Source organism: Anolis sagrei, chromosome 6 (genome assembly GCF_037176765.1).
Source record: "Anolis sagrei isolate rAnoSag1 chromosome 6, rAnoSag1.mat, whole genome shotgun sequence".
NCBI classification, from domain to species: Eukaryota; Metazoa; Chordata; class Lepidosauria; order Squamata; family Dactyloidae; genus Anolis; species Anolis sagrei.
The window spans coordinates 47,521,666-47,648,798 of NC_090026.1; the positions used below are offsets into that span (position 1 = coordinate 47,521,666).

Genomic DNA, 127,133 nt, shown 5'->3' on the forward strand with positions numbered 1-127,133 from the left:
GACGTGCAGACAATTCTAAATCTCTCATAAGGTGCATTAAGGACATATTGCTTAGGATTCCTTATTCTGGGAAGGCAGACTGGAACATCCACATTTTCAAGCTCCTTCTGAAGACTACCAATGTTGGGGCCTGCCTAATATCCTTAGAGAGGTAGTTCCAGAGTCGTGGGGCCACCACTGAGAAGGCCCTGTCCCTCGTTCCCACCAATCACGCCTATGAAGCAGGTGGGATCGTGAGCAGGGCCTCTCCAGATGAACGAAGAGATCGTGTGGGTTCGTATACAGAAATGCGGTCACAGAGGTAGATGGGTCCCAAACCGTTTAGGGCTTTGTAGGGCCCGGAAAATGAATGGCAGCCAATGCAGCTCCTTAAACAGGAGGGTTGACTGGATCTTGTTTGCGATCGAGGCATTGTATGAATGGTTGTGTGTTTGTTATTGGGTATGCTGTGTTTTAATTGTTATTGTTGTGGTAATTAATATTGTGTAAACCGCATTGAGTCACCTATTATAGGTTGAGAAACGCGGTATAGAAATAAAGCAAATAAATAAAATAAATAAATTGACCTCTCCCTGTAAGGAGCACCAGTTAACAGTCTGGCCGCCGCCCGCTGTACCAACTGGAATTTCCGGGCCGTTTTCAAGGGCAGCCCCACGTAGAGTGCGTAGAGTGAACTCTCTTTTTTTGGTTGGTAATTTTCTACCCTAACTTCAAGCATTCGTCACTGTCTATGGGCCCTTCCACACAACCATATAACTCAGAATATCAAGGCAGGAAATCCCACAATTTCTGCCTTGAACTGGGTTATCTGAGTCCACACTGCCATATATTCCAGTTCAAAGCAGATAATGTGGGATTTTACTCAACTGCGTGGGCCTAAGGTAGTTAAAACTGTGGGGATAGATAGTTAAAACTGCGGGGATTTGCAGATCAACAACATCTGAAAGATTGAATAAGTTCCACCCTTGTTCTAAAGAGCATACCTGTTTGGAAGACAAGGCAGTGAGAGATCTAAATATACTAGGGAGAGGAAAGATCATGTTCTTCCTATTTGATCTCCCTACCTCCTCCTCCTTAGCTCAGAAGTGTAAGAGGCAGAATTAACAGTCTTTTACGTAGGAGTATTTTTACTTTCTGCCATGAGTGACTACTGCTTCTGTGTAAGAGGTCACAGCGAATAGATCCTCCACGCAGCAGCAAACGTGGGAGACTGAGAAGAAACCTTCTTTCTCCTGTATTTGGCAACTGAAGTGTAGAACCAGAGCTCTTTGGGAAAAGGTGTCAGTCAGTAATGACTTAATTGTTACACCTCTTCTAAATTATCCTTATGCCCTGTTGCAGCTGCTGTCAGTTTCTATGGTATGAGCTGCTCAATGGAGTAATATCTCGGATCAGAGAAATAAAATTCATTTAAGCCCATTTTTATTAGACAAGCTGTGGCTGTTAATGCACTGCTTCACATCTGCCATTCTAGAAAGGATTCTTCATTCACCTTTTATTTTACTACTATTCCTATCATGTATAATTGCTGGTAGACTGGATATTCTTCTTGGTCTTTCTTCATCTGTTTTGGATGTACTCTTTTTGAGTGGGCAGTTGTGGCAGTAGGTGCAATTGGATAACTGCTTTTTAATATATATATATTTAAACTTTCTTTCTTACTTACTTATTAGGCAATCCCTTGTTGTCCAAGTAGGATAATCTTCCAGGGTGGGTCCATAGGTGACTATGGAGCCCATCGTCTCCCGCAGTGAGGGCACTGGTTTCCAGGTGGAACGGTGGTCCCGGTTGGGGATCCTCTTGGCACGTTTCTCTCTTTCACCCTCCATTCGTGCCTCTTCTAATTCTGCAGCACTGCTGGTCACAGCTGACCTCCAGCTGGAGCGCTCAAGGTCCAGGGCTTCCCAGTTCTCAGTGTCTATGCCAGAGTTTTTAAGGTTGGCTTTGAGCCCATCTTTAAATCTCTTCTCCTGCCCACCAACATTCTGTTTTCCATTTTTGAGTTCAGAGTAGAGAAACTGCTTTGGGAGACGGTGGTCGGGCATCCGGACAACGAGGCCGTTCCAGCGGAGTTGATGGAGGACCATCGCTTCAACGTTGGTGGTCTTTGCTTCTTCCAGCACGCTGGCATTTGTCCACTTGTCTTCCCAAGAGATTTGCAGGATTTTCCGGAGGCAGCGCTGATGGAATCATTCCAGAAGTTGCATGTGACGTCTGTCCACGTTTCGCAGGCATATAGAAGGGTTGGGAGGACAATAGCTTTATAAACAAGCACCTTGATATCCCTACAGATGTCAAACACTCTCTGCTTCATTCGTAAAAATGAATGAGCTCACAGAGCTCAGGCGGTGTTGTATTTCGGTGTCGGTGTTGACTTTGGTGGAGTGGTGGCTGCCAAGGTAACACACATAAAACTAGAGGATATGTCTTAATTGTTGTAAAATTAGCAGTTCCTTTATAAAATGCTGATTTAATCAACATTTTCATACCAACCAACTTTGGAAATGATAAGACATCTAGGGGTTACACAATACCTGCTTTGTGAGTGGTAGAGGATATCGAGAAGAAACAAAACAGATCTGTCGCTTCCAAACTAACTGTTTAGTATGGAATTGCATTGCTTTGCTCACTCCTTTTTAATGAATCCAGTTGGATCCCGTAGAGTTGTGCATGAATTTTGTTTCCTCCATTTCCTTTGATACCTTCGGTACTTTGGAAGCTCATAAAGGTAAGGGCCATTCTGGTACAAAAACCCGTCCGACACAAAAGCAAGAGGGAGCGGATCTTGGCTCCTCCTTCCCTATCCGGCATCACAGTTGACTTTTTTTTCTTTATTTCCCTTATTCTTTTTATTTAGTGGGACTGACTTGGGAGTTGGAGACATGAGGGACGGTGAGTGGGATGTAGGCGCTTGTGTGCATGTGGGGGCTTTCACCCTTTTAGTTTTCTTTTCTCCTTCTCTTCCTCTCCTTCAGGAAATACTTCGAAAAGATTATTATTAATAATAGTAATCCCAGCAAACAAAAAAAAAGATGCCTACCTCTCCTCTAGAGTAGAAAGCAGAAACAGCTTTAAGGAAGCAAAAACCCCAAGCAAAAAGGAGATTGCAGCCTTTCAGACAAGTGAGGGGATTTTTAAGGTAGTCCAGGAGGATACAGCTCGACTGAGCTCTGGATCATCACTCTTCCTTCTCCAGGCCTCCTTAAAACGCCTTGGAAGCTGCTGGTGCATGGAGAGAGGAAAGTGCCTATTCCTGCCTCTCCTCTAGAGTAGAACAGCTTTAAGAAGCAGTAAACCCAGTCTCCTCCTCCACAAACAGAAGGGAAAGGATCCAGAAACTTAAGATGCTTTTTAAAATCCAAGTCTTAATGAAGAATATGGAAGGGAAGCCTGTGGGAGTCTCTTTCTCTCCCCCCCCCCCCAATAGTGGGCTGAATAGGGTGCTTTCTTAACCCCGTTGCTGACACCTAAGCTCCCTTGCAGGTCTGTAGCCAAGATTTTGATTCAGGGGTGCTGAGTTTGATTCCGGCGGGGGGGGGGGGGTGAGTTTGGTTCGGGGGGGGGGGCATGAGGATCTACCCTAGCAAACCTTTTGTATCGTTATCCCAATACCCCCATGCATATGGGATATATTGAGCATGGTGATCAGATCATGATATGAATAAACAAAAAAGTTTAATTAATGTATCAGTAAGGCCTTCTCGTGGAACACAGTGAGAATTTGCCTGCTCTCTTGAAAGGAAGAATGAAAAGGCTCCTAGGGGAAAGGGAAGCTTTGTAAGTTTCCCATTGCCACCAAATGGGCCGAAAAGAGCCTTTTTTTCGAATACTGAACAAAAACACCCATTCGGGCAGTGTGCCCATGTTCAGGGCTGCTGGAAAACAGATATGGGGAGCTTCTGGTATATGGCAAGCAGAAATGGATAGTGATTCACCCAAAATGCATAAGCCCAGTTGGATGCTGCAAGTCACTCCAACATTTTGTGCCTTATCACCCTGTCACTTTAGATCCAATTTGCGGCAATTTTAATACAGTGCTAGCCTATGTAGTGAAGGGCGGCAAAGTCTGTTGAGTATTTTTCTAGAGAAATTAACTGCTTTCCCCTTATTTATTTTCACATCTGTTGCAAAACAGCATTTCTAAATCACTGCACCATGTATGGACTAATCAAGAGACAACCCATCAATAATGCCACAACTTGCCCAACAGGAAGCAAATAGAGGAAAGAAATGGCAGGGAGGAAGCTTCTAGTTACAGCTCTGTATTAAGTGCTGTGTGGAACTAATGCTTTAAATTGAAATATGAGGAACTATATGAGTATTTTAGGATGAGTGTGACCGTCGACAGTGGGCAACAACAAATTTAATTACAATATTTACAATACTGACACATATTCACAATGATGTGCTAATATCAAACATTAAATAACATTTAAAAATGGAATTGAACTGAAAGCAAGTTAATGGCCTGGCTAACATCTTAGAAGTCTGTTAACATCAGAATGACAATAATATAGGTACCCAGCAAGCCCTCCTTGGCATTCCCATTCCCAAAAACAAACAATGCCTTTCCCAAATAACCCAGATAGCACCAGGTACCCAAGCTAGAACTTGATAAAATTGTTTAAAAATTGCCTATGCTTCTAGCTAAGAATATGTAACTTATTAAACTACAATTAGTGGCCTCTCAGCTATTGCTGGATTGCAACTTTTTTCAGTACTAGTCAGCTTTGCCATTGGCAAGGATGCTAGGAGCTGCAGTTGAACACCTGGAGGCAGGCCCGTAGCCAGGATTTTGTTTCAGGGGGAGCTGAGTTTGATTCGGGGGGAGGGGGCTGAGTCTGAGTGAAAGAAGGTCTACCCTAGCAAACCTTTTGTATCATTACCCCAATACCCCCATGCATATGGGATATATTGAGCATGGGGATCAGATCATGATATGAATAAACATAACTGTTAAAATAATGCAGCAGTAAGGCCTTTTCATGGACCACCATGAGAATTTCGGGGGGGGGCTGAAGCCCCCAAGCCCCCCACCCCCACCCCCGGCTATACATGCCTGCCTGGAGGAAAACGTTCTCCCATTTCTTGTTTCACACCATCTCATTTTAAAGAGATGTGACCTTGGAAAGGGAATTTTAATATGTTTTTCTGCAACATTGCTTCTATTCAGTTACTTAATCCTTCAAGAGTCCACAATTGATCAATTAAGTATTTAAGCAGGCTAATAAAAATAATTATTATTAACAATAAATCACTCAGGGCCCATATACATTTTTCTACAGGATGTTATTCCTTAGCCGGGCCTTTTAAAGGCATACATGCAGAAGCGTACACCGTGGATAGTTATAAAGATGAAAGTCAGAAGGACATAAAACGTGAAGATGGTCTTGATAGCATACTGTGCCTCAGGATCATCAAAGCTTCGCTTGCGGCGGCTCTCATACATCACAGATAATCGGAAACCAGCAACCAATTCTCCCTCTCGCCAGCAAAAGTAGATGCCTTTGTCACTCAGCTGGGCAAAGCGGATGTGTAGATGGTTTCCATAGTCGATGAAGACCCTCATGCTCTTATTGACTCCAGTGAGGAACTTATCGAGATACAGCCGAGTCGAATCTTTGTCCCAGGCCACAGCATGCTCTGGCCTGGCACCAGGGCAGGAAATGATCAGGTCAGTGCCAAGGGCTTGCTTGTGGAATTGAATAGGGATCTTAGAGATCCAGGGTGTTTCTCCAAGCTTTGATATAGCATCAGAAAGAGATTCCTCTCCTTCACTGGCTGGTATCTTTACTCTACAAGGTTCTGAGCAACTTCGGATAACTATCTCAGGTTTTCTGTTCTTAATAGCACGTTTAAACTGTTTTGGGATTGACCCTGAGCCACAGGATGCCACTTCTGCTGTGGCTGTACGGTATCGTCTGACCAAATAGGGACTCTTGATATAGCAAAGACCAATCCGACGTTGCTCACCTCGAACATCACAGCGGTTGCATATGGTCCAGTCCCAGAAGGCAGTGAAGATCTTGTACTGTTTTCCTTCCTTATCTTTATTGGGATGCTGATTCTTCTCTGTAAAGGCAACCCTTATACGCTTGGAAGCTTGGACATCTACATCATAGCCATAAAAGTAATCCCCCTTCTTTGTGCCACAGATATAATGCCCTGAATCTTCCACTTGAACCCGAAAGACAATAAGACTAAACATCCTAATGCTGAAGCGTCGGAGCATGTCAGTGCCCACCTTGATGTGCGTTGAGTCCACTACCATCGTGCCATCAAAGTCTGTTAGGACTTTTGTCTGCTGACTGCCCATATTTTTCTGGAAATACCAAACTACAGAGGAAACCTCTTCTGGCTTGCAGTTACAAGGCAACTCAATGCTCATCTCAGCTAAGTAAGCAGCATTCTCAAACATCAGGAAAGCTGGGCAAGGTGTCCTCTTGAATACATCTTCCTTTTCCATAATATCGAAGGCATGGAGAATCCCAGAAGTACCAAAGAGAATCACATCAACAATCAATCCTGCTATTGGATGGGTGGCTAGTACAGTTTCCATGTTGTATAGAAATTGTTTTCAAACTTTTGTCCTCCAGGTAAGACTAAATTTCAATTCATAGAAACACGACAACTTGGCTGATGATCAGTGATTCTAAGAACCGCAGTCCAAAATTCTATTGAGCAACCAATACTGAGAACTAACATTCTATAGAGCTTAGTTACAAGCTCTAGAGTTGCAGCTTCTGAGTTTATTATTGAAGAATGTTTTAAGAAGATCCATACGCTGACTTTAAGTTCTCTGACTCCAAAATAATATTTATCTCATTCTTGCTGCTCAACTTTCCAGTACATAGCATAGTAAACCTCATATTTCTATGCAGATATTTTTTTGAAAAGGAACAAAGACAGTTTCTAGAACTCACAGAGCTATCATTATGCACTTCTGGGGCATCCTAGTATGTTCTAGTTAAAGTAGAAATTCCAAAGCAAATGTGTTGTGCACATTTTTAGAAATAACCAATTTTCTAACAGGTTTTTTGCTTGAATGACTGTGGCTGAAATTCACTGCTTTTTAGGGGAATGAGGATTGGCTGCCTGCCTCATACTCTTTGCCACATATGTGCCCTGATTCAGTCCAAGCAATAGGGCAAAAAAATACATGGGTGCCTGCTTTGTACTACTGTGGAACGTCTTTGGCTTTCCAGTTCTTGAATGCTATATCTGAAATAGACACTCAGAGGGACCCAATAGCTTTTTCTATTTTTTTCCCTAGTAGCAGTAATGGTAACTTGTGAGTTTCCGACCCAGACCACAGGAAAATGAAGCACTGTATGATCACTGTATCTAAGAAGGATACGTTCCTGGAAATTGTATGGATAATAATCCTATTGAAATAAATTACTTCTAGGCTAAAAATACAATAGAATCATGCCGGAAGGCTTAGAAAATGCATAGAGGAGACATATTTTGTTGGATATGGATATTTATTTATTTATTTACTTACAGTATTTATATACCGCCTTTCTCACCCCTGGGTGTACTCAAAGCGGTTTACACATAAATAATGGCAAGATTCAATGCCTTATGTTGGGCACCGATACGATGCCAATACAAACAATTACAATAGTAAAACCACAATTAAACATAAATCACAATTAAAACAATACATCAACAAGGATTAAAACAATAAAACAGTCTCGTCAGTCAAATCGCCGTTCCAGTCAATGACCCTCTAAAATGCTACATACATCTACTGTTCAAAGGCCTGGTCCCAGAACCATGATTTTAATTTTTTTTCTAAAAGCCAGGAGGGAGGGAGCGGATTTTCCCTCATTTGGGAGTGTGTTCCATAGGCGGGAGGCCACAGCCGAGAAGGCCCTGTCTCTCGTCCACGCCAGGCGCATCTGTGCTGTTGGCGGGAGCGAGGGCAGGGCCTCCCCGGATGATCTTATATTACGAGGTGGGATGTAGGGGTGGATGTGTTCGGATAAGTAAGCTGGGCCAGAACCATATAGAGCTTTATAGGTTAAAACCAGCACTTTGAGTTGGGCTCGGAGATGGACCGGCAGCCAGTGGAGCTGGCATAGCAGGGGGGTGGTATGCTCCCTGTATGTTGCCCCGGTTAGTAATCTGGCTGCCGCCCGTTGGATTAGTTGAAGTTTTCGAACCACCTTCAAAGGCAGCCCCACGTAGAGCACGTTGCAGTAATCTATTCGGGATGTGACCAGAGCGTTAATGAATGAAACCATAGATACCCGTCTCATTGATTCTGTATTTATTTCATTTTGAAAAGAAAAATTCAAAGCTGTGAGAAACATGAGACAAGTTACAGCAGGAAGTAACAAAACCATCCACAAAAACTATTTATTGACAGATGGAATTGAGAAGGACAAGTTTATGTAAAAACTCAATAACCGGTGCAGCACAAAATGAAGGATGTACAAAGGGTTTAATCACTGGATACTTCTTCTGCATAAGATCTTTTGCAAAACGGGAAATGTGTAAGACAAGCCCTTAAGGATTCCTCATTTTTTTTAAAAAAAAATATTCTGAGTTGGTCTTTCAATCTTCCCTGTATTCTGCAATATTTTACAATACAGTGTAGTTGACAATAAAGATGCAAGATTATTTCAGGAGATTTGATAAAGCTGCATCAGTTTCCTCAGTTTTTCTTCAGCTGGCCCATCTGTTTGGCCATGAATTTTGGACTGAGCCATACTTTCTTCATCAGAAGCATTTGGAGATTCAGCAGGTTCACTGGGGCCAGAAGCCATTTTTTGTAGTTTCTCAAATAATCCCCTGCAGCCTTCTTTCTCTTGCTCACCCAAGAGTTCTATATTCAGACCAAAGCGTTTTGTGCCAGCAAAACTCTCCAAGATTTCCAAGACAATGTTTTGGTCTTCCATGCAGACATTTTCTGTGAGCACCGCTAGGAATTCACCTAGAAGTCCATAAGCCAAGTCAGTTTGAAAAATTCTGCCCAAACTCTGGGGTCCAAGTTGGAGCAGAAGCTGGTATCGTTGCTGGCTGCTTTTCATACATCTGCGCCAGTCTCTGTAGAATTCTGCAGAAGTCTCAGGGAGTTGCTCTAACTCCTGGAGAATAAGAATAATGTCACCAATACTGACTCATATGGATTTCCCACCATTCATCCTTCTCCTACATTAAGCATTTGGGCTCCTTTGTATGCTCTCAATGTCTTGGCCTCAGTGGTGAACGACAGCTGCTTCTTTTGCAGCAGGGAAGAGCCAAGAGGCCAATAAAAGACTGGCTCTGAAGGTGAAGATCTGGAAAGCAGAAGCTGCAAGAGTGGACATGGGAGATAGAGTGTGCAGACCTCTCTGTTGGCCTTGAGTGAGCCTAGACTCACAGCACAACTGGTCCAAAGCCTTGCTTCTCTGCCAGCAATAGGCAGATATTTAAAGGAAGTTTTAAGCAGAGAAAGTCTCATAGGGTGCCAGGAGACAAGCACCTTTACTAAGAGATATTCAGGTGAAATCCTAAAGAAACATAATAAGGAATCATCCTGGCACTACACCTTTAATGTTTTAGGTTTGTCTTTGTTTGTTGGCTTAGCAGAACTCTGATGTTAAGGTGTACTATCACAACCAAAAAATCCCACAGCCACCCACCCAGTACCTTTTCCTAATATCACTTTCTAATATTCCCATAAACACTCATCTAGTAGCCACTTATACCAGACAAACATCATGTTTCTTCTACATTATCTCTTTAAACACCAAATAACTTGGTCTGTTCAAAGTATAGAGTCATGAGTGTGACTGTTTGGGCATGTGGGGATGTGTGCAAGAAACTTATTTCTCCACATGGAGCACATAACCCATGCAACATCCCTTATGAAAACTTTAAGATTTAAAGAGGAAACATAGCATTCCATGCTGAATTCCCCAAATCCTTCCTCAACGAAAATCAAGTACCGGGATTGTGGCGCAGCTGGCTGAGTGTCAGCTGCATTAAGATCACTCTGACCAAAAGGTCATGAGTTCGAAGCCAGCCCAGGTGGGAGTGGGTTTCCAACCAACTGTGTAGCCTGTTGTTGACCTTTGCAACCCGAAAGATAGTTGCATCTGTCAAGTAGGAAAATTAGGTACCACCTTAAAGTGTGGGGAGGCTAAATTAACTAATTTATGAGGCCATTAAAAAAAGACTCCAGCAAAGCACTCCAGCAAAAAAGCATGCGGGGAATGCGGAAGTACTTCGTCAGTGTCACAGATGGACGATGAAAGCGACAGCTCCCCTGGCGGCCAGAAAAAGTTAAATAGCCTCTGTGTATGTCTGTATATTTTGTATGTCAAAATTGGCATTGAATGTTTGCCATATATGTGTACACTGTAATCCGCCCTGAGTCCCCTATGGGGTGAGAAGGGTAGAATATAAATGCTACAAATAAATAAATAAATAAATAAATACTATTTTCAAAATGGGCTGTAAATCCATCTAATTTTTCCATTGCACACATTTGCAATGGGTTTATTAGCACAACTGACACATGCAAGATTTTGCTGCAACACATGTCAAATTCTGTGCCATGACATTTCCACTGAAATTCTGCATTTAGCACTAATATTGGAAATACTACATGTTATTAAATGCCTATTTCTGCATGTATTAAGCAAAGTCCTATGATGTTCAAAATATGCAGATAGTTTCCATGCAATTTTATTTTTTTTAATCTTGTAGAATAAATAATGGGCAAAAGGTAGGATATTAGGTAGGATATAAGGGACAAAATTAACATAATTTTAAAAAGACATTCTCAAAGATGGGGAAGAGGATTCATCATTGACACAGGATTTACACTCTGAACATTGAAGCAATTTGTTATTGGTATATGCTTGCTTCATAGTTCCTCATTAAGAGGAAGAAATGTCAATATCAAAAATTATATAAAAAGGTATATGCAGCAACATACTTCCAGTCTCTACATTAAAAGAAAATCTGTTAAAACCAAGAATTACTGTGATTTTTAAGAGGAATCTGGCTCGGAAGAGACCACAGATTTAAAAAAACTTCAAGAACAGCTACTTCACCTGAGACAATTCTATTCCACTTTCTTCTTTGCAGTTTGATTTAAATGCACAGGAATTCCATAACATGCTTCTTTTGCTCCTCATTTTGTCCCCTTTGTCTAAAGGCTTTAAGTGTGATGCTCGAACAATATCCCTACAGGAAACAAAAAAGTGTGCATTATTAAAAGTTCAACAGTAGTCTGATTAAATACAAAGTTGTGGAGTTAAGAAAGCGTCTACTTTTTGAAATTTTTTCTTTAATAAAATTATTAAAGGCACAACAATTTTACCTAGTATTGTATTCATTCAAGTGCCAAGTACCTGTTCAGCTTGTCCAAAGGACAAAGAAACTTCAGATGCCTACAAACAACTAAAACAACTAAGTCATATGGTAAAGTGAATACCTTCAATGTGCCACAATTTAATGTGGTAGCCTGCATATGGCAAAATTTACATACTCTAACTACCTGCATTTGTAGCTGCCCGTAAAAAATGCTGCTCCATTTAATCCTTTTATAGGATGCCTCCTTTCTCTCAGATATCCAAACAATAAAACTTGGAAGTGGAAGAAGCAGCACTTTATTACCACTTTGCAAAACAGTAATGGGTGTGCACGAACATTTCATGTTCTATTTACTGTATAATTACTATTAACAACATACCTATTAATGTCTATAGAACAGATTTCACTGTGGGGGAAAGTCATGCCAGTTGTTCTTGGTGCAAGTCTGTTTTAATTTGGGAACTGCTGGTTAGTATGCCATATACATCAGATGCTAAACTGTATTAACTTAACAGCTGTATATGGATTGAGATAAAATCACAAGCAGCTGCTCTAAAGATAAGTATTTTGTTTTATCTACCCCCTCTTTCTCATCAAGAAAGGAATTAATAAGACTCAAGAAACCTGAATTCTTCATAGGATGCTACTTTCTGGCGCACTGCTCGAAATTTGGCATCGTTTTCTCTCTTGTACTTCTCATCACTGGCAATCGCTTGTTCCAACTCTTTTTCCAAAGTACGGAAATCTATCATGCCTTCCATTCTTAAGACCTAGGAGCAGCACAGGTAAACTAGTATAATATTTAATTAAAACAACAACTCTTATGCCAAAAATTGGGGCTGAACAACTTTAACTGGAGGATACAAAGATATTAAACAAGAGGAAGAAAGATCAGTCCAAATAAATCATAAGCGAATATATGCACAAACACACATACAGAAACCAGATGATATTAGTTACCATCTGAGCATACTGTTATGCATTTTCCACTTCCCAAAGTAACCACAGTCAATGGGCTGAAGGAGCCCTACAGAAGCCAGCTTTTTAAGGGAGAAAGAACAGATTTACAGCATCTTTTGAATAACTAGTCAATTTTACAGCTATATTAGCAGGCCCCCCTTAGGGCCAAATTGATTCAGCATATTGGCAAATCCAGATCTTGGCAGGAGTTGCTTGCACCCTGACGCGTGGTGCTTCACATTAAGCCAGCTCACAACTCCTAACTCTTTTTTTCTTCTCAATTCAAGCAGCAAAACCTGGCTGCATACCAATTATTTTAACTGTAAGAGAGCATCTCCTCGCCAAATTCAGATGGGTACAAATGGAATCTATTACAAATGTGCAAGGAACACTTTTGTTCGGCATTTAAAGTCAATCAGGTATGACCTTCTTCACAACATCATCTTCCTTGGGTACAGTTTTTGATTCTAGCCCAAGAATAAGACTGCATTTGAAACATACCAATCACTCCCAGCCCCTGTTGATTTATAGATCATGATTTGTGTGTGTGTGTGGACACACACACCTTTATAAATCTCAGAGTTCATTGAGGCTGCTGATAACACTGTCCAACACACATTCTGGTGCTTTAAATGTTACATTTGTTTTTGGGTATACTGGACTTGTTGATTCCCAAAATGTCACCAGTTTTCCCCTATCAGCTCTACCTTTGTCATGTAGCAGTCTTCATCTGCTCTCCCATAAAAAATCATAACTACATCTAAGAAACTAGAGCTGATGCTAGACAGTGCAATTTTCTGAGTAATCACCCCAAAGAACAACAGAAACAAGCCTAAAAAACAAGACACTAAGGGTCCTTCCACACAATCATATAACCCAGAATATCAAGGCAGATAATCCACACTATCTGCTTTGAAGTGGATTATCAGTGTTCACACTGCCATATAACCCAATTCAAAGCAGATTATGTGGGATCTTATATAGCTGTGCGGAAGGAGCCCAATAATTATTTTGTTTGGGCTATGCAATTCTCTCTTCTGCACCAGTTGTACAATTTTAGCTACAAAAGCATCAGCACTGTGAGCATTAAATGGAGTCCCCAGTGGTACAATGGGTTAAACACTTGTGCCAGCAGGACTGCTGACCAACAGGTCAGCAGTTAGAAACTGGGGAGAGTGGGTTGAACTCCCTCTGTCAGCTCCAGCTCCCCATGCGGGGAGAGGAGAGAAGCCTCCCACAAGGATGGTAAAACATCAAACATCTGGGCGTCCCCTGGGCAATGTCCTTGCTGACGGCCAATTGTCTCATACAAGAAATGACTTGCAGTTTCTCAAGTTGCTCCTGATAGTAAAAACAACAACTGAGAGCATTAAAAAATAGAGAGAACACATTCCATAAGATGGAGATACATTTCCAGTATCAAGAGACATTAATATAGTAGGCTCTCAGGGCCTTCCTCACAGCCATATAACCCAGAATATCAAGGCAGATAATACATAATATCTGCTTTGAACTTGGTCACCTGAGTCCACATTGCTGTATAATCCAGTTCAATATGGATTTTATACAGCTGTGTGGAAGGGGCCTAAATAAGGCACTTCAGGCCTCCACTATTGGGAGACTGCAACTCCCAGCAACAAAGCAGTCTCCCAATAATGGAAGCCCGAATGGTTCCCACTCCTGTTTTAAATCATAAACTTCTGTGGGTCTCTTTTAAGGATCACTACATATTTTTTAAGGATCACATATCTATGAGCCCCCGGTGGCACAGTGGGTTAAAGTGCTGAGCTGATGAGCTTGTTGACCAAAAGGTCACAGGTTCGATTCCGGAAGCGGCGTGAGCTTCCTCTGTCAGCTCTAGCTTCTGCCAACCTAGCAGTTCGAAAACATGCAAATGTTAGTAGATCAACAGGTACCGCTCCGGTGGGAAGGTAACGACACTCCATGCAGTCATGCCAGCCACATGACCTTGGAGGTGTCTATGGACAACGCTGGCTCTTCGGCTTAGACATGGAGATGAGCACCACACCCCAGAGTCAGACATGACTGGACTTAATGTCAGGGGACAACCTTTACCTTTTACATATCTATATAAATAAAAATGTAATGTTCGTTTGTGGGATTAACAGAACTCAAAAACCACTGGACGAACTGACACCAAATTTGGACACAATACACATATCAGGCCAATGAGTGACTATCACTCATAAAAACACTGACAAACAAAGCAGAAGAGACTTAAAAAGCCAAAAAAGCAAAAGATGCTACAGCGCATGCACAAAAATGTCTCTCCCAGCAAACAAAACACACAATAGCATAGCCACACTCTCTTCCGGACTACAGCTCCCAGCATCCCCTAGACCAGGCTCTTTAGGGGAGGAGGATGATCCAAATGCACTGCTTTCAAAATGCAATTTCCTTGGATTTCTTTGAGAGCATCCTATTCCCTGAATATTTTCAATTTCCTATTCCTGGACTGCAACTTCCAGCAATCCTCCAGATAGATAGATTAGAGATAGATAGATAGATCAGGACTGCTGGGAGTTGCAGTCCAAGAATAGGTAGAGAAGGAAGAAAGGGGAGAAAGAGGAAGGGAAGAAAGGAAGAAGAGAAGGAAAGGGGGAAAAGGGAAGGAAGGAAAGAATTAGGGAAGGAGAGCAAGAAAGAAGAGAAAAAGGGATGGAGGGTTGGCCACACAACGCTTAGCGAGTACAACTAATACTTCAGGAAAATTTGCACTGGAAAATCCACACCAAAAGCACGAAACCGAGAGAAGGCAGCTTTTCAGTCTACACAGGGCGCTGGAGTTCGTTCTCCAGGGTAGGCCTCGCGTTCCCATGCCAACGAGGTTTCCATAGCAACCAGGACACTCTCCGAGGTGGGTAGGGCCTTCCAGCCGTGGAGCTAATAGCTCAACTCCGTATTTCCTATAGACGAGGGAATGAAAGGCCCCCTGTTGCCTACGGATGAGGCTGTCTACTCAGTTGCCGGAATGATTTCCTCTATTTTCCTCCATATATATCGGTCTTGGTAGATAGCCATAAATACAACAATACAATAATATAACACGTTATTGTTGTATTATGCCTTTCCACCAAGACCGATATATATCGGGACTGCACCTTTAAAGAAAGAAATGGAGGAAATCATTCCGGCAACTGAGTAGACAGCCTCACCCGGAGGCAAGAAGGGGGCCTTTCATTCTGTCGTCGCAGCTCGCGCGACGGGGAAAGAGAACGTAGCAACGAACGTGCGCCGCAGCCTGTGCTGAGGAAGGCGGTAAAGCAAAGGGAAAAGCAGGAAGGTAGGGCTGCATGCCTGTCTTAACTGAATATGAGGGTTTAAACTGTCTAAACTGAATATGAGGGTTTTCCCCCCTCTAACTGTACAACTAGTACATTGTTAAAATACGACCCAACAGCATAGTGTGTAAGGACAACCTCGAAAAGACTTGCTAGAATTGCTTTTAGCTGGAAGACCTACAGTTGAGCAGGACTCAATGGCCCCTGAGCCTCCTTCCAGCCCTATCATTTCTCTGGCTAATGTATTGTTGAAGGCTTTCATGGCTGGAATCACTGGGTTGTTGTAGGTTTTTCGGGCTGCATGGCCATATTCAAGCTGGGTTTAGAAAAGGCAGAGGAACGAGAGACCAGGTTGCCAATATCCGCTGGATAATGGAGAAAGGCAGGGAGTTTCAGAAAAACATCTATTACGGCTTCATTTACTCTAAAGCCTTTGACTGTGTGGATCATAATAAATTGTGGCAAGTTCTTGGTGGTATGGGCATCCCAAGCCACCTTGTCTCTCTCCTGAGAGATCTGTACAAGGACCAAGTAGCAACAGTCAGAACTGACCACGGAACAACAGACTGGTTCAAGATTGGGAAAGGCGTACGGCAAGGCTGCATACTCTCACCCAACCTTTTAAACTTGTATGCAGAACACATCATGCGATGTGCGGGGCTTGATGAATGCAAAGCTGGTGTGAAAATTGCTGGAAGAAACATTAACAACCTCAGATATGCAGATGACACCACTCTGATGGCCGAAAGCGAGGAGGAACTGAGGAGCCTTCTAATCAAGGTGAAAGAAGAAAGCGCAAAAGCTGGGTTGCAGCTCAACATAAAAAAAAAAACCCAAGATTATGGCAACAAGAATGATTGACAACTGGAAAATAGAGGGAGAAAATGTGGAGGCCGTGACAGACTTTGTATTTCTAGGTGCAAAGATGACTGCAGATGCAGACTGTGGCCAGGAAATCAGAAGACGCTTACTTCTTGGGAGGAGAGCAATGTCCAGTCTCGATAAAATAGTAAAGAGTAGAGACATCAGACTGGCAACAAAGATCCGCCTAGTCAAAGCCATGGTATTCCCTTTAGTAACCTACGGATGTGAGAGCTGGACCTTAGGGAAGGCTGAGCGAAGGAAGATCGATGCTTTTGAGCTGTGGTGTTGGAGGAAAGTTCTGAGAGTGCTTTGGACAGCGAGAAGATCCAACCAGTCCATCCTCTAGGAAATAAAGCCTGACTTCTCATTGGAGGGAAGGATACTAGAGACAAAGTTGAAGTACTTTGGCCACATCATGAGGAGACAGCAAAGCCTAGAGAAGACAATTATGCTGGGGAAAGTGGAAGGTAAAAGGAAGAGGGGCTGACCAAGGGCAAGATGGATGGATGGCATCCTTGAAGTGACTGGACTGACCTTGAAGGAGCTGGGGGTGGTGACAGCCAACAGGGAGCTCTGGCGTGGGCTGGTCCATGAGGTCACGAAGAGTCAGAGATGACTGAACGAATGAACAACAACAACATGGCCATATTCTAGAAGCATTCTTTCCTGACGTTTCGCCTGCATCCTCAGAGGTTGAGAGGTCTGTTGGAACTAGAAAAATTGGGTTTATATATCTGTGGAATGTCCAGGGTGGGAGGAAGAACTGTTGTCTGTTGGAGCTAGGTGTGAATGTTTCAATTGGCCACCTTGATTAGCATTTGAAGGCCTGACAGTTTTTTGGTGTGGCTTGTTAGTGCCTGGGGAAATCCTTTGTTGAGAGGTGATTAGCTGTCCCTGATTGTTTCCTCTCTGGAGTTTCCCTGTGTTTGAGTGTTTTACTGTTATGATTTTAGAGGGTTTTTTAAATAGTGGTAGCCAGATTTTGTTCATTTTCACGGTTTCCTCCTTTCTGTTGAAATTGTCCAGTAGCACTTTATTAGACTTTAAGATTGCTTGCACACTGCACTTACTCTAAAATCTGACATACCACCTGTCACATCAGCACTTTTAATCTGTACCCATTATTATTATTATTATTATTATTAGCTTTATTTGTACCCCGCTAGCATCTCCTGAAGGACTCGATGCGGCTTACAAAGGCCAAGGCCTCAAAACACAACATAACAATACACAACCTAAAGCAAATAAAAAAATTAAAAACAGTTAAAGCAAAATTAAACAATAAGCAATAAACAATACACCAAGACACAATAAAACTGGGCCGGGCCAGAGTAATGGGTACAGATTAAAAGTGCTGAAGTGACAGGTGATATGTAAGGATTATAGGATAAGTGCAGTGTGCCAGCAATCTTAATTCTAATAAAGTGCTTCTGGGACTTGTTATTGGAGTTTTCACTACATTTGGCCCGGCCCCAGTTTTATTGTATTTTGGTGTATTGTTTTATTGTTCTGTTGTTTTTGATATTGCTTTAATTGTTTTGATTTGCTTTGAGTTGTGTATTGTTATGCCATGTTTTGAGGCCTTGGCCTTTGTAAGCCGCATCGAGTTCTTCGGGAGATGCTAGCGGGGTACAAATAAAGTTAATAATAATAATAATAATAATAATAATGGATTTCAATGGCTTCTCTGTGTAGTCTGACATGGTGGTTGTTACAGTGGTCCAGCATTTCTGTATTCTCAAATAATATGCTGTGTCCAGGTTGGTTCATCAGGTGATCTGCTATGGCTCACTTCTCTGGCTGAAGTAGTCTGCAGTGCCGTTCATGTTCCTTGATTTGTGTTTGGGCAATGCTGCATTTGGAGGTCCCTATATAGACTTGTTCACAGCTGCATGGTATATGGTAGACTCCGGCAGAAGTAAGTGGATCCCTCTTGTTCTTTGCTGAATGTAGCATTTGTTAGATTTTCTTGGTGGGTCTGTATATAATTTGTATGTTGTGTTTCCTCATCAGCTTCCCTATGCAATGAGTGGTTCCCTTGATGTTTGGCAAGAACTCTTTTCCTCTGGCTGGATCTTGCCAAAAGTGTTCTTGCCATACGTCAAGGGAACTACTGACCACATGGGGAAGCTGATAGATGCCATAGATGCAGGTGAAACGTCAGGGGAGAATGCTTCTAGAACATGGCCATATAGCCCAAAAAACCTATAACAACCCATTTCTGTGGCTATTCTATCACGGAATGAAATAGTCAAAGGGCCCTTCCAGAAAAGCTCTATATCCCAGGATCTGATCCCAGGTTATCTGTTTATCCCAGATTATCTGGCCGTGTGGACTAATATAATCTAGTTTAAAGCTGAAAACCTGGGATCAGATCCTGGGATATAGGGCCTGTCTGGAAGAGCCCAAAGCTCTACTGTTTGGAGCGGAAATAAAATTTCAACTCGATGGAACTGAACTATTTTGAATTGTAGGAAAGAGCAGCCGGTAAAAGCTAAAAGATGATAGGAGATAGAGGGATACAGATGGCCTTTTCTGTGGTGGCCCCTCAGCTGTGGAACTCCCTCGCAAGTGAAATTCGATCTGCTACATCCCTCTGGACCTGTCGGAAACAAGCGAAATCCTAGCTATGGGATCAGACCTTTGTAGATTAGGTTGACCTGCTGACATGATGGCTTTAATGGAACTGACTATCCGCTCCTTGGATGATGACGTAAACTGGCAACTGTTGACTGTTGATTGTCTTTTATACTGTTTTATTGCTATATTGTTATTTAAATTGTATATTTATGTTTTGGTTGTAGGCACCATGGGGTGCCGGTCTGTTAGCCACCCTGAGTCGCTCTGCGGAGGTCGAGATAGGATGGGATACAAATGACCTAAATAAATAAATAATAAATACAGGAAAGGACTGCAAAGCTTTATAGGTACAGGCGAGATACAGATCTCAGCTGATTACAATGGGCAGTTTAGGGAGCTGGTATGTATCACTTGGAGAAAAGAAGGCTGAGAAGAGCATGATAGCTATGTGTTGTTGAAGGCTTTCATGGCTGGAGGCCTTTTCAGGCAGGCTCGATATCCCAGGATCCGATCCCAGGTTTTCAGCTTTAAACTGGATTATATGAGTCTGCACCATCAGATAATCTGAGATAAACAGAAAACCTGGGACCAGGTCCTGGGATATCGGGCCTGTCTGGAAGGACCCTGGGTTGCTGTGAGTTTTTTGGGCTGTATGACCATGTTCCAGTAGCATTCTTTCCTGACATTTCACCTGCATCTGTGGCAAGCATCCTCGGTGGTTTGTTCAGAGGTCAGTTGGAAATGAGGCAAGTGGAGTGTATATATATCTGTGAACTGTCCAGGGTGGTGGTTGGTGGGGGCTTGTCTTGGACTCTTTCACACAGTCCTATATCCCAGAGTATCAAGGTATAAAGTCCCACATTATCTAAGTGTGGACTTAGATAACCCAGTTCAAAGCAGATATTGTGGGATTTCCTTCCTTGATATTCTGGGATATAGGGATGTGTGAGTCCTCTGTTTGAAGCAAGTGTGATGTTGCAATTGGCAAGTGTGATTAGCATTGAGTAGTCTTGCGGCTGCACAATCAGTGTTGTTGCCTGGAGGCCAATAGAAAGAAGGAAACCATGAAAATGAAAAAAATATGGTCACCAATATTTAAAAGCATCAGAATCAAGACATTAAATAAAGAACACCAGTGGAATATGCTGCCTCGGAGTGTGGTAAATCTCCTTTTCAGCAGAGGCTGGATGGTTGTCTGTTGGGGGTGCTTTGATTGTGTTTTTCTGCCTGGAAGGAGGTTGGACTGGATGGCCCATGTGATCTCTTCCAACTCTATGATTCTATGAGAACTCCTTAACTTGTTAGTTAAAAGGAAGGTGGTTTGGCCAGGCAATTGTATAACTTTCTGTTTAGAATTAAGGTGCTAGGTAGTTCAAAGTTATTACTAGGCATGTGTGTGTGTGGACGTATAGCCTGAATGCTTGTACTCCTGTCAGTGTTTTGCGATGTACATGTTTTGTTTTTATATGTAAGTTAGAAAATAACTGCTGAGAAGGCAGCTAGAGACAGAAAGGAGAGGCAGAAAACAGAGAAGGAGGCTACTATGATGAGGAAATATAGAGGTGTTGGCATGCAGATATTGTGAGATTTGGACATGCAGAGTTTATTATGAAATTTAATTCTAAATGTCATTAAGAAACCAGGGAAATTCAAAACACTATTAAAATTACCATGAGTGTAAGCAGCAAATGTTAAGCAAAATGATCAGTAAAAAAAGAATAACATTTTCATTGCAATGTACAAACTGTAAAATTTCTTTCTATGGTTTTGTTTCATCCAAAGGCGCAGTAACATGGATACAGACCTATATGACGAGTTTGGAAATTATATTGGCCCAGAACTTGATTCTGATGATGACGATGATGAGTTGGGTCGAGATTCGAAGGATCTTGATGAGGTTTGGAGAGAATGCTTCTACTATAGATGTCAAGACGATCTAGTGATTTATAACATTACAGAAAGCTGTGTTTTTTGTCTTTTTGTCTTTTTAATCTAAAATTTATTATACATTTCTCTCGTTTGGGTTAATTTCAATTTCAAGGAAACTCTCAAAGTTATGCTTTTGTGGCAAAGTCAAAAAAATCTCCCACAGGACCTTAGTATCTAATGTATACATTTATGCATAAGCTTTTGAAGGCTTGATAGTACAACTACAAAATGATGAATGGGAGGAGGGGACCATCCTCAAGTTATGTAACTGGGATCATGTCAAATGAAAGTTACTAGAAACCATATGAGGATGTTTCACTCTTTTTCAGCTCGATGATGATGACGACGATGATGATATGGGAGACCATGATGATGACCATCATGGAATGGATGTGGTGCTTCATGAAGATAAGAAGTACTACCCAACTGCTGAAGAAGTGTATGGTCCAGAGGTAGAGACCATAGTACAAGAAGAAGACACACAGCCGCTCACTGGTGAGAAACCTATAGATAGCATAACATATAAATTTCTAGTTCTGATGCCAGTGATTTCAGTATGAGTTCATTTCAGGGATCAGAAAAAAAATTATATATATTTGGCTATTTTACCATGCTTTTAGTTAATTGAATACTTCTGTGTAAGGCAGGTGTCTTCAATACAATGCCCTCTGCCAATTTTAGACTAAAGAATTGTTATTACTGCTTGGTGTTGATGAAATTTGTAGCCTGAAATATCTGGAGAGCATCCTAGTGGGAAAGTTTGTGCATGCAATTTGTTTTGTATGTGTGTCTGCTTTCAAGTTACCTGTCAGAGCATGGTGATCCCATGAATGTCATAGGGTTTTCTTAAGCAAGGAATACTCAGAAGTGTCTAAACCAGTTCCTTTCTCTGAAATATAGTTTTAAATACCTTATATCTGGGGGTCTGCTATCCAAATACCAACCAGCGTCAACCTTGCTTAGCTTTCAAGAACAGATTGGATGTAATGTTTTGGCCTTGTATTAGGAACTCTCAAGTTCTTGTTTATGTAATAGCTTCATTTTTTTCCATACCTGCTTTGAAGTCAGAACTAGATAAGAGGCCTTTGGTCTCATCCAACAATTATCTATACTCTGCCGCCAATAATAACTTTTCAAGAATTTTCCATGTAACAATCAAAAAATGAACCTGGGATCTGTGGCATTCAAAACCTCCCCCCGTCATTGACTACAGTGTAGTAGTGGAAGTTCTGTGCTTTTATTTTAAAAAAAATTCATTCTCTTTTTAGAACCTATTATCAAACCAGTGAAAACGAAGAAATTCTCCCTCATGGAGCAAACATTACCAGTCACAGTGTATGAGATGGAGTAAGTATAGTGTGCAACATATATTCTGTTTCCCTACATCCCCACCCCAAAGTTATTAAGATGTACATTTATTCATCCAAATTCCTAAATGACCTTTTCCCCTTTAGCATACTAAGATACTCTTTAACATTAGGTTTTAGTAATTTATGTAACGACTGTACTCCACCCACAAATATTAATCTTATTGTCATTCCTGCCTAAAGCTGTTCAAAGCTGAAAACAAGATTGTATTTCTTACTACATTTTTCCGTTTATTATTTATGTATATTGTATATGGTGCCAGTATCTAATTGGTTTTGAAATAGTAACCAACTCTATTCTCGTTTGTCCTTAATCTATTTACCCCATTATTATTATTATTATTATTATTATTATTCTGCATTTATCTCTTGATTATTCTCTGTCAGACACAAACTAATCCCTTCCAGCTTGTCTCAGTGCTCGCAAAACTCAAGGTCAACGCAATGCTATTCTGCATTTTGTTTTCCTCTCACTGTTTGACTGTAGTACCTAATCATGTAGGAGAGGTACAGAGAAATACAGCATATTGTGAAGTCACTTAATGAGACAAGATATTTTAGTCATTATGCATACGGATATTTGATTTTTGTCTTCTGGTAGCAGGTGCGTGTCTGTAACTTGGCTTCTACATTTCTTTCATGAACTGTTTGCCCAGTTACTGTGACACTGAATTTTCACTGTTGAATACAAATGCACCACAAGAGTATTAGACACATAGTTTTGAATACACATTCTCTCTGCGCATTTTCTGTTTCATAGAAGGCCATTTGAGGGAAGTGACTGAGTGAAAGCAGTTAATAGTTTTTGTAGTTAGCTTAGCAGCAGTGTTGTGTTATGCAAGCCTAGAGGCAATACTAATGCCATAGCCAAAGCAGCTGCTACCCAGCTCATCTTGCTGAAGGCAAGAAACAAAGGTATTGAAGATTCACATTTCCCTTTGGTACCATAGGGCAATAATTTCTACTGCTTTTACATTAGAGCTCTTCGGTTTCACAGAAGCTGCCATATGATACAGAACATATCCAGGCAAATCATTCTGTTTTAGCCTGTTTAAACAAAAAAACCCTGTTTCTGTTTTTAACTGATTAAATTCAGAAATTCAGACCTGTTCACTATATCAGTGATGATTTTGCACTGCATATCCAATAATGAAAACATGTCTGTACTCTTTGTCAATATGCATCACTAAAAGCTCTCCTGCCTCCTCCCCTGGCTGTTTGTCTTCTTTCAGCTTCCTAGCAGATTTGATGGACAATTCTGAATTGATCCGGAATGTTACACTCTGTGGGCACCTACACCATGGAAAGGTTGGCATAAATTTGTACCTTGACTTGGAGGGTAGAGGTGGGATGACTGATCAGTTGTAGACGTGGTTTGTTTTTCTTCAAAATTGGTTTTGTTTTAGGGATTTTACTAACTCTTCAAGCTTTAGGTTCCTTGTTTCTAGTTCTCACAAAGTTATTCTCAGATTATGCCTATAGAATAGTTCGTAATGCACCTTCTGTTAGAAAATGCTACCTTTAAATAAGGCAGAGAGTCCAAAAACAAAACAGAATACAAAAGTGGAGCATTCAGCTCATTAGCGAGTGAAGCGTGAAGCGCCGTGTGATGTGGCTGTAAAGAATTCAGAGCTTAGGAGACAAACATGCAGAGTCCAATCTTTAAAAAATCAGAAAAGCTTTATTTACAATAGTAAATAACTAACTACATTTCTTCATGGTAAAGAACTGGGTCTGAGCTACTCTAACACCCATCTCTTCTAAGGTTTCAAAGAGAGGGAAAAACTCCAATCACTACATCTCTCCTGTCACACAAACAGAGAGATCTCAAAGCACACAGCACATACTCACCATACTAAAGTGTAAGAAGGCAGAAGTCAGATTCAAATAGGCTTGCAGTAGAAATCAGAATGAGAGAAGAGAGACAAGAAAAGAAAAAGATACATTCCCAATTGTTATTTAGGAGACATGGGGGAAGGGAATTCCCTCAGCCTATACTAAACTAATTGCTCCTCATTGAGGTCTTGAGACTTGACTAGTGTGGGGTTGAATTCCAACACCTTCCACCAGCATTGTATATACATGGAATGTTGCATGCTACAATGGTATCATCTATAAAGCCTATTTATAATAATTGAAGCCTAGGCGATAGATTTAAATCAAACAATAGAGAGTTCAATTTGAGAACAGATAACCTTTTAAAAAAGCTGCACAGACATGCTGTGCATAGTTATAGCAACTCACATCATCTAGGTGAAATATGTCCTTATACTTGGTATGCTTTCTTCTGATCACCCTTTCCCCTGTATCTTCTCTGCCTCTTAAAAATTAATTCAGGTGGTGGACAAATATTTATGTTGATTTCATAGAATCATAGAATAATAAGAGTTGGAAGAGACCGCATGGGTCATCTAGTCCAACCCCCTGCCATGCAGGAAAAGCACTGCTGATTTTGTTGTTTATTTGTTCAGTCATCTCCGACTCTTCGTGACCTCATGGACCAGCCCACGCCAGAGCTCCCTGTTGGCCATCACACCCCCAGCTCCTTCAGGGTCAAGCCAGTCACTTCAAGGCTACCATCCATCCATCTTGCCCTTAATCGTCCCCTCTTCCTTTTTCCTTCCATTTTCCCCAGCATCATTGTCTTTTCTAAGCTTTCCTTTCTTCTCATTATGTGGCCAAAGTATTTCATCTTTGCCTCTAATATCCTTCCCTCCAATGAGCAATCGGGGTTTATTTCCTGAAGTATGGACTGGTTGGATCTTCTCGCTGTCCAAGGCAACTCTCAGAATTTTCCTCCAACACCACAGTTCAAAAGCATCTATCTTCCTTCACTCAGCCTTCCTTATGGTCCAGCTCTGGCATCTATAGGTTACTACGGGGAATACCATTGCTTTAACTGTGTGGATATTCATTGCCAGTGTAATGTCTCTACGCTTCACTATTTTATCAAGATTGGTCATTGCTCTCCGCCCAAGAAGTAAACATCTTCTGATTTCCTGGCTGCAGTCTGCATCTGCAGTGATCTTTGCACCTAGAAATACAAAGTCTGTCACTTCAACCCAGCTTTTTCACTTTCTTTTTTCACCTCCTCCTCGCTTTTGGCCATCAAAGTGGTATCATCTGCATGTCTAAGGTTGTTAATGTTTCTTCCAGTAATTTTAACTCCAGCCTTGGATTCATTAAGCCCCACGCATCTCATGATATGTTCTGCATACAAGTTGAATAGGTTGGGTGAGAGTATACAGCCCTGCCATACACCTTTTCCAATCTTGAACCAGTCTGTTGTTTGATGGTCAGTTCTCTGCTGATTTACTGCTGATTTATTTACTGCTGAAAATCTGTTCATCAGTGTTTCAACCATGATTGTTCTTTTAGCGGTTTTTAACAACAAATATTTAGGAGAAGTAGTTTTCGATGTAGCTGGCACATCTCACTCATCATGACCTTTCAGGAAAATTAGTTGGTGCAAAATGTTTGTCACATTTATAGCAGATTCGGATCAGAAACATGGATTTCAAAATATTCTACATGGAACTTTTATGAAAGTAAGAACAGATAGACTTAACAGTAAGAAAGCCAGCTCACACTGATAGATTCTGCACTTCCAAGCAGAGCAATTGGAAAGTTTGTTCTACGCAGTGCTCCTTGATAAGGTGGTGGATAAAGCCCCAGTTTATTACTTTATGTCAGGCATCGACAAACTTTGGCCTTCCAGATGTTTTGGACTTCAACTGTCAGAAATCCCAGCCAGCTTACCAACTGTTTGGAATTGTGGGAGTTAAACTCCAAAAGACCTGGAGGGCTGAGGTTTCCCATGTCTGCTTTATGTGATCTCCATTAGCAGCGGATGAGGCAGTAAATTGTATCTCAGTTGTACCATTTCAAACTGGCCCTTGGAAGCTCACAGATGATTGCTCTTCCCCACGAGATCTCTTTTTCGTATGGTGAGAGCATTTGAGAACCTCACTACCTCTGAGGATGCTTGCCATAGATGCAGGCGAAACGTCAGGAGAAATGCCTCTAGAACATGGCTCTATAGCCCGAAAAAACCCACATGAACCTAGTGATTCCAGCCATGAAAGCCTTCGACAATACATTTGAGAACTGTTGTTAAAATTAAGAATTATGTAAGTTAAAGAAATAAAATTAAAATGAGGTTCTTCCTTGGTGTATTTTTAACTTTCATTCACCTGTTTCTATTATTATTATTATTATTATTATTATTATTTCCTGCATTTGTATGCCACCTTTCTCTCAGAGTGGAACCTAATTTCTTGGTGTACTGACCAGGCTTGATAGACTGATTAGCACAAAATTTTACTTGAAAAAGTTATCTCCACTTGAAAAAAGTGGTTCAATAGCAGCATCCATGCACTGATTGCAACCCTGAAATTATGGGTTTCTGAATTGGATCTTGATGGGAAGATCTGGAGCTGCAACATCCTTGTACCCATTGGGCTGGGCATATTCACCAAATTGTATACCATACTATTTATTTCAATCTGCTTTTCTGGTTGCTTTTCAGACTTGTTTTGTGGATTGCCTGATTGAACAAACTCATCCTGAAATAAGAAAGCGTTATGATCAAGATGTAAGTTAACTAAATTTTGTTCCTTGGTAGGTGGGTTTATAACATTGTTGTCCAAGTCCAGAGATATAAATAAGCTGTTATCCAGTTAAAGAAATCTTAGCAGTTGTTTTTGAAGTCTAATAAACGTATCAGTGAATAAATTTGTATATATGTAAATGCAACAGTTATTTCACTTTCAAAACTTCAATATGTTGATTCGTCTTATTTTACCTATGGCTGAATAAATTCTGCTTAGAATTTCTCCCATTTGCCTTAGTCTTTCCAGTTAAAAGAAAGAAGGTGAAGATAAAATTTATGAAAATATTCCAGCTTTCATGATTTGGTATCTGAATTGTTGTTGTTATTGTTTCTTTCAGCTTTGCTATACAGACATTCTGTTCACTGAGCAGGAGGTAAGGGGATCTACATTTTTAAATCTATAGACTGATTTAAACTTTGGAAGCAAAACATAAAACCCATACAAAGTCATATCATAGTTTCATATAGACCAACCAGGAACATTAGTGAGATCAGAAAATATTAAACTGATTACTGTATATACCTGACCTGAATATAAGCCAAGGTACCTAATTTTACCACAATAAACTGGGAAAACATTGACTCAAGTATAAGCCGAGAGTGGGAAATCCAGCAGGTACTGGTAAATTTCAAAATAAAAATAGATAACATTTAAATTATATTGATTGAGGCATCAATAGGTTAAATGTTTTTGAATATTTGCATAAAATTGTAATTTAAAATAAGACTGTCCAACTCTGATTAAACCATTATTCTAACCTTCTTCAATGTAAATATGCTTATGTATCCTTCCAATAATAATAGAGTAAAATAGTAAAGTAATAAAAATAATAATGATAGAGTAAAATAATGGAAATGTAATAATGGTAATAGGGTAAAAAAATAAATGTAATAATAACAATAATAAATGTAATAACAATAATAAATAGACTAAAATAATAAATGTAAGAAAGATAATAAAAAATAATAGAGTAAAATAATAAATGACTTTGACTCGAGTATAAACCGAGGGGTTTTTTTTTCAGCCTTAAAAAGGGCTGAAAAACTCAGCTTATACTCAGGTATATATGGTAATAGTATTCCTTGCCTGCCACTTTCTGGTGCTCCTGTTGGTAAAATACTTTTGTATTCGACTACTTTTTCTCTAAACAGCCTAGGGCACTATTTCAGAGTTCTTGGATAGGAGAGATTTGCACTGTATATTTGAAATATATGTTTTCTACATCCATAGTTTAGGCTGTTGGTTAAACATAAAGGAACTGTGTCTCCTGTCTTTTGTATAAATAAACCTCTAGATTCATACAAAATAAGTAAAATAAGTAATTACTAGCAATAGCATGAGTTCCGCAGGTTAATTATGAATAAGGACGAAAATGAATTAAGGCATAAGAATTAAGGAATTATGGTTTAGGGCAGGGGGACAACTGAAATCAAGAACCCGTGGGAGATCTCAGAATATGTGTGTTGTATAGCCCAAACAGATTAGCTTTAGAGAACTCATAGGAAAAATACTGAGTCCAGAGATCTTTGTCCATCTCTGAATCAGATGATGTCACATTCTGCGTCAGGTAATAGAGTAGTTATTATATTGTGTTTCGGTTGTCCCAGGAGGCCTCACAGCTTACCGTTTGACCCTCCACATTGTAGCTCTCCTGCATCATAATTCCTATTTTGTTTGTTTTTAGAGGGGAGTTGGGATCAAGAGCACACCAGTGACTATTGTTCTCCCGGACACCAAGGGCAAATCATTTCTCTTCAATATCATGGACACACCCGGTGAGTTGAATTGGTCAGGAAACCCATACTGTGAAATAAATCAGTGGAAACTTGAGTTAAGGATTTTTCTATTATTGCTGGGTTTTTTAAAAAAAGAACTGTCTGAAAAGAATGATATAAAATATTTTGTTCTGAGTCGCATGGAAATATGTTCGCCCGTGCTTGTGCCGCAGCCTTTGTCATCTGCACTAAAAAGTCCTCACTACAGGATAGAATGACGACTGCAAGTCATTGGTGTGACTTGTCTCTTACTTTAAAAGTTACTTTAAAAGTTACTGGCCATGCTGTATTGGTGAGACCACTTGTGCAATTAAATGGAGTTATAAATATGTTGAAAGTAGAAGCAAGGCATTAAGAAAGCTGAAGATACAAGACTGTAAAATATCCAAGATTTTACTTTATTTCTTTTTTTAAATAGTCTGAAAAGCTGCTACTACATTTAAACTTTAATCGTTGTAAATTGACTAAGGCAGCTGTCTAAACATGTCATTTAAACCATGGTTCTTGAAAGAATCTCAAGGGTGGCAAGTTTTTCTGAGTTTGCATCCCATGCTTCCCTGCTAAGACTTTGCTAGCTTTGCTTTGAATGGGTTTTGCAATAGGCTTGGGATCCCAGTTTTTTTCCTCTTTTCTGTGTGCCATACTGTTTTACATGCTGAGCTCTCACCTAGAAGTCTAATGCAAAATATTTGTGAGATTCAGCCAAATGAAAGCAGCCTTTTTCACCTCTATTGGATTTCAACTGGCTTTATCTTAATGCAATATACCGATATATAAAATTGGACATTTTTTATCTGTCTACTTGGTGCCTTAAAAAAACAACACAAACAAACAAACAAAAATCCTCAACCAAAACAAACAAACAAACAAAAGAATTAGGTCTAAAGTTTTTTGTTTTTTTTTTGTCATGTCAGGAGCTACTTGAGAAACTGTAAGTCGCTTCTGGTGTGAGAGAATTGGCCGTCTGCAAGGACGTTGCCAAGGGGATGCCCAGGTGATTTGATGTTTTTATCATCCTTGTGGGAAGCTTCTCTCATGCCCCGCATGAGGAGCTGGAGCTGATAGAGGGAGCTCATTCGCCTCTCCCTGGATGTGAACCTGCGACTTGTCGGTCTTCAGTCCTGCGAGCACAGGGGTTTAACCCACTGTGCCACGGGGGTCTCTCCCCGGATTTGAACCTGTTACCTGTCGGTCTTCAGTCCTGCCAGCACAGTGGTTTAACCCACTGCACCACTGGGGGCTCCTCAGGTCTGAAGTTAGATGATAGTTGTAAAACTCAACAGAAATGTGTAGAGGTCTAAAGTTAAACTCTACACATTTCTGTAGAGTTTTACAACAATCATCTGAAAAATTGTTAATGTCAAGTCATCTAACCTTGTTTTATGCTAGATCATCTCCTCCTCCTCCTGAATGGACACTCCCCCCCCCCTCTTCCCAGCACACACACACACACTTCTTTCTATTCCAACTTTCCTTTAATTCCCGACATAATCTAAAAAGTGTAAAGCAGAAATTATTCTGAGCATGGGTTGAGGTCCAGCTCTTCACCATATAGTTACATGCAAACCTGCAAACATCTGAATATCCTTGAGGTCTATATTTCATAAGACTGACTTTTCTACATTTTCTGAACTACAAAAATGCCATTTCAGTTTAAATATTAATCTTCCATTTCTGGGAAATGAAGATTTGTGAGGGCAACAAACTAAGCAGTAAAGACAGAGCCACATTTATCTGAAAGAACTGTGCAAGGTTATTGTTCCAATGAATGGCTGAACTGAATGTCAGTAGACTACACTAGACTGTTTAACAGTGCTGGCAACAGTTCCTTTTCACTGTGGGATGTTACCAATGCCTTTGGCTTACGGCATTAGAAATTTGTGAACCACAACAGATCGGTAATGACAACGGCTAGCTTCTCATGCTCTAGTGAAGCCCCTTCTTTGTGAAGTACATGCTACAACTTTCCACTTATGACGATGGTTGTTCTAAAACTCCTTAAAGGTCATGTAAACTTCTCGGACGAGGTCACAGCAGGACTTCGCATTTCCGATGGCGTGGTGCTCTTCATTGATGCTGCAGAGGGGGTGAGTTAAGTGTGCGTCTGCATGCACACGTGTTTTCTTTCTGCCTAGAATGTTCTTTGCATTAGTAGAAATTATAGTATTGGGGGATCTGAAATATTATCGCATAGATACCTTTTATTGGGAATTGCAGCTGGGACTTTCCCAATTTCCACCACATTCTCAACCAAAAACATTTGAAACAGTCTTTGGAGGAATTAAAATGAAACAAAGAAATTGTTGATAATATCTTTTGCATGCAACAAAAAGCAGATATGAATGATTGAAAACCTAGAGTTAGATTAAAGTTTAAGAATTGCAACAGTATTTTTAGCAAGTTGCTACTGTTGTGTGCTTTGAAGTCAGGCATGTAGCCGGGGGGGGGGGGGGGGGCTTGAGGGGCTTCAGCCCCCCCCCCCCCCCAATTCTCGTGGTGGTTCGCGAAAAGGCCTTACTGGTGCATTATTTAAACTGTTATGTTTATTCATATCATGATCTGATCACCATACTCAATATATCCCATATGCATGGGGGTATTGGGGTAACGATACAAAAAGTTTGCTAGGGTAGACCCTCTTTCACTCAGACTCAGCCCCCCCCCCCAAAGAAAAAAAAACGAAATCCTGGCTACGGGCCTGTCATTTCTGAATTATGGGAACTTTAAGATTAACTCATTATGCTGTTTCTTCATAAGATTCGTTCAGAGCAGTTTGCATTTTTCCTTCTTCAGAGGCTGAGAGCATGTGACTTGTCTCCTACTTAAAATGAAGTGTGCTTCCATTGTTGACTTCATTATTGTCACTGCCTGAACACAGCCTCCCTTTTACACTTCCATATAATCCAGTTCATAGCAGATAATATGGATTTTATATGGCAACTAGCTGTCCCCTGCCACATGTTGCTGTGGCCTAGTCTGTGTATATGTGTTTTGAGCGTGTATACATTTGTGTGTAGGTGTTTATATGTGTGTTTGCGTATATATATGTGGTTTTGCGCATGTGTTGTAATGTAATTTTTGTTTTTTTTGGCTTTTTAAGTCCCTTCTGCTGTGTTTTTCACTGTTTTTATGAGTGACAGTCGCTCTTTGGCCTGATAGGTGTATTGTGTCCAAATTTGGTGTCAATTCGCCCAATGGCTTTTGAGTTATGTTAATCCCACAAATGAACATTACATTTTTATTTATATAGATGTAGAAGGGGCCACAGAGAAGCTGCCTTATACTGAGTCAGACCATTGGTTCAGGTCTACAATTGTCAGCTATTGTCCAGGATTTTAGAGGTGTATTTCCTAGCCCTAGATTATTCAGTTGATTGTCATAATCAGGCAGGGATTTGAATCCTAGCCCCCAGAGATGTAGTCCAACACTCCAACCACTAATTTTTAGAAATATTTTTTTAATTTTGTAAAAGTTAATAGAATCTCCATTCTTGAATGCTTCAAGGAAAGATCTAGTAGACTTTGTACTTCACTGAGGACAGAATTTTGAGACATTAAATTGTGTTGAGTCTGCTGGTGCAATTGAAATGTTGCAATAGAGATACAGCTGTTGCTGAATTGTGACAAATATTTTATTTAATTGGTTTGGGCTAGTGTTCTTTTTAGAGTAACAAAATGAAGTCATTTATTAATTTGGGTAAGAACTAAACTTTATTTTTATTAATTATTACATTATTCTACGCCGAAGACTGGCAAACAGAGGAAGAATTTCTTAACTCATCTCTTGTCTTGTTGCATTACAACAGCTTCATGTTTTTCGTGGTATTCCTTCTAGGTCTGTTTTTATGCTCATGGATGCCACTGTGCTGTATAATTTAATCTGCCTAACTCTTTTGTTCCCTTATTTCCCAATGCGATAAAGAGTTTTATTTTTGTCAAAGGTCATTAGACAGGGCAGCCTTAAAGGAAAGCAGTGTTGCCCTTAAACACATATTCTAAAAGTGAACTTCCTGCTAGTAGTGGTTGGGCATAGATGCTCCCACAGGCAGCTCTTTGAGCAGAGAAGGGTCAGTGCTTGATTTCTCATGCCTCACCTGGCTTCCTCTTCTATTGTGTGTCCCTGTAGGTAATGCTCAACACTGAGCGGTTGATCAAGCATGCTGTGCAAGAGAGATTGGCAGTCACTGTGTGCATTAACAAGATAGACCGACTAATACTGGAACTGAAACTGCCTCCAACTGATGCCTATTACAAACTGCGACACATCGTTGATGAAGTCAATGGCTTAATCAGGTATAGAAACAGCAGTGTTTAAAATAGGTTTCTGACGTCCATCAAGATGGCATCATGGGTAGTCCTCAATTCAAACCAGAACTCAATAATAATAATAATAATAATAATAATAATAAACAAACGTGCAAAAATACTGTGGGATGTATTGTCGAAGGCTTTCATGGCCAGAATCAATGGTTGTTGTAGGTTTTCCGGGCTATATGGCCATGTTCTAGAGGCATTTTCTCCTGACGTTTTGCCTGCATCTATGGCAAGCATCCTCAGAGGTAGTGAGGTGATGCTTGCCATAGATGCAGGTGAAACGTCAGGAGAAAATGCCTCTAGAACATGGCCATATAGCCCGGAAAACCTACAACAACCCAATACTGTGGGACTTTTGGAACACAATACGCCAGACATCACGATTGTGGAAAAGAAAAAAGTTTGGATTATTGATGTCGCTATACCGGGTGACAGTCGCATTGAAGAAAAACAACAGAAAAAAACTCAGCCGTTATCAGGACCTTAAAATCAAACTGCAAAGATTTTGGCATAAACCAGTACAGATGTTCACAATGGTCATTGGCACACTGGGAGCCGTGCCAAAAGATCTCAGCCGGCATTTGGAAACAATGAACATCGAGAAAATCACGATCTGTCAACTACAAAAGGCCTCCTTACTTGGATGTGCATACATCATTCGAAAATACATCACACAGTCCTAGACACTTGGGAAGTGTTCAGTTTGTGATTTTTGTGATACAAAATCCAGCGTAGAGATCTCATTTGCTGTGACATACTGTGCTTTTGTGTCAATAATAATAATAATTAATAAATAATTTATTTATATACCGCTCTATCTCCCCGAGGGGGAGTCAGGGCAGTTTCCAAGTAACATAATAATAATAATAATAATAATAATAATAATAATAATAATAATACAAAACTTTATTTATATAATGTCCTATCTCCCCAGGGAACTCGGGACAGTTTACAACAAATAATGGCAAACATTAAATGCCGCGAGATGCTGAACAAAAGCAAAATAACTAACACCCCCCAAACCCCAAAACAAATCCACATCTACATCAAAAATAATAACACGGTAAACATAAAATTAAACAACAAACATAATGACTCATTCAATTGTTTTGTTTGTTTTTTTCAACTTAAAATTGATCAGACATAAATAGGCTAGTACCTGGGCTTGTTGTGTTTCGTGTCAACCTTCAAGGGAACAAGCAATTCCGGCCTGTTGCAACAAAACCTACAAAAACTCTTGTGGTACCTCAAAAACTAATACCTTTTACTTGGCATAAACTGTACAGAAACTTTTCCCTAATGTAACAATTCATGAAAACTACCTCCTCAGTAGGCCAGATGTGTTATAGTATAGTATCAAGTGTCACAAGATTTTTAGTTCTTTTACTATGCCAAAGGGTTTTTTTTATCTTTGCTTGTCAAACAGATTTGATTGCATAATGTAATATAATTAGAGTTTTGATAACTTGTTAAAATATTTCCATTTAACTGATTCATTAATTAAAAATGAGATTATTCGGGGGGGGGGGGCGGTCAGTATTTGAAATATGCCTTTAATGAAACCATCAGTGAAAATACGATTCTGAAGTAGTGGAGGAAGTATAACAGAATTGAACAAGCCAGTAAACTTTGCTGTTGGTTTTAAATATTGTTTTATTTCTTCTTGCCACAATTAAGCTAGGTTTAAAAAACTAAACAGACCTTGGGTTTCACTGAATAAAATGTACCCTTCCAGATTATAGCTAATCAAAGTCAAAGTACTGATGGGAGTCATATAATCATAGAATTGGAAGAGACCTCATGGGCCATCCAGTCCAACCTCCTGCCAAGAAGCAGGAAAATTGCATTCAAAGCACACTTGACAGATGGCCGTCCAGCCTCTGTTTAAAAGCTTCTGAAGAAGGAGCCTCTACCACACTCCGTGGCAGAGAGTTCCATTGCTGAACGGCTCTCACAATCAGGAAGTTCTTCTTAATGTTCAGATGGAATCTCCTTTCTTGTAGTTTGAAGCCATTGTTCCGTGTCCTTGTCTCCAGAGCAGCAGAAAACAAGCTTGCTCCCTCCTCCCTGTGACTTCCTCTCACATATTTATACATGGCTATCATGTCTCTTCTCAGCCTTCTCTTCTTCAGGCTAAACATGCCCAGCTCTTTAAGCCACTCCTCATAGGACTTGTTCTCCAGACCCTTGATCGTTTTAGTCGCCCTCTGTGGACACATTCCAGCTTGTCAGTATCTCTCTTCAATTGTGGTGCCCAGAATTGGACATAATATTCCAGGTGTGAATATTGTGCAACCTTTCTTAGAATTCAAGGTGACCTTGAGGTTTATATTCTCAATCTTGTCATACTTCCCAGGGTTGTCATGAAGACTTAATCTCCCTTAAATAAGGAGAGGGTGACTGATTTTTTAAACTTTTTTTTTTAATTTGCAGCATGTATTCCACAGACGAGAACCTGATCCTTTCTCCGCTTCTGGGAAATGTTTGTTTTGCCAGCTCCCAGTACAGCATCTGTTTCACGCTGGGTTCCTTTGCTAAGATCTACACCGACATGTATGGTAAGGGTCCCCCAAAGTACATCTGTACATTATTGGCTCTTATTTTACTCTTTGTCAAAGGCATGTCTATATTGTGAAACCCAGCCACACTTGGCACAAGTGTGCATATAACATTTTAAACTTCGCAGATTTGAGACTTATGGGAGATGCATGTATTTATATATCCAAGTTCTGTCACATTCTACAAATAGAAAGCGACCTCTAATGAAGGGACAAGGCTAAGCATTTTTTATCTGAAAGTAAGAACCTAGCCTGTCTGCTGCCCTAGTCATGCCCCTGAATAATTTGTTCTCATTCATTCTGTTCAGGGCTAGAGATTTGTAAGAATTCAAAGGCTATGTTGCTTTTATTGCAGTCTGTTTGTATATAGCTTCTGTTTAGTTGGAAATCAGTCCACCTTTATGTAAGAGCCGAGCTCTGATCTCAGCTGTTGGAAGCTCATCTGTTTTTGTTCTGAGGGTTATGTGGAAGGTCTTGCTCTTCTCTTGTATGAAAATCTTTTTACAATAACCCTCTCTGTTGGCTGTCCTTTGCTTTGCTCCCTTTGGGAAACAATCTGTTTGTCTATTAAAAAGTGAAAAGCAAACATTAAAGGCAGCTGTCCCAGGCTAATCTGTTTCCTATGCCACATTATGTGGCAGTGTAGATGGGACCAGAGTCAAAGAAACAATATAGTTTCAGAGTAAGTGACTGTTGAAGCTAAAGCTAGTGATCTTGACCCAGATGCATAACTAAGATCCTCTTTTTCCCCTTTCTGTTTGTGCAGGAGACATCAACTATCAGGAGTTTGCTAAGAGGCTTTGGGGAGACATCTACTTTAATCCCAAAACGTAAGGATTAAATTGTCTTATTGTCTCTTTGTTGATATACTTTTTCCATTGCAACTTTATCTAGGTCATCCAAATTCAGTATCAGGGCCTTGCAAGCATTATATTTATGTTGAGATGAGAGACTGAGAATGGAAGATTTTTCTTCTTGGATTATTTTTCTGGCATAATAATGTTGTTAACATTTGAGTGAGCTGCAGTTCTCTTAAAATCAGGTTCATCGTAAGCACATTTTTTATTGAATAACCCATTACTCTAACCATTCAGTTCCTCTAACCATTCACATATGAACAAAAACGTCAGTGTTTAGATGAATTACCATCCTATCCAGAGAGCAGGAGTGCTGAAGAATTGACTAATTTTTTTCCAGGGATACATAGGAACTTACCACATTTTCCAGCGTATAAGACGACCGCTAACTTTTCCAGTTAAAATATAGAGTTTGGGATTTACTCACCGTATAAGACCACCCCTCCTCCGCCTCCTCCTCCCACCCCATGAAGGGAGGGAGAGAAGTAGGGAGATCCAAACTAAAGAATTAAAAACATCTAAAAACAATTACATCAATAATTAAAATTGCACAAACCAAACCTGTAATTTTGCTACTCTTATAAATAGTAATGTAAATATCTGATATGCAGGATGTACTTTACTTACAAATGGAACATAATTAAAGCATAGTGATTAATTACAAAAACAATGTTTGGGGGACGAAAGACAACGGATGATAGGATTTGCAGTACCTTCAACTGATTCAGCTATGACTTCCACAGACCACTGTGACCTTCATAAATTACAGACCTGGGCCAAATTTGGCACACAAAACCCCCATGACCAACAGAAAATACTGGAAGGGCTTGGGAGAAATTGACAGTTATTAATGGGAGATTCACACATCTAGAGAGCACTTTGAACTCAAAACAACTATTGATCTGGACCAAACTTGACATGGAACACTCAATATGCCCAAATTTGAACATTAGTGGAGTTTGGGGGAAATAGACCTCGACATTTGGAAGCTCCTTGAATTTATAGTCCACCTGTAATCAAAGAGCACACAGAACCCCCATGAGCAACAGAGAATACTGGAGGGGTCTGGGGAAAACTGACCTTGGCATTTGGGAGCTGCTGGGATTTATAGTTCACCTGCAATCAATGAGCATTCTGAACTCACAGGACATCGCTGCCTTCCTCCCTCTCTTTCCTTCCTCGCTCTCCTCAAAGCCACCCAGTCAGCCAGTGATCAAGCGAGGGGAAGAGGGAGTGCGCATGTGCCTCCTGCTCCGGCGACTTCTCCCTGGAAGTGCCCGGCAGGGCGGAACCAAGTCCGGCCAAGATGGAAGGCAGGAAGCTCTCTTCCATTCCTGCCAACCTATACCCGGCGTAGAAGACGACCCCCAACTTTTGAAAGGATTTCCAGGGTCAAAAAGTCGTCTTGTACCCCGGAATATACGGTAGTGTGATTTGCTCTCTCATGTTGCCTTTCTCTAAACTGTGCAACATCAGAGAGCAAATCAAAATTATATAGGTAAGGCCTCTTAACTAGACTTAGTTCAAATCCAGTCATATGTCAACTGTTTCTTTTTAGGAGAAAGTTCACAAAGAAGGCGCCAACAAGCAGTTCCCAGAGGAGCTTTGTGGAATTCATTCTTGAGCCCCTCTACAAAATACTGGCTCAGGTATGTTCTTGACTGTAAGCAATGAATGTTGGCAAAGTGGGTTATTCTTACAATATGGGAGGTTCGGGAGGTATTTCAAGAAAAAAGTGTGGGAGAGAGTCAATTTCTACCTTGCTGTTCTGTGTATATGAGGTCTAGATCATCTTGAAAAACTCAAAATGGGGAATGATGACATGAAGCTGTCACCCATTCATCACCTTCCTCTTTTCACAGGTGGTTGGGGATGTTGACACCACCCTGCCCCGAACACTGGATGAACTGGGAATCCATCTGACCAAAGAGGAACTCAAACTCAACATCCGCCCTCTCCTGAGGCTTGTCTGCAAGAAATTTTTTGGAGAGTTCACAGGTAGGCTTCATTTTTGTCTCACCCCTAAACTTGAATATTTTCAACAAAAGAGTTGTATTACATCCCATTTCCAGGTCGGCCCTTCAGCCTAAAACTTAAAATTCTTTTGATCATCCTGCCTGCCCTTCTACCCCACTTAATCTTTTCCTGGATTGGGTATTTGGGCCTCAGGGTGACCCAAATATATGTGGACCTATGGCAGTGTTATTGTGATGTGGTTAGTATGACCAGCCTTTAGCAAATTTTATATGAACAAAGACAATGTTAAAAACAAAGGGGAAGTTCACTAATATAATGTGATTACAATATCAACCCTTGAACTCTTAGTAGTTAACCCTAAACCAGGCATGGGCAAACTTCGGCACTCTAGCTGTTTTGGACTTCAACTCCTAGAAATCCCAGCCAGCTTACTAGTTGTTAGGAATTGTGAGAATTGAAATCCAAAACACCTGGAGGCCCAAAGTTTGCCCATGCTTGCCCTAAACTCACAGTCAGATTTCCCCAGCTCTCTAGAGGCCTAGGTTCAAATCCTTATCAAGAAGATAAGGAGACAAGTGTTTTCCCCATCTCAAATATGTCCTTAAATGCAGTCCTTTCTTTATTCTAAAGAAGAGGGTGTCAGTGATTTTCTTTTTGTTTGTTTGGGGTTTTTTGGTGGTGGTGGGGAGAGTCCAGTTGAAGCCCTTATTTTTTAAAAAATTGAAGGCTTGGAGAAACAAAGATATTTTAGACTTTTTTCATGTCAGGAGCAGCTTGAGAAACTGCAAGTCGCTTCTGGTGTGAGGGAATTTGCCGTCTGCAAAGACCCAGGGGACACTCAGATATTTGATGTTTTACCATCCTGTGGGAGGCATCTCTTATGTCCCCGTATGGGAAGCTAGAGCTGAGACAGGAGCTCCCTCCCCCCGGATTTGAACCGCCAACCTGTTGGTCAGCAGTCCTGCCGGCACAAGGGTTTATGTAGCCCATTGCACCACCAAACTTGGGGAGAAATTCAGCATCACTCCTAACAAGCGTGTTCCACTCTTGGTGTCTCGTTTCTGAGAGAATCCTCCCATATTTTTTTAAAAAAAAATATTCCATGATTAATATGGGCACATTAGCAGAATGTCTGGGGAAGCTGATATGGAAAGAGCAAAGTCATAGAAAGTTTGGTTTCTAAGACATACTTTAAAGATGTACATCATCACCTCAAATTGAGTCCAGAAACAAGGAGATAGACAGTAAAGCTGGTGCAAATTGTATAGACTGGTGCCATCCAAATCCCCTCTTGTCTTCTAGAGCAAGAAGAATACATGTATCCTGATCTATAGGCTGCTGATTCAGGCTGATAACTAGTTTGGAAATATAAGCAAAAATAATCTTACTTACCCTCATACACCTTGCTATGCAGTGTTTAGATCAGGGGTCCTCAAACTATGGCCCGGAGGCCAGATACGGCCCTCCAAGGTCATTTACCCGGCCCTCACTCAAGGTCAACCTAAGTGTGAAACTACTTGAAAGCACACAACAACAACAACCCTATCTCATCAGCCAAAAGCAGGTCCACACTTCCCACTGAAATACTAATACGTTTATATTTGTTAAAAATGTTCTTTATTTTAATTATTGTATTGTTTTAAAGTGTATTTTGAATTACAAATAAGATATGTGCACTGTGCATAGGAATTTATTCATGTTTTTTTTCAAATTATAATCCGACCCTCCAACAGTGTGAGGGACTCTGATCTGGCCCTCTGTTTCAAAAGATTGAGGACCCCTGGTTTAGATCATGGTCAGATGTATTCTGTGGGGTTCAGTCAACCATTACCTCTGACAACTGACTGCACTAGGCTCCTGGATTGACCAAAAAAACCCCCACCCCAGTTGGGAACCTCCAGGCTGCTGGATTCCAAGTAAACTGCTGACTCTTCTTGCTGAAATGAGTCTCCGATATGGTCCTGTATATCCAGAGAGTACCAGGTTGAGGAAGGCTGCCGTAGAAAAACTTCCAGTGTATTCATATTTGAGTGAGTGAATGTAGTAGCAAGGTAGTTATAAGCTTGTAAAAAGGTACACATTTGTTTCAGTTGCTGTATTGCTATTTCACTAAGCCTTATTTTTCTAGGCTTTGTGGATATGTGTGTGCAGCACATCCCTTCCCCGAAGGCAGGAGCAAAGACCAAGATTGAGCACACGTATACTGGTGGAGTTGACTCTGACCTGGGAGAGGCCATGAGCGAATGCGACCCTGATGTAAGATTTGCATATAATGTCCTTGTTTGTGTGTAAATAAAAACAGCCTGGATTGCATAGCAGGGCCTAGGAGTGATTCTAAGAAAATAAAGAGCTTCTTTTGACATTGCAGAAAGTGAAACAAGTATTGAAAATGAAACAAGAAGCACTTTATTAAATCCTTCCTCATCCCGGATCTCCCTTCCTGAAAATTTACACTGCCCAATCTCCCAGTGTTTTAAAATTTTATCCTTGAATTTGGCCCTGCGCAGTGAAATCTTGTGTGTTTAATGTTGTTTTTATATTGTTCTGTTGTTTATTATATTGGTTTTGCATTCTATGTTTTTATTTTTTAGTTCTGTTATGCTTTTGCGTTATATTGTGTTTACTGTACTGACGGGCGTGGCCTCATGTAAGCCGCCCCGAGTCCCCCTGGAAGAGATGGAGTAGGGTATAAATATATTATTATTATTATTATTATTATTATTATTATTATTATTATTAAATTAGAACCTTTATTTAGCCAAAATTAGCAGTGTGCAAGCTGCTTTTTTAAAAATCTGGAGTTGCATACTGTTCTAATGTTGCATTTATAACATGAAAGCTGATAAGCATATCTTCTTTGAAGAATCTATACTATCGAAGGCTTTCATGGCCGGAATCACTGGGTTGTAGGTTTTTTTGGGCTATATGGCCATGTTCTAGAGCAGTGCTTCTCAACCTTGGGTCCCCAGATGTTTTTGGCCTACAAGTCCCAGAAATCCCAGCCAGTTTACCAGCTATTAGGATTTCTGGGAATTGAAGGCCAAAAACATCTGGGGACCCCAGGTTGAGAACCACTCTAGAGGCATTCTCTCCTGATGTTTCGCCTGCATCTATGGCAAGCATCCTCAGAGGCAAAACGTCAGGAGAGAATGCCTCTAGAACATGGCCATATAGCCCGAAAAAACCTACAACAACCCAATCTGTACTATGATGAAACAGAAGCATTTAATTACCACCATCAAAACTAGAAAATTGTTAGTACACAAAACCTGCCATTGATAGATTGAAGAAATTAGTTCATCTCAGTCTACCTAGTTGTTGGGTTTTTTTTACTTTTTTATTCTTATTAATTATTTGACACAATCTCATATATAATCAGAAAATATACATTCAGAAATAGTGAAACGTGTCTAGATCTGTATGTAGATGGCAACTTGTACAAAGTAAGTATAACATACTTTACCATTCACTTGAGTTTAAGACACTTTCAAAGGAAAATCCATGCAAACTATTTCTAACTAGAACTGTTTCCATCTAGATGACAGCAATAGTGCCAAATTTTAACAGCTATGAAATGCCCCTGGAAATGAATTTCTAATTCTATTAGAAATCTGGGTATCTAACAGCCAATCTAGGCATGGTTGAAGCAGCAGAATATTTCTTTGTTCATTTGTTTGTCCAGCTGATGGAAGGTGAAGCCTGTCTCAATGGGCATCTTTTCTTTGAAGGCTGGTTTGCTTCTGGTATTGGAACTGGGCAGGAAATAACAAGAAATTAGGCAGTGAAGCATGTGAAAGTATGACTGGGGGGGGGAGGGGAAGGTTTCACTCCATTCATCATATGTCTCTTTAGATAAAATCAGAGCATCCCATGCTTCTCTGTGAAAAGATGGCAGATCTGTGAACAATGCATGTGACTGACAGCATCTTGTCTAGTTCATTTTATGTACCGTATATACTCGAGTCTAAGCCGACCCAAATATAAGCAGAAGAACCTAATTTTACCACAAAAAACTGGAAAAATGTATTGACTTGAGTATAAGCTGAGGGTGAGAAATGCTTCATTTGTATACCGCTCTTCTCAGCCCTCAGGCGACTCAGAGCGGTTAACGACCAGTTTCAACAACACAATACAAAATCATTAATCAATTAAAACAGTAGTATCAATTAATTAACACCAAAATATCAATACAACAGTACAGCACTATAACAATCCATCACGTCTCATCAATAGAATCAGCATCTGAACTCATTGTCCATTATTCCATTCCAATAATCAATCAATTGCACTGCTTAGTTGAAAGCCTGTTCGAAAAACCAGGTCTTCACACGGCCAATAAAGAGGGGGCCGATCTGATATCTGTAGGGAGGGCGTTCCACAGCCGAGGGGCCACCACTGAGAAGGCCCTGTCTCTCGTCCCCGCCAGGCGTGCTTGTGAAGCCGGCGGGACCGAGAGCAGGGCCTCCCCAGACGATCTTAACATCCTAACTGGTTCATAGGACGAGATGCGTTCGGACAGGTAGGTCGGGCCAGAACGATTTAGGGCTTTAAAGGCTAATGTTTATGAGTATTTACACAAACCTGTAATTTAAGATAAGACTGCCCAACTCTGATTCAACCATTATTCTAACCTCCTTCAATGTAAACGTGCTTACCTATTACCTATGATAGAATAAAATAATAAATATAATAACATGTAATAAAAATAATAATAGAGTAAATAATGGAAATTTAATAATAATAATAGTAATAATAATAAAGTAATAAATGTAATTATAACAATAATAGAGAAAAATAATAAATACAATAAAATAATGTAAATGTAATAATAGAATAAAATAATCAATGTAATAAGTAATAATAGTAAAATAATGTAAATGTAATAATAATAATAGAGTAAAATAATCAATGTAATAAAAATAATACTAATAGCAGAGTAAAGTAATAAATAACCTTGACTCGAGTATAAGCCAAGGGGATTTTTTTCAGTCTTAAAAAGGGGCTGAAAAGTTAGGCTTATACTCGAGTATATACAGTATGTCACAGGGCTGTTCCTAGCATCTTTATTAAATTATTGTTTGAAGTTTCTCTGGAAAAGCCAGAGAGGGGAACACCGACTATGAATCTGCAAGATAAATGCATGCTTACAATGAACTGCCTTTTATAGAATTAGATCAGGTATTTAACGCAGTTGTGTTGCTATCAGAAGAGTCTTCAAACTCTCCTAGACAACACCTTGGAGATTCAATAAATCAATATTCTGAAGATCAGATCTGCAAAACATCGGCTTTTCTTCTCGGCCATAGATACTGTTTTCATTACTTGTTTGCTTGTATGTGGTACAAGTAGCATACCATGGATGCTCAAAAACTGATTTTTTTTTCAACCTCTCCTTTGCAAAGGGTCCACTGATGTGCCATACCACAAAGATGTACAGTACAGATGATGGGGTCCAATTTCATGCTTTTGGAAGGGTGTTAAGTGGGACTATCCATGCAGGGCAGCCTGTCAAGGTTCTTGGAGAAAATTACACACTGGAAGATGAGGAAGACTCACAAATTTGTACTGTTGGACGACTGTGGATCTCAGTAGCAAGGTAGGTGCTTCTCTGAGAGATCCACTCTGGGTCATTGTTTTTATCTTTCTTGTGTGGAGTTGTGGTCTACTCTGAAGCCCTGGACAGTCTGCATTTACTTAAATTACCTGTATGAGTGTGGTTGTGCATGCTGTGTTGAAGGGAATATTCATTTTTTGTTTCTACACATTTTCTTACAGACTTCCGGTGCCTAGCAAACAGTTCAGAGACAAAAAATAGACAGAGTTGATTATGCAAAAGCTAATGTGTTTAAAACCAACAGTTAAGGAAAACAGGGAAAATGTACTACTTAGTTTGTGGAACTTGACATTTTTAAGGTGGATTAAAACATGAAGGCTGCACTGTTGATTTCTTGGAATTACATAAATTACATAAATGAGGGAACAGCCACAATTCTTTGTAAGCCTATGACAGCTGGAAGTCTGGGCAAATAAGAGGATAACAGAAGTTTTTCCAAAAGAGAAAGTGATCGTTATCAACTAATCCGACAACAAGAAAATTAAAACACCTTTATGTATTCGGACTATCGTGCAAGATCTGATGCTGATCATGGGAAGAAGTACTGTATATACTCAAGTATAAGCCGACCCAAATATAAGCCGAGGCACTTAATTTTACCACAAATAACTGGGAAAACATATTGATTCGAGTATAAGCCGAGGGTGGGAAATGCAGCAGCTACTAGTAAAATTCAAAATAAAAATAGATACCAATACAATTACATTAATTGAGGCATCAGTGGGTTAAATGTTTTTGAATATTTACATAAAACTGTAATTTAAGATAAGACCGCCCAACTCTGATTAAAGCATTATTCTAAACTTCTTCAATGTAAATGTGCTTACGTATCCTTCCAATAATAATAGAGTAAAATAATAAACATAATAATGACAACAGTAATAGGGTAAAATAATGGAAATGTAATAACAGTAATAATAGAATAATAAATGCAATGACAATAATAAATAGAGTAAAATAATGGAAGTGAAATAATAACAGTAACAATAGAATAATAAATGTAACAATACAAATAATAATAATCAAGTAAAATAATAAATGTAAAAAAAATGATAACAGAGTAACATAATAAATAACCTTGACTCGAGTATAAGCCGAGGGGGACTTTTTCAGCCTTAAAAAAGGGCTGAAAAGCTAGGCTTATACTCGAGTATATACAGTAGGTTGCTGTATAGCAGTGGTTCTCAACCTGTGGGTCTCCAGATGTATTGGCCTTTAACTCCCAGAAATTCTAAGAGCTGGTAACCTGGCTGGGAATTCTGGGAGTAGTAGGCCAAAACACCTGGGGACCCACAGGATGAGAACCCCTGTTTTATAGCAAAAAGGGACAACTTATAGCCTTCCAGATATTGCTGGATTGCAACTCCTCTCATTTTTCATCATTGTATGTGTACATTATTTATTTATTTATTTATTTATTTATTTATTTACAGTATTTATATTCTGCCCTTCTCACCCCACAGGGGACCCAGGGCGGATTACAATGTACATATACATGGCAAACATTCAATGCCATAGACACACAACATATATAGACAGACACAGAGGCAATTTAATATTCCAGCTTTTCCTGAGGGTATTTTGGCTCCCAGGGGAGCTGTCCCTTCACTGACCATTTGTGACACTGACGAAATACTTCCTCATTCTTTGTGTGCTTGCTGGAGATTTTTATGGCCTCGTAAATTAGTTAACTTTGCCTCCCTGCATAAGCGGTACCTAAATTTCCTACTGGACAGATGCAACTGTTTTTCGGGCTGCAAAGGTCGACAGCAAGCTACACAAATTGGTCGGACGCTCACTCCAACCCAGGCTGGCTTCAAACTCATGACCTTTCGATCAGTAGTGGTCTTAATGCAGCTGACTCCCAGCAAGCTGTGCCACAGTCCCGGTGTAAGAACTGAGTGATAAAAACTGTTGTAGCCCAACAACATTTGGGAGGGCATAAATTGTCCATTTCAGCTGGATATGAAGCTGAACATCCTCCTTGATTCTCCTCTCCTGTTGGCTGCTATTTGAGAGGTATGGATCAAAATTATGTCCGTGCAAATGCATTGTATCGAAGTCAAAGAGAGTAACAACTGCCAGTGGATGAAACAGTTTTAGGGCATTTTTCCTGCAGTGAAGAACAACAGTGCCAGAATTGTACTTACAGATACCATATTTCAGGTACCACATAGAGGTCAACAGGGTGCCTGCTGGGAATTGGGTGCTCATTGAGGGAGTGGACCAGCCTATTGTGAAGACAGCTACCATCACTGAGCCAAGGGGCAATGAAGAGGTAGGACATTTTCCCTTGGCTAATAGATAATTTTTAAAAAAGCTTACAGAATATTATTGATGTCCTTGAGAGGGTGTTCTGTCCATTGACATTCTTTCCCTGACTTCCCTCCATCCCATAGGAATGTTTTAAGGGTGTAAAAATACATTGTTCCTCAGCGGACTAGCTTGTGTGTGTTTTGTGGGTCTGGAAAAATTCTGAGGATCATTTACACTGAAAAACCATGGTTTAAACTCAACATACTAATGAACACATGAAACCAGAAACTGATTTTTCCCCATGGAGCAGCAGATCAGTAGATCTGCAACACTCATGATTTAGTCAATTGCCAGTTTTCCCAACTTAAGCATACGCTCTTCTTTTTGAGTCTTTTCCTTCTCTGAATGCATATTATTTTGACTGTCAATTAGATAGTATTAAAATTGATAAATCACACAATAGATAATTATTTATTTATTTAAAAATTTGATATCCTGATCCGGCTTTCAGCAAGGATTCAATGCTAATAGTACAATCTAAAAACATCATATAATAACGAGTTAAAATACATATCGATTAAAATTACAAATAAGCCAAATCGCCAAGATAAAATCATGTCCGACTCAGTCCGTATGTGTGGTCGATAACTTTGTTCTGTAGCCGGTTTCAACCATTACTCTGGGAATTCTTCCTTCCATAGCCAGGATTTCACCAGCCTCCTGAAGTACAGGAGGGAGGGGGAGATCTGATCTCAATTGGAAGAGAGTTCCATAGCTGAGGGGCCACCACAGAAAAGGCCCTGTCTCTCGTTCCTGCCAGATGCAATTGCGAATGTAGCGGGACCGAGAGCAGGGCCCCGCCAGAAGATCTTAATTGTCTTGATGGTTCATAGGGGAGAATACATTTGGACAGGTAAACTGGGCCGGAACCCTATAATTTGCTTTATAGGGTTGACAAGAAAACGCCTTAGGCCAGATCTGAGTACATTACAAGCCAGTAGTTATTTTACTTAGGCTGGGTCTGCACTGCCCTATATCCCAGGATTTGATCCCAAATTATCTATTTTGAACTGAACTATATGAGTTTACCCTTCCATATAATCTGGGATCAGATCCTGGGATGTGGGAAAGTGTAGATCCAGCCTTACCCTGACCCCATGTATAACCAAAGACGCAAGGCTGGAGGCTTACTAATATTATGCCCAGGCAGGATGGATCTTCCCAGAGGTTTTCCTTTCCTAAAAAAAAAAAAAAAAGCCCACCCCCGTGCCTCCAATATGATAGCGAGACGATGATGGATATGTGTTATGATAAGTGAACACTGCTCGTCTTTAAACTTTCTTTTGAATTAAAGCTGCCACCAACCTAAGGTGACTTGGCCACGGTGGTCCACACTTTGGTTACATCCCGTTTAGATTACTGCAACGCTCTCTATGTGGGGTTGCCTCTGAAGACTGCCCAGAAGCTGCAGTTAGTCCAACGCTCAGCAGCCAGACTACTAACGGGTGCTGGGTACAGGGAGCACACCACTCCGCTGTTACACCAGCTCCACTGGCTGCCAATTAGCTTCCGAGCACAATTCAAAGTGCTGGTGTTAACCTATAAAGCCCTAAATGACTCCAGCCCTGTTTACCTCTCCAAACGTATTTTCCCCTATGAACCATCAAGATTATTAAGATCGTCTGGAGAGGCCCTGCTCTCGGTCCCACCAGCCTCGAAAGCGCATCTGGTGGGGACGAGGGACAGGGCCTTCTCGGTGGTGGCCCCGCGACTCTGGAACTCTCTCCCACCGGAGATCAGAACTGCCCCTTTTATCCTCACATTCAGGAAGCAGGTGAAGACGTGGTTATGAAGACAGGCATTCGACGAGTGAGCCAACACCCTGAGATATGGATGGAGGATGATGAACACCGATTTTAGTGGGACGACTGACCATTGTATTTATTGAATGTAATTGCTGTTTTAATGTTTTATTGTAATATGAAGTATGATGTTTTATTGACTGTATGTGATATTATGGTTGGAAACCGGTCTGAGTCCCTCAAGAGAGGTGAGAAGGTCGGTATACAAAACGTATAAATAAATAAATAAATACATTTTAGGATTTTAATATATATATATATTTGAGTTGATCTTTTCTCACTCCTGCCAATACTGGCTCTCAAAAACCTGTTTGTTGAGAGGCTTTTCTGTAGTAATAGGGAACTATCACTATGCTGGAACTATCACAAAGGCTTGACGATGGAATGATGTACAATAGAGACTTTGTTGAAAGTCAAATAGAATAAGTTTTATTTTTTAAACAGACAACTAACCACTCCTGAGAGGTACAAAAAGCATGACTTGTTACAAAAGTACTTCAGCTTGATTGGTTGCTTGAACAGTTCTCTTTACTTTGTTCCAGACAGAGCTAACCAAACAAAACTAACTGTTGGTAACAAAACCCTCGCTCTCTTTCAGAGAATAGTGATGAGTCTGACTAGTCTATCTAGGTAGCCCCTGGGTTACTAACTAACTCTACCCTAGAGTTTTTCCTGTTAACTAACCCAGCCTGCGGAGCCAATCTCTTGTGCTAACTCACAAGAGATCAGACTGCTGTCTGACCTTTTTCCTGTCAGCTCACAACACTGCCTACCACAGACACGCTCTCTCCTAGCTCTCTCCCTGAAAACCCAGTTTCAAACTCTCCACCTTCATATACCAGCTCCCAGCTCTCTCAACTCCCACTGAAGCTACCTTCTTTCCCTCCTCCGACTTGGCTCCTCCCAATTGCCCTGGCCAATCCTAGGAGTCTCTAAACTCCTCCCCTCTTCCAACCATCCTCACTCAAGATGGCTGCCTCCCTGGCATTCCCTCCTAAAATGGAGGCCTGCCTTACTGTTATCCAGGCTCCCTTTTCGGCCTACCAGGTAAGATTCACCCCGCCATGCATTAAACAAATTCACATACTGATAGTTGGGTATGTGAGAAAATTCTAATTAAAATCCCACTTGAAAATGGAAAACCAAAGATAAACCAACACAACTGTCAATTAGTGGTCAGATTTTCTTACTTACTGAAAAAAGATACATCCTTTTCTACTCTGTTTTCAGTGTTAAACTGTCCAGGAAACTCAACATTTCCGGTTTTATGCCATGTATTAATGTTTTAAAAGATGTATAATGTTCTTGGGCATTGAATTGTTGCCTCTGTAAACCACCCTGAATTGCCTGAGGGCTGAGAAGGGCGGTATACAAAAATTGTAAATAAATAAATAAATATGTTTACCTTGTTACAGTCTTGTCACAGAAGTATGTACTTTTATGAAGACCTCTTTTTTGGGGGGAGCTCTCTTGTCAAACTACACAACAGATACAGGGAGTTGGCCATTGTATATGTAGTGGAGGTTATACTTATTATTTATTTATTTATTTCAAAGTTTTCTATACCGAACTTCTCAACCTCATTGAGGGACTCAGCCCGGTTTCCAACCATAAAAACACATACAATCATTAAAATATCATAGATCACAATTACAGTAACAGATTTAAAATAACACTATATATAAAACTATGGTGGTCAGTCGTCGTATTAAAATCAAATCTACATCATCTTCCATCCAGAATCCTAGGGTGTTGTCTCATTCATCGAAAGCCTGACTCCACAGCCACGTCTTAACCCGTTTCCTAAATGTCAGGATAGACGGGGCGGTTCTGACCTCCGGTGGGAGAGTTCCAGAGTCGCGGGGCCACCACCGAGAAGGCCCTGTCCCTCGTCCCCACCAGACGGCTTGCAAGGCCGGTGGGACCGAGAGCAGGGCCTCTCCAGATGATCTTAATAATCTTGATGGTTCGTAGGGGAAAATACGTTCGGAGAGGTAAACAGGGCCGGAGTCATTTAGGGCTTTATAGGTTAACACCAGCACTTTGAATTGTGCTCGGAAGCTAATTGGCAGCCAGTGGAGCTGGTGTAACAGCAGAGTGGTGTACTCCCTGTACCCAGCACCCGTTAGTAATCTGGCTGCCGCGCGTTGGACTTGCTGCAGCTTCCGGGCAGTCTTCAGAGGCAACCCCACGTAGAGAGCGTTGCAGTAATCTAAGCGGGATGTAACCAAAGCGTGGATCACCGTGGCCAAGTCAGACTTCCCAAGGTACGGGCACAGCTGGCGCACAAGTTTTAGTTGTGCAAAAGCTCCCCTGACCACCGCCGAAACCCAAAAAATGCTCTTGGCATTTTTGTGACACCAACCCTATAGAGAGTTTTCTCCACTCTCTTTCAGTGGCCACCTATGTAACCATAGAATTTCCTTTATCTATACTTCAGATCAGCAATGGAGTTTGGATTCTTTCGACTTAATGGATTCAATGGATTCTTTCGACTTAAAGTAGCATTTGAATATTATTAATGTTATACTTGGTTTCAGGCTCAGATATTCCGTCCTTTGAAGTTCAATACCACATCTGTCATCAAAATTGCAGTGGAGCCTGTAAATCCTTCTGAGCTACCTAAGATGTTGGATGGGCTGCGGAAGGTCAACAAGAGTTATCCTTCTCTAACAACAAAGGTGTGTTATTAGTTTGGAGAACTGGGATAGGGAGACATGAGTAAATGGGAACATTCTAGCTGTTGCTACATCTTCTCCTGTGTATCTCCCTTCAGGTGGAAGAATCTGGAGAACATGTCATCTTGGGAACAGGCGAGCTCTATCTTGACTGTGTGATGCACGACTTGCGGAAAATGTACTCAGAAATTGATATCAAGGTACAAAAGGAGATTGCCTTTCTAATCTGCCTCTGACCTAGTGGGATGTCCTCCATTCAAAGCCCTTGGCAGTACTTTGGTATACCCACTTAGAACGGGACTGTGGTGCAGCTAGCTGGGAGTCAGCTGCATTAAGATCACTCCTGACCAAAAGGTCATGAGTTCGAAGCCAGCCCAGGTTGCAGTGAGCTTCTGACCATTGTGTCAACCTTTGCGGCCTGAAAGACAGTTGCATCTGTCAAGTAGGAAATTTAGGTATTGTTTATGCGAGGAGGCTAATTTAACTAATTTACGACACCATAAAAATCTCCAGCAACCATGCAAAAAGAATGAGGAAGTACTCCATCATTGTCACTAAAAAAAAATTGAAATTTTTATTAATTTCTCCATACAGATAACAAAACAATACAATTCGAACCTTAACCATCTAAAAAATAATATCAAAAACCGATTACAATTTTTATGGCTAGGATACAGGTTCCCAATTGTGCTTCTCCGTATATCTTGATTAATTACCTCTTTAAACCCCCCACCCCACCCACCTACCCTTACCACCCTCTTCCCACCTCCCTCCCACCCCCTTCTGGGTTTACATAAATCGGTTCATTGATTAAATTGTCTGGAAGGCCTGATTTAAAGTTCTGTACTTATCTTTTCCTTCCGTTTTGTTGATTAAACAAGACCATTTCCTAAACCAATCTTGACTGAATATTCAAATATTTATTTTTCTTTTCCTAGATGAAATCATTAATTAAATATTCAGAGAGATAAGACCACCAGGTTTTCAGGTCCCACCTTGTTTTATTTTTCCAACCTCTGGCGATTGTGGCATGTATAGCAGCCATCATAAATTTCAATATATCATTGTCATCATTGTCACTAATGGACGGTGAAGCAACAGCTCCCCTGGTGGCCAGAATACACTCATGAAAGCTGGAATGTTAAATTGCCTCTGTGTTTTTTGTCGATATATGTTGTGTGTCTATGGCATTGAATGTTTGCCATGTATATGTACATTGTTATCCGCCCTGAGTCCCCTGCGGGGTGAGAAGGGCAGAATATAAATACTGTAAATAAAAAATAAACAAAGAACGCTGAGTTGTTGGCCCATGACCAAATGATCACCTCTGCCCATTTTCCTATTTTCAAAGGTCGCTGATCCCGTTGTCACTTTCTGTGAGACAGTTGTGGAAACATCTTCCCTGAAGTGTTTTGCTGAGACACCCAATAAGAAGTAAGATCTTTCAGAACCTTAAATGAAGCCCCAATCATGATTCTGTTGTTTGTTTTTTAAGCTACTCTCTCTTGTGGTAAACTTGCACTTTTTGCAAGAGCCAGCTTGCCCTTGGCTGCAATAGCTCATCCAGTGCTGGGCATGTCATGTTTAAAAGCCTTCAGACTAAGTGACACGCAGCATGACATGGAAGCCATTTTGAATCCCTTCTTGTGGCAGCTGTCCTTGTTCAGCAATGTGTTTATCTTCCTTTTGGTCAAGGCATTTCCTCTATACTGCCACAGGCATTCTCCCAAAGGCAGAAGAAAGATATATAATCCCGCCTAGAAAGGAGGCCAAACAACCTTGTAGGCATTGTGGAAGATCCTCAGGCCCTATCTAGCCATTTTGAATTAGTTGTCTCTTTTCAAGCTAAGTTTCAGATGCAGGAGACACAATAAAATAAGACCTGATGTTTAGAATTTAAAAAAATGTAGTCCCTGAACTTTTTGAAAGGAGTCAACTAACAGTGGAACTTGACACTTTTCTAAAGTATCGGTGTACGTATATTTTGTCAAGAACCACATTCCTAGCAATAATCTACCAAGCTTAATACTGCATAGTGGGGGTGTGGAGACCAAAGACCACCATATATTATTATTATTATTATTATTATTATTATTATTAACTTTATTTATACACCGGTACCATCTCCCCAAGGGACTCGGTGCGGCTTACATGAGGCCGAGCCCAAACACAACAATAAAAGCAATAAAACATCAATACAAGCAATTAAAAAACATGGACAAAAAATACACAATATTATCAAAAAGCAACACATAATTAAAACAGTGGAAAGGCCAAATGTAGAGTTAAAATTGGAATTATTGCTGGGCCATGAACGAAAGGTGATACTGGTGTTTGTGGAGGGCATACAAGCAGACTCCGGGAAATATAAAGTGCTTTGGAGGACAAAGTGCTATGGGATCATCATTCCAGGAAGGCACACTGGAACAGCCACGTCTTCAAGCTCATCCTGAAGACTGCCAAAGTTGGAGCCCGTCTGATATGTTTAGGGAGTGAGTTCCAGAGTCGAGGGGCCACCACCGAAAAGGCCCTCTCTCTCGGCCCCACCAAACGCGCCTGCAATGCTGGTGGGATCCCTTCAATCTCTCCGGAAGATTGAAGGGATCGTGTGGGTTCGTATACAGAGATGCGATCACGTAGGTAGGCGGGTCCCAAACCATTCAGGGCTTTGTAGGTAAGAACCTGCACCTTGAATTGGGTCCAGTAGATGAATGGCAGCCAGTGGAGCTCCTTGAACAGGAGGGATGATCGCTCCCTGTAAGGAGCCCCAGTTAACAACCTGGCTGCCGCCCGTTGGATCATCTGAAATTTCCGGGCTGTTTTCAAGGGCAACCCCACATAGAGTACATTGCAGTAATCCAGTATATGGGTTGCCATTGATCCCTCCTTCTTCTTTCAGTGGGTTGTCAAAGGCAAAACAGCTCTTGACAGAATCTAAGCTGATAGCTTGCAGACAGCTTCTGAAACTAGGCCAAGAGCTGAGCTTTGCCACATTATTTTATAAGATCTGAAGTAAGGACAAAAACAGCACATTGAGAAAAACCCATCTTTGTCATTTTAATCTCTTCAAATCAAATAACACTTCCCCAATAGAATGAAATTTGCAATAATGTTGTAAGATGTAAATTTTCCTTGTTTCCTCTTCCTTTGCTGCTGTTAAATATATATTTTTGTTGTTGTTGTTAAGGAACAAGATCACCATGATTGCTGAGCCTCTAGAGAAAGGTCTGGCTGAAGACATTGAGAATGAAGTGGTGCAAATAACATGGAACAGGTATGGAGCTCACCAAAAACCTGGTGTTTTGAGGAAGGCAACTATCCCCAACACTCCCATTTCACCCACCCATCTTCAAACATTTCTTGGAAGGTCTATTCTATCCTTTAAATCAGGGGTCCTCAAACTTTTTAAACAGAGATCACAGTCCCTCAAACTGTTGGAGGGCCGGATTATAATTTGAAAAGAACATGAATGAATTCCTATGCACACTGCACATATTTGTAGTGCAAAAAACACTTAAAAACAATACAGTAATTAAAATGAAGAACAATTTTAACAAATATAAACTTATTAATATTTCAATGGGAAGTGTGGGCCTGCTTTGGCTGATGAAATAGGATTGTTGTTGTTGTTGTTGTTGTTGTGTGCTTTCAAGTTGTTTCAGACTTAGGTTGATCCCGAGCGAGGGCTGAGTAAATGACCTTGGAAGGCCGTATCCGGCCCCCGGGCCTTAGTTTGAGGACCCCTGCTTTAAATTATTATACTGTATATGCAGTGATAAAAAGTCTGGGTTGTTGTAGGTTTTTCCAGGCTAAATACCCATGTTCTAAAGGGATTTTCTCCTGACTTTTCACCTGCATCTATGGCAAGCATCCTCAGAGATAGTGAGGCCTGTTGGAACTAGGAAAAAGGGTTTATATATCTGGAATGACCAGGGTGGGACAAAGAACTCTTGTCTGTTGGAGCTAGGAGTGAATGTTTCAACTGATCACCTTGATTAGCATTTGATGGCCTGGCAACAAACACTTCCAACAAAAGATTGCTCCAGGCACTGCCAGGCCATCAAATGCTAATCAAGGTGGTCAGATGAAACATTCACACCTAGCTCCAACAGACAAGAGTTCTTTGTCCCACCCTGGTCATTCCACAGATATATAAACCCCTTTTCCTAGTTCCAACAGGCCTCACTACCTCTGAGGATGCTTGCCATAGATGCAGGCGAAACGTCAGGAGAGAATGCCTCTAGAACATGGCCATATAGCCCGAAAAAACCTGCAACAACCCAGTGATTCCAGCCATGAAAGCCTTCAACAATACAATAGTCTTTTAAAAGATTTGTCCATTATGTTTAAACAATTGTAGGTTAGACCCAGATATAACCATGTTTACTTACATATAGCACCATGTTTAAAATCTGCTGATATACAAAATCCTAAGGATTTAAGGCCTGTGGTATTAGAAAAGGAAAAAAAGCTTAGTCTGCTAATTGAAGGTGTATTTTTCATTAATCCAAAGTATCATTGAATTGATAGGCCATTGCAGTAATAAAAACACTTTGAGAATTCGGGAAGTTACAGGAAGGTTGCCAAGAGAAGTTGAGTAACTTTGCCTAAGGAATGTTTGAAAAGATGGATGTGTTAAAGATATGGATTATGCTGCAATTCGTGTTTAGGCATGAAGCTTAAAGTAGATGATTTTTAAAGTCTCTCCATTTCTTCCTAGTAATATTTACATATCTCTTACTAGGAAAAAGTTGGGTGAATTTTTCCAGACCAAGTATGACTGGGATTTGCTGGCTGCTCGTTCCATCTGGGCCTTTGGGCCAGATGCTACAGGACCAAACATCTTGGTAGATGACACCTTGCCATCAGAGGTAACGAGCTTGATGGAGAGGTTTGGGCTGTGCTTTGAGCATGGATTGATTAAAGGGGTTTTCAATAATAATAATAATCATCATCATCATCATCTTTATTTATACCCCACCTCCATCTCCCCAGAGGAGACTCGGGGTGGCTAACTTGAGGCCAAGCCCAAAGGTTTTTTTTTTTTGTCATGTCAGGAGCAACTTGAGAAATTGCAAGTCGCTTCTGGTGTGAGAGAATTGGCCGTCTGCAAGGATGTTGCTCAGGGGACGCCCGGATGATTTTTTATGTTTTTATCATTTTTGTGGGAGGCTTCTCTCATGTCCCCGTATGAGGAGCTGGAGCTGATAGAGGGAGCTCATCCGCCTCTCCCCAGATTTGAACCTGCGACCTGTCGGTCTTCAGTCCTGCCGGCACAGGGGTTTAACCCACTGCGCCACCGAGGGCTCCCGAGCCCAAAGATACAATAAAGCAAAATAAAATAAAATACAAAACAACAAAAATTACAACACAATAAAATAAATAAACAAACATGATAAAACAAACAGTTCAAAACAATATAATAAGTCAAATGGGTCAAATGCACAAGACAAAATGATACAACCCTGGATGAGATAGGAGTAAAAAGTATATTTGTGAGGGAGGAGCCCATACATGGGATGTATGGTCACTCTCCAAAGGCCTGTGAGAAGAGCCAAGTTTTCAGATCTTTTTTAAAGGTTGCAAGGGTGGGGGCTTGCCAAAGCTCACCAGGTAGCGAGTTCCAAAGCCAGGAGGCCACAGCTGAGATGGCTCTCTCCCTCTTTCCCACAAGTCATGCCTGTGATAGAGGAAGAAGCGAAAGGAGGATCGAAGGGGTCTTGCAGTTTTGTGGTAGGAGATGTGGTCACGAAGGTAGGACTAGTTCAGTGTTGAACTCAAATACTGAAGCGTTCACATTCAAGATTCTTGGAAGCCCTTCATGAGTCATCAGATCTAACCTCCAGACTTCCACCTTTGGATTGGCAACTCTCACAAGATAGTGCTTGGTGATCTTTGGCCCTCCAGAGGTTTTGGCCTGCTATCCTTTTTTTTTTAAGATGATAGGTACATTCTGTATTTAAGCTTTGCAGTTACCTTCCTGGATTTTTTACAAGAGTTTTTCGCTAAGAGAAATTGAGTTTTCAAGAAATAGCACAAATATCTCATTTCTTCTTCCAAAACTTTCTGAAATCATCCAACTTAAAGTCGTCATCAGAAGCTGCCTCCTGTTTGGGTTTAAGCTTGACAACATCCCGTTTCCGCAACCGGGCTCTCCTTTCAGCTTCGGGGAGAGTATTAATGTCTACTGGTATCGAAAGGATCCACCTGGGATCTTTATACTGGATGTGGATGGTGGAGCCATCTGGTCTGACCAGCAGAACCGGATACATCCAGCTATACTTCTGCCTTGAAATGCAAGCGATGGACATCCAGTTGGAGTTGGGTTGGCATGCAGATGTGTGAAAGCAGCAAAGCCTGGGAAGGAATGCACAGAGCATCTCTTGCAAGAGCCTGAGAGTCCTGCTGATGGTTGTCATCATGCTGAGGATGGTCCGGAACTTATTATAACAAACCTCAGGCTAACAATGATTTAGAACAGTGGTTCTCAACCTGGGGTCCCCAGATGTTTTTGGCCTTCAACTCCCAGAAATCCTAACAGCTGGTAAACTGGCTGGGATCTCTGGGAGTTGTAGGCCAAAAACATCTGGGGACCCCATGTTGAGAACCACTGATTTAGAAGATAATAGTTTTTTGATGGGCAAAAGCTGTGTTTATCAGGCATGATCCAAGGGCCACATCTCTCTTATAACATCATATATCCTGCTTCACAACGACCCTGATGTGTAGATCAGTTACCTCACTCCTCCCATTCAGCTCCTTAATCCTTTTCTACTTGAGCTACCTAGCAAAGCTGTTGACAGACAACTGGAGAAAGCTGTGCCTTCAAAGGAAGGTCTTACCCCTGAAAAACAGAATGGCTGGCACCTGGCAGATTACTGGGCTGATTGAGAGGACTGGGCACTTGACATGAAACGCTTGCTGCTTCAGAGACTCCTCTGTAAATATAGCAAAATTGTTCTGAGCAAGTAGAACAATTTTTCAAGACCAGTTACCCTCTGGGCATTTACTTTTCCTGTTCCTGCAGAGAGTTTTGTGCGCTATCTTTTGTTCTTTGTATTTCAGTATATTTATAGCCACCCATTTCTTACTCATTGCTGTTATCTGTTTCTCCTTTACAGGTTGACAAAACTCTTTTGGGTTCTGTGAAGGACAGTATTGTGCAGGGTTTCCAGTGGGGAACGAGAGAAGGGCCACTCTGTGATGAATGTAAGTAGAAATTAAGGACGATAAATTATATCCTAGAGATTTTCAGGCTTTCATACTCTGGTTGCTAGGGTTCTCTAGAAAAGATTTTTTTTCATGTCAGGAGCAACTTGAGAAACTGCAAGTTGCTTCTGGTGTAAGAGAATTGGCCGTCTGTTAGGACATTGCCCAGGGGGTGCCCACATGTTTTACTATCCTATGGGAGGCTTCTCTCATGTCTAGAAAAGATGAACTATGCCTTGTAGTGTTGCGGAATATACGTTACCCGAGATCATTAGAGTGCTTTTGGAGAAGGAAGGAAGATGGAGAGACAGCTTAGCCGATTTCCAGGCGTTTATTTCTATCTCCGCGGAGTATAGGGTGTTCAGCCAACAAGGGGCTGACACCCCTGAGGTCTGAATTGCCTCGGTCTTTTATAGCAGAATATCACTTATTTACACATGCGCAGAACGAGTCTGACATTTACACAATACAATCATTAACAGGTGTTTTCGTGTATAGTTGCCAAGGACATCTTTATCAGGTCTTGGCAGGCACGTTGTGACCCCAAACATCTGCTCGGTTATATAACTTATCTCAACTTTCACCCCTTACCCTAAAATGACACGTATATGTTCAATTCCTTTAAATCTCTAATTGAATTATAACTTTTATATGCTTATAACATAAGATTTGATGAAGGCAATCTCCTAATCAATCCATCAATTAATTACTTCGTTATAACTTATTTCTTAATAAATTAGTGGAACTCTTCAGTGACTTTCTTCACTATGAAGCTTCTGAATCAGTGACCCTCATGTCTACTGGTTGCTATGAAGAACCCCTGTAGCTCTTGACAGTGTTCTGTTCTTTCTTTTGCCCCAGTGATCCGTAATGTGAAGTTCAAGATTCTGGATGCTGTGATTGCCCAGGAACCATTGCATCGGGGAGGTGGGCAGATCATCCCAACAGCCCGTCGAGTGGTGTATTCCGCTTTCCTTATGGTACGTAACATCTGGCATGGATACAAAGCCCAGCCATTGCAGAATAGTGTGTTTTTAGTGCAAAGAAAAGTTCATCTGTTTTTGCAGGCTTTAAGATAAACCTTTAAAAGACTTCTTATAAACACTTTTTAACTGATGTGTTAAATGATTTTCTTGCATATTCCAAATGCGCTTTTGGAATATTTCAGTTGTGTAGAACTTTTAAACCTAAAATGAAAGAACAGTACAAAATGTATTAAATGAAAGCAGTGAAAGGTGACTAGCCGGGAGGGGGGGGGGGGGTGTGTTATGTGCCGAAGACATTTCAATTTTTGAAAATCTGCCAATAGAACTAGAAATGACTTCTTTCTGAAGCCAGCTAATTAAATGTATCAGATCTGACCCTGCATTAGGCAGCTTTCTATGTTGGATAGTTAAAAGGAGCTTTTCTGGATCAGACCACAAGCTTGTGTTGTCGTATTCCAGCGGCAATTAACCAAATGCCTCTGAGAAGCCCACAAAAAGGCAGTAGGTGCAGTTTACACCATTACGTTTCTGTTCTCCATAGACTGTATGGAGAAACATACTATCTCTGATGTTGAAAGTGATATAAAAAGTATCATGACTGATGGGCCCATGGTCCTAAAGGTATTTGTCTGCAATAGGCGAAGATGTAAAATAGCTTTTAAACACTTAATAGTGCTTGATAAAGGGTGTAATAGTTAACAAGAGATCATACTGAGCTTGGATTTTTTATATCAGAATATTCTTAAGGATTTATCTCACCCTGGATATTATCTTTTTGAATTATTACCATCTGGCAGCTGGTATAGGATGCTATACACAAGGACAAATGAGCAGAGAAATAGCTTTCATTCTAGAGTTCTGGCTGTATTGAATTCTATGGCTTCACACTGATGTGACATTAGGAGTTGTGCAATAGTGATTCAAATGTGGAAGGATGGGTGTTTTCTTTTACAATTTGTACATATCTAATGTGATTTGGGATGTACAGGCCACCCCACGATTAATGGAGCCATATTACTTTGTGGAAGTCCAAGCCCCTGCTGACTGTGTGTCTGCAGTGTACACAGTTTTGGCCAGGCGAAGGTAAGAAACAATTGTGTTCATTAGATTTTTCACTGTGCTGTTTTTCTGCCATTTCTGTTTACTTAAGATGATGGTGAAATTCACATCCCTTGGTATCTAGACCGGCATTTGCCTATTCATTTTATCTTCCAAAATGTAAGGATGGCAACAAGTATAAAATTATTTTAAGGAAGATATTTAGCTACTGCGCCAGAAGTGCCATTTATTATTGGCCCCTTCTACACCGCCATATAAAATCCAGATTATCTGCTTCGAACTAGATTATATGGCAGTATAAACTCATATAATCCAGATCAAAGCAGATAATATGGATTATCTGCTTTGAAAATCTAGATTATATGGCAGTATAAACTCATATAATCCAGATCAAAGCAGATAATATGGATTATCTGCTTTGAAAATCTAGATTATATGGCAGTATAAACTCATATAATCCAGATCAAAGCAGATAATATGGATTATCCGCTTTGAAAATCTAGATTATATGGCAGTGTAGAAAGTGCCATTGTTTTTGTTATCATGATCATCATCCCACTGCCTCCTCGTAAAAAAGACTCAAAGCAGCTAACAATCCTAAAAACTTACATGTAAACACTAAAATAGAATTAAATATAGAAGTATTAAAAATAAATAATACAATCAAAACTCTTTAAAAGTATTAAAATATTTAAAACATTATGCATCACGCCCTTGTTCATTATTTTCTCACTATTCCTTTGCATAGAGCGCTAAAGATGGCGAGAGCTGGTACAGGAGAAATCTTAGTTTACATGCCCAGTCACCTTCTCATGTTGATTCTTATTCCCCATTGAAGTCACGTTACACAGCTACTCCCAAAATCCTGGAGTTGGTAGGATAGACAGGGCATCAAAGAAAGGCTGTATCTGTCATTGTTACATTTTCTGTAATGCTTCGATCTGGTCTAAATCTCAACTGTTGGAGGCAAAATGGGATGCTTTGATTGTGCGCCTTAGTGGGGTTTCTTGACTATTGCTGAACAAAAGTGTGAGGTTGATCTATTTCATCTAGAGTTGTGTTTACATTGTTATCAAATTCCCCCTCACAGAAATCTAAAATATCTCACTCCTTCTGTCCTGTTCTTTACACTATATCTTCACCTGTATTCTTATCCTTCCTGTTCACCTATTTTTCTTTTCATCTTAATTTTGTTACCAATTCGCAAACACGGGTGGGTGTTGGGATTGGGTGTAGGGAGGAAGACACTAACAAATGTGGAGGAAGCATCAACTCTTTTTTTTTTCATTTTTAAAAGAGGCCATGTGACCCAGGATGCACCCATCCCAGGCTCTCCTCTGTACACCATCAAAGCCTTCATCCCAGCTATTGACTCATTTGGGTTTGAGACTGACCTCAGGACACACACGCAAGGACAAGCATTCTCACTCTCAGTCTTCCACCACTGGCAGGTAAGTGCTATTAGACGACTTGTTTTCAGGTAGCAAGGGAAGAAGCCAGAGCTCCTCATTTGTTGGATATATACTCAAACTCCCAGTTTAGGATGCTCAGTTATTCAGAGGCAAGTTTCATATGGCAGATAGAAATAGAACTTGACCCACACATTCTTTGTATGTAATATGCTCACATTCTTCAAAAGTGAGTGGAGAGGGGAGCCTGGTCTCTGAGAGGTCCCCTCTGTCTTGTGGGGTTCCTCAGGGGGCCATTCTCTCCCCTCTGTTGTTTAACATCTATATGCGACCACTTGCTCAGCTGGTTCGAGGTTTTGGGCTTGAGTGTTATCAGTACGCCGATGACACTCAGCTGGTCCTGAAGATGGAAGGCCGACCGGACTCTGTGCCCGAATATTTCCATCAGTGCCTCAAGGCCGTTACTGGATGGCTGCATGCCAGCAGGTTGTGGGTGAATCCAGCAAAGATGGAGATCCTATGGCTGGGTCGACCGGGCAGTGGGGATATCCAGCTGCCTACCCTGGATGGTGAGGCGCTACGCCCGTCATCATTGGAAAAGAGTCTGGGAGTCCTTTTGGACCCTCTGCTGACGATGGAGGCCCAGGTCTCCGCCATGAGCAGAACCGCCTTTTTTCGTCTGCGGCAGGCTAGACGGCTGGCCCCCTACCTGTCCAGGGACGACCTAGCTACGGTGATCCAGGCTACAGTCATCTCAAGACTGGACTACTGTAACGCCCTCTACATTGGCCTTCCTCTGTTGGTGATCCGGAAGCTCAAGTTGGTACAAAATGCAGCTGCTCGGCTTCTTGCGGGAATTCCGATGAGATGCCACATAACCCCAATCTTACTGCAGCGGCATTGGTTATCAATTGAGCACCGGATCACTTTCAAAGTGATGGTACTCACCTTTAAGGCCTTGCATGGTCTGGGGCCGATGTACCTGAGAGGCCGCCTCACCCCCTACCAACACCAGAGATCCCTCTGTTCTGAGGACCAAGATCTATTGGAAATTCCCAGTGTCAAGACCTTGTGTCTAACAGCAACCAGACGCAGAGCCTTTGCAGCAGTGGCACCATCACTCTGGAATACTCTGCCACCTGAAATCCGTGCCTTGCGGGACTTATCAGCTTTCCGCAGGGCATGTAAGACACACCTGTTTCGACAGGCCTTTGATTTTTAATATTGCTGTTTTTAAATTGTTTTAAATTGTGTTAGATTTTAGCCATTCTTGTAAGCCGCTCCAAGCCCCAGGGGAGTGGCGGCATATAAGTTCAAATAATAAATAAATAAAACACTATACTGTGTGCCAAAAAAAGCTGTGTTCAATACCCTGAGGCCGACCAATTGCAAAACAACCTCTCCTTTTCTAAATATTTATATCCAATAAATATTCCACTCTTGATACCCAAGGAACAAAGAAGATTAGAACAAGCAGATTCGATCATCTGGGGAGGCCCTGCTCGCGCTCCCACCTCCATCGCAGGCACGATTGGTGGGGATGAGGGAGAGGGCCTTCTCGGTGGTGGCCCCTCGACTCTGGAACTCACTCCCCAAGGACATCAGGCATGCCCCAACTCTTGCAGTCTTTAGGAGGAGCCTGAAAACGTAGTTGTTCCCGTGTGCCTTCCCAGAATAAGGAAACTCCCAGCAATATGTCCTCTAAATGCGCTTTATTATTGATCTAGGCGTGTCTGCATGCCCCATCCCTCTCTGAAAACTCTATCCTAGTCATATTTCACCTGTTCATGCTCAGCATTATTTTTAAATTTTAATTATTACATTTGGCCCAGCCATAGGTTTTTAAACGTCATTGTGTTACTGTTAATGTTTATTGCTTATTTTCTGTTATGAGTTTTATTTTTATTGTTTTGTATTACTTGTTGTTATTGTTTTTATTATTGATGTAATATTGGAGCCCCCAGTGGCGCAGTGGGTTAAGCCCCTGTGCTGGCAGGACTGAAGACCGACAGGTCGCAGGTTCGAATCCGGGGAGACGTGGATGAGCTCCCTCTATCAGCTCCAGCTCATGCGGGGACATGAGAGAAGCCTCCCACAAGGATGATAAAAACATCAAATCATCTGGGCGTCCCCTGGGCAACGTCCTTGCAGACGGCCAATTCTCTCACAACAGGAGCAGTCGCTCCTGACACGACAAAAAAAAAAATTGATGTAATGTGGGCTCGGCCTTATGTAAGCCGCACCGAGTCCCTTGGGGAGATGGTAGCGGGGTATAAATAAATTATTATTATTATTATTATTATTATTATTATCCTCTCCTGGTGCCAGAGCGCAGTCTGTTCAGCGCCTTCCAAGTCGCCCAGTTTTCTGTGTGCCCGGGGGGGGGGGGGGGTCTCTCATTTGGTATCAGCCATTGATTGAGGTTCTGGGTTTGAGCCTGCCACTTTTGGACTCTTGCTTGCTGAGGTGTTCCAGTTATTGTCTCTGTAGAAAACTATATCTTGATTTAAGTTGTTGACTCACACTGAGTGTTCCTTCAATTACAGATTGTGCCAGGTGACCCATTAGACAAAAGCATTGTGATTAGACCTCTTGAACCTCAGCCCGCACCTCATCTGGCCAGAGAGTTCATGATCAAGACTAGACGCAGGAAGGTAAGGAATTTTTTTAAAGCCAGTTTGTCTCTTTTGGCTTCTTCCCCTCCAGTGGAGCATGCACAAGGTTTCCCTTCATTCTTTATCTCCTGTCTAATGCTTGCCTTCTCATTATTTCTCCTTCAGGGGCTAAGTGAGGACGTGAGCATCAGCAAGTTCTTCGATGACCCTATGTTGCTGGAGCTGGCCAAACAGGATGTGGTCTTGAACTACCCCATGTAATTGCGTTGGATTGGTTCCTCCACCCCCACTGGACAGGAATACTTTCCCAGGCAAGAGATTGCTGTCTTCTTGTTTACACAGGAGACACTGCTGCGTCTCTACTGTTCGTGCTGCTGTCCCATGGTCAAGGCAGCTTTTCACCAGAGTAGTTTTGTGCTTTTAGGGAAAGTCTTGTAATGCTGTGACCGAACACTGCAATACTATCCCATTCTAGCCAGAATGACCCACCATAATTTCAGTCCTGAAGGAATTCAATCTGAACTTCCCACTACACTGTTTTTCCACAATAAAAGCCATAGTGATGTGGTATTGTCCTAAAAAAATATTCTGCAACCTTACCTTTTCAGCTTCCAAAAATATTGGAAGGAATATCCAGTTTCATCTTTCCCATTCAAACTGGACCTCATCTCTCCCTTATTTTGACTGGAGTGGCAAGTCAGAGCCACTACTTTCAGATTGGTTTGTATAGAGGGAAAATAGCCCATCCTGAGTTTTTTAAAATCCTTTTGAAGGAGCCCACAAAATTTTGTCAAAGGCCAGTTCTTTCCATGCCACTTCCAGCATTCTAGAACTTCACATGTGTTCTCCTAACTGGATTTATAGTATGGAGGGGAGGTTGTGTAAAGAAAATAAATATTTTTTACATCTTGTGACTAGATAAATGCATTCTGGTCTGGTTCTTGGTTCTTGTCCCGTTAGTGTGTGAGAAATCAATAAGAAGAAGGAGAAGGAGAAGTAGTAGTAGTAGTAGTCGTCGTCAAGGAAAGCCAAGAACCTGCTTTAATTGAAGTCAATAATCGGAAACTTCTCAAAGCACAGCAGACATAGAGTCAGTACAAGAAAACTGCACTCCAAACCAGAGCTGACAGCTGGCACAACAAAGCCTTACATGAGCAGTTCCTTGAGAGGATTGAAGGAAAAGTTGACAAGGAGAAGACCTGGTTATGGCTCATGAATGGAACCCTGAAGAAGGAGACAGAAGGCCTGATACTTGTAGCCCAGGAGCAAGCCATCAGAACAAATGCCATTAAGGCCAGGATTGAAAAATCAGCAGATGACCCAAAATAATAACAATAACAACAACAACAACACTTTAATTGTACCCCGCTACCATCTCCCCAAGGGACTCTGTGCGGCTTACATGTGGCCGAGCCCAAACACAACAATACAGGCAATAATCACAACAATACACGCAATTAAAATAAAACATGGATGATAAACATATAACATTATCAATAAGACAACATATAGTTAAAATTGTGGAAAGGCCAAATGTAAAAATTAAAATTGGAATAGTGCTGAGGCCTGGACGAAGAGGTGATAGTGGCGTTTGGGGAAGACATACGAGCAGACCTAAAAGTGTAAAGTGCTTTGCAGGACAAAGTGCTATGGGATCATTATTCCGGGAAGGCACACTGGAACAGCCACGTCTTTAAGCTCCTCCTGAAGACTGCCAGAGTTGGGAAAAAGATGAGCTGACCATGTCTTGTCCACTTTTTATGAAAGCTTTCTCCCTCTGAGTCTGCAATTTGCTTTTCATCCTCTCAAGCTCCTTGTACACTGCCATATAAAATCCACATGGTCTGCTTGAAACTGGATTATATGGCAGTGTAGACTCATATAAATATATGGCAGTGTAGACTCATGTAACGGCGCTCCATGCAGTCATGCTGGCCACATGTCCTTGAAGGTGTCTATGAACAACGCCGGCTCTTCAGCTTAGAAATGGAGATGAGCACCACACCCCATAGTTAGACACAACTGGACTTCATGTCAGGGGAAAACCTTTACCTTTACCTAGACTCATATAATCCAGTTCTGTCAGAAGTCCAGTTTGATCATTTAAAAATGTTCTTTGTGTTCTTACGTTTTGACACTGCTAGCCCGAGAAGGATTTGTTCACTAAGGACCTGATCATATTGGAAAATACTCCATTTTAATCAGTATAGGTTAAGGTAAAGGTTTTCCCCTGACATTAAGTCCAGTCGAGTCTGACTCTGGGGGTTGCTGCACATCTCAATTTCTAACCATAGACACCTCCAAGGTCATGTGGCCGGCATGGAGCGCCGTTACCTTCCTGCCGGAGCAGTACCTATTGATCTACTCACATTTGCATGTTTTCGAACTGCTAGGTTGGCAGAAGCTGGGGCTGACAGCAGAAGCTTATGCCGCTCCCCGGATTCGAACTTGCAACCTTTTGGTCAACAAGTTTAGCAGCTCAGTGGTTTAACCCACTGTGCCACCAGAGGCTCCTCTTTAATTAGTATATGTTGTTGTTGTTCATTCGTTCAGTCGTTTCCGACTCTTCGTGACCTCATGGACATAAGAATCATAGTTATTTAATCATAGCCTTTCCCAATCTTGAACCAGTCTGTTGTTCCGTGGTCAGTTCTGACTGTTGCTACTTGGTCCTTGTACAGATTCCTCAGGAGAGAGACGAGGTGGCTTGGGATGCCCATCCCACCAAGAACTTGCCACAATTTATTATGATCCACACAGTCAAAGGCTTTAGAGTAGTCAAGGAAGCAGAAATAGATGTTTTTCTGAAACTCCCTGCCTTTCTCCATTATCCAGCGGATATTGGCCATTTGGTCTCTCGTTCCTCTGCCTTTTCTAAACCCAGCTTGTACATCCGGCAACTCTCTCCATGTATTGCTGGACTCTTCCTTTCAGGATCTTGAGCATTACCTTACTGACATGAGAAATAAGGGCCACTGTACGGAAGTTTGAGCAGTCTTTCGCATTTCCCTTTTTTTGTATGGGGATATAAGTTGATTTTTTCTGATGGCCATTCTTGCATTTTCCATATTTGCTGGCATATGGCATGCATCACCTTGACAGCATCATCTTTTAAGATTTTAAACAGTTCAGCTGGGATCCCGTCATCTCCTGCTGCCTTGTTGTTAGCAATGCTTCTTAAGGCCCATTCAACCTCACTCTTCAGGATGTCTGGTTCTAATTCACTCACCACACTGTCAAAACTATCCTCGATATTATTATCCTTCCTATATATTATTATCCTTCAATATATATCCCATATTTTTAGGACTGGATGCATACTGTATTCAGATGGGATGCATACTCCCCCCCCCCCCCCCCCATCACACCCAATAACTATAATTCTTATGTTTAGAAAGTACTACACTTTGACTCATCACAACATAGAAGCCTGGCTCCACCCAATCTGTGTAAAAGATTCACTACATCGCTCCATGACTTTAAAAAAAATCAAACATTGTGCAATGACGTAGCCTAGGAGTCCCAAACTACTGTTCTCACGATATTTTAGCTGATGGCATGCACACTGATTTTCCAATCACACATAAAAACAGTGCTTTAGCAGTGGACGAAATCAAGTAAATAAACACAAGTAGAATCCCATGTGTAGTTTCTGTGATGCTTTGCAGATAGATTTGGATGGATTATTGATGGAATGCAGCAAACATCATGTGACCCGTTCGGAATCATTTTCAAAGAGTCTCAGAAATGGAGTATTTCCCAATGTGGTAAAGTTAGAATTATGCATCTTCAGTACCATCCGTTCTCAGAGCAGTGATAAGAGATCCCTATCTAGACCAGTGGAGGCCGTGGAGGCCGTGACAGACTTTGTATTTCTAGGTGCAAAGATTACTGCAGATGCAGACTGTAGCCAGGAAATCAGAAGACGCTTACTTCTTGGGAGGAGAGCAATGTCCAGTCTCGATAAAATAGTAAAGAGTAGAGACATCAGACTGGCAACAAAGATCCGCCTAGTCAAAGCCATGGTATTCCCTGTAGTAACCTACGGATGTGAGAGCTGGTCCTTAGGGAAGGCTGAGCGAAGGAAGATCGATGCTTTTGAGCTGTGGTGTTGGAGGAAAGTTCTGAGAGTGCCTTGGACTGCGAGAAGATCCAACCAGTCCATCCTCCAGGAAATAAAGCCCGACTGCTCACTGGAGGGAAAGATACTAGAGACAAAGTTGAAGTACTTTGGCCACATCATGAGGAGACAGGAAAGCCTAGAGAAGACAATTATGCTGGGGAAAGTGGAAGGCAAAAGGAAGAGGGGCCGACCAAGGGCAAGATGGATGGATGGCATCCTTGAAGTGACTGGACTGACCTTGAGGGAGCTGGGGGTGGTAACGGCCGACAGGGAGCTCTGGCGTGGGCTGGTCCATGAGGTCACGAAGAGTCGGAGACGACTGAACGATTGAACAACAACAACAATCTAGACCAGTGGTTCTCAACCTGTGGGTTCCCAGAAGTTTTGGCCTTCAAATCCCAGAAATCCTAACAGCTGGTAAACTGGCTGGGATTTCTGGGAGTTGTAGGCCAAAACGCCTGGGGACCCACAGATAGAAAACCACTGAACTAGACCCCTATCTAGTTTTAACCAAACATACTATTGACTGAACCTGTGTCCTCCTCCCCACAGAATGAGTCTACTGATCAGAGCTTTGAGGCTATTTTCCCAGAATGTTTCCATCAGCATTATCGGAAAAGGAATGTTTCTAAGCTTTTCTTCACTCTGCTGTTGCTAAGATCTGATCCGCATCCAACATTTTTTACACCTTATAGCAGTGGTTCCCAACCTTCCTAATGCCATGACCCTTTAATACAGTTTCTCATGTCGTGGTGACCCCCAACTACATTATTTTCGTTGCTACTTCATAACTGTAATTTTGCTCCTGTTATGAAACATAATGTAAATATCTGATATACAGGATGTATTTTCATTCACTGAACCAAATTTGGCACAAATATCTGATACGCCAACATTTGAATGCTGGTGGGGTTGGAGAAGGATTGATTTTGTCATTTGGGAGTTGTAGTTGCTGGGATTTATAGTTCACCTACAATCAAAGAGCACTCTGAACTCCACTAATGATGGAATTGAGCCAAACCTGGCATGCAGAACTCTCACGTCCAACAGAAAATACTGGAAGGGTTTGGTGGACATTGACCTTAAGTTTGGGAGTTGTAGTTCACCTACATCTAGAGAGCACTGTGGACTCAAACAATGATGGATCTGGATCAAACTTGGCACTGATACTCAACATGCCCAAATGTGAACACTGGTGGAGTTTGGGGAACATAGACCTTGACATTTGGGAGTTGTAGTTGCTGGGATTTCTAGTTCCCCTACAATCAAAGAGCATTCTGAACCCCACCAAAGATAGAATTGGGCCAAAATTCCCACACAGAACCCCCCATGACCAACAGAAAATACTATGTTTTCTGATGCTCTTCAGTGTCCCCTCTGGCACCCCCTTGCAACCCTCTCAGGGGTCCCAACCCCCAGGTTGAGAAACACTGCGTTATAGCAAATCATGCACACACAGACTGTTCAGGAGCCTGGGTTGTTGTAGGTTTTTTGGGCTGTATGGCCATGTTCTAGAGGCATTCTCTCCTGATGTTTCGCCTGCATCTGTGGCAGGCATCCTCAGACCTCATAACCTCTGAGAATGCCTGCCACAGATGCAGGTGAAACATCAGAAGAGAATGCTTCTAGAACATGGCCATACAGCCTGAAAAACCTATAACAACCCAGTGATTCTGGCCATGAAAGACTTCGACAATATATTTAGGAGCCATTTTACCAGTTGGGTGTTCAATTTTATTGCCAGGAACAGAGCTACTCAATGTCCCTGTTTTCCAGTATTACTTTTCACTGTTTTTCTATTGCATGAATATCACATTCTCCAAAGGCAGGACAGGAAGGGTGATGCTGTATACATATATCGAGCAATTCAAATAAATAATGCCTGTGTGGGCCATCTGCCATAGAAATATGTGTGCTAATGTCTTCTTAAGCAAGGGAATTTTTAGATTATATTGAAATAGGAATATTATGTCTTGAAGCAAGTAAAGCACAAACTAACATGCTAGAGCAGGCATGGGCAAACTTTGGCTCTCCAGGTGTTTTGGACTTCAACTCCCACAATTCCTAACAGCCTACCGGCTGTTAGGAATTGTGGGAGTTGAAGTCCAAAACACCTGGAGAGCCAAAGTTTGCCCATGCCTGCTCTAGAGCTAGGATTAGGCAAATCTGTATTTAACAGTGCAAGTGTATGCTTGATTAAGAATTAGATATATTTTATGTATGTCCACTGATGACCACACTCGTGGGCTAATTGAACTGTTGGTGTTTTCACACTCATAGAATGTGAGAGGAAAAAAATGTGAATTACAGCAGCATTTCCCACCTCATTTCCCTTAGATGTGCTGGACTAAAGCTTCCACCATGATTAGCTGGCATGGCAAAAACCAAGTTCGCTAGGCATGATTCAGTACAGAGTTTAACTACTTGATGATCCTTTTCCAGCTTTCGTTTCCATGAGGATGTTCTGTATAGCTCATTAAAACCTTTTCTTAAAGTATATATACATCAGAGTAGTAGACTTTAGGAAAACATGAACTGTATCGCTGAGCAGTTAAGGCTTCAAGGGGTGTTTCTTCTGCAAGAGCAAATCAGATGATCTCCCAACGCTGCTGGAGTTGCTACAGGGGTCTTCAGATCCATTCATGGAGAAGGGACAAGCCAATGCCATTCAACGTTCCATCTATTTCTGTTTCTGAAAGTGGTCTTTGTACATGCTGTAGACAGCGCCTGGAGGGGAGAAAGAGAGAGCCATATCAATCCGGAACTGGGCCATAAGAAATGCAATGCTTTTTGTCTCCACTGGAGAATTTTGCATAACGTTGCCTTTGTTCGTCGCAAGGGGCAATCTAACTATCCAAAGCACTATGAAGTCATCTACTCCACTCCTTACAAGTTCTCTATCACTTCCTAATTTCATGTTCAGGTGTCTTCCAACCATACATGCTGAAAATAGTTGAAATCTTCAGCCTTCTAAGCATAGTATAGTCCTCACACAATTCTGCAATTGACTCCAATATTGTCCAATAAAATTCCCACCTGGTGGCTGTCTCTCCAGCTCGCGCTCTGATCTTGAAGGAAAATTGCAACTTTTTATGCAAAAGGCAAGAATATTCAGGTTCTGTCCTCTGTTTCATAGACTAGCCACCTACATCTTTCCTCTACTTTGTCATAACTCATAGTTAAATACAAAACATAACAATTTATTTATTATTTATTTACAGTATTTATATTCCTCCCGTCTCATCCCACAGGGGACTCAGGGCGTATTACAATGAAAATATACATGGCAAACATTCAATGCCATAGACGCACAACATATATACGAGGGGTATTTTTTAAGTAAGGTCCGTTTTGTTGTAGACACTAGTAGTTCGCGCGCATACCGCAACGAGCGCGTGCGTCGTGTACCGGCATGCCTCGGGAACAACTGTGCTCAGTTTCCACTCTGTAGCTAACCTGTATGGTTCTGTTCTGTGCTTTAAAAATGTTTAAGACTATTAGCTCGCCCTCCGCATGTGAGGTTCGCTCAGTGATACAGTTTTTGTCAGCAAGGAACTTGACTGCTGCAGAAATTCATTGACAGATTTATGAAGTGTACGGTGATACTCTTATGAGTGAAAGCAAAGTGCGTAAGTGGGTACGACAATTCAAAGATGGCCGTGACAACATCCATGATGAGGACCGCTCCGGTCGCCCTTCTTTGATTACAGATGATTTGGTGGCTTCAGTTGAAGCGAGGATTCGTGAAGAGGGTATTTTAAAATTGGTTCAGAGGTATGATAAGTGTTTGAACAAACTTGGCAACTATGTCGAAAAATAGAGTGAAGTATGTACTTTCTGAAAAGAAATTTACTTTTTTGAAATAAACTTTCGTTGTGTACTTATGTTCAAACGGACCTTACTTAAAAAATACCCCTCGTAGACAGACACAGGGGCATTTTAACAGTACAGCTTTTCTTGCGTGTATTCTGGCCGCCAGGGGAGCTGTCCCTTCAACCATTTGTGACATTGATTAAGTACTTCGTCATTCTTTACATGCTTGCTGGAGATTTTTATGACCTCATAAATTAGTTAAATTTGCCTCCCCGCATAAGCAGTACCTTACTTTCCAACTTGACAGATGCAAGTTACAAAGGTCGACAGCAAGCTACACAAATTGGTCAGATGCTCATTCCAACCCGGGCTGGCTTCGAACTCATGACCTTTTGGTCAGTAGTGATCTTAATGCAGCTGACTCCCAGCAGTCACAAGAGCTTATGCCCCTGACAGCTATTTGAGGAAACTGGCTTCCATTCTTCTGGACATACAGTCTTCAAATGGAGATGTATGATGCTTGGTCAACTTGACCATCGTGAGTATAAATTTAAATTTGACTAATTTGCATGCAGGAATTAACAAGTTTGACTCTTGCACAGGGGTAAAAAACCTGGAAATAGTTGATAAGTTTTTCTTCGGATAGATTGTCTCAGTACGTTGAGGCTCCCTTTCTCATCAAGGATCCTTAGCCTATAGTACATCAAATGTACTCAAAGGGGAACTCTTTTCATTCAGACCAAAGTGTCTAAAATGCTATCTATAAAAGCCTCTTTATACCAGTGAGATCAAAGTTAATTGCCAAGATATGTGTTTGTCAGTGAGAAAGGTTTGAAAGCCCTCAGGTCTGTTTGAATGATTCCAGGCGACCTGTTACCTACCACCAGCCTGCTTAGAGAGAGACTGATTATTCTTGTTAGAAGTATAAATTAATTACAGGAATATTTTGGAAAGGATAAAATAGAAGGGGAGTGTAACCCCATCCAGCACAGGCTGCCACCCTATACCCCGATCCGGTTTACGATCGACCAGAAGGACCTCTGTCTTGTCGGGATTAATCTTCAGCTTGTTCCTCCTCATCCAGACAGCCACAGCGGCCAGGCACTCATCCAGCACCCGAGGGGCTTCCTTGGAATTAGGTGGAAAGGAGTAGTAGAGTTGTGTGTCATCTGCATAGAGATGGCACCCAACTCCAAAACTCTGGATGACCTCTCCCAGTGGTTTCATGTAGATGTTAAAAAGCATGGGAGACAGAATAGAGCCTTGCGGGACCCCGTGTCAAAGGCCAGGGGTTTGACAGGCATCTCCCAGCTTCACCATCTGCGATCGACCCTCCAGGAAGGACCGGAGCCACGACAGAACCGTCCCCCGAGACCCATTTCAGAGAGTCGTCCCAGAAGGATACCATGATCGATGGTATCGAAAGCCACTGAGATGTCCAAGAGAACCAACAGGGTCACACTCCCCCTGTCCAGTTCCCTGCTGGTGTAGAGATATCTCCTTGAAGCCATCCTAAGCAGGGTTGTTTTGAAAGGGCTGCTTGGGTCTTTTCCCATTCTCTCACATTAAGGTTAGAATCAGAGTCCCCACACTAGCCATTTCCTTGATGTTCAAGCAAGGAGATTGGCCTATGGCTGGCAGCTTACTATGCGTTAGCTTGCTTTGAACTCTTGCTCTGCCCATTATCATTCCACTGCAAATGTGGGAAATTGCTGAGAGTCAAATTGACAGCTTTAAAGTCTATTGTCCATCTCTTCTCACAACCTACCACTAACTTACCAAGGGTTACGGCTCCAACTACACAGGCCTGGGCAGCTACCCGAGTGTGAATCAGATGGACAGACATCTTCATGCTCCCTCTTCCCTTCAGTCGGTAAAGGCCACAGGCTGCCACAACAGCAAACCCCATCATGCCTGCAGAGTCAGAGAAACCATGGAATCACAGCAAACATGGGAAACCTTTTTAACAAAAAAAATTCAAGGGCTGGGTCCTCTCAGCAGTAATCTTCTAAAGACTGGGCATCAGCAATAGAACTGAATATCTTTCTCACACCTTTATTCTCCTTGCCTGCCCACCAACCTGCTTAGAGAGAGACTGATTATTCTTGTTAGAAGTATAAATTAATTACAGGAATGTATTGTCGAAGGCTTTCATGGCCGGAATCACTGGGTTGTTGTAGGTTTTTCCAGGCTATATGGCCATGTTCTAGAGGCATTTTCTCCTGACGTTTCGCCTGCGTCTATGGCAAGCATCCTCAGAGGTAGTGGGGTCTGTTGGAACTAGGAAAAAAGGGTTTATATATCTGTGGAATGACTAGACCCAACAAAAGATTCCCCCAGGCACTGCCATGCCATCAAATGCTAATCAAGGCGGTCAGTTGAAACATTCACACCTAGCTCCAGCAGACAAGAGTCCTTTGTCCCACCCTGGTCATTCCACAAATATATAAACCCTTTTTTCCCAGTTCCAACAGATCTCACTACCTCTGAGGATGCTTGCCATAGATGCAGGCAAAAAGTCAGGAGAAAATGCCTCTAGAACATGGCCATATAACCCGGAAAAACCTACAACAACCCAATTACAGGAATATTTTGGAAAGGACAAAATAGGAGGGTATCTTGTGTTGTCATATTGCTCACCTCTCTCATTTATAAGATATAACATATTTTGTACCCTAACAATAATTGAAATACTCTTATCCTTCAGGGATTCTTCCTAATCTGTACTATCACTTTTATCCTGCTTACATGACATAGCATATCACACTCAAAATGAGAAGCAAACATGAACAGAGTGGGGTGTAGGTTTTTCGGGCTATATGGCCATATTCTAGAAGCATTTTCTCCTGACGTTTCACCTGCATCTATGGCAAGCATCCTCGGAGGTTGTGAAGTGAATAGAGTGTTTTGTTGTCTGGATCCTTTACGTATTGTTTCTTATAATATTTATTTATTTACGATATTTATAGCCCACCTTTCTCAGCCATACAGCAACTCAAATTGGCACAATTCAATGTCAGGCATTCATAAAAGTTCCATTAAAAACAATCAACATTACAATATAAAACATAAATAAAAACCGTGAAAGCATATAATCATCGGTGTCATCTTGTTAAAAATGTTATCCAGTAACATCGTCTGGCCATTCCATGTTCATCATTCATAGTTCTGTGTTATCTATTCCACTGCATTCTCAGAAGCTTGCTCAAAGAGCCAGGTCTTTACTTTTTTTCGGAAAGTCAGGAGGGAGGGGGCTGATCTAATATCCCTGGGGAGGGAGTTCCATAGCCGGGGGGCCACCACTGAGAAGGCCCTGTCCTTCATCTCTGCCAATCACTCTTGCGAGGCAGGCGGGATCGAGAGCAGGGCCTCCCCAGACGATCTTAAGCTCCTAGATTTATTTATTTTATTTATTTATTTACTTTATTTATATACCGCTTTTCTCAGCCCTCAGGCGACTCAAAGCGGTGAACAACATCAATACAAAACATCACGAGACAAGTATAGGGCAATTAAAAACAATTGTAACATAAATCATTAAACATCCGTATAACAATCATTAGCGCCTCAACAGTAAAATCAGAATCCAGTCTCATCATCCATTATTCCGTATTCCTATGTTCAATTACACTGTTTAATCAAATGCTTGTTCGAACAGCCAGGTCTTCACTTTCCTCTGAAACGTCAGCAGGGAGGGGGCCGATCTGATATCTGCAGGCAGGGCGTTCAACAGCCGAGGGGCCACCACTGAGAAGGCCCTGTCTCTCGTCCCTGCCAAGCGCACCTGTGATGCAGGCGGGACAGAGAGCAGGGCCTCCCCAGATGATCTTAATGTCCTAGCCTATGAAGGAGGAAATGCGTTCAGAGAGGTAAGTAGAGCCAGAACCATTTAGGGCTTTATAGGCTAATGCCAGCACTTTGAATTGTGCCCGGTAGCAAACTGGCAGCCAGTGGAGCTGGTGCAACAGAGGAGTAGTATGCTCCCTGAGTGCCGCTCCTGTTAGCAACCTGGCTGCCGAATGCTGGACCATTTGAAGCTTCCGAGCAGTCTTCAAAGGCAACCCCACGTAGAGAGCATTGCAGTAGTCTATACAGGATGTAACCAGAGCGTGGACTACCGTGGCCAAGTCAGACTTGGATGGTTCATAGGAGGAGATATGTTTCGGACAGGTAAAGACAAAACTGTCAGAATGACTACAGTTAGACCTGCCTTTGGTTTTAGGAATGAAGATTCAAGTTGGGGATGGAGTTAGAGACCACAAAGAACAATAGCATCGGCTTTCAAAATAAAATCCTTGGAGAAGGGTCCATAGCTTAGTGGCTGAGTACAATTTGTACACAGAAGGCATAACACTAAGTTCCAAGCAGTATCATTTGAATGGTAGAAGTCTCTCCAATGCAAAGCTCTCCAGAGTTTCAGACTACAACTGCTATCTTCCCTGCTTGTTGAGGTTTGGGTGGATGGGATTCCAGTGCAATCCAGGATAGACAAACCAATGGTCTGACTCAATAAAGATTATTTTCCTCCTTCTACAGCTAAATTGGCAATCCAGCACATTTTTAGGTCAATGATCAAACCTACCCTTTCATCCTTATCCCATGAAAATCTATGAATGTTCAGGAAAAAAAATAGTTTCCTGGCTGTTGTCAGCAGTAGGAACACCCTGAATGAACAATTGGTTTGGCGCGACTCTTCCTTGCACATATTGTTTTTAAAGAACATCTAACTCTTAAATGCTCTGGTGGGAAAAGATCACAAAAAGAAAAGTTGGGAATGGCATTTTCCAAAACTTACCAATTGGCACCAAAGGGCTCTTCCGTGCCTTTTGTAGAAATTTAGTGCCAACTGTCGTTTCTTGTTCTGGAATCCAGTTGCTTTTATCTGCCGACATTGGAAGCTGAAGAAACAAGTTTACAGATGAAAAATTATTGCCTAATATTATACTGTATCCTCTAGATATACAGGCAGTCCCTGAGTTACAAACATGTGATTTACAGACGACTCATAGTTAAGAACAGGGGAAGACAACAGGAAGTGAGAGAAATCTACCCCTAGGAAGGGAAATTCACTCCTGAAAGAGTTATCAAGGGGAAAAGGTGTCTCCACTGAAGCTTTCTCATCAATCCGTGTTTCACAACAAGCCAAATATTTCAAAACCCAATTATCACAGGGACAGAAAGTGAGGTGAAATCTTCTGAACAGGGGCACAGACAGCAAAACAAACACCACAGGGTGTTAACCCTTCCCTATGTTATCCAAAGCTAATCTATATAAATAAAAATGTAATGTTCATTTGTGGGATTAACAGAACTCAAAAAACACTGGATGTATTGACACCAAATTTGGACACAAGAACCTACTATCCTAAGGAGTGAGCATTACTCAAAAAAATATTTTTTTTTCATTTGGGAGTTGTAGTTGCTGGAATTTATAGTTAACCTACAATCAAAGAGCATTCTAAACTCCACCAATGATGGAATTGCACTAATCTTGGAACACACAACTCCAATGACAAACAAAGAATACTGGAAGAGTTTGGTGGGCATTGACCTTGAGTTTGGGAGTTGTAGTTCACCTACGTCCAGAGAGCACTGTGGACTCAAACACAGCACTGAACCAAACTTCACACGGATACTCAACATGCCCAAATGTGAACACTGTTGGAGTTTGGGGGAAAATAGACCTTGACATTTGGGAGTTGTAGTAGCAGGGGTTTATAGTTCACCTACAATCAAAGAGCATTCTGAACCCCACCAATGACAGCATTGAGGCAAACTTCCCACACTGAACCCCCATGACCAACAAAAAAGACTTAAGGCCATTCAGTCCAACTCCCTTCACCAGGGCAAGAAAATGTAATCAAAACCCTCCTGACAAAGGGCCATCCAGCAATAGATATAGATAGAGATATATGATTCACACACACACAGATATAGTATCATAGATTTGATAGGGACCCCTAAAGAAGGACTATGATATGTTGCATGTTCCAGAGTAGGCAAACCAGACAATCTCCACATCAACACTAACAAAGAACAGCAAGAAATACTGTTTACCCACAAGTAGAAAGACATTACATATATTAGAAACCAACACTTTCTCATTACTTTATTTACCAGATCACCAGACTGGGCCACAGCAACGCCTGGCAGGGGATGGCTAGTCTATATAAATAAAAATGTAATGTTCGTTTGTGGGATTAACATAACTCAAAAACCACTGGATGAATTGACACCAAATTTGGACACAATACGCCTATCAAGCCAACAAGGGACCATCACTCATAAAACACTGAAAAACACAGTAGAAAAGGATTAAAAAGCCAAAAAACAAAAAAAAATTACATTGCAACGCATGTGCAAAACCACATATATACACAAACACAAATATATACACATATATACACACACAAAACACATATACACAGACTGGGCCACAGCAAAGCTGTGGAGCAGCTAGTATATACATATTTTCGCGAGAATTACACTTACAAATTTATCTGTTCCAACTTACATACAAATTCAACTTAAGAACAAACCTACAGAACCTATCTTATTTATAACTTGGGAACTGCCTGTACTTGGGTTTGCTGATGGCAATCATATTTTTAAAGATACCTTTATAACAGATAGTAAGGTTGACATTTGGTCAAAGTTTAAAAACACTAGACAGCATCCTAAGTGATGTAAACATTTAAAGAAGTCCAGATTTGTACATTTCTCCTTTGGATCTTTGAATATGAAGTCTGCCTCTCAATCACTGCTCAGGGTTGTGAACCCTGAAAAACAGAAAGTAATCGAATAGGACTACCCTAAAGATTAATATACTCAGATTCTCAGGGAGACACCGCAATGTGGCAGCTTCATACAAAGTTATACCTTCGCTCAAGAGCTCCGTTGGCAACTCACCTGCTGTTTTAGATAAGCTGGACTTATTTCAAATCTTGCTCACTTAACTTTCCCACAGGAGTTGTAGTCTCCTTCTGTTTGCTGGTGCAGAGATATCTCCTTGAAGTCATCCTAAGCAGGGTTGTTTTGAAAGGGCTGCTTGGGTCTTTTCCCATTCTGTCACGTTAAGGTTAGAATCAGAGTCCCCACACTAGCCATTTCCTTGATGTTCAAACAAGGAGATTGGCCTATGGTTTACTATGCGTTAGCTTGCTTTTAACTCTTGCTCTGCCCATTATCATTCCACTGCAAATTATTAGGTAGTCAAGATCAAGAAGAAAGCATAGCTTATCTGAGCAAAGGAAATGTGGAAAGTACTAAAGTGGGGGAGAACGTTCTTGGGATGAAACTACAGACTTAATTACTTACTTAGGTGATCCTTCGTTGTCCGAGTAGGATAGTCTTCCAAGATTAGTGTACTGTGGGTCTATAGGTGACTGTGGAGCCCTATTCGTGACCTGCATCTTCTCCCGCAGTGAGGGCATTGGTTTCCAGGTGGAAGGCGGTCTCGGTCGGGGTTGGCTTGACACGCCTTCCTCTTGACACGTTTCTCTCTTTCGCCCTCCATTCGTGCCTCTTCAAATTATACAGCACTGTTGGTCACAGCTGACCTCCAGCTGGAGCGTTCAAGGGTCAGAGCTTCCCAGTTCTCAGTGTCTATGCCAGAGTTTTTAAGGTTGGCTTTGAGCCCATCTTTAAATCTCTTTTCCTGCCCACCAACATTTCGTTTTCCATTCTTGGGTTTGGAGTAGAGCAACTGCTTTGGGAGATGGTGGTTGGGCATCCGGACAACGTGGCCGGTCCAGCAGAGTTGATGGTGGAGGACCATCGCTTCAGTGCTGGTGGTCTCTGCTTCTTCCAGCATGCTGACATTTGTCTGCTTGTCTTTCCAAGAGATTTGCAGGATTTCCCGGAGGCAAATCATTCCAGGAGTTGCATGTGACGTCTGTAGATAGTCCACGTCTCGCATGCGTATAGCAGGGTTGGGAGGACAATAGCTTTATAACAAGCACCTTGGTATCCCTGCGGATGTCCCGGTCCTCAAACACTCTCTGCTTCATTCGGAAAAAAGCTGCACTTGCAGAGCTCAGGCGGTGTTGTATTTCAGTGTCAATGTTGACTTTTGTAGAGAGGTGGCTGCCAAGCTAGCGGAAATGGTCAACATTTTCTAATGTAACACCATTAAGCTGTATCTCTGGTATTGTAGAGGGATTGGCTGGTGACTGCTGGAAGAGCACTTTGGTTTTCTCAATGTTCAATGACAGGCCGAGCTTCTCATATGCTTCTGTGAAGGTGTTTAGAGTGGCTTGTAGGTCTTCTTCTGAATGTGCACAGACAATGTTGTCATCAGCATACTGGAGTTCTATAACAGATGTTGTTGTAACCTTGGTTTTGAGGTAAAATAGCTTGCCATCTGTCCGAGAGATGATTTCCACTCCGGTGGGAAGCTTCCCGTCAACAAGATGAAGTATCGTAACGATGTAGATGGAGAATAAAGTTGGAGCAATAACACATCCCTGTTTGCCACTTGATTCCACCTTAAATGGGTCGCTTTGGGTTTTGAGGCTACAGAACACAAAATCCAAACAGTTTAGTAAGTGCGCATAAGATAGGACTAATGTCATGTTACATGGAGGAGATTCTGAAAAATGCAGCCACATTGGGTACAGTACAGTATAGTGACAACTTGAGCCTTTCCAGACAGAATGCAACTGTTTCATCCTTAATGCATTTTCCCTGTTGAGAAGAAAACATGAAGGAAGCAGTGGGAAAGGATGTGGGAGAGGTACTGATGGGAAATGATATTGCATAATAAATGCCTTATGTTTGGATAAGGAACAAATTGCTTTCTCAGTGCCAAACGAGATAAGAGACTTCAGTGCTAGACTGCAACTTTGAAGACCAGGGTCCAAATCTCTACACTGAGTGACCTTTGGCACAAGTCACACTGTCTCGGACTCAGAGGAAGGCAATGGCAAACTCACTCTAAAGAAATAATTCCAAGAAAATCCTGTGATAAGTTCACCTAAGAATCACCATACCTCAGAAATGACTTGAAGATACAAAACAACAACAGATTTGCAACTCCAGCTTTCTCATGAGGAGTAAGCTTGCCTGGAGAGCTTGGTGTTATATTGCTTAAATAGTTCTCCATAGAATTCTCATTAATCACTACCTGACATCCACCAGGTTGTTTTTTTGTTTTTTGTTTTTTTTTGTCGTGTCAGAAACTGCAAGTTGCTTCTGGTGTGAGAGAATTGGCCGTCTGCAAGGATGTTGCCCAGGGGACGCCCGGATGTTTTGATGTTTTACCATCCTTGTGGGAGGCTTCTCTCATGTCCCCGTATGAGGAGCTGGAGCTGATAGAGGGAGCTCATCCGCGGTCTCCCCGGATTCGAACCTGCAACCTGTTGGTCTTCAGTCCTGCCGGCACAGGGGTTTAACCCACTGCGCCACCAGGGGCCCATCCACCAGGTAGTAGTAGCCAACAATGAAAGGACCAAGGCATTGATATCTCCGGCTCATCCTCTGTTCAGATATCAGCCAGCAAGCCAATCCCTTAATTCAAAAAACAACTTTGTAAGATCTACAGAGATAATTGCGGAACACCTCAGCAAGTGAGAGTCCAAAAGTGGCAGGCTAAAACCCGGAACCTCAATCAGTGGTTGATACCGGATGAGAAACCCACAAACCCACCCCCGGGCACACAGAAGACTGGGCGCTGAACAGACTGTACTCTGAGATCACGAGATGCAGAGCCAGACTTAAGAAATGGGACTTCAAAATGGAGTCCATGACATGTGAGTGTGGAGAAGAGCAAACCACAGACCACTTACTAAAATGCAGTCCGAGCACAATGCCAAGTTTTTAACTTTGTTTATGGGTTTTTTAATCTATATAAATAAAAATGTAATGTAATGTTATTTATTTATTTACTTTATTTCTATACCGCTTTTCTCAGCCCTTAGGCGACTCAAAGCGGTTTAGTTTGTGCTACCATCAGAACTCAAAAACCACTGGGGGAATTGACACCAAATTTGGACACAAGACACCTAACAGTCCAATTTATGTCCTCCACTCAAAAAAATTGATTTTGTCATTTGGGAATTGTTGTTGCTGGGATTTATAGTTTACCTACAATCAAAGAGCATTCTGAACTCCATCAATGATGGAATTGGGCCAAACTTAGCACACAGGACTCCCATGACCAACAGAAAAAACTGGAAAGGTTTGGTGGACATTGACCTTGAGTTTGGGAATTATAGTTCACCCACATCCAGAGAGCACTGTGGACTCAAACAATGATGGATCTGGACCAAACTTGGCACGAATATTCCATATGCCCAAATATGAACACAGATGAAGTTTAAGGGAAATAGACCTTGACATTTGGGAGTTGTAGTTGCTGGGATTTATAGTTCACCTACAATCAAAGAGCATTCTGAACTCCACCAATGATGGAATTCAACCAAACATGGCATACAGGACTTCCATGACCAACGGAACACACTGGAAGGGTTTGGTGGGCATTGACCTTGAGTTTGGGAGTTGTAGTTCACCTACATCCAGAGAGCACTGTGGACTCAAACAATGATGGATCTGGACCAAATTTGACACAAATATTCCATATGCCCAAATATGAACACAGACGGAGTTTGGAGGAAATAGACCTTAACATTTGGGATTTGTACTTACTGGGATTTATAGTTCACTATAATTAAAGAGCATTCTGAAACCCACAAATGACAGAAATGGGGCAAACATCCCACACAGAACTCCCATGACCAACAAAAAATACTTAAGGCCATCCAGTCCAACTCTCTTCACCAGGGCAAGAAAATGTAATCAGAGCCCTCCTGAGAAAGAGCCATCCAGCCATAGATATAGATAGATAGATATTATTCTCACACACACACACAGATATAGTATCATAGATTTGAAAGAGACCCTTAAAGAAGGACTATGATATGTTGCATATTCCAGAGTCAGCAAACCAGACACTCTCCACATCAACACTGACAAAGAAACAACAAGAAATACTGTTTACCCACAAGCATAAAGGAATTACATATATTAGAAACCAACACTTTCTCATTACTTTATTTTCCAGATCACCAGACTGGGCCACAGCAACGCGTGGCAGGGGATGGCTAGTAAATTATAACTGTATTCTCAATCCACTTCTGACACAATAAAGAAATAAATTTAAGGGAAGGAGTACATTCAGAGGAACATTCTTCAACTGCGATTTGGGTGAGAGAATGGAGATATTCCTGCAAACTCTTCAGAATTTAAATTAGTGGTTAAATGAGGGTCTGTGGGTTAGTTTGAATGGTAGTTCAAATTTACATGTTTGACACGTGTTGCAATTGGGCAAAGCTCTAAAAAGTAATGTCATTAATACCTCTGAGAAACTCTAATCATCGCAGTCTGTATTTCATTGTTATAATATTTCCAAGCCCAACCATTACCCTAGATTGGATTTGGTGCATTGGCATTGCTTTTATTTGCTGCTGACCATTCTTCAATTGATAACTCTGCTTTTATTCTTTCTAGTGCGTCACTAGGAAAAATGCAATTGGTATTACAAGTTGGGCACATTAATATTTGAAATAACAGTTTGGCCTGACTGGAAGCAGGTTAGTAGGCTGAGCCCGGGGTCATGTCCTGTATGTCTCCTTTTTTTTTCTTTTTAATGGACCGCATGCCTTGTGACGCCACCTACAACAAATCATAGATGGCAGCTGAAAGCGGGCCGCAGGAATCTGGATGAAAGGGAATGTTTCTATGGAAAAACACAACGTGCCCCTTATCTGTCTCCCTCTGTTCCCCTTTTCCCTTGCCTGCCTCCCTCCTCTCCTTTATGTTCTCCGTTCCCACCAGAGCAGTGCTGGGATGTATTTTTCACACAGGATGTTTACACCAAAGGCCAGTTCAGGGATCTCCACTGGAGCTACCAGCTGCTCCCATCCAACTCCTGTTTTGTGGAAAATTCTGACCCCTTTTCAAACTCCAGGCCTGATGGGTGGATGGAGAAAGGATGCCAGAAAAAGGGGAAATGTTTTCAATGGTTAAATGTGCAAAAATATTTATCACCGGACCAATCAGAAAGTGGGTTGAAGCATTGCTCTTTTCCAGCTGAAAGAGCCCACAAGGCAGGAGTGGGTAGCTCTGATCCTTCATATATTTTCAGTCTAGAATCATAGAGTTGGAAGAGACCTAGTGGGCCATCCAGTCCAACCCCCTGCCAAGAAGCAGGAAAATTGCATTCAAATCACCCCTGACAGATGGCCATCCAGCCTCTGTTTAAAAGCCTCCAAAGAAGGAGCCTCTACCACACTCCGGGGCAGAGAGTTCTAATGCTGAACAGCTCTCACAGTCAGGATGAAGGAGGCTTCAAGGGTCTCTGAGTGAAATTAAGCAAGAGGCCATGAAAAAAAATGTTTTCTTTTGTTACCCTTTCTCTGTAGAAAGAGCAATACGGAAGAAAATGTTTTTAAGAAACAAGAAGGTACTTTCTTTCACAGGATGTTGTATTGTGGTTAACTTCAAAGGTTGTTGATTTAAGTGCAGAGTCTGCATTTAGAAGAAGGTACTTTCCATCAAAAGGTCAAGGAAGAGGGGGCTGGAAAGAGAGTACTTTCCATGACCTATTACTTGAGTATAAATGTCAGCAGAAACATAGGAGGGGGCGGGCAGTCTTTGAAAGCACAAACAGAAGTGCTTCTGTCCATCTCATGTTGATCAGCTTGATTAAATGAACCAACTGGACTGTGGATTTCTTCGAAAAGGGACCTCGCACGTTAAACCCGTGATCCCTTACAAGGAAGTTCTTCCTAATGTTCAGATGGAATCTCCTTTCTTGTAGTTTGAAGCCACTGTTCCACATCCTAGTCTCCAGGGAAGCAGAAAACAAGCTTATTCCCTCCTCCCTATGACATCCCCTCACATATTTATACATGGCTATCATGTCTCCTCTCTGCCGTCTCTTCTTCAGGATAAACATGCCCAGCTCTTTAAGCCACTCCTCATAGGGCTTGTTCTCCAGACCCTTGATCAAGTTAGTCACCCTCCTCTGCACACATTCCAGCTTGCCAATATGTCTGTTCAGTTGTGGTGCCCAGAATTGGACATAATATTCCAGGTGTGGTCTAACCAAGGCAGAATAGAGGCAGAATATTACTTCCCTGGATCTAGACACTATACTCCTATTGATGCAGGCCAAAATCCCTGCATCACTCGGCAGGGCCAAATTCAAGGATAAAATTTTAAAACACTGGGAGATAGGACAATGTAAAACTTGTTGTCCACAAGGACTTGTTGTCTACCATGGCTCCCCATATATTTTTGGCTTACTACTTACATCCGATCTACCCAACGTAAGCAGAGGTGAGGGAATGTGGCAAATTATCATCTAAAATTATGCCTGTCTGTCTATGCCAGGAGTCCTCAAACTAAGGCCCGGGGGCCGGATACGGCCCTCCAATGTCATTAACCTGGCCCTCGTTCAGGGTCAACCTAAGTCTGAAATGACTTGAAAGAACACAACAACAACAACAACAATCCTATCTCATCAGCCAAAACCAGGCCCACACTTCCCATTGAAATACTAATAAGTTTATATTTGTTAAAATTGTTCTTCATTGTAATTATTGTATTGCATTTAAGTGTTTTTTGCGCTACAAATAAGACATGTGCAGTGTGCATAGGAATTCATTCATTTATTTTTTTCAAATTATGATCCGGCCCTCCAAAAGTTTGAGGGACTGTGACCTGGCCCTCTGTTTAAAAAGTTTGAGGACCCCTGGTCTATGCTATGAAAAGATCCATATCAGAGTTTTAAAATAATCACATACAAAGAGATGAGTAAAAAAAGTTGCTTCTTTGGACCCAGAATTCTAAGCTTAGTTGAGCTATTTTGGGAGTTGTCCACAAAACTAACTTTTCCAAGTTCTTCCAAGTTAGGAAAACAAGACTTTGCTGAAAAAGGACAATAAGGACATCAAGGAAAGGATGAGGAGGAGATTGGGATTTTCAGCTAGCAAATAGCACAACTTTTCTATTATTATTATTTATTTCACGCATTTCTACCCTGCCCTTCTCAACCCCCGAGGGGGGACTCAGGGCGGCTTACAAAAAGGCACAATTCGATGCCAACACAGACAATAAGATAAAAACATATATAACAGCAATTATAAACAGTTAAAACAATCCGTCATACATCACAATCAATAAAACCAATCCTATGCTCAACGTTTGCCAACTCAGAGTCCGTAGTTCATTCCACATTATCAAATCCTATCAATTCTGGTAGTCCTTGTCATTTGTCTATCTGCCAGATTACCCAAAAGCCTGGTCCCATATCTACATTTTTAATTTCCTTCTAAAAGAGAGGAGGGATGTCGATGACCTAATTTCCCCAGGGAGTGAATTCCACAGGCGGGGGGCCACCACCGAGAAGGCCCTGCTCCTCATCCCCACCAATCTCACTTGTGGGGCCAACAGCAGGGCCTCCCCGGAAGATCTTAAATTCCGAGGTGGGATGTAGAGGGAGATGCGTTCGGACAGATACGCTGGGCCAGAACCGTATAGGGTTTTGTAGATCAAAACCAGCACTTTGAATTGTGCTCAGAACTGGATCAGTAGCCAGTGGAGCTGACATAATAGAGGGGTGGTATGCTCCCTGAGTAATCTGGCTGACGCCCACGCCCGCTGGACTAATTGAAGTTTCCGAACAGTATTCAAAGGCAACCCCACGTAGAGTGCGTTGCAGTAGTCTATTCGGGATGTAACCACAGCGTGGACCACCGTGGCCAGATCTGACTTCCCAAGGTACGGGCACAACTGGCGCACGAGTTTTAATTGTGCAAAAGCTCTCCCAGCCACCGCTGAGACCTGGGGTTCCAGGCTCAGCGATGAGTCCAGGATCACTCCCAAGCTGCGAACCTGCTACTATAACACTCTCTATTTCTTTGCTTCCATCAACACCTGGAGGGTTACAGGTTCCCCAGTCCTACATTGCACTGTCGCTTCCCATATTTCTGTGCCACAAGGAGATTAAGCATAGTAAGCGCCTTGAATCTTCTCCTTTGAGCTCTCCCTCATTGCAAAGCAAGCATTCTTTTTCTTCAGAATTATGCCTCTGATCGACAATCACAAAGTACAAATTCCTGCAAGTTACATGAGCAATGGGGAAGGCTTTGCCTTTTGATTTCAGGTAGAGATAAACTTCATTGCTCAGGTTTTGCTCAGGTATAAGTACACATCCATCAAGAAAGGATTTGAGCAACCTGGGAGAAAGTATGTCCAGATGTGTTTGGAATGTCCAAGTGTTTAACCGTTGTGAAAAGAAATGATAGCAGAAATCTCCAAGGTGCCAGGCAGTGCTTCTGATATTTCCCTAAGAGCATGTTGGCACTTATTCAATTGGTGGTAGCCCATATTTTCACAACCCAGAATCTATGTCAGGAGTAGTGCACGCAAGATGTTGATGGACTACAGCTCCCACAATTTATTATACTTAGACATACAGGTTGGAGGCTGAGTTGAGAACAGATAACTACAGCCCTACCAATTTATTTATTTATTTAAAACATTTCTATTCTGCCCTTCTCACCCCGAAGGGTACTCAGGGCGGAGCACAACATATATACGACAAACATTCAATGCCAGGACAAGAATTCATATACACATATATAAACATTAAAAACATTAATCTCAATATTAAAATATACTGTTTAAAACCGTCTTGGTCATCTGCATCAAATCGAATTGGCCTGGTAAAGTTTCCTATCGCTACTTTATTGCCCTGCCCTGAAAGCTTGGTCCCACAGCCAAGTTTTTACCATCCTTCTAAAGGACGGGAGGGAGAGGGCCAATCTGATCTAACCAGGAAGGGAGTTCCATAGCTGGGGTGCCATCACTGAGAAAGCCCTGTCTCTCGTACCCACCAGTCGCACCTGGGACAGAGAGCAGGGCTTCCCCGGAGGATCTTAATAACCGTGAAGGTTCATAGGGGGAGATGCGTTCAGACAGGGAAATTGGCCCGGGGCAGTTTAGAGCTTTATAGGCCAAAGCCAGAACTTTGAATTGTGCCTGGTAGCAAACTGGCAGCCAGTTGAGCTGGCGTAACATGGGAGTTGTATACTCCCTGTATGCCACCCCAGTTATTAACCTGGCTGCCTCTAGTTGGACTATTTGAAGTTTCCGAGCGGTCTTCAAAGGCAACCCCATGTAGAGTGTGTTGCAGTAGTCTATCCTGGATGTAACGAGAGCATGGAGCACTGTGGAAAAGTCTGACTTTCCAAGGTACGGGCACAGCTGGCGCACAAGTTTTAATTGTGCGAACGTTCCCCTGGCCACTGCTGCAACCTGGGATTCCAGGCTCAGTGATGAATCCAGGAGAACTCCCAAGCTGCAAACCTGTGCCTTCAAGGGGAGTGTAACCCCATCCAGCACAGGTTGCAACCCTATACCCTGTTTGACCATGCGACTGACCAGGAGAACCTCTGTCTTGTCTGGATTCAACTTCAATTTGCTTGCCCTCATCCAGACCATCACAGCAGCCAGGCACTGGTTCAGGACTTGGACAGCCTCCTTAGCATCTGGTAGAAATGAGTGATAGAGTTGATGGACTAAAGCTCCCACAATTTAATATACTTGGACATGCAATTTGGAGGTTGAGCTGAGAATAGATAACTACAGCCCTCCAAATGTCAGACTCCAGTTCTCATTGGCTGTGCTGGTTAGGATTGATGGGAGTTCAGTGGACCTTAGTGTTTTAATCATTGGACTATGACTATGGAGACCAGGACTATATTCCCTACTCAGCCATAAAAACCCACTGGATCACCTCGGGTGAGCCACACTCTCAGCCCTAGAAACATCCATTTTAGGATTACCTGAGCATCACCATAAGTTGGTAACAAACACATACAACATCTGGAGGGCCACAGTTGTCCACACTGATCTACACATTTGTGCTTTTGACATTTGCAGATGTGATTATTCACGGACTGGATTAATATAATTTCTCGAGGAAACTCTAGGTTCTCTAGTGCAAGCCTATGGACAGTTTCCAGGGGACATTGGCCATAGGGTCACACTGGATGTGATGGCACGCCGGGGGTAAAAGGAAAACATATATCTGGCTATTCCCGGTGGCTATTGGTATACTCTCTGATGTACTTCAGTTCTTTAAAATCAAGACTCTTGAGACAGGATTAAAGTTAACCAAATAAGTTTACCGGAAACAAAAAGGCAAAGTTAACTTCAGTCAGAGTTCTTGAAAGGCAAATCAAAGTAAAATATTACAAAGACGCAGTTTGTTGATTTGAACTTAGTTACACTGGTAATAAACACTTGACTGTAATTGTACAATATGAGGTAAAATACTTGTTTATAATTGTAGTAAGTCACTTGGTAAAATATTTGGCTATTGACTACAGAAAGGTACTTGGCTATTGATATAATGCAGAACTAAAATGGTAAAGTACAGAACTATAGTAACTATATGGTAGAAGCACAAGCTTTAATGACTATTTGATAAATACTCTTGGTAAATACTAGGCTATATGGTATATACACAGCTATGATGGTAAATACTATCTATGCTGATGGGATAGTACAAGCTATAATGATGGTATGTACAAAGCTATATTGGTAAAGCACTCTGGGCTATAGTGGTAAGTGCTAGGCTATGTTGACTATGTGGTAAATACAAAGCTATAGAATGCCTGTTTAGATTGCCAGGTCAAGAAACCCAGACAATTTCTGGCCTTCTTCTCTAAAGCTCTGACACAGATATTGGTAAAACACTCTGGGCTATAGTGGTAAATACTTTCAGTAAACACTAAGCTATATGATATATACACAGCTATGATGGTAAATACAAAGCTATATTGGTAAAGCACTCTGGGCTATAGTGGTAAGTACTAGGCTATGTTGACGATGTGGTAAATACAAAGCTATAGAATGCCTGTTTAGATTGCCAGGCCAAGAAACCCAGACAATTTTTGGCCTTCTTCTCTAAAGCTCTGACACAGATATTGGTAAAACACTCTGGGCTATAGTGGTAAATACTTTTGGTAAATACTAAGCTATATGGTATATACACGGCTATGATGGTAAATACAAAGCTGTATTGGTAAAGCACTCTGGGCTATAGTGGTAAGTACTAGGTTATGTTGACTATGTGGTAAATACAAAGCTATAGAATGCCTGTTTAGATTGCCAGGTCAAGAAACTCAGACAATTTCTGGCCTTCTTCTCTAAAGCTCTGACACAGATATTGGTAAAGCACTCTGAGCTATAGTGGTAAATACTTTTGGTAAATACTAAGCTATATGGTATATACACAGCTATGATGGTAAATACAAAGCTGTATTGGTAAAGCACTCTGGGCTATAGTGGTAACTACTAGGCTATGTTGACTATGTGGTAAATAGAAAGCTATAGAATGCTTTGTAGACTGCCAGGCCAAGAAACCCAGACAATTTCTGGCCTTCTTCTCTAAAGCTCTGATGCAGATAGAAGGAGGGGAAACCCTTTCAAACAAGCTTTGAGGCAAAAGGGCTAAACCAACAGAGCCAGGCCTATGGGGGGTTATAAGCTCCACCCCTAAACTTAAGCACAAATGAAAAAGTCCACACCAAAGAGAGAACAAAACAAGGAAATTAAACAGAAGAGGGAAAAAGCTAGGCCAAGACATCACACGGGACGTCGTAGAATTTTCAAAAAAGTTGTTCTTTCAGGATTAAAAAAATTATGCTTTTTAAATTGACCGTATTCCCCTTCCACAGAGATCCTGTGCCCCATAGTTCATCAAATGCGGAGGGCCAACTGTATGTCTTAATAGCAACATCTAAACTATGAAACTCCCTGAAAACAAATGGTGGCACAAAAACCCTTGCTGGGTATGGCACACATGGAATCATTAAACCATCCAGACTGCAGAGCTACAGCATGCCAGCAAACTAATCCATTTATGGAACTGTGGTTCCCATGGCTAAGCCACACTGAAAGACTTCCTGAGGGACCCAGACCACAGCTACACAGCACTTTATTTATATATCAAAATACAAACATGTGTTTTTTATTATCACATGTCAAGCTAGCAATGAAATGTTTCTTCGCTTTTATGTTGCATTTTAATATTAACTCCTTCCTGATCGTGTCAGATGAAACCTTAAACTACAGAAACCACAATAACTATTACTGCAATGCACAAATTAAAATCAGGTTCCTTCAGGATATTTGAAGATTATAATAACAGAGTTTAGAAAAATTTAAACACTGTTCATATCAAAGACTCAGGTTGTAAAACCATGGAAATAGTAGACAACCCAAAGAAAACTGATCTAAGATCTGCTTTGAATAGAACTATGAACTGTTCCTATCATCATTTTTGTCATCAACATCTCATCACCTCCTTCTCCTCCCCAAAATATTTGCTGATTATTGGTAATACTATTACACAGCCAGAAAGAATGAGAGAACCAATCTCCCTGCCTTCTTCCTGGTTCCATGGGCACCCCTGCTAATGTCAGAATGGGGCACCTGCAATGGCCAGGAGCTCTGCATTCGGCTGGGAATGATAAACAGTGGTGACATAAGCACAATACATTCCCTTTTCCTCATGCTGGTAAGTGCAGCGAAAGGGGGATGGCAGGAGTGCTCAGTGTAGACAGCAAACTGGTCTGATTTGGATCCAATGTTATTGTCCATTCTGCCCCAAATTTACAAGGTTACTGTGGACTTTAAGGCAAACTCTGGAGCATACCTTGACGTTTACTAGCATGGGGCTAAAAGAGATTAACCCAGTTTAATGCACAATATTTACTGGAAGTGGACAAAAGTTATGGGGACAGCCAAGAGCTAATTCAGGCTGGATCTACACTGCCATTTAATATAGATTATCAAAGCAGACAATCCAGATTATCTAAATATACAATCCAAATTATCTGCTTTGAACTAGATTATATGAGTCTATACTGCCATATATTCCAGTTCAAAACAGATAATCTATATTTTAAATGGCAGTTAGATCCAGCCTCAGGTTGAGTCTGGTTTATAACACCTGTGTAGACCTTTGTTTGCTTGGGAAAGTTGGAGTGCAACTCCTGTGTATTAAAGTCAGAGTTTGCAAAAGTGTTGAGTACAGCTTAGCAATTTTTCCCCTCCGCTGTACAAAGTAAAGCCTGGATAGCATGACACAGAGTAAAGCCTGGATAGCATGACTCCTTCTACACTGCCATATAATTTGTTGTTGTTTATTCGTTCAGTCGTTTCCAACTCTTCGTGACCTCATGGACCATTCCACGCCAGAGCTCCCTGCCAGCCGTCACTACCCCCAGCTCCTTCAAGGTCAATCCAGTCACTTCAAGGATGCATCCATCCATCTTGCCTTTGGTCTTCCTTTTTCCTTCCATTTTCCCCAGCATAATTGTCTTCTGTAAGCTTTCCTTTCTTCTCATGATGTGGCCAAAGTACTCCATCTTTGCCTCTAATATCCTTCCCTCCAATGAGCAGTTGGACTTTATTTCCTGAGGTATGGACTGGTTGGATCTTCTCGCAGTCCAAGGCACTCTCAGAACTTTCCTCCAACACCACAGTTCATATAATCTGTATTATATGGCAGTATTATACTGCCATATAATTCAGATTATCAAAGTAAATAATCCTTATTATTATTATTATTATTATTATTATTATTATCTGCTTTGAACTGGATCAACTGAGTCTACACTGCTATATAATCCAGTTCAAAACAAATACTCTGGATTTTATATGGCAGTGTAGAATAGGCCATCTATATGTTAAAATCTGTGCTTTCAAGATGTGTTTTCCTCCGCTTGAATTTATAACCGTTTTGTTTTTCATTCTTTGGGGACTTAAAGATACATAGAAATCAACAAGATGTACTTTTTGTGACTTCCCAGAAATGGCTCTTCTCTGCACATATTCTGACGAAACCTTATTTTCTGTATTTCAATCAGAGTACAATCTAATAAGCCAAAGGCAAAAGCAGCTGCTTGGGAAACTGGCTGCAAACATAATGACTCCACGCAAATACAATTAAGCAAATTCCCTCCACTTAAAATAATCTATTTTACACATAGTGACACCACTATAAATCACTGTACCTTGTACATAAAAGAGTACACATTTAAATGTTCATAAATATAGTTAATTCATTGAAAAGAAATAGTAGTAAAATCAAACACATGACACCAATTTCATGATCTGTGACACCAGAGATTTTAGTTATGCGGCACATGGGAATCTATTTTCTTTTATCCTTATTTATAACACTCAAAGCATCTTAGACTGTTTGAACATGAATATATTTATAGTAGTGAGCCGCATCTTTTTGGTACTTTAAATGCAATTGCTTCATACTACAAGCTCACTGGTATGGAACCATAGAAGATGTAGTTTGGTGATGCATCAGCACTATTTGGCAGTAAAGGCTAAAAACCTTGAAAAACTACAATTCACATTATTCCATAGCATTATGATTGAGCCATAGCAGGTAACACAATGTCAATTTGCATCAATTGTACAATATAGGTGCACCCTAGTTGTGTAATTTCAGCTTGGGTTGGCTGACATATTTCACTATTCTTCTCATTTAGTGGTGTAGTAACCTATCCCTAATCTTTTCATGTTATTTTCTATGTCTCATACCAAACTTTCTGTTAAAGAAGTTATCTCCACCAACACATCTACTTTAGTAATTGAGATATACATTTATTTTGTTAAAACTTGCTTCTTTAGACCATGCTGGAAGAGTCTTGGAATTATTATTATTATTATTATTATTATTATTATTATTATTTTGAAATCTTACCCAAGCATGGGAATTACATGTTACATGTTGGTGCTGGGAATTTCCCAAAACAGTTTGAGACAGTAGAAATCTATATAAATAAAAATGTAATGTTCATTTGTGGGATTAATATAACTCAAAAACCACTGGGGGAATTGACACCAAATTTGGCCACAAGACACCAGACCATCACTCAAAAAATTGATTTTGTCGTTGGGAGTTGTAGTTGCTGGGATTTATAGTTAACCTACAATCAAAGCACATTCTGAACTCCATAAATGATGGAATTGAACCAAAAGTGGCACACAGTACTCCCATGACCAACAGAAAACACTAGAAGGGGTTGGTGGGCATTGACCTTGAGTTTGGGAGTTGTAATTCACCTACATCCAGAGAGCACTGTGGACTCAAACAATGATGGATCTGGACCAAACCTGACACAAGCACTCAATATACCCAAATATGAACACAGATGGAGTTTGGGGAAAATAGACCTTGACATTTAGGAGTTGTAGTTACTGGGATTTCTAGTTAACCTATAATCAAAGCGCATTCTGAACTCCATCAATGATGGAATTGAACCAAACGTGGCACTCAGAACTCCCATGGCCAACAGAAAACACTAGAACGGGTTGGTGGGTATTGATCTTGAGTTTGGGAGTTGTAATTCACCTACATCCAGAGAGCACTGTGGACTCAAACAATTATGGATCTGGACCAAACTTGGCACAAGCACTCAATATGCCCAAATATGAACAGAGATGGAGTTTGGGGGAAGTAGACCTTGACATTCGGGAGTTGTAGTTACTGGGATTTATAGTTCACCTACAATCAAGGAGCATGCTGAACCCTACCAATGACAGAGTTGGGGTAAACTTCCCACACAGAACCCCCATGACCAACAGAAAATACTTAAGGCCACCCAGTCCAACTCCCTTCAGCAGAGCAAAAAAAAGTAATCAAAGCCCTCCTGACAAAGAGCCATCCAGCCATAGATATAGATATATATGATTCATACACAGACAGATATAGTATCATAGATTTAAAAGGGACCCCTAAACAAGGACAAATCTATGTTGCATGTTCCTGAGTCGGCCAACCAGACAATCTCTACATCAACACAAGCATAAAGACATTACTTATATTAGAAACCAACATATTTTCATTACTTTATTTTCCAGATCACCAGACTGGGCCACAGCAATGTGTGGCAGGGGATGGCTAGTATGTTTTAAAAATATTTAATAGTTTGAAATCTCTTCAAAACAACAGCAACACATATTACTATGTCACATGGCATATTCTGAGCCTCTCCAAAACCTACCTGCTGCCTCAGATTTGATGGAAGAAGCTTCCTATCAGCCTCCAGTCAATCATCTTCCATGTGCAGAATGGGAAAAAGCGCTGTCTTCTGCTCTTTTTTCTCATGCAGCCAAATATCTTGGGATATACTTCATTAATATCCCCCTGACCCAGGCGGTCTGTTACAGATGCAGACAGGACAAGATGTTCTCTCTTTGTCATCCCATAACAGAACCTTTTCCCTCTGATATTTTGTTAGCTTCTGCAGTTCAAAAATTAGAGACTTCCTGCCAACATTTCATACAGTTGGAAATGTTATCAAGATCTGATGAAGATGAAAACATGTTACCATTATCTATATAAATAAAAATGTAATGTTCGTTTGTGGGATTAACATAACTCAAGAACCATTGGACGAATTGACACCAAATTTGGAGTCAATACACGTATCAGGCCAACGAGTGACCATCATTCCTAAAACACTGAAAAACACAGCAGAAGGAACTTAAAATCCAAAAAAGCAAAAAGATGCTACAGCGCATGCACAAAAACAATTCTCCCGGCATACAAAACACATAATAGCATATCCACACTCTCTTCTGGACTACAGCTCCCAGCATCCCTGAAACAAGGTCCTTTCAGAGAGGAAGATGATCTAAATGCACTGCTTCCAAGCTGCAAGCTTTCTTCTCCTTGGATTTCTTTGAGAGCATCCCAATCCCTGCATATTTCCAATTTCCTATTCCTGGACTGCAACTCCCAGCAATCCTCCAGAGAGATATATTAGATAGGGACAGATAGGTAGGTAGATAGATCGATCAGGAGTACTACTGGGAGTTTCAGTCCAAAAATAGGTAGAGAAGGAAAAATAGGGAGAAAGAGGAAGGGAAAGAAAAAAGGGGGGGAGGAAGGGAAGAGGAAGAGAAGGAAGGAAAGAAGGAGAGAAGGAAAGAAAAAAGGGAAGGAAGGAGAGAGAGAGAAGGAGAAAAAGAGGAAGGGAAGGTTGGTCACAGCAACACGTGGCAAGTACAGCTAGTTAAAAAACAAATTATTAAAACAATAATTATGATCACACCATCCAAATCATAATCCAAGGGCTCTTCCACTTTGATGCATGGTTAATTACTGCACTTCTCCAATAACTTGTCAAAAGCTTGGTCCCAAAGCCATGTCTTAAGGTTTTTTTTCCTGAAGGTCAGGAGAAAACAGGGTGATTTGATTTCATTGGGGAGGGAATTCCATGGCTGTGGAGCCACCACTGAGAAGGCCCTGTCTCTCATTCCCACCAATCGCTCCTGTGAAGGAGGCGGGACCGAGAGCAGGACCTCTCTGTAGGATCTTAATTGAAAGTCTTGGTAAACCTAAAGACTTTCAATCTGACTGTATAAATCCCCAACTCCCTATAAATCCCTCATCCCCAACACAAACCTAATGGCATTTAACCTTATACTCCAAAAGACTGTTAATCTATATATCCTTAGTAATGATATAAAGTTATTTCAACATCTTTGCCTTCATACAGAGGCACTTCTTCATCGTTGCAGACTATTTAAGAGGAAGCTCCATTTAATGTTCAGTACAAAAAATACATCTGCATCAGTGGAAAACAGTGGCCTCCACTTCAGTAGGATAGTGAATCTCCTCTGGGTTTTTGGTATCTACACTGCAGAATTAATGCAGTTTGACATCACCCTAACTGCCATGACTCAATACTATGGAATCATGGGAGTTGTAGTTTGGGGAGGCACCAGCACTCTTTGCCAGAGAAAGCTAAAGACCCTCACTACCTCTGAGGATGCTTGCCATAGATGCAGGCAAAACGTCAGGAGAGAATGCCTCTAGACCATGGCCATACTGCCCCAAAAAACCTACAGCAACCCAAAGCTAAAGACCTCATAAAACAACAGCTCCCATGGTTCTGATATTTATGAGATTTCTAGAGTTATCCAAGGTGATGAATATATTTGGTGGCTGCCGTTCAGTGCCTTGGGAACTCCTTTAAGTCACAAGCTTAAAGAAATAAACAGAGAGAATCATCCAAACAATAAACCATTCAAACGACATTTTGCTGCCAGAGGCAAAGCAACAAATGGTGCCTTCTCATCCAACCAAAGCTTATGCTATCCCAAAGCCATCAAAACTATTCTGCCACTGGAAGCAGAAAATCCCACATGTATTTTTCCCCAAGCCTGGCAGTAGAAGAAATTCCAGGACAAAACAATATGCTTCCCCTTTCTGAAACACAAACTCTACTCGCTCCAGTGGCTACTTTGCCTAACAGTAGCACCATCTCTAATCAGAGGGAAATGTGGTTTTGTATTGTTGAAGGCTTTCACAGCCGGAATCACTGGGGTGTTCTTATGCCGCTCCTCATAGGGGATTGGTTTCCAAACCTTTGATAATTTTGATCACGCTTCTCCGGACACATTCTAGCTTTCCCAGAATTCCCTCAGCCAGCAGCATGGGAGGATTTGGGGCAATAGGGGTTTCTGGTTTCCATTAGATAAAACATCCAAAGTGTGGAAATCTATTGACACAAAATGGGTTCAGCACCTTGGAGAGTTTCTTTAACATTCAAACTAAAGCCCGGGCCCCTTCTACGCAGCCATTATATGAGTCTACACTGCCATATAATGCAGTTCAAAGCAGATAATCTGGATTTTATATGGCAGTGTAGAAGGGGCCCCAATATAGATTCACATCTCTAAAGCACTGATAGGTGTTGGTCTCAATTGGGGTCCCTTTGGCTCAGTGTTAGTGTCCCAAAAATTTGGCAACAGTAAAAGGTTTCTGAACACCACTCACTTACAGAATATGCTTCAGCTGTACAAATAGTGAAATCAGCCTGTTTAGCAAGTCTAACAAATGCTCGTGTATTTTCACCATCTCACCATCTATCTGTCTGTCTGTCTATCTATCTATCTATCTATCTATCTATCTATCTATCTAAATCTATAAAATTAAAATGTAATGTTCATTTGTGGGTTTAACATAATGGAAAAAAACACTGGGCAAATAGGTATATTTGGACACAATACATCTATCAGGCCAACGAGTGACCATCACTCATAAAAACACTGAAAAACACAGCAGAAGAGATTAAAAAAGCCAAAAAACAAAAAATACATTACAACGCATGCGCAAAACCACATATGTATACACAAATACACATATATACACATATATACAAATACATATATACAGACTGGGCCAGAGCAATGCTTGGCAGGTGACGGCTACTCTATATAAATAAAAATGTAATGTTTGTTTGTGGGATTAACAGAATGCAAAAACCACTGGACGAATTGACACCAAATTTGGACACAAGACACCTAACAACCCAATGTATGTCCTTCACTCAAAAAAAAAAATGATTTTGTCATTTGGGAGTTTTAGTTGCTGGGATTTATAGTTCATCTACAATCAAAGAGCATTCTGAACTCCATCAACGATGGAATTGAACCAAACTTGGCACACAGAATTCCCATGACCAATAGAAAATACTGGAAGGGTTTGGTGGGCATTGACCTTGAGTTTGGGAGTTGCAGTTCACCTACATCCAGAGAGCACTGTGGAATCACACAATGATGGATATGGACCAAAATTGGCACAAGAACTCAATACGCCCAAATATGAACACAGATGGAGTTTGGGGGAAATAGACCTTGGCATTTGGGAGTTGTAGTCACTGGGATTCACAGTTCACCTACAATCAAAGAGCATTCTGAAACCTACAAATGACAGAATCAGGACAAACTTCCCACACAGAACCCCCATGACCAACAGAAAATACTTAAGGCCATCCAATCCAACTCCCTTCATCGGGGCAAGAAAGCGTAATCAAAGTCCTCCTGACAAAGCCATCCAGCCATAGATATATAGATAGACATATAGATAATAGGATTCACACAGAGAGATATAGTATCATAGATTTGAAAGGGACTCTTAAAGAAGGACAATGATATGTTGCATGTTCCAGGGTGGGCAAACCAGACACTCTCCACATCAACACTGACAAAGAAACAGCAAGAAATACTGTTTCCCCACAAGCAGAAAGACATTACATATATTAGAAACCAACACTTTCTCATTACTTTATTTTCCAGATCAACAGACTGGGCCACAGCAACGCGTGGCAGAGGACAGCTAGTATATATATAGAATATTTGAGTGTGCGTGTGTGTGTCTATATATATATATATATAGAGAGAGAGAGAGAGAGAGAGAGAGAGAGAGAGACATGCACACTCAAACACACATATACAAAAATATTTATACACACAACACATATACACAGACTGGGCCACAGCAACGCATGGCAAGGGACAGCTACTCTATAATATACCTATGTACCTGGGATCATGTAAAAATTCCAGCGGAAAGTGGTCATGACTGGAAAAAGACATGGAAACTACTAACAAACTTTATGCTAAAAGTTAAACATTTCCGGACTTTGGCATCACGTCTCCATTTATACATTATCAGCTATTGAGAGGAGCACAGAATGATTAGGGTTACTGATTTCTCGGCTCCTTTCGCTGGGGCTCAGGTTTTGTTGGCAGCTCCCTGACCCCCTGCTGTGTAGCATCCTTTTCTATTCCACATGATGCTTGTTTCCTGCCTCTGTTCCCCCTTATGTTTCCCACAATGGGAAGCCCCTAAAGCAGGACATACGTAGCCTTACTTTCATGTGACCTCTTCTAAAGCGAAGCCTTGAACCCACCCAGGGACCTTTTCCATGGCTTCACAATAGCTTTCTGCTAATCACTCCCATTGGAAGAGCTTATCATAACATCCTGTGGCAGTGAATTCCATGGGTTAATTATGCACAGTGTAAAAAGAAGGCGTTTTTATCTTTCTTTATCCTGATTCACCTGCTTCCGAGCATTAACAGCAGTGAATGACCCCGAGCGTTTAGGGAGAGAATGAACACATGGTTTGATCAAGCAAAAATACACAAATAAATGATGCTTCTCGCCTACAGCCAACTGTAACACCTTTTGAAGTTCCGCCTGTTGTATAGTAAATCGTTGTCTTGGATTTTAAATTTTCCAGAAATCATCACAACTTGAAACATGCACATAATTAGTGCTGGATTTCTAACTGGCACAAAAATACCTCAGCCTTTTGGAGGAACGCTTTTTAAAACGTAATCCAAGTGCGTGAGATTTTATAGTGTTATGTGTTATATAAATAATTGCAGCATGGACAAGGAACTTTGAAGAGTAAAATAGGACAGTCCCGGCTCCAATGAGCTTACAATTTAATATTTGACACATGGGGAAACAAAGAGACAAGTGGGAGAGATGGGAAAGAAGGGAAATCGGGAGAGACAATGCAATTGTTTCAATTCTGCATGCTTAGAATTTGTCACAGATGCAGGGACAAACAAGCAATGAGAAACACATTGCGTGCAACTGGGACTAGTTATCTTTTTGATGCTGCTCCTTAAATGTACCATGTCCCTAAGCAAGGGCTAAGAAAAAGGGGAAAAGTCTAAGCCTTACTTATGTACATGCATCCAATGCACTCTTGCTTTAGTATAAGAAAGCAATCAAGGCTCGACTGCACGGTTTCTACTGATCATAAAATGGACTTTATTAATCAGGAATACTTTTGTTGTATTTAGCCCATCTTCCAAAGAGCTAAAAGGACTATATGCAGCTCTTTTCCCCCTCACTTTCTCACCACAACGTACCTGTGAAGGTTAGGAGAATGAGAGGCTGAAAGTCACTCATTGAGGCCCCTTCCGCACAGCTGTATAAAATCCCATATTATCTGCTTTGAACTGGGGGTCCTTCCACACAGCCATATATCCCAGAATATCAAGGCAAAAACTCAACTTTATTTATTTATTTAAAACATTTATATTCCGCCCTTCTCACCCCGCAGAGATCACAGGGTGGAGCACAACATATATACAAAAAACATTCAATGCCAGGACATAAAACCATAAATATATACAAACATTAAAATCACTTATATAAAGCTATAAAGCTCTATATGGTTCTGGCCCAGCTTACTTGTCCGAACGCATCTGCTTCTACGTCCCACCTCATAATCTAAGCTCATCCAGGGAGGCCCTGCTCTCGCTCCCGTCAACATTGCAAATGCCTTTGGTCAGGATGAGAGACAGGGCCTTCTCAGCTGTGGCCCCCTGCCTGTGGAATGCGCTCCCAAATGAAATATGATCGACTCCATCCCTCCTGACCTTCAGGAAGAAATTAAAATTGTGGTTTTGGGACCAGGCTTTTGGTCAGCAGACATAATTAGTACTTTAGTTTGACATTGATTGGAATGGCAACATGGCTGATGATACTGTTTTACTGTTTTTAATTAATGTTGTATGCACTGTTTTAATGATTGCTTTGTATTTAATTGGGGTTATATTATATTATTGTAATTGTTATGTAGCGGCACTGTACCATTACTAAATGAGTCCCCCTTCGGGGGTAGAGAAGAGACGGGGTAGAAATACAATAAATAAATAAATAAATAAATAAATAAATAAATAATATCCACTTTAAAATCAGTTGCTTAAAAACCATCTCAGGACACCAATCTATTATCTGAGTGTGGACTCAGATAACCCAGTTCAAAGCAGATATTGTGGGATTTTTGGCTTTGATATTCTGGGATATAGGGCTGTGTGGAAGGGCCCTGGGTTATATGGCAGTGTAGACTCAGATAACCCAGTTCAAAGTGGATTATTTGACTTGATATTCTGGACTATATGGCTGTGTGGAAGGACCCCAGGTTTCATGGCAGAATGAGCACTTAAACCCAGTCTCTCAGATTATAATCCAACCTTATAGGTCTACCTTAGCTTTTTGCCCAGGTGAGTTGCAGTAGCCAATGGGACACATAGTAAAACTGAGCCTAATAGCTGTCACAAGGTAGAATTTATTTATTTATTTACATCACTTTTATCCTGCCCATATCAGCCTGAAGGTGACTCAGGGCAGCGTACAAATTGGCAAAATTAGATGCCATATAAAAATACATATATCAGTTAAAAGCAAAAAAAACTCACATTACAATACATTTAAAAACCGTAAAAGCAATAACAATAAAAACTATAAAAACTATGTCTTCTTGTTCAATTCCTCAACTGCTCCATAGTCTCAGCCTTTCCTAGTTCATATTCCAAATGGATATCCAATGGGGAACTGGGACTCATAATGGAAAGATCTGATAGCCAGAGTAAAAGATAAAGGAAAATACAAGGAAGTGAATCAGACATTCTTCGTGATTAAACAAATAAAATTAAAACTAAAATCGAGGTATGACTGTTCCCGGAGGGAGGGGGCAAGAGGGAGGAGGGGAAAGGGACAGATATAAGTAGGAGATAAGCACAGAATTGGAAAGGATAAGAAAACAGGCTATACCCAAATGGTATGAGTATCTATGGGGGAAAAAATCTTATAGTCTCTTCCTCATTACTTCTGTAATGTGACTGTGAAACGATATAATCCTCTAATACATCTCTCTCTCTCTCTCTCTCTCTACACACACACACACATACAAAGAGAGAGAGAGAGAGAGAGAGATGACCTGACATGAGGCATGAATTAAAATATCAACATGGCTGAAAAGCTATTCTCTGGGATCGTACCACCTAAGATAATACAGGTTTAACAGTCCCCATGCTGGACACAACTCTCATCACTTACACTCCAGAATGATTTATGAAAATTATGATAAGGGGGTGAAGAACACATAGGATCCTTTTCTTTCCAAACCTCGGGTCATTCTACACTACAGAAGATGTGACAAGCATGTGTGTGTGTGTATCTATACACACACAATCAGAAATCAGATCTACAAAGTACAACATCCAGTAGCTGAAGGTTGGAAGAATGAGAGGTGGACCTAAATAAAGCTCCTCATGTTGTGGTGACCCCCAATCATAGTTTTGTTGCTACTTCATAAATAATTTTGCTACTCTTATGAATTCTAATGAAAATATCTAATATGCAGGATGTATTTTCATTGTTACAAATTGAACATAATTAAAGCATAGTGATTAATCATAGTGATTAAAGCATAGTGATTAATTGGGGGAGTATGGACAACAGATGATGGGATCTGCAGTACCTTCAACCAATTCAGCTCTGACTTCCACAGACCACTGAGATCCCCCACAAATTACAGACCTGGACCAAACTTGGCACACATAACTCCCATGACCAACAGAAAATACTGGAGGAGGTTGGGAGGAATTGACAGTGATTTATGGGAGATGTAGTTCACCTACATCTGGAAAGCACTGTGAACCCAAACGACTATGGATATGGACCAAACTTGGCATGAATACTCAATATGCCCAAATCTGAACAATGTTGGAGTTTGGGGAAAATGGATTGCGACATTTGGGAGCTGCAGTTGCTGGGATTTATAGTTCCTCTGCCTTCAAACAGAATTCTGAACTCCAACAACAATGGAATTGAAAAAAAAACTTGGCATACAGAACTCCCATGACCAACAGAAATTACTGGAGCGGCTTGGGGAAAATAGACCCTGACATTTGGGAGATGCTAGGGGGTCATTTCTTCTTTTCCTCATTCTTTGACCTTGCCTTTGACACTTTTTCCACACATATACCCAGGGTTCGACTTGGCAAGCAACTTCTATGCTGTTGATCTCAACTGTTTCTATCCTACTGCTTGCAGGACACACAGCTCATTACATGTGCGCCCTCTGTTTTAAAGGAGGCATCCAATTCCCTTCATGTTTTGTGCTGAGCATGCAAGGAGTAGAGTGTCTGAAGGCGGCAGGAATTAAGGGGATGTCAAGAGCCTTACTCTTTATCTGCCACATCTGTTTAGGGTACAGCCACTAGCAGGGTGAATGAGAAAGTGGGGCGCAAGAACCCTAGGACATCTGTCTCCACGATTGGAGTCAAAGGAAGAAGAGCTGGGGTTGCTGCCTCTAACAAGGGCTCATGCGCCATAAAGGATATACTTATTGCTGCTAATAACCCACTCAAGGTGACTCAAATGGCATGGCTGCTTCACGTGACAGCTATCCTGAAACGCCTTTTCAGCAAGGATATTTGTGGACATTTGAGGACATTAAAATTAACATGAGCAGAATGTTGGGTTTTTGTAATTTTTGGTGTGAATTTTAATACCCTATCAAATTGTCACTTCTAGCATCTAATGCCCTTGCTGCCATCTTGAACTATCAAGAAAGCTAGGAGAAACCCTGTTATGTGATCCAAACGTACACTAAAATAATCTTCACGTTGCAAGACCCAGTTCACTGGTGAGTCAGGCTGAAGGTTGCCTGTTTGTATTGGCCTCCACCAGTGGTGTGAAGACAGCCAAAGCAACACTTCTGCAAATTTTGAAGCCATGGGAAAATGTTTTGTCCTAGTAGGGGAAGCAATTAAGATTTTAAAGATTCTATACAGTAGATCCACATATTATGCAAGTTCAAAGACCCATGTGTGCTGCTTGCATTGCCTTGTGCTTCTCACACCAGCTCGTGTTCAGCATTGATTAGCTGTTTGCTACCACCCATTGTTGGTTATGGTGGAGAAGACTATCATGGTGAAGAGGTTGTGGTGGAGAAGAGGTTGCGGTGGAGAAGAGGTTAAAGTGGAAAAGAGGTTGCGGTGAAAAAGAAGTGGTGTGGTAAATAAATAAATAAAAAATAAATAAATAAAAAATAAATAAATAAAGAGGTTGCATGGAAGAAGAGGTTGCATGGAAGAAGAGGTTTTGGTGGAAAAAAGGTTGTGGTGGATAAGAAGTTGCAATGAATAAGAGGTTGTGATAGAGAGGAGGCTGTGGTGTAAAAATGGTTGTGGTGGAAAAGAGGCTGTGATGGGAAAGAAGTTGTATTGAAGAAGAGGTTGCATTGAAGAAGAGGTTTTGGTGGAGAAGAGGTTGTGGTGGAGAAGAGGTTGTGGTGGAGAAGAGGTTGCAATGAATAAGAGGTTGTGGTAGATAGGAGGCTGTGGTGGAAAAGTGGTTGTGATGGAAAAGAGGTTGTGGTGGGAAAGAAGCTGTATTGAAGAAGAGGTTGCATTGAAGAAGACTTTGTGGTGGAAAAGTGGTTGTGTCAAAGAAGATGTTCCAGTGAAGAAGCTGTGATGAAGAGGTGGCTGTGGTAGGAAATATGATGTGATAAGGAAGAGGTTTTGGTGTATGAATAATTTGTGGTGAAGAAGTGGTTGTGATGGAGAAGAGGTTGCAGGGAAAAAGAGGTTGCGATGAGAAATAAGTTGTATTGAAGAAGAGATTGCATTGAAGACGAGTTTGTGGTGGAAAAGTTGTTGTGGCAGAGAAGAGGTTCCAGTGAAGAAGAGATTGTTGTGAAGAAGAGGCTGTGATGAAGAGGCGGTTGTGGTGGGTAAGACATTATGATAAGGAAGAGGTTTTGGCCTAGGAATAATTTGTGGTGGAGAAGTGGTTGTGGTCGGAAAGAGGTTGTGATGAAGAAGAAGCTGCAGTGAAGAGGTTGTGAAGAGATTGTGGTGGTGAAGATACTGCAGTGGTGATGAGGTCATGGAAGAGAAGAAGTCACATTAGAGAAAGGGTCATGTTGGAGATGTGGAGAGACATATAAATGGCCATATGAAGAAGTTTTAACTAGTGGAGGAATTTAAGAGGAAGAAGAAAAGAAAACAGAACCCACTGTGTGTTTGCTGAAGTGTTTCCTATCTCACAGATAAAAAAAGACAAAAATCCTACTATCTATAATGTTTTCCTCTGTCACTCTCATCGTTGACGACATTTGATCCAGCATCAACACTGAACCATCAACATTGTCCTGGTGCTACAATCCAGGACCACCTTCTGATGCCCCACTTTTTTGTGATGTTTTCTCTTCTGATTACAATATCTCTGATGGTCTCACCACTGCCCTGTTCAGTGATATCAGTATAGCACCAGTATCATGTAGTCCACATCCGGTCTGTTACCAGCAGAGCCCTCCCCTCTCCCTGTTCCATTTCTTCCCCTTCGCTTGCCTCCTCTGGCTTGCAGCAACTTCAAAGGACCAAAGCTGAGGTTTTTCCCATAATCTATTTTTATTGCAATGTTTTAAACATTACTTTGGCTTTGTTGGCTTTGTTCTTTACATGGATTTCATAATGTTATTGTAAGCATTCTTGATAACTAAGTCACAAATAAATATTTTGGTTAGAAGGAATGCCACATAAAAGCTTCTTGATTTTTTTTAAAGATAGAGTCCTGGCCATTTCAGTATTAAAATAATGAATGGAACCAAGGAACCCAGGTTGAAAACTGAAACATTTTTTTCTGGAATGAATATCATTAGCCAAATATGGAGAATTCAGATTTTGACCTTCCAAACTAGAAGAGATCTGATCAGGCTAAGAGGAGGCAAATGACAGAGGCAACCACTGACCACATAGGGAAGCTGATGAGGAAACACAACATACAACACCGGGATTGTGGCGCAGCTGGCTGAGTGTCAGCTGCATTAAGATCACTCTGACCAAAAGGTCATGAGTTCGAAGCCAGCCCGGGCTGGAGTGGGTGTCCAGCCATTGTGTAGCCCGTTGTCGACCTTTGCAACCCGAAAGACAGTTGCATCTGTCAAGTAGGAAAATAAGGTACCACCTTGTGTGGGAGGCTAAATTTAACTAATTTATGAGGCCATAAAGAAAGAGGACTCCGGGGAATGTGGAATGCGGAAGAACTTCATCGGTGTCGTTGATGGACAATGAAAAGCAGCAGCTCCCCTGGCGGCCAGAAAAAAGTTAAATAGCCTCGGTGTATTTGTCTGTTAAACGTTATTTGTCAAACTGGCATTGAATGTTTGCTATATAAGTGTTTACTGTAATCCGCCCTGAGTCCCCTGCAGAGTGAGAAGGCGGAATATAAGAACTGTAAATAAAAAAATAAAAAAATACAAACTATCTACAGACCCACCAAGAAAATCCAACAAATGCTACGTTCAGCAAAGGACAAGAGGGATCCTCTCACTTCTGCAGGAGTCTACCGTATACCATGCAGCTGTGGACAAGTCTACATAGGGACCACCAAATGCAGCATTGCCCAAACACGAATCAAGGAACATGAAAGGCACTGCAGACTACTTCAACCAGAGAAGTCAGCCATAGCAGAGCACCTGATGAACCAGCCTGGACACAGCATATTATTTGAGACCACAGAAATGCTGGACCACTCTAACAACCACCATGTCAGACTACACAGAGAAGCCATTGAAATCCACAAGCATGTGGACAATTTCAACAGAGAGGAGGAAACCATAAAAATGAACAAAATCTGGCTATCGGTATTAAAAAAAACTCTAAAATTACAACAGCAAAACAACAGAGAGGAAACAATCTGGGACATCTAATCATCTCTCGACCCAAGATTGCCCCAAGCACTGCCAGGCCATCAAATGCTAATCAAGGTGGTCAGTTGAAACATTCACACCTAGCTCCAGCAGACAAGAGTCCTTTGTCCCACCCTGGTCATTCCACAGATATATAAACCCTTTTTCCTAGTTCCAACAGATCTCACTACTTCTGAGGATGCTTGCCATAGATGCAGGCGAAAAGTCAGGAGAGAATGCCTCTAGAACATGGCCATATAACCTGAAAAAACCTACAACAACCCAGTGATTCCGGCCATGAAAGCCTTCAACAATACGACAGAGGCAATGTAGATCTACAAAACCATTACCGCCAGGCGGCCCCTGTGTTAAATGGTTTTAAAGCAGGGTGTAGAGACCAGGGATCCATTAACACTCCAGCAATAGAATTTAATTTCATTCCTGAATTTTGTAATCTATTGAGGCACTGGAACACTCTGTTGAGATTTCTAAACACCCTTCTCTAAAATGCTAATCCCAGGATTACATAGAATAGAACCAAAGCAGTTAAATTGGAAAAATAGTTATGTAGTATAAATTGTCCCCTAATAAGATAAAATAGATTTAACAGTGGTTCTTAGTTATCCTAATAGCTCCAAGCAACTTCAGTGTCTTAAGAAGACTCGATGATAATAATAATAATAACTTTATCCCACCATCATCTCCCTAAAGGGACTCAGGGTGGCTTACAGATAGCACAAGTGCCTAAAAACAAACATAAAAATGAAGCACCATATAAAATACAATAAAATAAAACGCATACAATAAAACATCAACTCAGACTCAATAAAACTCAGGTCATCAACCAGTGGCAGTAAACTGCTGTAAACATGGCCAAGCTGTAAATAATGGGAATGGAATAAGTGCAAGTGCAACAATGGAGAGAGGGCATAGGATAAAGTGCAAGGATGTGCAACTACTGCACAGAACAACTTGAGGCTAAGCATTCCCAAAAACTTTTTTGAAAAGCCCCGTCTTCAAATCCCTATGAAAAGAGGACAGTGGGAGGGGGGGCTGTCTAATCTCCCTGGGGAGGGTGTTCCAAAGCCAGGGGGCCACCACTGAGAAGGCCCTCGCCTTCGTTCCCTCCAACAGCACTTTTGACGGTGGTGGGACCTCCTTGGCAGATCTTAGAGCCTGCACCAGTTCATGGGGGATGGGGGGTGGGGTGCAGTCACTAAGATACGCAGGACTTGAGACATTTGCCAGTGTCATGTACAACTGAGGAACAAGCAACAAAAGAAAGATATAATAATAATAATAATAATAATAATAATAATATAGACTCTGCAAGTAAGCAGATGAAACAATAGATCACATCCTCAGCTGCTGCAAGAAGATCGCGCAGACAGACTACAAGCAGAGGCAGAACACCGTTGCTCAGATGATTCATTGGAACTTGTGCCACAAATACTATCTGTCTGTAACAAAGAACTGGTGGGATCACAAGCAAGAAAAAGTTACAGAGAATGAACACGCCAAACTCCTCTGGGACTTTCGAATTCAGACAGACAGAGTTCTGGAGCACAACACTCCTGACCTCACAATTGTGTTAAAAAACAAAGTATGGATCATCGATGTCGCAATCCCAGGTGACAGCAGGATTGCAGAGAAACAATTGGAAAAAGCTGACATGAAATGAGAATTTAAAGATCGAACTGCAAAGACTCTGGCACAAACCAGTCAAGGCAGTCCCAGTGGTGATTGGCACACTGGGTGCAGTGCCTAAAGACCTTGGCCTGCACTTAACCATAATCGGTACTGACAAAATTACCATCTGCCAGTTGCAGAAGGCCACCTTACTGGGATCTGCACGTATTATTCGCCGATACATCACACAGTCCTAGATACTTGGGAAGTGTCCGACGTGTGATTCAATTCAACAGCCAGCAGAGTATCTGCTGTGGAATCATCTTGTTGAGTTTTGTAAAGAGGCGTTAATCCCACCGCTTGTCAACAAAAATGTAAAGAAGCAGCGCTAATCTCACTAGATGCCACCAAAATTATGTGAGGAAGTATTAATCTTCTTTAATGCCACCAATATTCTGTGAGGAACCTTCTTTTCTATATCAATTAAGCTGCCACCAATATGTTTAGAGACGCTGGATTATGTCTCTGTTTATCTTTAGTTGTGTTGTGAGGTGACTTTGGTGGTGTGGAATGCACCAAGCATAAAAACAATGGAGGAGGCAGGTTTGAAATACAAAGAGAACAAGATTTATTGTGAACAGAACGTAATTGTTGCAGTTTTGAGAATTTGAACTTGGCACAAGGCTTGATGTTACAAAATGGCTGGTTTGAGATACATGCTTCTGATGATACAATTCTACAAATTTCTTCTTTAGTGAAGTGCTTATACTACTTCAGAGTTCCCTATTGTGAATGTCCACACTGTTTGCCCTATACTCGGAACAAACCACTGATCACCAGTCTTTCCTTACTGGCAATCCTGAAAACCCCCTCTGTTAGATTCCTTTAACCTAAGCAATCTAACAAGGTAACACCTTCAGCTCTCTTGCTGAAGAAATATTCACAAATTCTAGGAACTACTGAATTCTCACAGCTTCACAACAGAGCCCTAACTGGCTCTCCTCTTCCCCGGGTCTCTTCCACCGGACTAAACTACTTTCCCCAGAGTCCTTTCTTGACTCTGCTATTTCCCAGAGCCCTTAACTGGCTCTGCTCTTCTCCGGGTCTCCTCCACCGGACTGGAGCGTAACTGCCACTTTCAAACCTTTTCCTCCTTAAGCTCCGCCCACCTCCTCTTCTGCCTTGTCTTGTCACCATGGCAACCTATCCCTCACAGCTAGGCCATGGCAACAAATGTAAACCACAAATACAGTTTTAAACACATTATAAATAACACTTTATAATAAACATTATAAATACAGTTTAAACACATTATAAATAACACTTTATAATAAACACATCTCTACAAGTTTCAAATAATAATTTGTCTCCATTAATTCCTCTATTGTCAAGTAGGCACAAAGCAGCCATTCCTGAGAAGAGGAAACAAATATTAGGAACACTATGGTGTAAGGTTTGGGGTGCACCTTTGGGTCTGTTTAACAGCATCTGTTTGTGCTGGTTGTTGCATAACATCATAGCACACTAAAGGTATTTCAAGTTTCCCCTCATTATATGGGTGTGTCTTTCAATTCATGGAGGAAACCTGGGAATAGGCTCCTAATCCGTTGTTCCAGGGTTGCCATTTGTGCAATAAGTAACCAGCGCTTCCTCCATGATATTGGTTGAACCCACATGGTGGTGTGGGCATAACTTTGATCTACTCCATTTTCCTGTTCCCGAGCTTCAGCTATTCATCTTCCAGAGAATAGATGTAGAGGGCATCAAACTGCATTGGCATTGCCATTAGTTGGCCCTTGTGCTCTGTTTGCCTGCAATTTTAAAATAATGTTTTAACTGTGCAATTACACATTTATTTCCTGGAGGTATCTTGCTTTTTTGTTTGTTGTACAAACATTTCCTTGATGTGCATATACTGCGGAGATATTTTGGGGGAAGTTAGTGCTTCATGTGCACCTAATCTGATCTCTTTTTTTGATAGAGTTACAAGCTGAGTAGATGTGGGGAATGCCGTGGATGTAGCGTACCTGGATTTCAGTTAGGCCTTCGACAAGGTCCCCCATGACTTTCTGGCAAACAAACTAGTCCAATGTGGGCTAGGCAAATCTACGGTGAGGTGGATCTGGAATTGGTAAAATGGACGAACCCAGAGGGTGCTCACCAATGCTTCCTCTTCATCCTGGAAAGAAGTGACAAGTGGAGTGCCGCAGGGTTCTGTCCTGGGCCCGGTCCTGTTCAACATCTTTATTAATGACTTAGATGAACGGTTGGAGGAAATGATCATCAAGTTTGCAGAAGACACCAAATTGGGAGGGATAGCCAATACTCCAGAGGACAGGACAGAATTCAAGGCGATCTTGACAGATTAGAGAGATGAGCCAAAACTAACAAAATGAAGTTTAACAGGGACAAATGCAGGATACTCCACTTAGGCAGAAAAAATGAAATGCAAAGATACAGAATGGGGGACGCCTGGCTCGAGATCAGTACATATGAAAAAGATCTTGGAGTCCTCATGGACAACAAGTTAAACATGAGCCAACAATGTGATGTGGCGGCAAAAAACGCCAATGGGATTTTGGCCTGCAACAATAGGAGCATGGTGTCTAGATCTAGGGAAATCATGTACCCCTCTATTCTGCCTTGGTTAGACCACACCTGGAATATTGTGTCCAATTCTGGGCACCACAATTGAATATTGACAAGCTGGAAAGTGTCCAGAGGAGGGCCACTCAAATGATCAAGGGTCTGGAGAACAAGCCCTATGAGGAGTGCCTTAAAGAGCTGGGCATGTTTAGCCTGAAGAAGAGAAGGCTGAGAGGAGCTATGATAGCCATAGCTATAAATGTATAAATATGTGAGAGGAAGTCACAGGGAGGAGAGAGCAAGCTTATTTTCTGCTTTCCTGGAGACTAGGACGCGGACAATGGCTTCAAATTACAAGAAAGGAGATTCTCTCTGAACATTAGGAAGAACTTCCTGACTGTGAGAGCCGTTCAGCAGTGGAACTCTCTGCCCTGGGGTGTAGTGGAGGCTCCTTCTTTGGTAGCTTTTAAACAGAGGCTGCATCGCCATCTGTCAGGGGTGCTTTGAATGCAACATTCCTGCTTTTTGGCAGGGGGTTGAACTGGATGGCCCATGAGGTCTCTTCCAACTCTATGATTCTATGATTCTATGTGTTCAGCTACAACACATTGTATATACTAACAAGTGTTGATTTGTTAACAAAAACTAAATGTTGAATCTGGATGCACAGCATTAATTGCAATGTGGAGCAATGGATTCAAATGGACAAACATTGTCACCAATTGGAACCCTGGGAGTTCTGCTCTTGTAATTCCATACCCCAAAACCAGATCTGGCATTAATAACAAACTACTCTCTCACAGCATGAACTAATTTATAAAATGCTGAGCTTTGCAATACATTGTCTTCCACTGGAGTTGACAGTGGATGCATATCCATTATGGGAAATATGGAAAGATGTGCACGGGAAACTGGAAAAGTGGTACAATGTTATAACAGGGATTAAACAAAAGGAAATAGGGCAATGCCTGGATGTTCCCATTTGATAGAGAACAGGATTATGTCACTAAAAGATGCTGACAGATCCTGATGTAATAATGTCCTAGGAATTACAGGAAGTCTCCAAGTTACAAACATCTGACTTACAAACAACTCAATAGTTAAGAACGGGGTGTGTGTGAAACAACAGGAAGGGAGAGAAATCTACCCCTACCCACACAGCAGTATAAAATCCACATTGAACTGGATTATATGGCAGTGTGGACTCAGATAATCCAGTTCAAAGCAGATATTGCGATTATCTGCCTTGATATTCTGGGTTATATGGCTGTGTGGAAGGGGCTGGAAACTCACTCCCGGAAGAGTTATCATGGGGAAAAGGTTTCCACAACAAGCCATTTTTTTTCAAAATTCAGTTATCACAGGGATAGAAAATGAAGTGAAATTCTCTGACCAGGAGCACAGACAGAAAAACAAACACCCTGGGATGTTAACTCTTCCCTATGCTATTCAAAGCTTTTTATACCATACATATATGTGTGTGTATACACACTCACACACACATTTGGCGGGAGTTACACTTTAAAATATACCTGTTCTGACTTACATATATATTCAACTTAAGAACATTTCTTGTTTGTAACTTAGGTACTCTCTGTATAGTGATCTATTTTGCTCATAGAGGCAATAAATATGGCAAACACCTTGTCCTAAACATTTTATTCATAATTTTGGAAGAAATTATTGCACAATCAATTTTTCCATTTTTTCAGGGAAATTTATTTATGGAGAGGGGGTGGAGTGGGAAGGAAAGTTGTTTCCAAGGCCTGCATATTTCTCATGGGTAAATAGTAGCTCTAGGACAGTATTCATCCTCCTGGCAGTATTTGTGACCCTTGAGCTCCCCAGCCAAAACAACATGGAATGAGCATACTTCCATCACCACCCTGCTGTAAACATTATGTATGGCTGTGTGCACCCTCAATGGAATAAGAAACTAGTAAGATAACACTTCACAAATCAGAGCAGGCTTACAGAACATGTCACTGTCCAAGATGTTAGTGGACTGAAACAAGACAATGAGGAGAACTGTTATGCTCCAACATCTGGAAGGCCACATGTTCTCCAGCTTTGGTGTAGGGGAGCACACGGGAGCTGTATGAGTCATATCCCTGTCTACTGTCCATTCCCCTGCAGTCAGTCTATGATCTGCATCTGTTTCCCAATATGTCATGTGGCTAGTTTTGCTGTCAGTCACTGTCAACACACGTATGTGATTAGATGTTGAATTTATATTTTGGGTTGTGCCTGTGCAGCCTGAGCTAAATCATCCACCATTCAGTTTTCCAAATGTCAGTGTCAGTATTTCTGTTTACTTTTTCAAGATGTTTTCATCATAGAAACACTGCAAGATATTGGGCTGGATCCAGGGATTGTGTTGTGTACAGATAGAAGAACTCTACTCACAGGAAATGCCTGGAGGGCATCACAGCAACCATTTCCACACCCAGCCTTTCCAACTCAGCAAGGCTCCTTTGGATAACATCGGGGAGGGCTGTCATGGGGAAGAGGGCAAGGGACAAGAGGGAAACCTGTTTCTGACAGCCCTGTTCCACAATCTAAATCTGGGTTCAACACCATATCCAGGCATCTCACATCTTTTTGCTAGTCATTCACTTATTTTGGCCAGTCTTATCTCTATATGTTTCGGTACTGCGATTCTTCCCAACAAGGGAGTTCATACTTTTAAAATGTCTCTAGGCAGTGTTTCTCAACCTTCCTAATGCCACAACCAGTTAATACTGTTCCTCGTGTCATGGTGACTCCCAACCATAAAATTATTTTTGTTGCTACTTCATAACTGTAAATTTACTACTGTTGTGAATTGTAATGTAAATATCTGATATGCAGGATGTATTTTCATCCACTGAACCAAATTTGGCACAAATACTCGAAACGTCCAAATTTGAATACTGGTGGGTTTGGGGGGGATTGATTTTGTCATTTGGGAGTTGTAGTTGATGGGATTTATAGTTAACCTACAACCAAATAGCATTCTGAACTCCACCAACGATGGAATTGAACCAGTCTTGGCACACAGAACCAGGGCCATAGCCAGAAAAAAAATTGGGGGGGGGGGGGTTGAAAATTTCGAAGGGGGGTTGAAAATTTCAGGGGGGGGAGGGTTGAAATCTGCCTCCTAGCTCACGCTGAAGCAGAGTACAGGAGGGGGCAGAGCAGCCTTCAATAGCCTGCAGCTCCGCCCCTCTCAACCACCTCCACCAAGTCTGGCCTCCTTAATGAGAGCATTCAACACCCCCCCCCCCTCAACTTGGTTGTTTCGCTACATCGTCTATTGCTGCAAGTAATGACAGTGTGAATAAATTGTCAATATTTGCTTGAGATAGTGCTTGCAGTTCTGGAGGGACTCTTAATTCTTTGTGTCTCATAGACTTAGCATGGGGATTTGGTTAACCAGTTAAAATTCATGAGTAAACCAGGGGTTTTTTTAACCTGAAACATTTGGGGGGGGGGGGGGGTTGAACCCCTTAAAAAAAAACCTTGGCTATAGGCCTGCACAGAATTACCATGACCAACAGAAAATACTGGAAGAGTTTGATGGCATTGATTTTGAGTTTTGGAGTTATAGTTCACGTACATCCAGACTCAAACAATGATAAGATCTGGACCAAACTTGGCACACAGAGCCAACTTGGCGAACTGTGAATACTGGTGATATTTGGGGAGGATTGACCCACGATTTGGGAGTTGTAGGTCACACACATCCTTATGCATTTTCTAAGGGGAGCTTTAATTAAAAAAAACAAAAGGAAAGAGTGACTTTGTTTTAATAAATAGCATTACAAATTACTTAAGCTGTTTCTGCTGCTGCTGCTCTTCCTGATGCTGCTGGGCCACACTCAGTCCCACGTTGTCTGTGCGCAGGCCCGTAGCCAGGATTTTGATTTGGGGGGGGGGGAGGCTGAGTCTGAGTGAAAGAGGGTCTACCCTAGCAAACCTTTTGTATCGTTACCCCAATACCCCCATGCATATGGGATATATTGAGTATGGTGATCAGATCATGATATGAATAAACGTAACAGTTTAAATAATGCACCAGTAAGGCCTTCTCGCAGACCACCATGAGAATTTCGGGGAGGGGGGCTGAAGACCCTCAAGCCCCCCCCCCCCCGGCTACATGCCTGTCTGCACGCTTTTCCACTTGCCCTGAAGACACTCGCTGATGCAAGCCTCCTACCAATCTTACTTGCTCTCCCTCGCCCGTGCATGTGTACCACGCTGCCATGTGCCAAGCACACCAACTCTCCCACCTCCACTTGGAGTCTCAGAAACAGCCTTCCCCTTGGCTGAGAGGTCAGCTGAGAGTCCGGCCAATCACAGCAAGAGGAGGGCTTTTGATGGGAGGACTCACCATATGTTTCCAAAAAGGAAGAGAATGACAGGTGGAGAGATCTTCAGCCTTTTTTGCCAAAGGAGTTCCTAAGACCGAATTATGTGTTTTCTGATGGTCTTTAGTGACCCCTCTGAACCCCCCTCCCCCCCCCCCCCGGTGACCTCCCCAGGGGTCCCAACTGCTAGGTTGGGAAACACTGCTCTAGGGACATGTAAAGTGTGTTTCCTTTCTGATCTTATTCACAGGAATCCAGAATAAAGTGAAAATTAAAACTATTAAAGCATCGAAGCGTGGTTGGTGGGGACGAGAGAGAGGGCCTTTTCGGTGGTGGCCCCTCGACTCTGGAACTCACTCCCTAAAGACATCAGACAGGCCCCAACTTTGGCAGTCTTTAGGAGGAGCTTGAAGATGTGGTTGTTCCAGTGTGCCTTCCCAGAATAATGATTGCATAGCACTTTGTCCTCCAAAGCACTTTACATGTTTTAGGTCTGCTTGTATGCCCTTCCACAAACGTCAATATCACCTTTTCGTCCATGTCCCAGCATTATTTCCATTTTAACTTTATATTTGGCCTTCCCATTGTTTTCAATTGCGTGTTGTCTTATTGATAATGTTGTATATTTTATTGTCTATGTTTTTATTTTAATTGCTTGTACTGTTGTTGTTATTGCTTGTATTGTTGTATTGCTTGGCCTCATGTAAGCCGTACCGAGTCCCTTGGGGAGATGGTGGCAGGGTACAAATAAAGTGTTGTTGTTGTTGTTGTTGTTGTTGTTATTATTATTATTATTATTATCTGAGGCTATAGGGGCTGAACAGGGCATAGTCTAATGCAAGGGTTCTCAAACTAAGGCCCGAGGGCCGAATACAGCCCTCCAAGGACATTTACCCGGCCCTCACTCAGGGACAACCTAAGTCTGAAACGACTTGAAAGCACACAACAAGAACAACAACAATAATCTTATCTCATCTGCCAAAAGTGGGCCCACACTTCCTATTGTAATACTAATAAGTTTAGGATATGGACAAATGAACCTTTTTGTTAAAGAAAAACTCAGGGAACCCGATTAAATTTACAGACTGGTCCAAAATAGAGGAATATGAAAAAATGAGATCTAAATAGATGTATTATAAAGACATCAGTATGAAATGTAGTTACAAGAAGCGCCAATTTAGTATTTTCTTTTTTGAAATACCATGAAATTATACCCTCAAACAGAGATTATTTAAGCTACAAGAAAGACAAAGCTGCAAAAGGCTAAATGGAAGTCAACAGATTTTTTAAATTTTATTTTTAAATTTCTCTCTCTCTCTCTCTCTCTCTTTTTAGGTAGTATGCACATGTTCTTCCTACTTTTCTATTACTTCATTGTTCTCCTACTTTGCATGTAAATCCTTCAAATATCCCCCACCCCTACCCCTCTTTCAATACTCAATATCTGAAATATATAACCTGAATAAAATATTTTTTAAAAGAAATACTAATAAGTTTATATTTTTAAAAATTGTTCATTTTAATTATTGAATTGTTTTAAAGTCTTTTTTTGCACTACAAATAAGATATGTGAAGTGTGCACAGGAATTCATTCGTGTTTTTTCAAATTATCATCTAGCCCTCCAATAGTTTGATGGACTGTGCCCTGGCCCTCTGTTTAAAAAGTTTGAGGACCCCTGGTCTAATGGCACATGATACAGCCACTGGTAAGGGTTCAGTTTGGAAAGACACCACTCCTATGGATCTTGAATTCCATGAAAGAATCAAGGTTGGGCAGAAATACCCCAGCTTAATAATGTATGACTAATTAATTATTGCTTTGGCTTAACCAACACTGGGTCATGAAACTTGGTCGAAGGCTGCAAAAATAGCCAGGGGTGATATGTAGGCGCTGGGTCACATTTTTCCCATCCCTTCTCCAGTTGATGGAATCACTTTTGTTTGCTCTCCATTCATAGAAAGCCCACTAAGCCCACTCTGCATGCCCTGTACTCCTCCACTTCCCCATCACACCCATCCTTCATATATATATATTTTAAATTTTTGGTTAGCAACTGGCACTGTGGGCCATGCCATTGGCTGGCATGTGGTCGTGAGTGACCCCTGCTGTGGCAGCCTGGCTTGCTGGAGCAGAGCAAACTAGCAGATCTGATAGCTGCCCGGAGCACTTGGCGCAAGCTGCAGAGCTGCGCTAAATATAGGCTTCTTGGGAACAAGCACAGAGAGAGAGAGAGAGAGAGAAAGCGAGAGAAAAAGGAGAGTAAAAAAAGAAAATGCTGTTTCAGTTTGTGTTATCATCATTGCCAGTGAGGATGGGCTTAGTTAAGTTAATGGTGATTTCTCTGCAGATTGTTTGGTCACCTGAGAAACCGACTTTGTGAATGGGGCGCCGTGTATGTCAGAGCTCCGCTACAAGAGCTCTGAATTTGGCAGTGATAAAGAAGAAGAGTGAGTTTAAGCATTTGCAAACATTGGGTTTTTAGCTGTATGATCAAACTGTACAATTTTAATGTCTGGAGGTTAACCTGGAATTATAGGATTTCTTTTTTCTAAATCACAATGTGCTGCCATGTCTTCAGTTCCTATCCTTTTCATTCACAAAGCCGTTGAGTACAGTGGTGTACAAAGTCACATCTGCAGAGAGAAAAAATGACACATTCATGTGATGAGGCATTATTAGATACAATTAATGTACCATAACATGGCAGCTGCCCACAGTTTCTCTGTGGTGGTTATTTCATGGTATGCAGCCTGTTCAAGTGAAAAAGCACCCAAAATCCAACGTAAAACAAAAAAGGGCTTAAATTCAAGTAGCTGATTAACATACTTTATTGTTATGTTGTTTATTTGATTGCAACTTGTATTGTTATATTGTAATTTTTGTTCGGGCTTGGCCCCATGTAAGCCGCTCCGAGTCCCCTTTGGGGAGATGGTGGCGGGGTACAAATAAAGTTGTTTATTATTATTATTATTATTATTATTATTATTATTATTATTATTCTCTTGTCTGGATTGACAAGGACAGTCCCAGTTAATCCTCTTTGCTTTTACAATGTCCCACTTTGCTTTTACAATGTCCTGGTTTCTCTCTCCCTCCCCGTTTCTCGCTGGCTTAACTGAACTGCTGCACACTCAATCAGCTCAGCAGGTCAGAGCAGAGAAGAGTTGTTACCATTCCCAGAAGGCACATTTGGATTTTTTTTTTTAAATTCTCAAGTTTTCCTAAACGCAGTATATAAATTCCAGGGTTTTTTCTATTTAATGTAGTAGATTGTTGTAGGTTTTTTGGGGCTATATGGCCATGTTCTAGAGGCATTCTCTCCTGATGTTTCGCCTGCATCTATGGATCAGAGGTAGTGAGTATGCTTGCCATAGATGCAGGCGAAACGTCAGGAGATAATGTCTCTAGAACATGGCCATATAGCCCGAAAAAACCTACAACAACCCAGTGATTCCGGCCATGAAAGCCTTCGACAATACAGTGTAGTATATATACAGGGTTAGTCAAAATGCATAGGCCAATAAGCCGTTCAATTGAATGGCTTATTGGCCTATGCATTTTGACTAACCCTGTATATATATATATATATATATATATATATATATATATATATATATATTCTCCATCATTAATAACTTTTTGTCCTCTTCTTGCCTGGCCATACTTTTTTGAGTAATTTTTCTCAGCTATATACATTTCTGTTTTTGTCTGTGAATTGTTAAAAGTTATGGAAAAGGAATATAGTTATTAGATTACAGCGTCTGAGGCCTCTTCCACACAGCTGTATAAAATCCACATTGAACTGGATTGTATGGCAGTGTGGACTCAGGTAACCCAGTTCAAAGCAGATATTGTGGATTATCTGCCTTTATATTCTTCACTTCACTTCACTTTATTTCTTAATTAGTCACTCTCCACCAAGGTGCTCCGAGAGACTTACAATTTAAAATAGCATTTCACAATATAAAACATTCAACATAAAAACCTTTAGCAGTGACTATTTGGCAAATTTGATCTGATTACTTAAATGCACAACCAAACAGCCTTGAGCGCTTTTACAAAAGGTCGCAACTCCGACATTGCTCTAACTGACATATGGAGGCAATGAGTTCCACAGAATTGGAGCATAGATCAAAAGAGCTCTACGCCTTGTAGCTTCCAGGTGTACCTCCCTAGGGCCCGGTATGTATAGAAGATTTTCCTGGGTGGATCGAGGTGACTACTGATAGAGAAAAGGAATAAGGTGGTCCCTAAGATATTTAGAGCCATTTTGAGCTCTAAATGTCAGGATCAGTATCTTGTTCTATTGGTAGCCAATGCAGTTGTTGCAGAATCGGTGTAATATGAGATCTTATAGATGATCCCGCTAGCAGCCTAGCCGCCGCATTTTGGACCATCCGAATCTTCCGGGTTGTTGACTTCGGAAGGCCGGCATATAAGGCGTTGCAATAGTCCAACCTAGTGGTGACTGTTGCGTGGATTACCGTTGCCAATGCTTCTACCGAAAGGTAGGATACCAATTTCCTTGCCTGGCAAAGATGAAAAAAGGCCTGCTTACTTATGGCAGTGATCTGGGCCTCCATTGTCAGCACTGAGTCCAGCACAACCCCAAGGCTTTTAACAGTGGTAGATGGAACCAGAACTTACCCATCAAAATCAGGCAGAGACTGGATTAATTCTGGCGGTTAGCCAGGCCAGAATATCTTAGTTTTTGCAGGATTCACTTTTAGACTGCTCGCTCGCAGCCAACTCATCACTGCTTCCAAACACAGCTTAAAGTTCTCAGGAATCGCAGTGGTCCCAGGTTCGAGATGCAAGAGTAGCTGGGTATCATCTGCATACTGGTAGCACTCTATGCCAAAGCTCTGCACCAGTACAGCAAGTGGTCGGACGTAAATGTTAAATAACAGGGGCGAAAGGATAGCACCCTGGGGACATATATATATGTCGTGTCAGGAGTGACTTGAGAAACTGCAAGTCGCTTCTGGCATGAGAGAATTGACCGTCTGCAAGGACGTTGCCCAGGGGACGCCCGGATGTTTTGATGTTTTACCATCCTTTTGGGAGGGTTTTCTCATGTCCCCGCATGAGGAGCTGGAGCTGATAGAGGGAGCTCATCCACACTCTCCCCAGATTCGAACCTGCGACCTGTCTGTCTTCAGTCCTGCTGGCACAGGGTTTAACCCACTCTGCCACCAGGGGCTCCATTTGGAATTACCTTCTGAAATTGTTTCATCTGTATCAAGGCAGTAGAACTCACTTTCTAAACAATCTACTTTGGCTGATTCACACTGAGAACGTTGAATGGCAAAGAAGGTCTTGCACTGCTTCCTATTGGATTTTGATGAACCCTAGTAGGACTGAGACCAAGATGATCATCTGTACAAATAAAAGTGGTATCTACGATTGATCCCATTATGCCAAGTTACCGTGAGCAATTAGACACCGGCCTCATTCTCCAAAATGAGATTAAAATCTTAATTAAACATTGATATAGACAGTGTGGGCTCCAAATGAATATGTCAACAACATGATGTGAATTGAGACATCCTGGTGCCTCAATAATGTCCTACTAAATGGATTCCACAATGGTCTTGTTTCTGTGCAACTATCTAGCATAGCTTGCCAAAATGCCTAGAAAAACTTGCCAAAATATCTAGTATCCCTTGGTGTTTTAAATTCTTCCGTTTTACCAAATTCCACCCCTTCTAGGTGATCTTATTTGGGTTCCTAGAATGTTGAAAACATAGGAGCATCTGAACCATGGTTCTCAAGCTTGGATTTGCTCAGAAGAATGCTTTCAGAGCTCAAGTAGAAAAATATGTGATCGGTTTGGGCTTTGAGTGCTTCATTAACAAAACGACGTTGACAAACTGGAGGGAAGAGTAGAGGACTGATCACAGTGCCTCGGGGGATGATGTTATGAGAAAAGATTAAAAGGGCTAAAAATGTCCAGTGTGGCAAACTGGTGCATAACAGGAGGGCATTTCATGTGGCTAAGTGACTAGGAAGAAAGGGAGGGAGAAGAAAGAAAACATGAAAGGTTATTTTGTTGATGAATTTGACCTGAGGACTTAATTTGATCCAGACCTCAGCCCCAGAAACCATTTTTTTCAGTGCCACAGCTATGCCCAGTGACATGTGAACTGATGCTAAAAAGAGTCCCCCTGAGTATGCAGAATTTATTTTCCTCCTCTGTCACATGCCCCCACGTGTTTAGATTTGGAGGAAATGCTTTCAAGGCTGACCGAGTGACTCATAGGACAATGTGAACATCAAGATGAGGATGATATTAGAAAGGACCATATCATCCAATATTAGCCTGATTGGTTCTTAAGATTTTTGACGGGGGCTCATAACTCATTTCGGCTACTATCAGGGGCAGGTTTAATAATAATAATAATAATTATTATTATTATTATTATTATTATTATTATTATTTACTGACACAAAAACACAGTACATCACAGCAAACAAGATCTATATGCTGGATTTCGTATCACAAAATCACAAGTTGAAAACTTCCCCAATGTCTCGCACTGTGTGATGTATTTTCGAATTATGCGCGCAGATCCAAGGAAGGTGGCCTTTTGCAGTTGACAGATCGTGATTTTGTCAATGTTTATTGTTTCCAAATGCCAGCTGAGATCTTTTGGCATGGCACCCAGTGTGCCAATGGCCACTGGGACCACCTGTACTGGTTTATGCCGATTTTGAGGCCTTGATAATGGCTGAGTTTTTCCTGTTGTTTTTCCTCAATGTGAATGTCACCTGGTAGGGCAACATCAATAATTCAAACTTTTTTTTTCTTTTCCATAATCATGATGTCTGGTGTATTGTGTTCCAAAACTTTGTCATTCTGGATTTAAAAGCCCCACAGTATTTTTGTGTGTTCATTTTCCACTACCTTTGCAGGTTTATGATCCCACCAGTTCTTTACTGCTGGCAGATGGTACTTGTGATAAGTTCCGATGTATCATTTGGGCCACAGAGTTGTGTCTCTGTTTGTAGTCTGTCTGTGTAATTTTCTTGCAGCAGCTGAGGATATGATCAATGGTTTCATCAGCTTCCTTGCACAGCTTTATTATTATTATTATTATTATTATTATTATTATTATTATTATTATTCAGCTCTTCTCATGAGTTAGATCATTGCTAAAACACATAATAATTTAAAAACACTCTGTAGAATACACATATTAAAACATATTTCCATGAATACATATTAAAATACACAAGAGTTATACATAGAATGTTATAGGAAGCCTACTGTGCCCCCATTAAAACAGCTCCACTGGCTGCCGACAAGCTTCCAGGCCCAATTCAAAGTGCAGGTTATTACCTATAAAGCTTTGGGTCCAACGTATCTTTGAACCACATCTCCTTCTATGAACTGGCGCGGGCTCTAAGATCTATCGGGGAGGCCCTCCACCATCTCAAGTGCGGTTGGTGGGGACAAGAGAGAGGGCCTTCTCAGTAGTGGCACCCTGGCTTTCTCCCACAGTGAGGCCTACTACCACTGAGACCTCTTCTCCCACTGAAGTGTTCTCTCACACAGAGAGGTTTCTCTCACACTGAGAGCTTTCTCAGACTGAGGCATTACTAGGCACACCTTATACTGAACTACAGCTTTTACTGAGTCATTGCATTCATTTAACTCTTTCAGTGCTTGACTCACATTTTTGTAATTAAAACTATCCCATTAATTTTTAATATTTCTGACATCCTGTTTGGTGTCCTACTGGTAATTAAAATTCTTTGCTAAAAAGCTCTAGTTAGTAGTCATCTAACCCTACAGCACTATAATTCTTTAACAGAGAACTCTTTAACTCTCACCAAACTGCAAACCCAGGGTTCCACGGAAGGAGTAACAGCAATGAAAGTGGTATCAAACTGCAATAACTATGCAATGTGGAGACATTCTACCATGCTGAGGGGAAGAAAGTTGTTAGTCCTCTTGCACAGTTAGCCCAATATACTGGCTTTCCTTTTCCCTGGCTGTCCTCCAGCAGAAAATTAAAACTTGTTCCTGAGTTTTCTCCTTTTCATTTTGTTTCTTTTTACAGTGTGAGCCTGAATGGAAAAATTGCTTTGTCTTTACAAAAAAATGAGCATCCAGCTGTACAGTAGACTATAAATATTATACATTAATCGATAACATTTATATATGATTTAATGGAGTGTACTGTTTTGTTTTGTTTTTAGTTTCTCCATTCACAGGACATGAGTGTGTAAAGTTCTCCTATGATATCTACAATTTGAATCATTGGCAGAATATTTTCTTGTGGACGTGGACAACGATTTGAGATGTACAAAACATAATGGATATTCAGCCACAAAATGGCGGTATTTGGAGCTATAACCGCCATTCTGCTGCGAGTGACAACAGAGGATGCTTCAGCTGTGCTCATAAAAAGCAACATCAACTTTGATCAAAGAGTTGCTTTGATCAACATCAAAGCAACTCTTGAAAATTCTAGTTTGTTATCAGTAAATGTTTGATTTTTATATCTATTTTGTATAGCCATGTAAAAACCAAGTAAAGTAAAAAAAAATTCTCAGGCTGAAAGGAATCCCAACTGGAAAGGTGCAAAAGAATAAATCCATTTAAAATCCCAAGAAAACTCCATGATAGAGTTGCCCTCAGATAGTCATAAATCATAAAACTTGAAGGCACACTGCAACAATTATACTGGCTGTTCTTCAGGAGACATGGCTATGGCCCCTTCTACATTGCCATATAAAATCCAGATTATCTGCTTTGAACTGAATTATATGGCAGTGTAGACTCATATAATCCAGTTCAAAGAAGATAGCGTAGATTATCTGCTTTGATATCTGGATTATATGGCAGTGTAGAAGAATCCGGCGTCCTAATTGGGGGTCCTGGTTTTTGGTGTTTAGTAATTTCGAAGTGGGGACAATTTGGTTTTAGGGGAGCTAAAGTCTTCCCAGTTGTTAAAAGTCCTCTGAAAATGGGCAATGTGGACCCTTCCATAGAGCAACATAACCCAGAATATCAAGGCAGAAAATCCCACAATATCTGAATCCACACTGTCATATATTCCAGTTCAAAGCAGATGTGGGATTTTATTCAGATGTGTAGAAGGGGCCTGAAGGCCCTTCCAGACAGACCTTATCTGAAGGATTGCTGGGAGTTGCAGTCCAGGAATAGGAAATATGCAGGGATTGGGATGCTCTCAAAGAAATCCAAGGAGAAGAAAGCTTGCAGCTTGGAAGCAGTGCATTTGGATCATCTTCCTCTCCTAAAGGGCCTGGTCTAGGGAATGCTGGGAGCTGTAGTCTGGAAGAAAGTGTGGATATGCTATTGTGTGTTTTGATTGCTAGGGGGTTGTTTTTGCGCATGTGCTGTAGCATCTTTTTGGTTTTTTGGCTTTTTAAGTCCCTTCTGCTGTGTATTTTCGGTGTTTTATGAGTGATGGTCACTCATTGGCCTGATAGGTGTATTGTGTCCAAATTTGGTGTCAATTTGTCCAGTGGTTTTTGAGTTATGTAAATCCCACAAACGAACATTACATTTTTATTTATATAGAAGAAGATGGAATGTCCAGTGTGGGAGAAAGAACTCTTGTCTGTTGGAGCTAGGTGTGAATGTTTCAATTGGCCACCTTGATTAGCATTTGATGGTCTGGCAGTTTTTTGGTGTGGCTTGTTAGTGCCTGGGGGAATCTTTGGTTGAGAGGTGATTAGCTGTCCCTGATTATTTCCTTTCTGGAGTTTCCTTGTGTTTGACTGTTGTTTTGCTGTAATTTCAGAGTTCTTTAATACTGGTAGCTAGATTTTGTTCATTTTCAGGGTTTCCTCCTTTCTGTTGAAATTGTCCACATGCTTGTGGATTTCAATGGCTTTTCTGTGTAGCCAAGGGGTCCTCAAACTAAGACCCAAGAGCCGGATATGGCCCTCTAAGGTCATTTACCCAGCCCTCGCTCAAGGTCAACCTAAGTCTGAAACTACTTGTAAGCACACAATAACAACAACAATCCTATCTCATCAGCCAAAAGCAGGCCCACACTTCCCATTGAAATACTAATAAGTTTATATTTGTTAAAATTGTTCTTCATTTTAATTATTGTATTTGCTTTTGTTTTGTTTTTTGAAATTGCACTACAAATAAGATATGTGCAGTGTGCATAGGAGTTCATTCATGCTTTTTCCAAATTATAATCCGGCCTCCCAACAGTTTGAGCGACTGTGACCTGGCCCTCTGTTCAAAAAGTTTGAGGATACCTGGTGTAGTCTGACATGGTGGTTGTTGGAGTGGTCCATTATTTCTGTGTTCTCGAATAATATGCTGTGTCCAGGTTGGTTCATCAGGTGCTCTGCTATGGCTGACTTCTCTGGTTGAAGTAGTCTCCAGTGCCTTTCATGTTCCCTTGATTCGTGTCTGGGCAACGCTGCGTTTGGTGGTCCCTATGTAGACTTGTCCACAGCTGCATGCTACACGGTAGACTCCTGCAGAAGTGAGAGGATGACTCTTGTCCTTTGCTGAGTGTAGCATTTGCTACATGAGTTCTTTCTCCCACAGTAAATAAAAACAAAACTCAAACCCAAGGGAACTACAGACAAGAAACAATCAGGAACACCTAAGTAATCACCTCTCAACAAAGGAATTTCCCAGGCAGTAACAAGCAACACCTAAAACCTGTTAGGCCACCAAATGCTAATCAAGGTGGCCAATTGAAACATTCACAGATAGCTCCAACAGACAAGAGTTCTTTCCCTCACCCTGGACCTTCCACAAATATATAAACCCAATTTCCCTAGTTTCAATAAACCCCACAACCTCTGAGGCTTTTTAGGAGAGGAAGATGATCCAAATGCACTCCTTCCAAGCTGCAAGCTTTCTTCTCCTTGGATTTCTTTGGGAGCATCCCAACCCCTGCATATTTCCCATTCCTGGACTGCAACTCCCAGCAATCCTCCAGATAGATACATTAGATAGACATAGGTAGGTAGGTAGGTAAGTAGGTAGATAGATAGATTGATTGATCAGTACTGCTGGGAGTTGCAGTCCAAGAATAGGTAGAGAAGGAAGAAAGAGGAGAAAGAGGAAGGGGGGAAAAGGGGAGGAGAGGAAAGGAAGAGGGAGAGAAGGAAAGAAAAAAGGAAGGAAAGCA

The 127,133-nt window shown here is 41.3% G+C and overlaps 4 protein-coding genes across 7 annotated transcripts; 1 reads left to right on the forward strand and 3 right to left on the reverse strand.

The window, feature by feature from the left end:
• Nucleotides 1-5,296: 5,296 nt before the first annotated feature.
• Nucleotides 5,297-6,559, reverse strand: FAM187A (family with sequence similarity 187 member A). Its single transcript, XM_060783308.2, has one exon. It carries the CDS (start codon nucleotides 6,557-6,559, stop codon nucleotides 5,297-5,299), a length of 1,263 nt encoding a protein of 420 aa, XP_060639291.2.
• Nucleotides 6,560-8,260: 1,701 nt separating this feature from the next.
• CCDC103 (coiled-coil domain containing 103) lies at nucleotides 8,261-15,220 on the reverse strand. 3 transcript variants are annotated; one of them, XM_067470084.1, is made up of 4 exons: nucleotides 15,027-15,220; nucleotides 11,938-12,083; nucleotides 11,052-11,184; nucleotides 8,261-9,095 (listed from the first exon to the last, which is right to left on the reverse strand). In XM_067470084.1, the coding sequence occupies exons 2-4, from the start codon at nucleotides 12,072-12,074 to the stop codon at nucleotides 8,631-8,633; spliced, it is 735 nt and encodes a 244-aa protein (XP_067326185.1). In that variant the 5' UTR covers nucleotides 12,075-12,083; nucleotides 15,027-15,220; the 3' UTR covers nucleotides 8,261-8,630. The 3 variants fall into 3 exon arrangements, with proteins under 3 accessions (XP_067326185.1, XP_060637185.2, XP_060637186.2); XM_060781202.2 differs by having other exon boundaries at nucleotides 14,996-15,220; XM_060781203.2 differs by having other exon boundaries at nucleotides 11,938-15,114.
• Nucleotides 15,221-15,468: 248 nt separating this feature from the next.
• On the forward strand, nucleotides 15,469-65,019 carry EFTUD2 (elongation factor Tu GTP binding domain containing 2). Its single transcript, XM_060781200.2, has 28 exons — nucleotides 15,469-15,577; nucleotides 20,802-20,916; nucleotides 21,278-21,443; nucleotides 22,217-22,295; nucleotides 23,548-23,623; nucleotides 26,844-26,909; nucleotides 27,266-27,301; nucleotides 28,613-28,703; nucleotides 30,708-30,790; nucleotides 32,829-32,995; nucleotides 35,450-35,574; nucleotides 36,341-36,404; nucleotides 37,990-38,080; nucleotides 38,294-38,429; nucleotides 40,537-40,664; nucleotides 43,811-44,004; nucleotides 46,189-46,300; nucleotides 50,681-50,821; nucleotides 50,917-51,018; nucleotides 52,170-52,252; nucleotides 54,006-54,092; nucleotides 55,563-55,689; nucleotides 57,940-58,027; nucleotides 58,889-59,007; nucleotides 60,002-60,096; nucleotides 61,370-61,523; nucleotides 64,028-64,135; nucleotides 64,262-65,019. Exons 2-28 carry the CDS (start codon nucleotides 20,812-20,814, stop codon nucleotides 64,355-64,357), a joined length of 2,919 nt encoding a protein of 972 aa, XP_060637183.1. The 5' UTR covers nucleotides 15,469-15,577; nucleotides 20,802-20,811; the 3' UTR covers nucleotides 64,358-65,019.
• Nucleotides 65,020-70,310: 5,291 nt separating this feature from the next.
• Nucleotides 70,311-95,437, reverse strand: HIGD1B (HIG1 hypoxia inducible domain family member 1B). 2 transcript variants are annotated; one of them, XM_060783154.2, is made up of 4 exons: nucleotides 95,135-95,437; nucleotides 76,828-76,930; nucleotides 73,812-73,946; nucleotides 70,311-70,946 (listed from the first exon to the last, which is right to left on the reverse strand). In XM_060783154.2, the coding sequence occupies exons 2-4, from the start codon at nucleotides 76,922-76,924 to the stop codon at nucleotides 70,900-70,902; spliced, it is 279 nt and encodes a 92-aa protein (XP_060639137.1). In that variant the 5' UTR covers nucleotides 76,925-76,930; nucleotides 95,135-95,437; the 3' UTR covers nucleotides 70,311-70,899. The 2 variants fall into 2 exon arrangements, with proteins under 2 accessions (XP_060639137.1, XP_067326186.1); XM_067470085.1 differs by lacking the exon at nucleotides 95,135-95,437 and adding an exon at nucleotides 78,942-79,219.
• Between the last annotated feature and the right edge of the window lie 31,696 nt (nucleotides 95,438-127,133).

Excerpts from the sequence above, each read along its gene's own strand:
- HIGD1B (XM_060783154.2), bottom strand. The coding sequence starts at position 76,924 with ATGTCGGCAGATAAAAGCAACTGGATTCCAGAACAAGAAACGACAGTT. Across the intron at positions 73,947-76,827 it reads GAGCCCTTTGGTGCCAATTG|GCATGATGGGGTTTGCTGTT; the intron begins GTAAGTTTTGGA and ends CTGACTCTGCAG. Across the intron at positions 70,947-73,811 it reads AGTTGGAGCCGTAACCCTTG|GCGCTGTCTACAGCATGTAC; the intron begins GTAAGTTAGTGG and ends TCTCCCCTCCAG.
- FAM187A (XM_060783308.2), bottom strand. The coding sequence starts at position 6,559 with ATGGAAACTGTACTAGCCACCCATCCAATAGCAGGATTGATTGTTGAT.
- EFTUD2 (XM_060781200.2), top strand. The coding sequence starts at position 20,812 with ATGGATACAGACCTATATGACGAGTTTGGAAATTATATTGGCCCAGAA. Across the intron at positions 26,910-27,265 it reads GAAAGCGTTATGATCAAGAT|CTTTGCTATACAGACATTCT; the intron begins GTAAGTTAACTA and ends TGTTTCTTTCAG. Across the intron at positions 58,028-58,888 it reads AGGGCCACTCTGTGATGAAT|TGATCCGTAATGTGAAGTTC; the intron begins GTAAGTAGAAAT and ends CTTTTGCCCCAG.
- CCDC103 (XM_060781202.2), bottom strand. The coding sequence starts at position 15,112 with ATGGGAACGCGAGGCCTACCCTGGAGAACGAACTCCAGCGCCCTGTGT. Across the intron at positions 12,084-14,995 it reads CCAGTGCAAATTTTCCTGAA|GTCTTAAGAATGGAAGGCAT; the intron begins GTATTAGTTGTA and ends TGCTGCTCCTAG. Across the intron at positions 11,185-11,937 it reads GCATCCTATGAAGAATTCAG|GGATATTGTTCGAGCATCAC; the intron begins GTTTCTTGAGTC and ends TGTTTCCTGTAG.